This window comes from Myripristis murdjan, chromosome 9 (assembly GCF_902150065.1).
Source record: "Myripristis murdjan chromosome 9, fMyrMur1.1, whole genome shotgun sequence".
NCBI classification, from domain to species: domain Eukaryota; kingdom Metazoa; phylum Chordata; class Actinopteri; order Holocentriformes; family Holocentridae; genus Myripristis; species Myripristis murdjan.
The window spans coordinates 28,591,798-28,735,976 of record NC_043988.1 but is presented as its reverse complement, the minus strand read 5'-3'; the positions used below and the strand labels follow the sequence as shown (position 1 = coordinate 28,735,976).

Here is a 144,179-nt window from a genome sequence, read left to right as displayed (position 1 = left end):
AAAATCGGACTCCACTATGCCACCGGGATTACAGCCTTCATAGCCTTAAATGCTGTCAACATTTTTGATGTTTGACATTTTTGTTATTAGTGAATGAGCTGGGTGTGTGGGTGTACACCTATTAATTTGCCTTGTTTCATCAGGCCTGCATTGATCCGAACACAATACAGGTCTCATCAATTCTCCGGAGACGCTGCCTTGTGATATCTAGTGAATGCATTAGAGCCAAAGAGGATTTTTTCCGTATGTTAAGAACACCAGGATATACAAGAATTGCTACCCAGCAGCAAGCGCATTCGATTGGTTCGGTGCACAGGATGAAATCCAAAATCATTTGCAGGAGTACATGTGACGAGGGGAGAAGGCAACTGATAAGGGGATTACTTGACAACTGTTTTTTGGTGGGCAGACTGCACATTCTGAGAAATCAAAGGGATTTGATGATATGACAAGGGTCCTGAGTCACACATCCGCAATCACGCACCCACACACACAAACATACTATGTGTAAATGCCTTATTTTTTTATTTTTTATTTTTTTTGTGCCTCTTTTGCCTTATATTGCTGAGAAGAGAAGCGATGTCCCTAGTAATCTCTCAGCAGGGTCTACATCAGAAGTTTAGTGAAACTGCTTGCCTGCCACATTGAGTCTCAGACCTCTGGGAATTCTGTACACAAGGATGCAACCAGGCAGAAAGGAAATATTGTCATGACGTGTTTCGATCTGACTTTTATATACATTCTATAGGGGAAGAAACAATCCCCCAAGGTGCTCGAGGCACTTAAATTCATAGCTTTAATGGACCAAGTCCCCTTGACAGGAAAAGACTGGGGTCCCACTGTAAAAAAAAAAAAAAAAAAAAAAAAAAAAAAAAAATCAGCAGCAGTCGGGGATAGTCTTGAAGAAAATGCATGGATACTTGGAAATAAGGGGGAAAAAATGAAAAGTATAACAGTTACAACATTCGTTTTTGCTTTATGCTGTCTACCTGTATTCACAATCAGTGTTAATCCTATTATGTCAAATCAGCAGAGATTAGGAACAAGCCAGGTGCTGTACTGTCACCATCAGTTACAAAGGTGCAAAGCCAAAATGTTCTTAATCTCTTTCTAAAGATCGCACTCTTGCGGGGAAGAGTGTCTCAAGGAATCAGACTGTGCTACCACGTCGTGTTTAAAGCTCAACATGACTGACATACAAAATAGGGCTGAGTTCAAACTGAAAACTATATCAGAATGCTTAAAACCTGTGCAAAAAAGAGTCAAAAACAGAAATTCAGCGAGCATATTTGTAGACATCATGGGTAGATCATTTGTGGAGAAACAGTTTTCAAAGCGTAATATTTCTGAGGCACTGCGGAGAGGCGAAGTCATGACTTAGTCAGGAGATGAGGGGGAACAACATAAGAACCAGATTAGGGGCGGTAAGAAATCCTAATATTGGGAGATAATAATGGCATTAGTACCTGGTGAAACAAGAACGCACACAGCATGCGCGCAGGCTTGAGGTTGCTGTGGGAGGGTGGGAATGACACTCAGTGGCTGAGTCACACAGAGGCTGAGGAGAGGGGCGAGGATCATAAAGACTGCTGCGAGGCTGCGAGGAGAAAAAGCGCTTTGGCTCCAGTGAGTCATCCTCCATTGGTTTTGACCTCTGTCAGTCAGGGGTTTTTATTGGCTGTTTTTTCTTTCCATGGTTTAAGGTCTGCATGGGATTCTCCGGTGCTGTATCTGCTCTCATTTCAAGTCACATCTTGCTATTTTTTTCATACAATTAGATCAATGTCAAGAGTAACGCAAATGTGTTTAAATGTTCATGTTTATGTTAACACGCCCGCCCATACTTCAATTAAATTGTGATTATAATACTACAGTTAAGACACGGGTCATATGAACAACTTAATCTTATTGATTTTGCTATTAAGGCCATATGGAGCTTATTTAAACTGCCAATTACAACATGCAGTTAGGAGTTAGGTTAATAGAAGGTCGCTCCTATACTGAAATACTTATTTTATTTAAACTCTTTATTTAATGTCATTGCACTTTATTATTACTCTTTAATTCTTTGTTGTTGCTGTTTCTTTGGAGGTTTGTTCCTATGCCTGAGAATGGTAGTTTCTGTTCTAGGCTATATAACAAGAGAACTGTATAGGTACAAAGAGTCCTTCCACACTGCAGTCTGTATAGGCATAGAAGATAGTTCCTATGTGGAAATATGATTTATTTTTAATGATTTTTTCAAGTTGGAGGTTGTTGTTGTGTATCATTGCCATTTTAATGTTCTGTTTTATTCAGCTGTAAAGAACACTGCATTCACACATTGTATTTGATTGTACAAAATGTGCTATATATATATATATATATATATATATATATATAAAGGTTTGGTTTGGGGGTTTGGGTTACATTGTTGGATATCTGGACAAATACACACACCACACTCCAGGTAAAGTTGGCTTTCAGTGATTTGATGGTTACATCACTTGTGCAAAGTTGTTAATATTTTACAGCCACTATGTGTGGTGAGATCCAGCCTTCGTGTTATGATTTTCAGCTTTGCAAAGGCTGCAAGAAAATTACATAACAATCAAAACGCAGGGGGAGCGATGCGAATGCAGTTTACTACACGAGGGAAACGACTGACATTGTTTAGCCTGTAGTGAAACAAGCACATGACAATTGATTCAATCAGCAACTGCAGTATGCAAGACTGCACGAACACCAGATTATAAACTGAACCCCATCTGCTACGCATGAAATTATATAATTTTCAGAACCAATCACAGGAAGTGTAATGTTTAGGCTATTAGGTGCATGCAAACATGATTGATTATTACTTTAATGACAATAACTATTGCTTTAAATCTCATCAAGAACTAGGAATCTTAGTTGCTGGGTGATGTGTGTATCAGAATTAAAGCAATGGACATGCTCCAGTTATTCTAAGCAAACACTCCAAGAGCAGCAGTAAATTGTGTGTTATTGTACCTCATTGCCTACTCTTGATTCCTACCCACTAAGCTGACCTAGCTTATTCTAAAAGCTGCATGGTGGCTGCTTGTACCTAGTTCATTCTGCCATGCTTTCCCATCCAAGTCAATTTCACTGCTTGGCTGCAGACAGTTTTTTCCCTTTCCTCTCTTTCAAACTCAATTTCAAAGAGTCCTGGGAGACGACAGTGGCCTCAGAGTTGGTCGATCACATTTTCTCATTAATTTAAAGGCACCGTAGATGCCTTCCGATTACGACATGAATAATAAATAGGCCTGCTAGTCTCCATGTGGTGCGAGAGGCCTTGTTTAATTCACTGTCTATCCGCGAGTATTAGGGAAACCACTTCTCCCCAGTGGAAGAAAAACTCAGGCACGTGACATTGTTGTTCCAGACTTAATAAACAATGAGTCAAGATGTGTTACAGAGGGATGTACCACTGGACTGGGGTGCATATCAAATAATGTCAGTATTCAAAAATACAGGCGTTACATGAGATTGGGTTTGAAGCTATTTTTTCACCACTTGGCTTTACATGGCATGTGACATTTTTCTTTCCTCTGACAGATCATCCGGTTCTCCATGTTTCTGTATGATCCTGTCTGCACGGGATTCTCACATCAAGGGCCTCAATGTGACTTAAGCTCCATTTCCTCATTATCACCACAACTGATTACAGCTTAAGCATCCCTCTATGGTGTTCACAAAAACTTGAGTAATTAAACATGGGGAGGCAAGTGAAGGAATTCACATTCTGATGCAACAATCAATATCTGCAAGGTTGTCAGTGTGCATCTATTCATGAACTAGAAATTACAGAGATCAGAGATCTTCGGCTTAACAACTAATCTTCATTCAGTTGAGTCTTCCTGATTATCATAGCATTAATGCCACATATAAAGCTAACATAAATAATTCAAAGGGTTGTCTACCTCAATAAAGGATTTTCTTTTGGTTTCAAATCTAGTTGGAACAGTATGTCCTGTTTGTCTTCATGCTGTGTTGTCAAGGTGTTATGTCTCCACCTAAAGGTAACCTGAGGAACTGATTCCCAGCCCTGTGCCTGTGTACGAGCCCCACATGACAAAATGCTGAACTGATAGGCAGGATAATCATATAAACGCTCTGAGCAGCATTTTAATCAGAGGCAATTACAGATCTCTGTCATATTAAATCATGTATTAGGAGTAAGTGGGTATGATTATGCCTGTGAAACCAGTGTTTTAAGGGAGACCTGCGTCCTATTACACACATAATATAATATACATCTATATACATTTTTAAGTACAAATAACCTTCAATTGAACTGTACATCAACCACCGCAGGTAAAATAATTTATTCTTTATTTGGAACTTTAAATAAGCACAGAGAATGCATACAGTGAAGTGTATTGTATGGTGCTCCTGTACAACTTTTTAAATTGACTAAAAATATACAAAAGTGCAACTTTTTTTTTTTTTTTACATGAAGTCTGAAAGTTTTTCCTTCACTTTCTCTTCAATGTTTGCAAAGTATTTCATTTGGACAAGCAGGGCTTTGGCAGCTTGAAGCTCTCCTGATAAAAAAAAAAAAAAAAGAAGAAGAAGCAGAAGAGTGCAAAAGAAAGCTGAATCAAATGACTCACTCAGCGACTTGAAGGAAGGTTTCACAATAGATTATAAACAAAACAGGGAGTGGGAGGAGGAGGAAAAATTTCAATGCAGTGTCTGTGTGTAATACCTTTACGAAGGGCAGCATCTATTTGTTCTGTCAAGTCTGTCAGTTTCGCTGCAAATAGAGCGAGAAAAGTTACAACTCTGCATGCTGTTAACAAGCCGTAGCACATATGGTGTACTTTTTTTTTTTTTGTTTTGTTTAGAAACCCAAAGGCACACTAGCATCTGAGAGAATAATTGCTTGATTTGAAATGAAAAAGAAAACAACAAGAATCAAAAGACACATATTGTTTAACACAAGATGAATCTGGTTGGGCACCTTCCGGAACATGACTACAATTAATTTGTTCTTTGAAAATGTGTTTTATTTCAGAAAATGGGGCGCCAGATTGCAGAGGTCAGATAGACAGATCTCTTTCGCTATTCATCAAACTTGCTGCACTGTGCACATCAAGTCTTACCACTTATGCCAACTCAGCTACAATACAGCAATTCCACAGCTCTAAATGTATAACTACAGTAATTTACATCTCAAGTTTCATCTCGTCTGGACTGCTGTTAGAGTTTGTCCAGCCTCTAATGTGCCAATCCTGTTTTGCATCACCGTCCTAAGTCGATAAATTGAGTTGATATCTTCTTTTACCTTTTGTGTTTTGGCCAATCTTATCGGCTTCTTCTGGAGTCTGTGCTTCATCAAGTGCCTCATTGATCTCCATCAGCTCCATTAGAAACTCTGCATCAGCCTCAGAGTCTGTGCCTTCTTGTATATATATGCCCTCAAGCTCCAGCTGAAACATATAATGGAAGTTCAGTGCAGTGAATAGGTGCTTTAAACACATTTAGCTACTTTTGAATTCCAGATAGTGAGAATGCTTCTCCCCAGCAAGTGATCAGAACAAAAGAGCGTACAACTATGAAAATAAATTATATATTGTACATTAAGACAGGGACTTCAAACTCACCATATAAAGACCGCGACTCAAAGGCTTAAGCAGAGTCTTGTATGCTTTGTTCACAAGAGCCGACTGGTTCGCTGAATACTCCTGCTCTCTCTGGAAAGGAGAGTTTTGTTTACCTTACCGCTAACGAAAGCAAGTTCAATAGTTCAATTCATATCCATTTATGTATGCATATGTAAATTCTTTATATCGTTGTATTAATATTAACATACTATGCATGCACCATTAGAAAACAAAGATTCACATTATCAGGGGTCACTCATCAAACTGTCACAAATGCAAGAATAGGGAATTATAGGAGAATTATTTTACACCTTCCAAACTAAAGCATTTTGTTTCTTGAAAATAACACAAATGTGGCTCCATTTGTACAGCGCCACATCTTAGAGGATACCGATAATTAGGTGTACGGCAGATACAGCCATTCTTTTGTAAGGGAGCTGTTTAGGACCCTTCTAGGGATGCAGGTGCAAGTTTGACATGGTAGATGTGAGGAAACAAGGTGAGAAGGAATAGGAAAATATCTTGGAAATGGTTGGCAGATCGAGTACATTTTGCAGCTGTCAAGTCTGTCAGCTCTTGTGAAAATCAATAGTCTCAAGCTGTGGCCCATGGGCCCATCGTGTAGAGCTGTGTCTGTAATAACAACCAATGCAGTAGCTGACTGCCTTGTAGCCTTGTATAAGTAATGAGTTCTCTATATATGATGAAGACCCCTGAGGCTAGAAGATGTCTAATTAAGAAAAATGGCTAGAGGTGCTGATAAATAAAACAGAGTCGGTACAATATTGGACAGGTTGTGGGGGAGGAAACCATTTAGGCTACTTCTCCTTCCTTTCATCCGGCTGAATTTAAGTTTGCCTTTCAGATCATATCATGACACCATTCTGTTGTGCTTTCCCACCTGAGAACACAGAATTAAATATGTGCAGCGTGCAACACACTTCACTTCTTCCTAGCACACTTATGCGGCAGATTCTTCTAAAGTGCCATGTGATTAACTGTAATGATCCACAAGGGGAAAACTGGATGATGCAAAAATGTTGTGCACTATTTACTTCTTCATAAAATAAGCTATTAACTCCTGCAACTTTAAACTTCAGCTTATGATTTCTAATATCTCTGTCTGCAGCACTACAATGTTTAAAGCTGCACTAAACAAGAATCGTATCTAAAATATACACCTGTTTTAGTGATCTAAATTACAAAGTGGGGGCTGCAATACCGGAAAGACCCAATCGATATGTCCTGCAAATGAAATTGTGATCTTGGATATGTAAGTCTCAGCTTAAAGGAATACTTCACCCAATTTGCAACGCACATGGCTCACAGAGGATAAAAAGGATTCCTGCACTTTCACTCACCATGAGTCGGACTCTGGGCCAGTGAACAAACCAGGGGTGGGTCTTCAATTCAGTGACCGTGCAGGCCACTTAGGCACAGATGAACGCACTTGAGAGCATTTTCCAGAAATGGTTTATTTAGCAATGTTTTAGTCAAAGTGCACTGGTTCGTGGCGTTTTGAAGGTACAAGCACATAGTCAAGACTTGGTTTATAGCTACTGCATGAAGATCAGGCCTGTGCCTACGACATCACCGCCATAATTTGAGCCATATCCAGTAAACGTGCAAGTCGAAATTGCACGTTGAAATTTACAAGGCGGATGTTCTTAGACCTGACTTCCAGCGTTAGCTTTAAAAAGACCAGCGTGGGCTTTTTTTTTTTCAAGGCAATGCATTTTCGTAAATGCTAAACATGTCATTATAAAAGGGTCTTTTGCAGCCATTTGTTTTGAGTGGACAATTTCAAGACGGATTTGACTGTGCTGTGATTTTTCCCTTCTTCAAAAAGGACATTTATAATGTATTTGAGGATCAAAACAAGTCCACTGTCAGACTGTGTTCAAAGCTAGCAAGAGGCCGCAGCAGAGTGCCGGTGAGGCTGTCATAACTATCATCCCATCTGGCTGCTCTTTTCCCGATCACGGATACTGGGTTCATATTAGACGGCCAGCAGTCACAGTCGGGGAAAAAAACTACTCCGTAATGGATAGATGGATTTTCTGACGGTCCAGCTCACCCCTAATGGAGAGTCTGAGAATTTGAAACAGACTTTTTGTTTGTTTATGTTTTTGTTGCTGCTTTAGCCAATCAACCCTGTTCTCACAGAAATGCCTAGAGTTTGTGGAGCCTTGACTCACCGTGAGGCATGAGATTAACACCAAATAAAGTAAGTAAATAATACATAATAGCTATGCACCCAAATCTGAATCCATATTCGGCAAGAAACAAATAATGATTTACTGATGGATAAATCAGCCTTCTGAACATTTTTCTAAAACTTCAGCTTTAGATGATACGTATAAAATCTTCGCAATTTAGGTTTACTTGTACAGGATGACACTGCTTTAACTGTCTCCAACATCCAACCGTTTACTTTGAAGTAGCATAAATGCATATATCATATAGCAAAATGTGTAGTGGATGTACACCAAAATAATAGACAGTAACAGTCACAGCACACAAATAATCCTTAAACTTAACAGCACAACACAACGACCACATGATAAACAACACGCATACAAACTTAATAACTAAATAGGGAACATGAGCCAAACAACAATGAACAATGAACTGGGCTCAGTAAATGTCTGTTGCCCAAAAGCATGCTGGGAAACTCCACTGACGACTCAGACGTCGATCACCGAGAGAGACACAAGTATTTCACAGCTAAATTTCCTCTGATTTGCAGAAGACACAGTCATTAGAGTGCGTTTCCTAAACCTGTATAGTTTTAATAAGCAGGAGTTTCAGTCTTTTTAATATTTCTTTGTGGTTTAATTCCAGCGTTTAAAAAAAAAAAAAAAAATCACTTCTGTTTTGAGCCGCGCCCACTTTTTTTTCACCCCCCAAATCCGAATTATATTGCCTCAAAACAAACACAAATACAAATAGTCGTACCTCTGCCCACCTCTAATGCATAATATATAGTGTTTGGGTGAAGTATTCCTTTAAGAGCAAGAGAAATACTAACTGACTCCAACAAACAGACAGAAGTGTGTGTGTGTGTGTTCTGCCCAGAGAAAGCCGGACTCAAAATGTACCAACACTGGATCTTTCTTCCTTTTGTGTCTCTTTGGTAGCCTTTGGCATAGAGCATCACAGACCAGCCAGGCGGGTAAACATAAGTGATCTGTTTTTCAGTTCCCTCTCACATTTTGCAGCCAACAGTACACAAATTTGCCTTGCAAGGCTTTAAGATTTTTTATTGCTAAAAATTACCACATAAACATGAATGGCAAAATGAACTGTAGTGAAGGGGGAGGGGGGTAATAGCAACCAACTCTTGCAGCTGTGACATATATAGAGATCAATGCACTTCATAAAATCCATTATCTGCCTTTTCTGTGCAGTTTGGATCATGTTTACATGTTTAGCAGGCAAAGCATCACACTAATATTCCTCATCTGCCCCCTTTTTTTCTCATGTTTTAAGCTAAAATCTTGATTTCGTCTTTAAACTACACAGATTATTCGGGACATGTGAGCAATTAATTCTCCTCAGTGCTCTTGGAGTGAAAAAATGCTGAGGAGAATGACACAGCAAATCCTCTCCAGCAGTAGCTGTGAAGTCACTGGGGAGGTCGAGGCATCTCACACACAACATTAGTTCAACTCGAGGTTACTTCTGATACTCTGACATACTTAATATCAAAATTTTCTATCAACGATTCTAATAATTAACAGCTTTTTTTCCTGAGCTTTTTTGCCTGACACTCTGGCTCTGCTTTATGCTTCACAACTTTCTCATTCTACTCCTACTTTTTAAATTATGGTACTTTTTCCAGACAATTACATGAAAAATGTTATAAAGTTCAAGCATAACTTTGGCTTTAAAGTTAAATATCTTAGACTTCCTGTCTAAGACATTTAACTTTCAACTGTACTTTGCACTACTCAGTTTGTCTGTGTTTCTGTCTTGATTAAAGCAATGTTCTCTCATATTTACTGTTGTTAAATATTATAATTACCCCCGCCACTAAATTTCACAGTTATATATACCCTACAACACATAGCCTTGCCATGCTAAGCATGCAACATGTTTCATTGTGTTGTTTTTATTATGTTTTCTCTGTGAATTCTGAAGTTATTTCATAGTATACTTGGCTGTCTTGAAACTCCTGAGTTTGATATGATTTTTCAAGTATGTTATTAATGATGGTGGTGGTAGTAGTAGTAGGCCTACCAGCCGTAGAAATGGTAGCAGAAGTACAAGCATCATTTATATTGCCTCATGTCCCAGAGCTGAACTAAGCCTCTATTATGTATGTCTGTGTACACGTCCATCAATCAACTTATAGCCCGTTCACTGAGTCGGTCCCTTGTTCAAACCACCACAAGTCATGAATCATGCTGGCAACCCAAAAGCAGTCGTGTGGCCTGATAGAGACAAAGGCTCAGACACAATTTCCTGTGTCACACCAGCAGCACTGTCAGATTTCACAGCCTGAGCTGGCTCCGACACACTGCTACTCAGCTGATCCCCAGACTTCCCTTGGATTCCCCATTTCATACCACAGATTTCTGGCTGAAGTTGTCTGGATGCAGAGACCGCTGGAGCTGCAAGTATCTTTTCTGCAGCTTGTGTGTGTCCAGTGCAAATGTGCAATCACTGCAAATAAGCAACAAACGCTTGCATCAAATGTTTTGCTCACACTGTAGAGATCTGAATGAGAGGTGAATAGGCAGATATTGCTCACCAGTCCAGGATCTGGAAGTAGGATGTCCCCTCATGAAGGGGTTGGACTGCTTTACATGACATGCACAAGAATGCAGGTGCTTTGCCCAGAGGTTGTTGGCAGTTCCAGCAGCTCACAATTACATGGGATGTGCAGTAAATCCGTGATGAGGTGACAGCAGCAGTCTTGTGTACATGATCCCTCTCCTTTAGCCTGACATTCACATTGCTGAGCCTGCCGTGCCCCTGGGAGCTGATGGACTTGCACTGCACTGCATATGTAACCGCTTGAGGGAAGCACTGCCGGCTCGCCGTCAACAAGCTACGCAAACTGCTCAAGGACAGCATTGTTAAAATGAACCAACGAAAAATAATAACTTTACAGCGGACACCTTCTTTCTGTGTGATGAAACGGGAAAAGGAGGAAGAGTTTGTGTCTTCTTCGACGCTGGAGGAGCGAGGTGCAGCGACACCAATCGACCCGGCGGTGAAACTACCGATGAACACTGAAGTCGTCAACAACAGCTAGCCAGATAGCTGTTAGCCTCAGCAAACTACATTTTGTTGACAAGTATTCATATTAACCCAACGTCGGATTTGATCGCAGCCGCCTTTCGTAGTGAGTTAAGCGACCAAGCTTTGTTATTATTAATGTATCATTGTGATGTTAATGCAGGCGTTTGCTAGTATGGAAAGTTCAGAGGATTGAAAAGCCGGTGTTGCCGTTGCTAGCTAGCTAACACCTAGCATGGTAGGCTAGTTGGCAAACAATTGATGCTGCTTGTGGTCGGCGCTGGTTGTCTGCCCCTTTGGTGTTATTTAGTGTGCCCTGTAATACTCAGTCAAACACTGAAAGATTTCTCACCCACCGTGAGCTAGCAGCAGGTAACTTTTGGTAAATACTAGCGTCGAAAATTGTTAAGTTGCGTAGCCAGCTGACAAAGACATCCCAAGCTAACGTCGCTTAGCGGTGCCTGTCACTTGTCAGCACAGCCGGCTAAAAGCAGCGCTGTGTGACAATTAAGAAATGACATCCGATACACTTTATTTCTAATGGCTAAATGAGACAGAGCTGCACATTGACTTCAGAATACAGTTTGGGCTCAACTTCAGTGAGGACAAAGAGGCTGACACTTGTTTCAGTAACATGTGCTTCCGTTGGCATTTGCTGGTATCCTAGAAACCTCGGCGCACTTGAGGGTGTCACCATCAAGCATGCCAAAAAAAAAAAAAAAAAAAGGTTTTCCTGTGTCTGTTTCAGGTCTCCCACTCAACCCGTGGCGATGAGAGAGGCAAGGGCCCCTGACGGTTTTTGGATCCACAGGCAGTGGATCGTCCAACAAGGACAGCAGCGGGCACTGGAGCACAGATAACACCTTCAAACTGGTGAGTGTTACAGTCTGAATGTGTTTGCCCACAGGCTGCAGCTACATTATCTACCCAACGTGAGCCAAAAAGGAGAGACACTGCTTCATTTGAAGAATTAATATGTGGGGGAAACTGCTCTGATGTTGGGATATTAAATACAACTAGGCGCCTGAGTCTTTGCCTGCACAGGAAAATGTCAGGCTTCCCAGCAGAATAAGCTGTGATGAATGCCAACTACAGACTCCTTTGTGTGTGTGTGTGTGTGTGTGTGTGTGTGTGTGTGTGTGTGTGTGTGTGTGTGTATTTTAAGAGGCTACATGAGATTGGGAGGTGGTGGGTGTGGGGGGTACAAAAGGTGACTGTAGAGTGTTTTAGAGAGAGTGGCTGGAGACAGTGGCTCTTGTAAGATAAACAGGATCTTCTCCTGAAGGTCGAGGGAGGTGCTTCTCAAGGCCCCCACAGACAATACTCTGGGTATTATTAACGGAAATGGCTAAGAATAGAGAGCAGGGGAGCAAGGTGGCTCCTCTGGCCGTTGTTTGGGCTGAACAAGCCAAAACGGAACATCTTCTTTAGAAGAGTAACTTCTGTAGCTTACATGCTGGGTGTGTCACAGTCACGAAAGGCTGGAGGTTGATTTTGGAGAGTTTATCTTGCACTGATTTACAGTAACAGCAAAGGAGCAGTTCTGTATGTCTTGGCTGCAGTTTACATATGGAGATGTTGCACTGTACTTCTGATTTGTAAGTAGAACTTTATTGAGGTGCCATTAGAAAACTTTTAACTGCCCATACACGCTGTTGGAATTATTTTATTCATGTTTTACTTTTGAGTTATGGTTATATATTCAGCCTGACAACTTTGAATAGTAAATTCACTGCATCCTGCTGTCTGTGTGCCAAGTGTAGATGTTAGGATGGATACATGAAAGATTTAGCCCTAATTAGGCTGTCTCACAACTGAAAATCAGGGTTATAGCTTTTCTCAAAGGCTTTTCTTACCCCGACTACTCTATTCTCAAATGATTTAATGATTTTTTATTTGTTCATTTATTTATTTGTTTATGCATATTTTTAGACTTGTGAGCCTGCATCACTTCTTAAGTTTTTATCCCATTGGTGTTGTGATACATGTGATTTTTCTAGTTGGACACCAGTTAATTTTTCACCTATCACCATATAATATCCTGAAAGAACTGGGTAATTCAAATTAATTGACTTTGTTTTACATGGATGGTGTGTCCAATATCCAAAATCCATCAGATCATGATTAATTGTACCTGTTTAACAGCAGTAAAATCAATAACATGGTAAGTTACCCAGTGAAATCAATCAGAAAACTCTGTGTCACAACAGTTGGGACGCTCGACATCATTATTGCTGGCAGCCTTCAAATTAACCATCTGAAATGTTCTAAGGCATGACCTTGTTAGCTAACATTGTGGTATTGATTTGTTGGCTTTGTAGTGGGCCATGCTGCTTGTAAAGGCTATTTAGTCACTGCAGGGAAAAGAGACTGTTTCCTATTTTTAGAGTCTATGGTTTTCTAAGTTTGGTCAGATTGAGTTATTGAGCATATCTCTCTGATTGATAAATGATTCTGTCATCTACTCTTCCTTCTTAGGTAAACCATGATCCCCATCACAGAGCTGCGGTACTTTGTAGACACACAACCAGCATACCGCATCCTGAAACCATGGTGGGATGTTTTCACCGACTACATCTCCATTGTTATGCTCATGATCTCTGTGTTTGGGGGGACGCTGCAGGTCACCCAGGACAAGATGATCTGCTTGCCCTGCAAATGGGTGGTCAATCAGACTTGCAGGAGGTACTTCAATGCCACCCTCTCAGCTCCACTGGTTTTGGAGCCCAAAGGGATCCAGTATGACCTGGACCGACACCAATACAACTATGTGGATGCTGTATGCTATGAGAATAGACTGCACTGGTTTGCCAAGTACTTCCCCTACTTAGTGTTACTCCACACCCTGATTTTCCTGGCTTGCAGCAACTTTTGGTTTAAGTTCCCTCGTACTAGTTCTAAACTAGAGCACTTTGTGTCCATCCTACTCAAATGTTTTGACTCCCCCTGGACCACCAGGGCACTGTCTGAGACAGTAGTGGAGGAAAGTGATCCAAAACCCATGAAAATGAATGGCTCAGTAGACCACAAGGCATCTGTTATCAGTGAGGATGTTGAAGCTAGTGTTCCCATGCTCCAAAGGACAACAAAGTCACGCCTCGAGCAGGGCATTGTAGATCGAACAGAAACTGGGGTTTTGGACAAGAAAGAAGGTGAACAGGCAAAAGCTCTGTTTGAAAAAGTGAAGAAGTTCCGCATACATGTGGAAGAAGGAGACATTGTGTACAGACTGTATATCCGCCAGACTATCATCAAAGTCATCAAATTTATTTTGATAATCTGCTATACAGGGTATTACGTGCACAATATTCAATTCAGTGTTGACTGTGAGGTTGATATAGAGAATCTTACAGGTTATAGCATGTACCGCTGCGCTCACCCGTTGGCTACACTTTTTAAAATTTTGGCCTGCTTTTACATAAGCTTAGTAGTGGTGTACGGTTTGATCTGCATGTACACCCTTTGCTGGATGCTGCGACGCTCTCTAAAGAAGTACTCCTTTGAGTCAATACGGGAAGAGAGCAGCTACAGCGACATACCTGATGTAAAGAACGACTTTGCGTTCATGTTGCACATGATAGACCAATATGACCCTCTGTATTCTAAACGCTTTGCCGTGTTCCTCTCAGAAGTAAGTGAGAATAAACTGAGGCAGCTCAACCTCAACAATGAGTGGACACTGGACAAGCTGAGGCAGAGGATTACCAAGAACTCCCAGGAAAAGCTGGAGCTGCACCTTTTCATGCTGAGTGGCATCCCAGACACAGTCTTTGACCTGATGGAGCTGGAGGTCCTAAAACTGGAGCTTATCCCTGATGTCACCATACCCCCAATCATTGCCCAGCTGGTCAACCTGCGAGAGATGTGGCTCTACCACACGCCAGCCAAAATAGAGGCTCCAGCCTTGGCTTTTTTGCGTGAGAACTTAAAGTCTCTGCACATCAAGTTCACTGACATTAAAGAGATTCCTTTATGGATCTACAGCTTGAAAAATCTGAGTGAGCTACACCTGACAGGGAACCTCAGTGCTGAGAACAACCGCTACATTGTCATTGATGGTCTCCGGGAACTCAAAAGGCTCAAAGTTCTTCGTCTGAAGAGCAATCTCACCAAACTACCTCAGGTGGTGACAGACGTGGGCATGCACCTCCAGAAGCTTTCCATCAATAATGAAGGCACCAAGCTGATGGTGCTCAACAGCCTGAAGAAGATGGTGAACATGACTGAACTGGAACTCATTCGCTGTGATCTGGAACGCATCCCACACTCAATCTTCAGCTTGCACAACCTGCAGGAGATCGATTTGAAGGACAACAACCTGAAGACCATTGAGGAGATCATCAGCTTCCAGCACCTCCACCGGTTGGTCTGCCTTAAGCTCTGGTACAACCAAATTGCCTACATTCCCATCCAGATTGGCACACTGACCAACCTGGAGAGGCTGTACCTGAACAGGAACAAGATTGATAAGATCCCCAGCCAGTTGTTCTACTGCCGCAAGCTGCGCATCCTGGACCTGAGCCATAACAATTTAACGTACATCCCAACAGACATTGGTGTCCTCCAGAATCTCCAATACCTGGCAGTGACAGCCAACAGGGTGAGTACTTTTGTATTCACTTTTTTCTACCACATTTTTTTGCAAATTACACTTTTTTTATTGATCTTAAAATGAAAGCATGTGTCCCCAAGTCAGGCTGTAACTTATAAGTCTTTTTCTGCTATTTTTAGTCAGTTTGTACATTTGAGATTGAATTGTGGTTTATTTATAACTATTTTTTGGTGCTGAAATGTTTTCATGCTGAAAATCTTATTTCTTCCAAAACGCTCCCCAACCACAACCACCACTGACACCCACCCATCCTGAAATGAAGATTGAGACCCTGCCTAATGAGCTGTTTCAGTGCAAGAAGCTTCGCACTCTGAACCTTGGGAACAATTGCCTGCAATCTCTGCCCTCGCGCTTTGGAGAGCTGACCGGGCTGACCCAGCTAGAGTTGAGGGGTAACCGCCTGGAGTGTCTGCCAGTGGAGCTCGGTGAATGTAGGCAGCTGAAGAGAACTGGTCTTGTGGTGGAGGAGGACCTCTTCAACACCTTGCCCACGGAGGTCAAGGAACAATTGTGGAAGGTTGACAAAGAGCAGTCCTAAACTGACTATCATGTTTTAAAACAGTTCCTGGCCCACCGGGCCTGGGCACAGGAGGAATGCCCAGACGGTCCCAGAGGGCTTCTTGCAGTGGGCAGTATTCCTACTGCAGTGTATGGCCAGTAGGGTTGGGTATCCAGAACGGTGCCAATTTGGTAATGGTTCCTGATTGGTCAGAACCAACTACTGCTCTGGTATTGGTTCTGAACTGTCTAATTCATTTTAATTTGTTCATACATAACCTCACAGGCATTTCTGTTAAAGCCCAATATAATGGCACTTTTTACCAGGGAGATAGCAAAAATACAGTGACCGGATGGATGTAATTTGTATTTAAAAATTAAACGTGTGTCATTTCTAATGCAGATGCCCCACTTGGCCAGCTGGTGATGGTGCAGGAGGGTAACAGAGTCACCAGTGCTGACAAGTACCATCGTCTACCCAACATAAACTTGCCCAGATTTCATGGCAATGCAAAATTAGTTGCAAGATATTATCGTCCTCTAGCCAACATGAATGTGTCACCAAAATTAATGGCGATCCAGCAGATATATTTGGAAATATGCCCCCTCAGGACTGTTGACTGACCATTGAGCTGACGTTTTTTGCCATGCAACTCTCTGCTTCTCATCAGGGCAAAATACAACAAGGGAAAGATGCAAGGGTACAACAGCAGTAATGTCACCTGCAACTCAAGTGTGAATAATTTGAAGCAGTGCATTTATTTTGACTGGTTGAGCAAAGTTTCTGCTGGATATGGGTCTTGATAGTCTTGATGAGAGTACGCTATTTTATTTGAGTAGGGTGAGTGATCCTCATCTGGCTGTGACAAACCAGGCAACTGTTGGTTGACAAAATGAGGGCTGATGATCGCCTCAGTTGTGTAGGTAGTGGGGAAAAGTCTTTCCTTCAGGGAAAGGTGTGGAGTGTCACCAACCTTGCGCTTGAGGGAAAGTGATTGGTTGAATGTTTATCTATGTATGTGTGTTTAAGCAAATCCTCTTTTCTACTGAATCACATGATCACCATACAGTCACACCCTTACATCAATGTATTATCATTATCAATAAACCATAACAACAATGGTATTGACAAAATCCTAATGATACCCAACCCTATGATAGCCAGTATTCTCTTCAGTGGGTTTTAAGCTGTATCTCTTGCATGGCCATATTACATTGACTTTTTAATGTTTTTTTTGTTTTGTTTGTTTTTTGTTTTTTTTTTTTCTATTTTCAATGAAACAAAAATATGAAGAAAAAAAAATATTTGAATGAGCCAAGTTGCGTGACTGACATAAATGAGATTTCAAAGTAACTATTTATATAGGATATACTATTAGCATCAAATTGCAGCCTCTAAATCCTGGAACACCCCGTTCAGACATACATGCTTACCAAGTACTGTAAATTGGTCGATTGCACTTGATATGGTGGATATGAAGTAGCTCCGAGAACCTTGTCACTCTACTTTTGTGCCATGATAGCCAACATCTGCACATGGCAAGTGAAGGAATGGACACTCCATCAAATTATTTTGTTTTCTCTTTCTCGCAAAGAGTGGGGTCTTGTGTTCATTACAGTAGCAAGTAGTTATAAATAATGAGTTGAGTATGACTATTTCTGCCTTGATTGGCCAGTTTTTCTTATTTGAATTAGGCTGAACTGTATTAGTCAAAATATTATGCAGCGTTTTGTGTAGATGCTGTGGTGCATTTCAGCTTTTACCCTCAAAACATCCACATTGCTGCTTGTTTGACATATTTAGGTGGAGCGAATACAATTTCAAACAAACAAAATGCATGTATTTCTTACTGAAGTAGAAATGACAGGACAATGCAATAAGGCTCCAAGTGGCCATTTATGAATCTAAATAGTAGTGATTTTTTTTTTTTTTTTTTTTTTTTTGTAGTTTCAATAGCTTTTATGGTCAAACATTCCACTTTTACTTTTTTTTTTTGTGGGTGGGGGTCAAGGGGTTGTAATTCCTACAAAGTCACTGGTCAGTGGATCAGTTACTGGCAAGAAAGATGGGGAGGTGTTTGTGTGTGTATGTGTGAATTTTTTTGAAGAAAAAAAAAGCCATGGGTTTTTAGGTCACTTTCGAAGACCATAAAGAACTGCTGTTATGTAGATTTGCCTTATCTTAATTGACATGTCTTGGTTTTGGAAAGTGTTTTTGTTATGTTTACTGTAGCATCAGTAGTGGTGAAAACATAGCCGGGCTCTTACAGATAGTTCTCTTGACCATGCGAGTATTAACACAGATCATTGTCCTTAAAGCTGCACTAGGCTGCTTAACAAGGTAACCGTGAGAGATTACCGTTTTTAACAGTTTCACTGCTCATTTTGAATTTAGGTCTTAAGTTTCATTTAAGCACATGCTGGTCACCAAGATCATTTCCCACTGGTGGCCATATCTGATGCCAGAAATTAATTATCTAAATCATGGTGGATGGGACTTTTTCTCTGTTGTAGCCCCACTTTGCAATTCAGGCAGGGACGGGTGTGTTTTTACATTAAAAGACTTGTCAAGGGCAGCTTTAACTCTTTAATCTGGTCTGTGCTGCTGGACATCACTAACAGCTGCACAGTCAATGTAAAAATGCAAAAGGTATAAGTATTCTGGATTTGACTACTCAGTCATTTGTCAGCCTTCAGTGTTTTTTTTTTTTTGTTTGTTTTGTTTTTTTTAAATTAAGTAACAATTGAACTATTGTAATTTAATTAATATTGGGATGAATGCAGTTGCACTAGTCCAGTTTCTTAATTACAGTATAAAGGTTTTTTTTTTTTTTTTTTTTTTTTTTCTCCTGTGCTGCATACGGTCACCTTGCTGGTCATCTCATCTCAATCCATTAATATTTGATCCTCATGGAACCGTGTATTACTTTTCTCTAACTTCAGGCCTCCAGAGAACATTTTAACACTTTTTGTGCGACAGTGGCTTGTTGGCACTTTTAGTAAGCACATTGCAAAAAATGTGGACTGCAAGGTCAGTGCATGGGTCAAACACGGCTCAGAACACGCATAAGAGGATCATGTGCTTATCCCGAAAAAAAATGTCAGTTTGTGTTTTAATGAAGTTAACTGGCACGGCAGATATAATGTGGAGCAGAGCAATAAAACTGTTGAAATGTATTGGCGTAGTGGCTGGTAGTAAGCTGTGTACATTTATTTTAGCAACGTGTTTCATAAAATGTCATATTGTGCAATATTGCCTTTTTTTTTTTAAACTATGTAAAAGTAAATAGTGCTATAGTTTTCTCATGTGCATGGGCATTGTGTTTGACACTCAGTCTGCTAAAGTAATAGTGAGAGTTTGTTAGATGGAAACTGACTTCTTTGTCTTTGAGAGTGCTATTTGCACTGCAGTACCTCCTATACAGTCTGAGGAAAGTTGGATTCTGCCAAATGCAAAAACCACGCTCAACGTGTATGGCATATTTTCCTCACAATTCACCATGGATATTTATCCTGTTGTCAGCTCTGCAGCAGTCCAATCGTGATTTCTTTGAAGGAAGAGATTTCAACTGTTGCATCACCTTTTAGCCCCGAGGTGATGCCTCGTGTCAACTAGAGAAAAATGTACTAATACAATACTAACATACGATTTAAACATGCACCTGCTCAAATATTTATTCTAGCCAATGCTTTAATCACACTTTTGTTCTTCAGCATTACGACATGGCCACATTCATTTTGAGTATTAAAATGATATTAGATCAATACTGGATTGTTTCTGATTTTAAGAATTAATGTATTACTAACTGAAGACAGTGCAAGAAGAGTAAATATCTACCTTTGGCTTCCTTTAAGTCCCAGGTGGAGCTATAATTGGTTGTTGCAGTGAAATGCAGAACTCAGCAATATACTACAGATTATGACAATCAACTACATCTGTTCTGACTGAATAAGACTGACATCAATCAGCTGTGTGTGTGTGTCTGTGTCTGTGTGTTGTTATTGGTGTGTGCCCTATGCTGCAAGTAAACAGTTTCACATGTAAACAAGTGTAGGGTGCTAATGAGTGGTATTAGTAAATAGTTGTTTATTGATTGTCACCCCCCACCCCCCTCCTTTTTTATAATTATGTAGAGGCATTATTGTTTGGAAATGCACCGCTCCTTTAGTATTCTGTGCGTATGTGGTTAAAGGGAGCTTATTATTTTTTAAGATTTTAAATAAGGACTACTTTTGTTGGCATTTGACCTCCTGTTTGATTTCTACAAGTTTGACAGCTATTAGCTTACACCAGAACCTTCTCAGGAAAATAGCTAGGACTTTTTTTTTTATTTGCCTATTTTTTTCTTATTGCACCCTGTATTTTTTTTTTTTCTATATTAATTTAAACAGATGTGGTAACCGCACATTTTTCTATGCATTTCTATACATACATTCTTTTCTAGTTTTACCGATGTATTTAATGTTTTGGAAAAAAAAATGTTTTGGAAAAAAAAAACAAAAAAAATTGGATTTCATCTTGATTTCATGTGTTCATTGGTGACCTGTATGTATTATTTGAACTGTTTGTGTGTGTGTGTGTGTGTGTGTGTGTGTGTGTGTGTGTGTGTGTGTGTGTGTGTGTGTGTGTGTGTGTGTGTGTGTGTGTGTGTGTGCGCGTGTGCGTGTGTGTGTGCGTGCGCGCGCGCCTGTGTGCATGTTAGGGCTTACTCACTCCTGGATTTCCTCGCTAAATTTTTGGTATCATGTTCAGTTACTGAAAAGTTCCTCAACCCATTTCCCATTGTAGCTGATATAGAAATTTAGTTAGGTTCAGTGTTGGTTTGCCAAAAGAGTATTTCAGCAGCTGGTTGTGGGGAGGGCGAGGAGATCAGCGCTGTCTTTCAATAGCATTTTGTTTAGCTGACATGAACGAGGCAACAGTGAACGGTAATGTTGGAACACGTCTCACTCTTTCCTGTACACCCTCAAACAGAGGTGCAAAATAAAATAATAAACTGGATTATGACCAAATGTGGCTCTGTCTCTGGCTTGTGGAGGAATTTGTTCTCTGTTCTCTGTCGTTTTACTTTTGCAGGAAAGGTGGATTTGGACTCAGTATTTCCTCAACAAGAGCTGGTGTGTTCAGTGACATGGGGCTGTTGATGGAAATATCAGTTTTGTTGTACGGGACTTTTTTTTCTCAACACTGTAGGCCACTATTTGACCTCAGTTAACCCTCCTATTTTTGGAGTCAGTTTGACCCCATTCAGTGTTTATCGTCTACATACGTGATTAACATCAGTTGTTTTGCTCCATATTTAATGGCTTTTTCTAATTTAATAGGGACCACCTGGTAAACTTAAAATGAACATATGTTTTCAATGTCCTGCACACATTTTGAATGCTTTTTAGCAGTAGAAAACATAAGTAATCAACAATTTACACATTTGTTCCAGTTGTTTTGGATGACACTGCAACTATAACATGCCATTGATAATCTTCAAAAATATTTCCTTCTGCTTTAGGGCCCTAACTAAACATAATCACACCTGTCGTAGTGCCAGAACCACTGATTGTTCACATGATATTTAGGAGCGAAAAACATGATTTCCACAAGAGCTGGGTGAGTGGGGGAGGTTATGTGTTATTTAAAGGGCTATTTATGCAGTCAACAAGCCACAAAGTACCTTATGCATAAACTTGGGTAACAATTATTATTATGATCATTTTCTGAGTTTAAATGACCCCAATTGATTTAAAAAAATGCTAATAAATTTGAAGGTAGCAGGAGGGCTAACAGCTGTCATTTCTGGAAACCTGCATCTGTATCTCACTGGATATGAGTGTTTGTATTTTCAGAAACAGTGACTAAAATTGATCTAAATTCCCAGGTGTGTCAGTGTCAATGCCGTGCTGTAACCTGTCAGGACAGTTGTCATACTGTCAATAGGCTGCTGGTCTCTGTACAGCAGATGCTTGCAGCAGATACAGCACGTGTCGAGACTTAAAAAGTGTTTTAACGTTTTAAATTCATTCTCAGAAATACTAGGGGGAATGGGGGGGAGATGATCCAAGGGGAGATGATCCAAGTTCATTAAGTGCATCAGAGTGAACATTTGTGATGTTAAAAATAATAATAATGATAATAATAATAAGCTAACTGTTGAACCTATTGTAGTCTAACCCAGATCACCTTACACTTTATACTTGGGGCTTGTTATATAATTACTTGTAAGGAGGGGGGTCCTTGTACTGAGCTATACCACGTTCTGTGGAAAAAAGCAATGCTTAGAATTATTACAGTCCCATATAGCAGCTGTCTGATCTAAAGGGAACTGTCATAATAACAGTTCATAGAGTCACCCTCCATTTTCCTACCTAAGATGTAGCTTTTAGGCTACACTGGACAAAATATGGAGTTAGCTGTAACTGTATACATTCAAGTGACTTGCAGTGCTTATTTCGCTATGGGAAAAAATAAGATTTGTCCTGATCAGTCTCTAATTTAGTTAAAATGCTGTCTTAAAAAAAGGACTCATATTGTAGATATCCTGATAACAGCAACAAATATGTAGTCAGTGCTTTAAGATATTAAGATAAGATAAGATAAGATATTCCTTTATTAGTCCCACGGTGGGGAAATTTCACGTATTACAGCAGCAAAGTGGATAGCAAGATATGAAGCATAATTTACACTATAAACAGTATATGCAGATAATAAGTACCAAAGAGCAATATAAACATTATAAACAAGGAATGTAGAAAAATACTATATGAACAATTTAAACAATATTACAACAATTATACATTCACGTTACTTAATTGGAATGCTTATTTCAATTAGAAAATTTTTTTTTGTGAAATCAGACTTCAAATTTGTTAACATTTGTGACATTTCCAAAGCGTCTCTTAAGTGAACTTCGCAAAGCGGAACCATACAGCGCCAAGCAGCAGGTCCTACACGGACGTCTTTATACGACGCAGAGCCGCAGATGCAACGGCTGGGAAATGGTAACTGAAACGCTGCTTTTGTCTGTATAAATATCTTTGTACATCTGCAGCCACATGAAATAAACCACTAGCTAAAACACGTTACGAGCTGGTGTTTTGTTTTAACGTGTTAAATTAACCAGCAGGGATCCGCTAGCTTCTGTTTGGGTACTTGTGTTCGCTAGCCGCATGCTAAGCTAGCTAAACTGAGGAGTGAGTGACTCTGGGCGCTGATGTTGTGTTTGTTTCTGCAGGCTGTCACTCTCCACACAGACCTCGGAGACATTAAAATTGAATTATTCTGTGAGCGCACACCCAAATCATGCGAGGTGAGTCAGATATAATATGCTACACTGACAGCTGATGGACGGAGGGAGTTCAATGTGTGACAGGAAAAAATGGAAAAAAGGCTAAAATGACTAGCTAATCAACATCTAAACGTAGCTTTAACAATGTTGAACGTCCTTTTATATAGATTCAGATTTATTGGGTTTCAGTAAATTGCAGCTTCCTCTTCCTCCTCTTCTTCTTATGTTATTTTATTCATTCATTCACTCGTTTAATTTGATTATTTTTAAGAAATATAGGTATCATGGCAGTGGGTCTGCTTTTCATGTTTAGCTGTGATTTGTCTTGTAAATCAGACTAAATTGCATCACGAGCCACACATTCACCATGTTGAAATGTGAGGAGGAGGAGACACCCTGTGTGATTTAGTGTTAAAAGTCTACGATTTGGACATAAATGTGTGAATGAAATCCTGCCACTTCCTAACATTTTTTTTTTATTATTATTATTAATTGATAGAACTTCCTTGCCCTGTGTGCCAGCGGCTTCTACAATGGCTGCCTCTTCCACCGAAATATTAAAGGCTTCATGGTTCAGACTGGAGATCCTACAGGTGTGAAGCTTTGACTTGTACGTTTTTTGTTCGTTGAGTTGATCTCTCTGCACAGTGAAGCTTAACTCCTGTTCTGTTTTTCCTGTTTGTGAATGAAATGACGTAGGCACCGGTAAAGGAGGAACAAGTATCTGGGGTCGCAAATTTGAAGACGAGTTCAGTGAACACTTGAAAGTGAGCACCTTCTCAATCTAACTTGTTTATACCTAAAACTCATCTGGCTTGCTTTTTCAAACACTGTCATACATTTTCCTTTGTGCTCTTCTAATTTTACAGCACAACGTAAGAGGAGTGGTGTCAATGGCAAATAATGGCCCCAACACAAATGGATCACAGTTTTTCTTCACATATGCCAAGCAGCCCCATCTGGACATGAAGTACACAGTGTTTGGAAAGTAAGCAGTCCGCAGTATCAATTAGCAGTACTACTATGAGCAATTTATCCAAGGTTCAAGAGTTACTGTTTAGTTATTATAATGGCTCTGTGTATAAGTAGCTCCCTGATGATTTCAATGAATTATAGATTAATGTACTAATACTGTCCTCCCGTCAACATACAGGATTATAGATGGCTTGGAGACACTGGATGAGCTGGAGAAACTGCCTGTCAACGAAAAGTCATTCCGACCTTTGACTGAAACTCGGATAAAGGATGTGACCCTCCATGCAAACCCTTTTGCAATATAGAAGACAGTGTCCACATGTGTCGACATGCAGGAGACACTGACACAGACTTTTCACAATAGGCAGGACCAATAAGAGGAGCTTGATCTGGTGACTCTGAAGTCTGTAGTCATCTGAAGCGAAGGCTGAAGGTTTTTCTGTTTACCGTCATGTGTAAACAGTTACATCTGCAGTGAGGCAACAAATTCCTGGCTTTGTATGGAATTGGTGTAAGGATTATGGACTTTTTTGTACATTTAAATTGACAATGCCTTGTGCTAAATAAAAATTTTATACTTGTTTGCTATTCTGTTGTCTGAACATGCCATTTATACACAAAAACACAGCACAGCTGCTGTCTGAAAACAAAGATACACTATATGGACAAAAGTATTAGGCCACCTACACATTACACCTGCAGGAGCTTTTCTGACATCCCATTCTAAATCCATAGGCATTAATATGGATTTGGTCCCCCTTTGCAGCGAGAACAGCTTCCACTCTTCTGGGAAGGCTTTCTGCAAGATTTTGGAGTGTGTCGGGGAATTTTGCCCGTTCATCCTGAAGAGCATTTGTGAGGTCAGACACTGATGTTGGACGGGAGGGTCTGGCTCACAGTGTCCATTCTAGTTCATCCCAAAGGTGTTGGATGGGGTTGAGGTCAGGACTCTGTGCAGGCCAGTCAAGTTCTTCCACACCAAACTCAGCCAGCCATGCCTTTATGGAGCTGCTTTGTGCACTGGGGCTCAGTCATGCTGGAACAGAAAAGGCCTTTCCCTAAACTGTTCCCACAAAGCTAGAAGCAGAGAATTGTCCAAAATGTCTTAGTAAGCTGAAGCATTAAGATTTCCCTTCACTGGAACTAAGGGGCCGAGGCCGAGCCCGTAGCATTATCCCTCTTCCACCAAACTTTACAGTTGGCACAATGCAGTCAGGCAGGGAACGTTCTCCTGGTATTCACCAAACCCAGACTCGTCCATCAGACCGCCACATAGAGGAGCGTGATTGGTCACTCCACAGAACACGTTTCCACCGCTCCAGAGTCCAGTGGCGGCGTGCTTCACACCGCTCCATCCGACGCTTGGTGTTGTGCTCGGTGATTTAAGGTTTGCATGCGGCTGCTCGGCCATGGAAACCCATGCCATGAAGCAGAGATGGGGACTTGAGTCGACTCAAGTCGCTGTTTTAATGACTTGTGACTTGACTTGACAAAAAATAAAAAACTTGAGACTTGACTTGGACTGGGAAGTTTAAGACTTGGGACTTGACCCGACTTGAGACACGATGACTTGAATGACTTGATTGTTGTTCATTTCATGTTTTCAGTTTGAATACAAAATATAAAATAAATATCTCTAGCCTGTAATATTACCCGGTATACGAGTGCACGCTGGGAATGGTGTTGTAATGATTGGATAACGACCTTGTCAATCAGTCATGCCCTCTCTACTACCTACCTTACGTTTTGGAGAAACACACCCCTCATATCAGACGGTCATCATCATGTCGGCGGTCCATCATTTAAAGAGCCATTCTGCCGAGTAAGTGCTTGTAAATTAGCTAATAGCCTATTACCCTGTTAGTCACTAGTTAGCTTAGCTAACGTTAGCTTGATGCAAGCATGGATACGAGATGGTTTGTGTGTGATTTATAGTCTCTTAGTGACTATTGGCGAGTTAGTGCATGACATGTAGGGCCTGACTGACGCTAGGAAAGCAGAGCAATAAAACAGAGCAATAAGTCATATTTTTTAAACAGCTTAACTAAATTGACCAATTATTTGATAGTTACTTATATCTTATATTTTCTCTTTATTAAGACCGGATTCTGCAGGTAAGATTGTAATAATGTTACTTGACTTGGACTTGACTTGATCTATTACAGCACTTGACTTGACTTGACTTGACTTGACATAACCTGTGACTTGACTTGACTTGCCCAAGAAAAAATTACTAAGGACTTACTAGAGACTTGAAGGTTAAGACTTGAGACTTACTTGAGACTTGCACATGGCTGACTTGATCCCATCTCTGCCATGAAGCTCCCGGCACACAGTTTTTGTGCTGATGTTGATGCCAGAGGAGGTTTGGAGCTCTGCAGTTACTGAGTCAGCAGAGCGTTGGCCACTTGTACACACTATGCTCCTCAGCACTCAGCGACCCCGCTCTGTAACTGTAACTCTGTAACAGGAACACCACTTACAGCTGATGGTGGAATATCTAGGAGGGAAGAAATTTCACCAGCTGATTGTTGTGGCGGTGGCATCCTATTACATTACTATTACAGCGCCATGCTGGAATTCAGTGAGCTCTTTAGAACCAGCCGTTTTTTGTAAATGTTTGTAAAGGCAGACTGCATGGCTAAGTGCTTGATTTTATTCACCTGTGGCAATAGGACTGAATGAAACACCTGAATTCAGCGATTAAGAGGTGTGGCCCAACACTTGTGTCCATATAGTGCATGTAGGCATGCTTTGCCCCTGTCATTATGGCGCACATGTTTAAAACTACAAATCAGTCGCGCCTTAATGTGTCATCACCTGCGTCATCACTGTTGGACGTAGCTTCAGCTGTGTTGACGCTGCGGTCCGGCTCAGTGTCCTCTGCTTTACATAACAGCCTACAGAGTTAGTAAAGTACAGGAGACATGGCTACAGAAGACGCCTGCAAAGTAAGAGTATTTTGTTTGAACAGCACGTGCTTTACTAGTTATTACCCATTGCTCTCATAGGCTGGTGATGACACGTGAAACCATCTTAAAGTCACGTAACCATTAACCTCTTGTAGACCGGATTGGACATGTTACATCTGGATGTGTCGTTGTAGGTGAACTCCTTGCGGGGGAAGGTGGCCCTGATCACCGGGGCCAGCTCGGGCATCGGGGCAGGAACCAGCGTCCTGTTCGCCAGGCTCGGCGCCCTGCTGGCCCTGAACGGCCGCGACGTGGGCAACCTGGGCCGGGTGGCCGAGCAGTGCAAGGCCTGCGGAGCGGCGGAGGTACAGCTGCCGGCCGCACACACACACCGAGCAGGCTGACTCAAGCTGGTCAGCATGCACTGGAGTCCACAGCGCTGCATACATCTTGTGAATGGAGAAAATATCACGCCAGACTTATTCTAAGAGGAAAATAATAATAATCATAAATGCATCAGTCAGATACATATAAAACACTGTGGCACTGATTTTATAAAAGCCGCTCTAATTCACCCAATACTCAAATAACATTCACATGAATTTCATTACCATGCACATAAATAGGAGTAATTCATGCACGTACGGCATAGAATAGCATAGCATAGAATATGTAAGCAGGTATCTTTTGTAATATTGACAATGTAAGTTTATTTATGTAAATACACATGTAGAAGTCAATACTCTGGTGGAACATGCCCTAGAGTTCACCGCCACAGCACGATTCAACTTGTGAATGGGGAAAATACACGCCAAACTTATTTTAAGAGGAAAAAAATAATTATTTATCCATATATACATACAAAGCACATAGACACTGATTTTATGGAAGTCACTCTAATTCTCTAATAACAACATTCACATGCGTTTCACTTCATGCCTCATGTATTTCATTATCATGCACATAAACAGGAGTAATTCATGCACGTAGAGCATGATAATATGTAACAAGGTATTTTTTTGTAATATTGACAATCTAAGTTTATTTATGTAAATACATCTAGAGAAGTCAGTACTCACTGATTCAGGCTGACACAAGGTGGTCAACATGCCCTGGAGTTCACTGCCACAGCACATGATTCACCTTGTGAATGGACCAAACTTATTTTAAGAGGAAAAAATAAATCCTTTATCCATGTATACATATAAAACACTTTAACACTGACTCTATAGAAGCCACTCTAATTCACTTAACGGTCAAATAACAAGTAACATTCACGTTCATGTATTTCATTACCATGCACATAAATAAGAGTAATTAATGCATGTAGAGCATGAGAATATGGAAGTACATATTTTTTGTAATATTGACAATGTAAGTTTATTTATGTAAATACATAAACTTACAGGCTGACACATGGTTGTTACCATGCCATACAGTTCACTGTATGGCACACTCCTTTCTCCTGTGAATGGAGAAAATGTCTTGCCAAACTTTCCTACACACATAAATTTCATTTCATGCCTCATTAATTTCATTATCATGCACATCAACAGGGGTAATACATGTTAAACATAAGTGTATGTAAGTGGTTGTTTTCTGTAATACTGACATTTACTTACATAAATACATATATAGAGGTGTTGCATGAGAAATTCTTTTATCATTCCAAATATGCACTGCCTTCAAAGTGATAGTGAAATTACTTGAAATCGTAAATATATATAATAGAATTGAATATGGCTTTCACACTGTTACACTCTAACACAGCATGTATTGAGGCTTTGAGTGCGCTGTATCTCAGGTTGAGGATATGTGGAGAGCAATATGTTTTCATATTTCACACCGCATACTGAAGCCTGTATATTTAGAGTAAGCAGAGAACATTAAGTGGAGGAGCAGCACTTGCTGTGTTTGAATGAAATGGGTCAACAGATATGAAATACTGAGTTACAAGTTATGTCTTCAAGTATAACTACTGTATATATAAAAATGTTTACAATACTCACACCAGTTCACAAATGCATTTTCATAACTTGCTCAACAACATTTTTCAAGCCAAGCCGCTGGTATCAAGAAGTGTGTCTTCTTTGATGCTACTACCTTTGCACAAAAATAGCTACAGTGTCCCTGTTTAACAAAATGTGTGTGTGTGTGTGTGTGTGTGTGTGTGTGTGTTTGATTACCCAGCCTTTGCTTGTCCCAGGAGACCTGACTGATGAGGAGACGGTGAGGAAGACAGTGGAGCAGACGATCGCTCACTTCGGTCGGCTGGATGTGCTGGTCAACAGCGCCGGCATCCTGGCCATGGGCAGCATTGAGACGACAGACCTTGCTCAGTATGATAAGGTCATGAACGTAAATGTCAGGTAGGATTTCAAAGACTTGACAGACTTTATATCGCGGAGAGACGTTAAGTGCTGCTGACTTTGGAATAGGATGTTAAATAGACACGAGTGTATTGGCTAAAAGTATTTGAATGGGATGAGCAAGCAAAGCAGTCTTGGACAAGAAAAATAGGACGTATTTGTAGGATTGTAATGATTAAAACAAAAGTTGATGTTCATTGTATTAAGTAGCCAGTAATGATAGAGTGCAAAACTGTGGTGGAAACCAAAATGATTCACCTTTTTTAAAGATTAAAGTCCCCCTCCAGTCATTTATTAAGCCCCAAAACGCCCCTAAAATGATCTATTTTCATCAATATTATGTAGTTACAAGTGTTTTTCAATGAGCAAAACATTAGTGTCTTAATTCTAACTCTAAACTGTGGCGTCTTTAAAAATGCGCAGATTTGCAAAATAGTGCAAATGCAAATGCAAATAGTTCCTGCCACAGGATGCAGAAGTTGTTGTTGTTGTTGTTGTTGTTTTAGCAAATATCTTGTTTATACTGATATTGTTCATGTGAGGCGGTCAGTTTGAGTTGTTCTTGTTGATCTTTTGAAAATAAAACACTTTTAATCAGCGCTCTGTTCACAGAACATGGAAGTCCTGTCCCACGGCACTCATGACAATTGTGCCGTATTTCATTATCTAACCATGATTTTTTTTTTCACTCACTCATTACCCATGGTTACACTAATATTAGTCATGTGAAACAGCCATTTCGAGTTGGTTACACCGCATCATTTGACGGGATTGGTTGTCAGATTTGTGATGTACTGAGTCTCGCTGGCCCGGGGTACGTCTGAATCTCAGATTTTAGGGAAGTGCACAGAAACTTCCACTTTCAGAAGAGGAATGTGGAAACACTTCTCTAGTGAGAAACTTTGCACAGATACAAGTCAGTATAGTCAAGGTCAGACATTTTAGGGAACGTAAACATTAGAAAACCACATGTTTGAGTGGATTGGGACTTTAGGAATAAATATTTTACTGAAAATGATGTCATATATTTCTTGGCAAGGAAAGAAGAGATCGCTGTGCTCCGCTGTGAGCTGATGTATTACCCCTGCACACGGAAAAAAGATTGGGATGTAGCCACTGCTGAGATCGATGGAATTTATCAGCTGTGCTATCTTAATGAAAGTGAAAATGAAGACCATTTTGTATCGCAGTGCCCTTATTATAGTAAACAACAGGCTGATTTGATTGTCAAGGTGAACAGAGAGGTAATTTGTTATGTATGAGACTTTGAAATTTTAATCTGATTGTTTGAACATGAGATATTTAGATTAGCACGCTGTTTAGAGAAAGCTTGGTAAAAGTACTGTGTAAATAAAAGGGATATTTGGCATTCTCTTTTATACAAATCTATATGTATACATGCACTACATATAGATATATCCATGGATCCACTATTTGTGTGAAGACATGGTTTTATCTACTGCCTTTCTTTCCTTCTTCTTATAATCTGTGAGCTGTGTTTTAGGAACAAAGTGTTAATGTGAAGTGTAACTCATAACTCTCATTTAATTTGTGTTATGTAATCCCGCTTACGTCCGGCTGCTGAATTTAAGAGTACACAAGATTCATTCCAGTCGTTGATGCCAGAATCAAGTTGAGAAGTATTTCCTGCCAAAGAACACTGGCAAACTTCATCTGTCCGCCCCCAACTAGTATGAATTAGGCGGATAGGTAAAGTTTACCGGCATTCTTTGGCAGGACATAGTTCCCAGTGAAACTCCTGTCTGTATTTTGGGTGAATTGTTCCTTTAAAATATTTCCTTCCATTGTGTTTTTATATTTTAGATCTGTATACCATCTGACTCAGCTTTGTGTGCCCCACCTGATTAAGACTAAAGGCTCCATCATCAACGTGTCCAGTGTCAATGGACAAAGATCAGTGGGTATTTTTGCAGCTGATAATGTGTGCCTTCCATATGTCTTTGTTACTTTATTAAGTTGTTTTTTTGGAAAACCTTAACACTCATTTATTTTTAAAAGTTCCCTGGTGTCCTGGCCTATTGTATGTCAAAGTCTGCCATCGACCAGTTCACACGTTGTATAGCACTTGGTGAGTTGACTATTTTTTTTCCCCTTGTACATTCAAAATGTGATTTAAATTCATAATGCAGCATCAGAGCACAGGAAGCCACACGACTGCTCTCTCTTTCAGAACTGGCACCAAAGCAAGTCAGAGTGAACTCTGTCTGGTATGTGCGTAATTATTATCTTACCATGTCACATAAATAAGCTCATTCACATTTTCCTACCCATTCATATCAGGGAACACACTGTTAAATTGCACAACACAAATCCTCAGAATGGGATTTCAAAAGGAAAATCGTTTGTTTTTGTTGGACTGCACTGCCTCTGACTTTGCTGAACTGATCTCATCAGCCCCGGTGTGATCATCACAGACGTCCACAAGAGAGCAGGGCTTGATGAGGAGCAGTACGCTCAGGTGAGCCGTCTCATTGCATCCATTTGAGGTTCCATACGAATGTGTTGGATCATTTGTTCAAGTCTGCATGTCCAGGGTCATGATAGTGTGGCTAAACTTAACATTGAATGCTAAACATACACTAACATAAGTAGTTTAGTGGCGTCCTGGTCACACCCGAGGTTCAAATCCAGCCTTGAATGTTTGTCATAGGGCTGAATGATATGGACAAAAGCTAATATTACACTGTCTTTGACCAAATATCATAACATTGATATTGTGACAATATTGTAGGGATGGCTGCTTTCATGAGATATTTACACACAAGATATTTGATAAACAGTCATTAGTAATATGGATATGATGACCAAGGAGTTAAAGTTAAATACAACATCTTGAACAGTCTGGTAAGTTCAGAAAACTGCATCCCATTACGGTAATGCAGTCCTTAAAACCAATAAGACTCTTAGACCATATCATGATATTACAGTATCCAAAAAGTCAGACAAAACCTCTGATCTCATATCATCGTCTTATATCATGTTGATATAGTATCAATATACGGCATAGTTCATCACGACATGCCACTCATCCCTAATCTTTGCGGTCTTTCTATTTTCCATGATCAAAGAAAAGCAGAGATGTCCAAAAAGTAATCTTTCACAATCATTTTTTTCCCCCCACCAGTTTTTAGCCAAGTGTAAGCAGACCCATGCCCTGGGCCGGCCAGGGGAGGTGGACGAGGTGGCCCAGTGCATCGCTTTCCTGGCGTCTGACGCTGCCAGCTTCATCACGGGGGTCGCCTTGCCCATCGACGGGGGCCGCCACGCCATGTGCCCAAGATAAGACCCGGCATGTTCCCACAGTCTTCGAACCAAGTGCTCCAAACCTCTAAGTCTGCGTCTGTTTTTGTATTCAATATGACTAAAGTTTGAATAATCCTCTGGATGCCGGTAAAATTGAATTGGGGAGAAAAGTTTAAGTGTCCTTGTGGCGGAGATTGGAAATAAGATGAATGGCATTACTTCAAGGGCACAGTTTTTCCTCCGTGTTTTCAATGGAAATAGCTTGGATGTCAGTATTTGACAAGAAGGTTTAAGGTGTGGAATGAGTAGAGGCAAGCTGGAGAAGTAGGCAGTTTAAATGCATTATATTTTCTCATTTTGCTGTTTTTATCCTGATGGCTATGAGGCCTTGAAAACATCTGAAGCTGGCTCATCAACAAAGGTTTCAAACATTTATTGAGTTGTCTGTTGAATCATTTGACTTTTAAGCGGAGCATAAAATGCCTGTACAGAACATTGTACTCCCCTGATGGGATATGTTGTGTTGCAATGGAGCGCTATGGTAGTTTAGTGTTGTGTGATGTGGGAAGTCCTCTGAGCTTATAGATGAGTGGGAGCAAACAACATTCCTGCACATTTTAGGTGACAAACATGATGCACAGTAAATAATAAAGGACGGGAACATGTCCCAAATGTACAGTTGATCGTTCAGTACAGTTTAATTATAAAAACACATACAATCTATAACATCTTTAAAGCTCCAAATGACCAAAAAAAACAATGTGCTGAAAACATGAACTTGATGTCTGGTTTTAAATTGGAAAGCCCATGGGAATTTAAATAAATTTTAAATAGCATCCACTGAATATAATAAATGTTGCATAATTATACACATTTACATTTTGAACATGTAAAAAAAAAAAAAAAAAAAAAAAAAACCTAAATTAACTTATAGTGTCAAACTCATACAAAGAATATTGCAAATGTCATAAAATACTACCTTGAAAAGATAATTTAGTGAATTTGGCCTCTTTGCATTTATACTATACAATCTTCCCTTTTTTAAGTAAAGTACATACATAGCTTTTCTGAGATCTGACAAAACTTAATCACACGAGTGTCAACTATTTCAGCACCAGATGTCACCTCTGCGTCACCCCAAATTAACTCAGGAAACATCGTTTGTTGTGAGATGCGAGGTGCGGTACGAGGTAGCATCTTGACACGCGTTTCTCGGTTCACACTGTGGTATCCTTACACTCACTTTAACAGAGAAAGTACCACACAGCAGTTGTTTGTGTGAGGATAGTTCTTATTTCTCAGCATTGGACAGTTACTAGAGGCTCAAAAGACTTACCTGGAGACACTGTGTGTCCTGGGCACACTGTATACCTGAATGAGTGAAAATGAAGTTGAGATCAGCCTGAATCGTTTCATGAGGCTGTGGAACAATAACTATTGCACTTTATATTACAATATACAGTACATATACATGTATAAATAATACTTAAAAGATGTAACATTAAATCGGGAATTATTGCATTTGCAGGTGTAACTGTTCGATGTTTCTGTACAGATCTCTTCTGTGAACTCTTAAGACTTTGCAAAATAAGGGTATCAGACCGTGAAGGGAATATGTTACAACATGGTCCACGAGAGATGACAGAAATGAGACTTTCATATTACTTTCTTCCATTTTGGCATCCAGGTCTTGTATCACAGAAACAAGTCTCTGAAAAAGAAGCTTATTATTTTCCATAGGCGGATTAGTGCCAGATGTCTCAGTTATCTCTGCATTTCCAATGGGCCTCCCCTCTCTGGCGCCCCCTCCTGTTTCTGCAGTCCAAGCATATTATGTGTGGAGAGAAATTGGGGTCTGCTGTCCTAGAAACCTAGAGAAGCACCAGTCTCCCCTGTCCACCCTCCCCCACGCAGTCATTCCTTTGAGGAGCGCTCGAGGCCTCCACAGGTGCCCTACAAGAAGCACACCGGTCCAACCTCCAGGTGATAGCGCGAGTCAGGCTCTGTGATCGGCAGATTGTACACATCCACAATGGGGAGCAAGTTTGGATCCTGGGTCTGGAAGATAAAGTGGGTCTGATGCCAGCGGCCATCTCTGATCTGAAAGCCAAGGTTGTTTCAGGTTACATGGTGAATAAAAAGGGTTCATACATTTTGAACTAACATTTTCACTATTTCCTAGACTTCTTATATGGTTAGATTGCTGGTATCAACCATTATTGTAGGATTGCATACCCAGCAGTCGTCCCTGGGTATGAGTGGCTCCAGAAGGTCTCCTGCCTGAATCTTTTCCCCGGTCCAGGCCTTGAAGCCCACAGCCTTGGCTGAAGGCCGCAGGGAGGGTCCCGCTGCCCACACAGGAGCATTCAGGCAGTGGATGGTGATGTGCTGCACGGCCTCAGAGCTCAGAAGATGGATGAAGTTCATCTGGATACGGCCCACTCCTGTGTCAAACTAAAAGAAAAATGATATTTTTCATCAGTCTCCGTCACAATGATTTCTGCATATTTGACAGCACATTGAAGTATCATCATGTGTGTCTCTAGGGTTGTCTTTTGGGTTTACAATTCAACCCAGACATCGGGTCTTTCTCAACACTTGTTTGTCCTCCATGATGTGTTTGATGTCGAATCTAATGGCTCAAACACAATTGTAATATAAAAGAATGTGAAGACAGGGGACTGATAAACATCCTTGCCAATCCAGGATGCATCAGACTGTGACTTGGCTGCCCCGAATGAAGACCCCGGGAGTTTTAGGGAAGCCCCCGAGGCTCACTGTGATAATGATGCCTCACGTCCAAACAGTGCTACAGTCGCTCGTACAGAGCCAGTTGAAACGGGTGAGAAAAATGAACAGATGTGCGTCTCAACTGATCACAAGCACACTTTGTCACACACAACCCATGTCACACTGCAAGGAAGCTTCCCTATGCACAACTCTGTGACAAATTTACTCTCTCACACACAACTTGGACATCCTCCACAAGAACAGCTTGGCACATTACAAGTACAAGCTTACATTTTATTTAAAAAGGTGGCCATGCACATTAATAAACTTAATACAATGGAAATGAGCCAAATTTAGCCATTTGGACCAATTATCACCTGTAATCCTCTGGGCAGGTTGATGGTGTGAAACATGTACAATAACAAAGCCATTTAAAACACAGTCACTGCAGACACAATATAAAAGAAACAAGCAACCTCAGACACAAAACAGCACAATGAGAGACATCACATTTACTTTTAAGAAGGCGATAATTATATGTTATGAAAGCAAGTTTGACTGTCCAGACACCGCTGTTGAACAGCTGTGGATAAGGATTGAAGGCATGTGATGTTCCTTATTTATGCAGGCCCGCTGTTCTGGTTTAATACTGCATGACGTGAACAGGTTGTTTGTCCAAAAGCACTTTTTCTAAGTTGTATTAATCTGTCAGATCTTGAAGATGCCTGAGTGGTTGGATTTTGTTTTATCTTGATGAATTCACAAAGTGGAAGTGGCCGGAGGGTTGTACAAAAAAAAATATGCAGAACTATCTGCATGATTTATTAAGTTATTCCAATCCAAAATACATTTCCTGAAATTTTCACAGTGATGAAATGTGTTGGGCTTTTTGTCTAATATTTTCCAGTGTCTACTTTCTGGGTAGAGGCTCCAAATTGGTGTTAGTGTTGACTTACATGAATGTGCCCAACAGCAGTTCACGTGTAAACGATCATAGATGTGCATCATTTAGGCCTCGCAGGTTAAATTATTCCTGATATGTCTAAAAGATCAAATTGAATTCTATTTTGAAACTATTTTGAGCTGTAAACCAATTTCAACTTACCTTTTCAAGCCTTTTCCCTATCACTAAGACCTCTGGGTCAGTGTCATTGTTTGATGTCTTTGACAAAAAAAAAAAAAAAAAGCCAGTTGAAATACTGACTATACCCAGTGTGTGCAGAGGAGGCTAACCAAAAACGTTTCTGGTGAGGTTACATGTGAATCTAAGTAATATGTGGCCATGTTTTCCTGGGTGTTTTGCACAGCCGAGGCAAATGGCTGAATGTGAGTGGTGATCCTAACCTTGGAAACTGTGACGGGCTTCAGGCAAGTCTGTCCTCCGGCAGTGAAGTTACATGTCACCTCCACAGTGTCAGCAGAGCAGCCAAGGTTTGGGTCGACCCAGTAAGTGCCTTTCAAAGAGCAGAAAAAAAAGACTCAATTAAAAGAGATGGCATGAATGGGTGCAAAAAAACCATACAGAGCATTTTCAGAGTGTGTCTCTATGTGGATAACTCACCATCGCACATCTGCTGCTCACAGTCTAGGAGGTCTCGGCAGATTCGCGCGGGATTGTCACGGGTACCGAGCGGGTTCTTCAAGCTTTGAATCAGGGTGCTGAGGTGCTGCAGGGTCTTGAAGATCTCCGTGCCCTGGTCTAACATCGGCAGGTCCATGCTCTGATAATTCTGTCATGGGCATACGGACATTTTTTAATGATTATTAAAATTTAAATGTTTCGATTTGATGTATTATTTCTTTAATTTTTAAGCTTAGATAGTATTTTTTTATTTCTTTTTTGTTATATTTTTATTTATTCCACTTGTTCACCAACCTATATTTCTGTAATATTCTGCACTGACTCAGTTTCTCTTCAGGTATCAGGATATCACTTCTGTGTCTGATGTTATGTATGTGCACAAGATAGAATTGCAGCACTTGTTCAATTTCTTAGGAAAATTTCCATATCAATAGTCACAACAGAACTAGCCACCAAGCAACAGTGACTCATCGCAATGGGAGCAAGGTAATTTCCCTCAAGACGTACCTCCGACTTAAGCGCAGCATGGGAATCAATGATGACTTGAAAGGCAGCACCAAGAGCCTCCTTTCTCTACCAAACAAAATACGACAAGAAAATGAGTCAGTTGGCTATCAAATTCATCTACCCTGAATTGTCAGATAAAGAGAAACACACTTACAACTGAAAGAGGTGAACTAGGAAGCCCCTGGAAACCAAAAAGAGACAGACATATAACCACAATTGTGCCTTCATACATATTTCAAAAGCAGTGTATTCTGCTATTGAGCATTAAAGAAATCTCCAACTCTACAAGTCATGTAGTAGTGGTATGACGAGTTAAAATATTTTTTTTTTCTCAAACAAAGGGAAAAAATCTGTAAGGGCAAAGTGATTTAACTTGTTTATGCAAATCAGTTAAATGAATTTTCTTGAATCAAGTAACATTAGTTTAGACGTGTCATTAGGTTAAACTGCATTGGATTTAAGGGACGTGATCTCAGCCAACTGTCAATTTTTTTCTTACTTAAAAGAATATGATATGGCTAAATGTACAAGACTAAATGTTGTTCATATGTTAAAGATTTGACAAATTAAGAACTTACTGATGGTCCGGGCGGTCCACGAGGACCAGGGGGGCCCTGAAAAATTACACCACATTAGGCTTCAAAGTATGTTCAGGCGGGCCTTTACAGAAGTTGACTGATTAATTTCATTAATTTCCTCTACTACCGAGAGAAGCACAGGCCCCAGCTGAGAAGAATAATTACAGAGAGGAGTAATTACTTACCCTCGGTCCTCGCAACCCCTGTTGGACAAGAGAGGGAAAAAGAAAGCAATATTCATAAGTGGACCACCCCGGATCAATACAGTGTCTGACAGTATCTTGCAGGCAGCTGAAAGCAGACCTGATATTGCTCTACCATAAATAACTTCATTTTACTCCTGCAGATTCAATGGACAATCTTTGTTTATGTTAAGTTGCTAAACTATAGTTATTGAGCGGCCTAATCGCTTTTTCCTTGTGAGCGAGTTCGCAGCGCTCTAGTTTCATACTATAAATCCATACGTGAATTGTGGCGCTTTTAAGCCCAAGCTTATGAATTATGTCCGTGTCTGAGAGTCCAGCAGGAAGTTTAAGATGAGCATGCAGCCAACATTTATCAACTTGACACAAATTCCACTGCAGCCAAGTGTCACTGTGAGTGTAACAACAAACACCGGAGCACAATAGGAAATGAAAAGTGCTGTGGGCAAAAGGGGCTGAGTGGTGTGCTCTCTCCATACTAAGTATCCTATTTTGTGCTCACTACAGAGAGAAAAGGATTCATCAAAGCAGTGCCACGCACCGTCTCCCCCCGACTTCCTTTGTCACCCTGGGGTCCCTGATGGAGAGAAAGCACAGAGAGGATCACTCCATCACTGCCAAAAAACAGAGAGCAGGAACATGATGTTTGGCAGATAGGATGAGATATGAGGTACATACGGGACGACCACTGGGGCCACTGATGCCAACGGGGCCCATAGCTCCCTCCATACCCTGGATAGCAGAGGCATGTTAGTGACAGAGGACCGATTTGATGGAGCACTTGATGAAGCACTACTTATTTTTACTGGGAAGCGTGCAGTTTGTGGGACAGGGTTCAGTGCATTGGCATGAAATCGTGCATCAAGCTGCCAGTCTATCATCAATCTTGATTTTACCATCAAGCCACGTGGTCCTTTTGGTCCCTGTATCCCTGCGGGGCCTAAGTCTCCTGGAGGTCCCTGCAAATAAGCAAACACCTGTTTTTTACCAGACTGGACAAGGTTTGACAAACTCACAGTTTAAAGGGCAACAGCACCCAGCCGCAGACTCGGAGACGAAGCCCCTGGCCGGACAAGCTGGTGGTGTGATGGGAATAAAACTGAGAAAATGCACTACAATGAACCCCACCAGAGTTAGGGTTAGGATTAGGGTTAGGGTTAGGGCATGATACAACCACTTGGTTAAGTTTGGGTTATGGTTAGGTGAGGGCTTATGGCATTAACCTCCGTCACGTCAGAGGCTTGCCCAGTCAGGGGATTCTTCTCCGACTCTGTAGCTAAACAATGGATAGTAAATAATCTATGACCATTTTCAACCTCTGCAGGTAAACAGTAAGAAATCACAACAAGATCACAGCATCGTCCTCCTACACAGGTTTCCGACACAACCCGAGCACACAAACAATATTACAAATTCATAATAAGACCAAGTGAGCTGGCTATTTAGAGCAGAGAACCAATGGGAAAAAACAGAATTATAGTCCCCATTAAACAGTATATGGGTGATAACATAAAAATCTGAAACATCGTTCAATCATTCAGCATGATTCCAGGAGTTGAGTTGTTTTAACGGTCTGTTTCAGTGCTTTCTATTCTACCATTTCAGTTGATGAATTTACTCTAATAAATGACATGACCGCTCCTTAATCATTATTGCACAGCTGGACCATCTACTGCACACGAACACGAGGCTCATCTGCTTCACATTCCACTTCAACTCCTGCTATAACTGAGCATGGCAGGAAAATATCCAATATCACTGGCAGTCGTGTGATTTTAAAAATATAGAGCAAAGGTTTAGTAAAGCCTGCTGTATTTCTTCAGCTGGCAGTAATCTATAATGCAACAGTGCTATAAGTAAAGAAGACTTATGGCGTGGCGCTATGCATTGGGGAGTATCAGAGATCATCATGGAGAATGCTACCAGCTTTTATTATAATTATTCCAAAAGACATTAAAGTTACTCTACCTTTGCGCCATTTCTGGGAGTTAAATTTGAAAAATGGACCAGATTAATCGTCATGGGTCTGGCGTTAGATTTAAGCAGTTAATTCAGATGGGGAAACTTTACAACTTTGCAGGTCTAAGTGAACTGAGGTCACAACGATGGTGGCAAATAAAATTGGATGAGGACTTACCTTTGGCCCGAATAAACCCAGAAACCCTGGAAATCCTTGTTCACCAGTATCCCCCTGATGCGGAGAGAAAAGAGTAAATTACTATGATCCTCATCACTGCGCAAGCAATTAAATTGTCATAAGTGATGAGTACTCACTGGTTGCCCTTTGGTTCCCTGGTCTCCTTGTTTTCCTGGAAATCCCATCCCACCGATGAAACCTCTCTTCCCTGTGGGCCCAGATTGGCCAGGGAGACCCCTCTCACCCTACAGAAAACACACACACACACACACACACACACACACACACACACACAGAGACAGAGAGAGAGAGAGCCAAGTGCATGTCAGGATTAGGTCTCAACATAAGTGTTAAATGTATATTTAATATAAGGTTCATATAAAATTAGCCTTGTAACAAACTCAGGACCAGATTTACTAATGTTTGCACAGGGAACAGCACACATTATATCACCAAAATGACCAAATAAGAAAGCCATCTGCTTAATACTGCAGGTTCAAAAAAATAAAGCCTATCTTTACTTCCATGTGTATGTAAATTTTATTTTGCCTAAAAATAGTTGTTTGTAGGTGAGGCCACGCAAATTGGGACTGCACCCAATTCATCAACACTTCCCAACACAAACTCCTGTAGCACACACAGATCTTTTGAAAGGTCCCATAAAGACTTTAAAGAAAGGTCTTGGCCGTTCAAAGTGCCTGTTGTCGTTGCTATAAGACACAGGCGTTACGGTCAGTGTGTAAGGCAAGTGAGTGAGGGAGATGGTCTCTCTTGCCCAGAATCTCAAATCAGATCAGAGAACATCCAATTATATAGACACCAATTGGATGCCTTGGTAGATTAGTTTTAAAGCTGAAGTATGCAATTTCCACTTGCAAGTGGTGATTTAAAAAAATGCTTGCGTAAGGCCTGTTTGTACCACAGCTTGATTTGCATAAAGTTCTTGGTGAATAAGACAAAAAAAATGCGCTGCTGGCTAAACTAACTGAGGCTCAAAAAAAGCTCACATTGCCCCCACAACAGAAGTCCAATGAATCATGACTTCAGTCTCACCTTGGGACCAAATGAGCCTTGACTTCCAGGAAGCCCTAGTACACCAGTTTTACCCTGCTGCCCAGGTTTGCCAGGTAAGCCAAATTCTCCGTCTTCTCCTTGTTCCCCCTGAATAAATGCAAGGAGAGAGAAGGTGAACTGTTTGCATAACCACTCCAGCTGTTTAATCAGCGACAAGAGCATCACGGATAGTGTCTTTACCTTGAGTCCCCTGCTTCCATCTTTACCAGGTGGTCCATCTATTCCAGGCTGGCCCTCAAGTCCCTCCCTGCCCATCACCCCCCGTGGGCCAGGAGGACCCTCTGGACCCTTGGGAATGCAGAAGAAATGTTTCTGTCCAAGCTTGCATTGGTTCAAATGCTGTAGAACATAATCAGCTTGACACAACTTGTCTTTGATTGATGAAAAAGCCCACACATCCTACTCACTGGTGGTCCTTTGGTCCCAGTCACACCTCTTGGCCCTGATTTTCCTTTCCGACCCTGAAGCACAAAGAGTTCATGATCAGCAGCTCTAACGTTTTAGCATCATGACAAAAAAAACACATTTAAATAGCAATGCACAATGTATTGAGTTTATCATGTAAAAAAGACATGCCACTATAATTTTTGTCCTTACTTGATCACCTTTGGATCCTTTAGGCCCTTGTTGTCCATTTGGCCCGGGATGTCCCTGAAATTATCATTACTGTTTGATCTGAATTGCCTTGATTTGTGTCTGGATATTTATACTCCATGCTTTTAAGAATGCGTCTTACAGTTCAAGATGTTAATAAGATAGACTGATACTTACAGGAAGCCCTGGGGCACCAGCGTCACCTCTCTCTCCATCAACACCTATTTGACCCTGCAAAATGTCATTTTCTACATTAAAATGTATAGAAAGTCACTTCAGCTTTACTGATATCAGAGCTGGTTAGAAAAACGGTGCTATATTTTTTCATCTCACTCACAATGTAGCCGGGGTCGCCGGGTTCTCCTCTGTCTCCTCTGTCTCCGGGAGGACCCTGAGTTCACATGGGAGAAAGAAACGATGAAACATATATTTCTAGTCTATCGCTATCAATCAACACAGAAAGGCCAGCAACATGTAAGGAACTCACTCTGTCACCTTGGGGACCTGGAGGCCCTTCCACCTTGCTGTCCTCCCCCTGTTCACCCTACACAAACAATACGGAAAAAGAAAAACATGGAAAAACACTCAGCAATTTCCCTCAAATCCACACTTGGTTTAAAATCATTGGCGGCTTCATTTGAAACAGCTTCACGCTCAAAACCATTTCCCATGACCTTTATGAATAGCAAATCATCAAAGGTGCTAGCAAATTATCAAAGGCGGCCAATGAAAAATTGCAGAGAGCTGACTTAGGTGAGGCTCATTCAGAACTGACAAAAACCTGGAATAAGCAATTAATTTACCATTGAATAAGGCTGATAAGAAATGTACAGACTCAGCCATCAAATTACATGCTTATTCCATGCTTTTTGTCAATTGAGCTTGAACAGTCCTCCCCAGTTTTGTACGGAGCACCTTTAAATGCTATGTCACCCCCATTGTTCATTCTTTCAAATAAGGGGTCTAATGCCTGCTCTACGATGGAAAATGATGTATGTATGTTTTTAATGGCTTTGTGCACATGTGCCAAATAAAATAAACAATTTAACAGCACAGCAGGTATCTAAAAGCGCAAGAATACTTTCTGAGTGACAATTCACGACCACGCAAGTTGTGTGACGCCACGATATCGATCTCATTACGGTGTAAGCGAGGCCATTATTTTGAGGATGTTGGTAAACACAAAATGGCCAGTATCTAGGTCCAAAGTGCCAAACATTCACTGATTTCCACAAAATGATGAGAAGACTTTGGAGTCCAGGTAGCTGCGGCTAATTATGTACATTTGACATTTCTAGTGAGTTAATGAGATGTGTCCTGATCTGTATCAGTGATCAGATTAAGGATGTCTTTAGGAATAATTGCACAAACAGTGAGAAAGAGGAAACACCAATTAGGTCCATAAGTATAACCCCATATGTCAAAATAATAGACCATGGACTTGAAGAGAATGTGCTGCAAGACAGTTTTACGATGTTAAAGAATGCTCTCATTACCAGACCCCAGAAACCATCAGTCTATTATAAACAACCATTTAAAGTTGCAGAGGGCTACTAGGCACAGGAAATAAGTACAGGAAGTATACCTTTTCACCTTTTGGTCCAGGAGGCCCCATTGGACCCTGTGGCCCTGTGTGACCCTATGACGACAAAAAGGATCAGAAATTCATTGACATCAGTACAATACAAGCCCTACAGTCACTCTCAGGCCAATAGTGTCATTCAATAATGTGGTGTATGAGGTATAAAAATATCTTCTCTTCATTGATCAGAAATCAGACCATTGCGGGTTATAAAGCCACATCAGTGCATTTCACTTTAAGGTTAAGGGAAAATTCAAAATTTGTTACCACTAGTTCAGTGTGAGGCACAAGAAGAGTCTGGTCTGTGATTTTCGTATGGTATTAAGTTTTATTCGTACACAAGAATGCTGAATAGCAATGGAAAAAGAGAGCTCTGCGGCTTGCTAACAGCTCCAAAGCCTTTATTTTATTGGCTGTGCTTAAGAGAAGGTTAAAAACATCGATTGTTACCACTTTTAACCAATACGAACAGCCAACAACTTTATAATGGTTTTTGGAGTGCCTTGTTTTTGTACTGCATCTCGTCATAAAATGTTGTTTCATTACATCAGTGTTACTGAGGAAACTGTTACCTCATAACCCGGTATGCCTGGCTCCCCTTGTTGGCCCATCCTCCCTGGAGCGCCCTATGGAAATATATATTTAGCCCATAACCGGCAACGACCAATGAATTTTGCTCCCTCTGTGGCTGTCTTACCACTGGTCCAATGGTTCCTCTGGCTCCCTTCTGCCCCACAAACCCCGGCTCTCCCTGTTCGCCGATTGGCCCAGTCTCGCCCAGGTGCCCTTGGTGACCTTTGCTGCCCTGGAGAGATGCAATCACGGAGCAAGTATGCAATGAGGGTATGAACTTCTCTCAGCCACGGAGCAGCTGTAAGGGCGGTTTTCAAACATTTCATATTGAATGTCTATTTGAAGAGCACTTCCAGTGTCATGCTTATGGAGGTCTGTGACCTCCCTGTTTGTTTACCACTACAGCAGACAGCCATTAAACCCTTTGCACAGGGGAGATCAGCCTGACAGACATCCTAGAATGAAAGGCGCATTTCAGCAGTAAGCAAATGGACTGACAAACCTTTTCTCCTGGTTTTCCTCTTTCACCAATTTTGCCTGGTTTACCCTCTTGACCCTAGTAAAAGAAAATCGAATGCCGTCGGTAAGTAGATAGAAAAAGCTATCTTTTCAGGGGAGCTGAATGAAATGGAAGTTGGTAAACAGACGCCGGCTGCTTAGACACTCACCCTCACACCCACCAGTCCAGGAGGCCCAGGATGTCCTTCCTTTCCTTTCAGCCCAATTGCACCCCTGTCTCCTTTAGCACCATCTGGTCCAGCCTCCCCCTTGTCACCCTGAGAGAACAAGTTCAATGAGACCTAAGTGATAATGCAGTTCACCCACAACACCGGCCTATTTTAAAGTCATCACAAAGCAGCAAAGCAAGAACTTGGGTGAGTTCCAATTTAAGTGATTCTGAAGGAGCATGTTTGAACATTCAAACTATGGAAAAAATATTCAGTTGGAGGTACATGTGTCGCTTTGCTAAGTGTAAATAAGCAACAGGACCTTTGCAGTTTTTGTTTGTGGAAAAATCGTGCTTGGTTAAGTCTCCTTTGCAGTCAAACAACATTCGCAAACACGGAAATGTTGGATTTGTGGTTTCTATTGTTTGACAGTTGGCATGAGAGAGGGCCATATGTGTCCGGTGATGATGTTTGTCTCCAAGAAAGTGTTTAGAAATGTAGACTAGGTGTAATAACTTTCATTGTTTAGGGAAACAAAATCCTCTGATTATTTGCTGAACTTCAATTTCAATTACATCAAGTGATATTAAAATGAACTGATTTTCATCCCAGTAACAGTTAACAGCACTTCCTGCAAATCCCTCTTGATCTGCAGTTTTCCATCTAGGGAACTTGCTCTAGCCAAGAAACCCTGAAATTAGTTTACTGTCCTAACAGAAAATATCCTGTACAGATTGGAGCTGTGCAGAGACTCAGGTCTGCTCTATCCTAATCCTCAATGTTCTCTGTGCTCACGTTTAGCATTGTAAGACACCTTCCGTGCGCCAAAAGCTGTTTGCAGGTCTGTCAGCCATACTTCCAGCATCTTGGCACTGACGTATACGCAGACTTTCTGTGCTTCTCTGAATCCGTTTTTTTTTTTTTCTGTCACAAGGCTTGCCAGACAGTAGAGCTCTTAAAATAGGACTGCTATCTGTTTTCACTAAGCATCGACAGAAAGCAGATCCAACTGTACAAAGGCCAACATCTCACAAGCAATACTCGACTTGCTCTGATGACGATGAACTGCAGTTCCAGTAAACAAAAGAGTTCACTGGGTCCACACAAATACAGTTTCAGGGCAGTATAGTCATTATATGGACTGCTAGTATATTTAGTGTAATTATACTAACATCCAAGCATGGTAAAATTACTCCTTTATATCAGCTAAATTAACAAAATACAGTTTCTGGCATGGAGGTGAGACCAGTACATATAATTTCCTGTTGTGTAAAATCAGCTTACTTACCTTGGCTCCGTCAGGTCCACCTGGTCCAGCCTCCCCATCAAGGCCTGGCTCGCCCTGGTAGAGGGAGAATCAACATATTACGCTGGGAATATATTATAGCGTTACAGAGGACGATAAAATAAAAGAGGTAGTAGTCCGTGATCATTGAGCCAAATCCGGAAAAATGGTGGTTAGATACATTTTGAATGCTTTAACAGATTTACCGCACGGTTTGTCCTATCTTGCAAGTGATGTGTCCATATGTGAGTCTTTTCTCGTCTTTGCCAAGATAAATCCAGTTCACCTTAATCAAGTTCAAATATTTGAAGCCATGTTCCAATTTATTTGTGCCAATGTCTGCGGCGAGCTTTTGCAGATGTATTCAGAAACGAGTCGAGATACTCACTCTCTGGCCCACCAAGCCCTGCTCCCCGATGTTTCCAGCTGGACCGATATCACCCTGTCAGGCGAAGAAATGTGATGTTAACGTCACATATTCATCAATCCGGTCTTTCAATTAGCATCGGCATCTGTCAACAGCATGTTGAGAACCTCACCTTCTGTCCGGGTTCGCCAGGCAGGCCCCGCTCCCCAACCTTCCCTGGTGGCCCCTGTCGGAAACCAAGGACTGCCTTTAATACTCGAACCATAACACAGGTCAGTATTACAACAGAGGGTAACAAGTTAGTTTGAGCATCATTTGTGGGATCAAACTCACCTTCAGTCCCATCTCACCCAGGGGGCCGATTGTTCCTGGTGGCCCTGTTGGACCCTGTGACGACAGAGCAGAGGCATTAATAACGAGGCTTTCTTCAAAGAACAGTTCCAAATCTTGGACAAACACATTTTAAAGTGGCAGTAAAGTGAGGGGGGGGGGACGTGAAGAGAAATGAGAACCAGGCAGAAAGTGTGGATTTGTGGAGATAAGTTAATCTGTGGGGCTGAGAGCTTTCAAAACACTGTGCCAAAGCTTCTGTAAGTGATGAAAACAGGCCTGCTGTTACAGGGACACTTTCAGGCGACAATAAAGCTGCTTCTCCAGGAAGAAGATGGTGTAAATCAAATTGCCTTAGACTCACTATTCAACTCCTTGTGTCTTAGAGACTTGGGCAGACTGAGAGAAAGAGGATTAGGCTCTTCGGGGCTTTTTGACCAAGGAACGGGTTTCCAGGCAGCAGTAAATAAGAGGTGTCAAAACTGAAAGTGTAGGGTGTTTTATGCAGAAGGCTAAAAATAAAGGTGTGCAGTAGATGATATAAAGCTAGTCTTTGTAGTCACTGCTGAAAGTCATTGTAGATAATTTGACACTACAGTTTTTGTCTATGTCATCTGCAAAAAATCCCTTAACCCCAGAATCTGATTTAACGGAAACAGACAGAGCTAGACTTCAGAAAAAAAGCTATAGACTAGTCGATGGAGGGCACAGAAATACCAGAACTTCCACTGGCAGCTTGGATAATGGGATGATTGCACAATTGAGAATCGAAATCGGTGGCACTCATGTAGGTAAATACTGCTACTCACCGGCTCTCCTGCAATTCCTTTTGCTCCCGGAGGTCCTGAGGGTCCTTGAACACCCTGGAAATAATAGAGCTGTTTAGAAGACACACTGCCACGATTCACACAGACATGAATTCATGTTGAAGTGCAACAACACCCGCTAGAATAACAGTGCACCATACAAGCTTCTCTTATCCATTACTGTTCCCCAAAATGTGTCCACCCCAAAATCAAGACTGACCTAAAAGAGACCTCTGTTAGCCCAATCACTTACTGGAAATCCCTTAGGCCCAGCTTCACCTGACTCTCCAATCTTTCCCTGCGGCAAAATAACACAAACAAAAAAAATAAATAAATAAGTTGAACTCACAAAAGGTGAACAAGAAGTTACAGTTTGTTGTTATGTAATACCAAACTTGTAGAGGGCAAAATAGGTAAAATAAGCACAAGCATGGGGCTCTGTCTCTGTGTTCTTGTACATTCCCGTGCCCTCCATGGCACATTTTATGTAACATATAACAGCTGAAACACAATTTCGAAACAAAACAACATGAGGACGGAGGACTGATAAAGATCCCTGAAGTTTATCTGACAGCCAGCAATACACTGAATGGCGGCTTACTGGAATAAATGAGCAACACAAAACAACGCAATTCATGCAAAGTTTGGTCTCTCTTGGGAATACAGCTCTCCACAACGTCCCGGGTATCGACTTGGCATATTTTAGATTTGATATTTAGTCTCAGTATTTGTGCTGTCACCTTGAGGACTTAATTTGGTGTATGCCTGCGAGTCCAACCAGGGTCACTGCTGCTAATACTGCAAATATTGTTGTGTTATTACCATAATGAAGGAAAAGTAAAGAAGCTTAACTCTCCTTACCATTTCCCCAGGGAAGCCCAATTTTCCTGGTGGACCATCGGGGCCCTGTGAGAAAAAAAAAAAAAAAAAAAAAAAAATCAACAGAGTCCGCTCAAGACTTCACTTTCTTAAATCCCTGCAGAGTTAAAAAAAATTTCCCAAACCGTGAGAACCACCAGCACCATCAATATTTAAGACTCTTTGATTAAAGGTTCTGTTGTTGGATTTTGAGTTTGCAAAGAGTGTCCCTTAAATATTCCTTAGATGTTAAAAATAGTCAATATAATTACAGACTGTAGAACAAAGCTCCTTGTAAAAGTTTTCATTACTTTTTTTTTTTCTTCCCCCCTCTCTCTCACTGCAACTTGAGATTGCGCTACTTTTCTGTTGCTGCTCTGCATGGGACAGATTTGGCGAGTGCAATTAGAGAGAAACATTGCAGTATAGAGGAGAATGTACGGCAGATGCAGGCATGTTATCAATCAATAAGGAGCTGCAAGGCTATACTATTCTCATTTTAACCTTTTGACCTTGTGCTCACCATCAGTCCATTAGACCCTTTCTCTCCTGTTGGGCCATCAAGACCCCTTGGACCCTGTGGAATGCAAAAAAAAAAAAACAACAAAAAAAAAACACTATGATTGATGAACACCTCTGGGATAACAAGTCTTTTCATGCACATACTGTATGTTGTGTTGAATGTAAAATCAATGTCTGTATTTTCTCATCCACATTAACTGAATCTGAAAGGCAGCGTCCATGGTAAAGGGGACATTGAAAGGACACGATGGAAGATGTGTGCGGCTCTTTTTCAAACACTTGGCATCTCAAAATTAGATCCACAGTGTGCCCAATTTTGTCCCCATCTTCTTTCCACAATCCCTTAGTGGGACTGTGGTATTCAGCCACTGCACACTGGGGATATTGTAGCGCAGGGTTTTGAAAAGGTCATGAGTGGGTCCCAGTCCTACGGCTGAGTCATCCTTGCCTCTTAGATCCTACCATCAGTGTCAGGGAACATTAAGGGCGATCAGTGGATCAGTGTTGTTCATGTAAATGCTGTACAGTGGGTTTGAGACAGAGCAGGATACAAGAATACAGTTGTAAATAACACCAGGCCTGTGTGTTCCCAATGCTGCTGGGAAATTTGGAATAGATTAAAGATTGTGCCTGAAGAGTGGCCATTGGTCAGTGTGATGTCTACAGGGTTTTTTTATGGGTTAGAGTAAACCACCCTGCTAATATAGGCTATAAGAGTCCAACTGTGTGCTTTAGATTGGGGGTTCTCAAACTTTATTTTTTTATTTTTTTTTATTTTTTTTTATCTGGACCATCAAGCCAACATTTTTTTTTTAAACCAAGAGATTTTTTAAAGCATTTTTTTTTTTTTAAAGAGGTGGACCCTGATACAAGAAGATATTTTGCTTTGTATTAGGTATCAAATTGTTTAGATGTCATACTTGGCACTGGCACATATTTAAAGTGATGAGATAATGTTAAAACAATCACTCAATTTTGAATCATAAAAAATAAAATTGAAGATAAATTAAACTGTTCTTCATTTTGCAGAGGACCCTCTGAAATCCCAGCCTGGCTGGGATTTAGATAGATAGATAGACACTTCCTATCCCCAACGCCCTGCCCTCCGTTTGGTTTGACAGAGCCACAAGTGATTCTGGTTCGTATCCTTTCAACCAGAACAGGCACATTTCCTGGACACTCACCCACTTCTGCTGGCTTTCTCTGAAATTGTGTGTGAGCATCAAGCCTTTCAGGCCGGAGAGACTCAGGGTTTGGATGAAACGCCAGACATAAAATTATTTGATGATAACCACTCGCTTTGGCATCTCAGAGATACAACACCTGAAGGCTGGAGAGATTTCAGTACTTAAATTCAGATGAGTCAGTTTGAAGGGTGTGTCTGTGTGTGTGTGTGTGTGTGTGTGTGTGTGTGTGTGTGTGTATGTGTGTGTGTGTGTGTGTGGATATCGCTTTTATGATTCTGTATAATCTGTGGTCTCAACTCCATGTAGCAATATACATACGTCTACATTTTAAAACTTAATGAGTTGTGTGGAGTAATGATACTTATTTTATTGTTTGGAAATAATGTTAATATTTCACATTCAAAACTCTGGGCACATTACAGATTGTTTGGAGTTTTCAGAATAAAAGCCTTTACTTTTCTCTCCCATCTAGTTTATTAAGAATTACCTCCCCCAGTGTAATAAGTAGTATCACATGTAATTGCGCTGGCCCTAATTCTATTTTCAAAAGGCTTTAAGTAATTTAGGCTATTATCGCTATTAAATATTAAACTTGCGACGGCTTGCAATATCAGGGGAGCCGTATAAAACCAATCTACAGAATGAAAAGCTTTAATTATACCACTTATTCATGTTACATCAATTATTCATTCAGCCCAATGATCCTGCTGTGCATCCAAGGGCTATTTTCCCAAAGTAGAAAACTGAATTTTGAAAAAAACTAACATTGGAATTATGTTGTGTTTCTCTCTTTTTTTTTTTTTTTTTTTCAGACACAGACGTGAACACACGTTTTCATGTAACTATAAACTCCAGGGTGTTTTACATAGCAAGATGTTGGGACAAGCAAGAATGCTGGAAGTCATGGGAGGTATGTTTGCAGATTCATCAAGGTTTTTTTTTTTTATTATTATTATTTTATGTGCACATCACAAATTACTTTCAGTTTGTTAAAGTACGGACCCACAAGATTTTTTTTTTTTTTTTTTAAATTTTGGTGACGATGCAGTCTGTGATTCAGCCATGGTGGCTAACGCTGCTCATGGCCAGTTCTTCTCTCTATTCTAAACCAGCTAAAAACATTAACCTTGTGTTTAAAACAGAAATAGTAAAAGTCTGCATGAAATAGCATGACGGTTGATATAGTTTTATATTAATCCGTGACAAAGAATAGCAAAGCAAATATTAATTTACATGAAGATGTCACAGATTTTACCATGCCTATATGGTCATACAGGAAAGATGATTTTGTTTTGTGCGAAGAAAGACAAGCGTAAACGCTCTTACCCGCCTGCCTTTAGGTCCTCTGATGCCGATAACTCCCCGAGAACCAGGAGGCCCCTGAATGTGGGTGAGAGCATATTCAGAGTCTGACTATGACAAACTAAAGCACCTAAAATACTAATGAAAGTCCACTAAGTCTCATCTCCATCCTCATCCTCATGGGCTGTGGCAAGTTGAACGCATGCAACTGAGAAAACTTGATGGAATGATACAGAAAACTGGTGCAAAATAAAAGTTTCAGTACAGTAATATATTAAGTTCCTGTGTCAGTGTTCAAAAACTGATATTGGTAGCATGTTTAACTTCCCTCTGATCAGGGGCGCCATATATGGGGGAAAAGTTAGGACAATTCCAAGGGCCCTTGCCTGACAGGGGCCCCCCAAAAATAGGTAAAAACTAATATAAAATATATAAAATTATTAAATCATCATCGAGTAAATCTATTTTTTTCATGGGGCCCAAAATTCCTGGCGGCGCCCCTGCCTCTCATAACAAAGGAGTGAGGGAGCATTCCCTGACAAGTCGTCTCTGTAACCGAAACAACCGATGACACTGAGTCGATTACACTTCCAAGAGGAAACTGTTAGGAAGTCATAATCCTGGCTTCTGCTTTCGATGACAGAAAAACTGTTTGGGTGAAGGACTCGGAGAGGACTCCAGAGACGCAGATGAACGTAAGAGGCAGAGAGTCAAGGAGATGAAGGAGGAGAAGGAGAGGAGAAGAGCAAAACGAGTGAGATCAAGAGAACAGGAGCAGAGCAGAAAGCTGCGGGAGAGCAACAACCACCAGCTAAGGTGTTTAAAGGCGCTTCAAGATTGCTTTAAACTCACTGGGATCCCTAGTGGTCCGGGTGGCCCGCTCTCTCCTGGCGTTCCAGGATGACCCTGATGGATAGAACAATGTAACTACACTGATATCCTTTTTTTTTCATCAAGGAAATCACAAAGTAGCTGGCAGTTTTGTGATGAAACTAGATTTATAGATTTTGTTTCTTTTTAAGTAGCCGCAGACCATCTGTCTATTAGAAGATTGTTGTTTTAACACTACATGGCCAACTGAGAAATCCAGCTCTCAGTTCAGCCGCTCCTATCACATCACACCGCGTACCCTACCCATTTAGAGTTGAACGCCCCCTGGGAGGAGAAACGGGGTCCAAACTTACTCCTTACCATCGCCCCCTTTTCCCCTGGTGGCCCGGGGTGGCCCATTTCCCCTCTGTCCCCCTGAGGAAGCACACATTTTAGGAAGAAGCAGACAATTAGAGCATCATCAGTAAAAAAAAAAAAAAGGATGCTGGACAGCTTAAGTGGGAGCAAACAACAAAGTCTGACAAACAGAGAGCTCCGCTAACCTTTTCTCCAGGTATGCCTGGCTCACCAACAGGCCCGATGAACCCAGGGAGTCCCTGCAGAAGCAAGTTGAGAAAACACGCCGTCTTACTTCCTCTTTGTTCTTTCATTAGTTATTTCATTGGTATATTTCGCATAATTGGCTGCAGAGCTACGGGGCACCGACAAAACAGATACATAAAGACACATAGTGCATCAAACATACTTCAGCAAAAAGAAAGGGAGAAAGAGAAAAGCCTTTACCCTCTCGCCAAGCTTTCCGACCTCGCCAGTTATCCCGGTCTCGCCCTACAGCAAAGGAGCCAATTAGCATATCACAAACTTATTCATTCTTTTCTTTTTTAAGTTGAAATCAGTGGAAATGTGCTTAGAGGCCTGTTCCCCTGTGGTAAGGGAGAATTAACATCTAATTTACACATACTCAGATGATGCATTATCATAAAAGAGAGCCTGGGAGAGGATGTTCAGCTAAAGATGACAGGGAGTGGATGTGTGCCCTATTAGGTCTGACCTTGAGTCCATCTGGGCCTGTCTTTCCAGGGAATCCCTCCCTCCCAGGTCTGCCCTGAACAGAAAGCAAAAATGACACATAGAAGTGTACCGCAGGCGCCCCGAATAAACAATGAGCTCCACATCCTCTGTAAAAAAGGTGTAGCCTGTGAGTCTGCTGTCCCCCGAGTGGCTGCGGCGCAAAACAAAACAACAATTGCTGCCGAAACATAAAACATCCCCTTTTAAAAATTCAATGATCCATAAATCCATCAAAGTTCAACACAGAGCCATTTGCAGCTTCAAACGCTGCTTATTACTCACAAAAGTCACTGGGTCAATTGTGTTTGTTTTCAGTAATCACTCGTGGGTTACACTTTGGGAGATGGCAGGTCGGACACAACCATTGCCAAACTAGAGAGTATGGCCAGGATGACTCTGATTGGATGAGTATACTGCTATTGTTCTGCCTGGAATCGCTCCAGACAAACACTTTTTTTTTAGATCATAACAGCCATTGTGGATTTCATTACTGGTACAAAGCCATCCTATTTGTTTCTTGCAAAATCCTAGCTTTCTTTAATGCATCCAGATGGTTATGATTACTAATATAAATAGAACTATGGTGGAGAGATTTGACTAATCGGAAATATAGTTAACTATTTCATAAGAGCCATTCACTCAATATATCTGATTACACTTTTTTTTTTTTTTTTTTTACTTCTAAAACAGATGGTATTAGATTACATTACTGTTTGTGTTTGCTTTGCCAGCACTTAGATCTTAAAATAAAAATTTAAAGCAAATATTTGGACTGCTTTATCAGATCAAGATATTTTACTTGCCAAATAAGAACACAGAGAGAAGTTCCAGAGAGATGTGCATTTCCTTTAGCTGAAACTGAAAGGTGTTGTTTCATAACCTATCATACTTGACAGCATCGCATAGCAATTTGCAAACCAATATGGTGTTATGAGTACATACTATGCAATAGGAAGTCTTTCAAAACAGCTTCAGAACAATAGAGAGACGTGTCTGCCAAGAGCTTACCATATATTACTGGCCACAGTTATTCCGGCAAAGCTAAACTTAGGCAGGGACACATGGCCCCCGTGTGTGTCAAATGCGGTGTGGTTGGTGCGGTGTGGTGTGTGGCTCCTACAAGTTAACTGCACTATTGTGTTTTCTAATTAGTCTGGAGCTGCAGGACTTATCCAATCAGCACTCACCTCGGGTCCAGGGGCTCCAGCTGGCCCAAGTGGTCCCTCATCACCCTGACAAGAAAATGGTGGCAAAAGGTCAAGGGAAGAAAACGTGTCGTCTTCTGCTGATTAACAAAGAGGCCTCTTTTTTTTCCATACACATGTGCTGGCCTGCCTCTGCTCGGGGCGACTCGGCACGTCAGCCCAGCGAGACTGGGATTTGCATTTCCGCTAAGAAACAAGATAGGGCTGCGTGATATGGACAAAATCTTCACAATATGGATCGTGTCATATCCTGATGAAGATTTACATGACTGTCTAGTGTGTTTTCTGTAAATCTGATGAAAAAATTGTCTATAGTTTTCGGTGATTCTGTGAACTAAATACAAACTAAAGGCGCTTTCTCTTTTCTTCTTTTAAGTGGAAGTGGCACTGAACGGATCTGAGGTTTGCCTTTGCTTTAAATACTTGCTTCCCGTGTAGCTCGCATCTTTTGGCTCTACCTGTCCTGCCGCTCATGGTTCCACTGTAAGCAGTACCTGGATATACTTTGCAAAGTACACATCCCTCATCTTGTCTTGGTTGTCCTCATCTGAGTCCTGTTCTGTCTCAGAGTCTTGCGGGGAGTTTCGTTCTGTGTCACGTTCCTCCGTGTTTGCTTGTTATTCGAGCCCATGTGTAGTAACGGGGCATTTAAGACAGCTAGGAGCTCTGTCTCAGTGATGTGAAGTGCTGGTTGGTTTGTGACAACAGCGGTAGAAATGATCGACAAAAATCTTCACTTAGACATTTTTCTCTCGTCCCACGATGCACATTGTCATATCACACAGCCCCACAACATGATTACCCGCTTGAAGGTGTGTCTTTAACCGATGACACACTTGTCTTGAATTGGTGATGATGCTCTGGAAAGTGCTGTTTACTATTGCACTGTGCCATGGTTGCTGGTATTGACTTTTTATCAAGGATTTGAAGGCTGTTGCTATGATTTTGCTTGCCATCTAACTCTCATCGATGGAAAAATGGAAACAGGATGATGAAATGGAAGAGGAGGTGAAGGAGATAGTTAAACCCACCTCAAGTCCAGGTATTCCTCTTGGACCTGGTAAACCTCTTGAACCTGACTTCCCCTATAGATAACATGACAGAAAGTTAGCTTTTACTTCGCTTCTGCTGCATGGGGATTGGTATTTACATTGAAACTGTACTGACCTTTGGACCCTCAGGGCCATTTTGACCTGGTGGGCCAATGTCACCTGGAAAGCCCTGGGAAAATGCCAGAAAACAAACCACAGTTGCATTTCAACAGCACAGGATGCTATTCTGTATGTAGGACTGGCATTTATATTGCTCCAAACAGAAAACTGCACTTGGTAAATATAATCTGTCTTACCTCCGGACCAGGAGGGCCAGATAAACCATCGGGGCCTTTGTCACCGGGTTTACCCTGAGGAATGCCAAGAATGACCTTGATGTTATCACAGACCTCTGAAAACTCTGCAGAACTTAAGCTTGAATTGTTGAAAAAATTGGAGATACAATAGTCTGGATTCACTACAGGTCTATGCAGGGAGGAGCGTGCGCTATCTCACCCAAAAAAATCACATCAGCATGCCATGCTATTCACTCAGCATGTGCAATGAGTGGAAAGCTGTCTAATAGTCATACTCGAAATGTACAGCCAATTTGTGCCTGCCATGTTCATGCATATGTAAGATATATGTAAAATAAGACCGAGCTATTGCTGTTAGACACAGGCATCGTGGCCACCGAGCCTGGCAAGCAAAGGAAAGGGTTTTCCACACTTGAATCCCAAATCAGATCAGAAAATGCTCCAATTATAAAGGTCGCTTTAGGGAGCAGGGGTGCCTAGGTGGATTAGTCTTGAAGCAGAAACATGCAATTTGGACTTGGAATCTGTCTCCGCAGTGCTCTTTTGGAGGGACTGTTTGTGCCATAGTTTAACTTGCATAAATTTCTTGATGAATGAGATGAAAACTGTTAGTTCAAGCAAGTGAAACATGTAAATATGTGAAGACTGCCCTTGCAAACAAATTTAAGTAAATCAGGACCCGTGGCTACTCACAGGTCTGTGGGTTATTACTCTAATCATAGCAGTCCTAACCTAACATAGTGGTAGTCAGTGTTCCAGTGATTTTGGGGAAAATACCTGTGGTCCAGGTTTTCCACGAGGACCTGGCAACCCAGGTGAGCCCTGGATACCCTGTAAAATAACACCGACTTCACGTAAACAACCAAGCAAGACCTGCATGTGGCTCAGGAGTCAATAAAAGTTCCATATAAATGAAAATCCAGAGACACACCAACTACCTGTCTATCGAGGTAAAAAGACATACCTTGTCCCCTTGGAAGCCAGACTCCCCTGGTTCTCCTGGTAAGCCGACTTCCCCCTAACAAAAGAAAAAGAGCATGACATGATGAATGATGAATGACATGTAGTCAGAATGATAACAGATATCAGTCAATGTAGAGCCACACAGGTCATGCATGAAAGCTTTCCATTGTTATCATTTTCAGAGCAGGAGACACAGTTATGTAATGAGCTCTTTTTCTAGCATGCTTGTATTCAAATGGTTAACAGACTAAGAAAGACATATGCAAATCACCTTATCACCTTTCAGTCCTGGGTCCCCTGGGTTTCCTGGTACTCCCTTGGAGGAAAAATAAACAAAAAACAGAAACATGATGAATGAGCAGCCCTGGTATTTCCCATATTAACTAGGGTTTAAAGACTCAGGCTGTGGAACAAGGCGTGCTCATGCTCATGTGGTGGCGGAAACCATTCTTAAACCCAAAAGTTCACAGATTTTATCCCAATCCCAGCCATGTTTCTGGTCAAAGTGTACAAAGTGTACAAAGTGTAACACACTGAACCCCCAGTGGCTCACTCACCGTCAGATGTTGCGGTTAAAAAGCTAAAATGTAAATGATTCACAAAGGCAACTAGCCTATTCCCATCACATCCAAATCAAAGCCAGACAGGAACATGAACTACAAAGCTACATGATTTACCTTCAGTCCTGGGGGTCCTGGTAAGCCCATCATGCCAACAGGGCCCATGTCTCCCTGCCACCAACAACACACAGAAAACACACACTTATAACACTGAATGAGCAGACAGCCCCCCCTCCTGCTGCCCCGTACTAATCCAATTTCAACATTTACCACAGTTCATCAGTGAACTGTGACTCTGTTCTCTTTCATGTCGGCTACAGTTTCCCCAAATTCGTTGTAGAATAGACACCAAACCTGAACAGAGAGAGCTGAATGTCCTTACAGAGGGATTTGGAGGCAGGAAGAAAAAAAGTGAGGAGGATATAACAACAGGGCTTTTAATACTCACAATAAGACCAGGGACTCCACATGGGCCAGGAGCTCCCAGCTCACCCTAGGAGGGAGAGAGAGAGAGAGGGGAGAGAGAGAGGGAGAGCAGATTGCTAAGGTTAAAGGGCTCCATTCAGCACAAACGCTGCCAGAGAGAGGTGTAGAGCTGCAAAAGGGCACGCTATAGAAAGGGCGTGCATGCATGTGCAGGAGTGTGTGCACTGTGCACAGAGGGGCACACATGTATGCATGCTCTGTGCCTGGCCCTGCACTTGATTCATGTCTGTATTTGTGCATGTTTCTCTTCACCGAGAGCACGAGTAATGTGTTGCTCCAGTTTTGAGTCTAATGAATGAATGAGCGCCTGGCACTACACACAGAGAGGCTTGTTGTCCAAATTATCTTCCCCACGGCCACATGCCATGCCCACATCCTCTCCAAGTAACGTATCCAATGGAGAGGGGAGAGAGCGAGAGATAAAGGAGAGATGGACGACACACAGCCCAGTGTGGCCTTCCTGCTCCCTCCCCCCATTTCCCTATGAATGAAAGGAGATGAATTCAGCCAAATGGAACATCCCCTCTTCCCTCTGGAGAGAAAGGAAATGAGGTCTGGAGAGGCTCTCGGAGGTCAGCCAATCACAATCCAATGCTAAACTTGTCAATGAAGAGCTGTGATGGTCAAGCTGAGACAAGACGAGAGGGGAGCGGAGTTGCTGAAGCTGTCAATATGGATTATGACGGGTGGGTGAGTGACCGACTGACAGCACAGATCTGCCTCACGGTTAATCTAACACAAAACTGTAACACAATTTGCAAGTAAACCTCAAATTAGGGCTGAATGATATGGATAAAAAATCATGCTGCAATTATTTGGCACATATAGCAGTTTTGATTAAATGTATGGTTTAGTGGGGATTAATTTGATGCATAACAATTTTTATTTTCACTGGAAAAAAATGCTAAAATGATTATTTTTGTTAGAGTCAGTACCAAACACACATCATTTCTTACGTGTGCATTTCTCTAGTGCCACAAATCTTCATTTGCAATGGCACACATTTTACCTTAATCAAAAACTTTTGGTTTGGATGTTGTTGTGATTTCGATATTTTGATTAATTGTTCAGCCCTACTCCAAATCTGCAGCCACATGGTTTTCAGAGATAGTGCTCTGACACAACTGGATCTGGACAAAAGAAAGTCAGTGACATTTTGGATCATTTTGTGTCGGCTTTACTTGTTATTTGCATGTGGCTGTTTTCTGCATGCAGCATTGGAGTTAGGGATGAAATGTGGAGAAATGTCATTTTCAGGTGTAATGCCTTGGATTTGATTGTGAGTAAAGCATTCATGGACTGATGTTTCTGAGCATGCATTCATGTTTCTTCACTTACTGGGTTCCCATCAGGGCCAGGTGGTCCCCTCTCTCCAAAGTCACCAGGAAACCCCTGAGCATACAAACAAACAGGGGAGTCATGCAACCAAATTGTGCATTGAGTGTCTCTTTCATATCCACATTTCACGTTTGTCAAAGCACACATCCTGACGTTGAATTTATTTAGATTTTATGCGCTCTCTCTGTGAATACCACACCAAACACATAGGATCAACAAAGTGTTTTCCAAAACAGAAGTCTGCAGAGTAAAGCCAAGCAAATCCCAGCAAACGCTCCCAGCACTTCATTCCTGGGAGACCGGCAGGAAATTCCACGGCTGAGTGTTTCCGCGCGACGGAGTGTGTGTGTGTGTGTGTGTGTGTATGTGTGTGCACGCTGGCAAGGAGCACTCGGCAGTCCGCGGACCAACCCCAGTACTTGCCTACTGGCCGAACAAAACTGCCTGGCCCCGGAATTGCTGACGAGGTCCTTTTTTTCGCTTGCCGTTCGTAATTCCGTTATAGAAACAGAACAAGAGGCGTGACGCGGCTGTGAGGCCACACGCTCAACGTGTGCTTGTCAGCGAGCCAAGGTCAACAGCACGCTGCTGCACATCATGGCTCAGCATTTGCCCACAGACGGCGAGCATTATGGTTAGATAGATGATAAATGGGCAGAATAGCGGAGGTCTCCCTCTCTCTGTTTGCAGAAAGAGATGGAAAAAGAAAGATCAGATGAAAGTATGAAGACCTCAGAGATGGCATGAGATAGGATTGTTTGTGTGGCAGAGTGCTGATGTAGAACATTAGGCAAATGTGGATAAAGTAATAAGCGGTAATTGGTGCAATGTGAAGCCCACAGGAAATGTGGAAAAGTTTGCCTCTTTCCAAAAATGTCAATAACTGATTTGGTTTGATCAGAAACACATGCATTCACGAGTCTTTGTTCTCTGAGCGATGCTGGATAAACTTTTTTTCATTATGCGATCCGTCCAGTGACAGCCCTGCCATCGTGTCATATGCAAACTATAAAATTCAGAGGATGAAATATAAATCTAAAGGCTCAATTAATCTACCCATCCGTCCGGGGGGATTCAGACAAGAGAGGAAAAGCTGGCGAAGCACGTTTCAAGTCTCAGAATTGGCTTTTCGTGGCCTAGGTTGCTGATACTGGCTGACATCTTTGCGTTTCATATACCTCGACTGGATCAAACCCCATCAGATCCCTCTCTCCGGTGCCTCAGCCCCACTCTGACCTTCTCAGCTTTACTGCTGACTCAGAAAGGGGAAAAACACCGTATGCAAAGCGACTGCCCTCTCTTTACAGAAGAAAAAAAAAAAAGATGAATGTCTTTCTCATGACTTGGCTAAAATAAGCCCAATGCTCTGCTTCAGTTTTTGTCACCGACCGTCAGAGCATAATAAAAACACATGTACAACCAGACCGGGCCTGGGAAAATATCAGATGTACATGAGTGGTTAGGAGCACTATTAGTATTTTCCATGTAAGCCTGGCAGGATGGGAAATTCACTTCCAGGCGCCAATGACGATAGACTTCCCTGGTCTGTGGGTAGCAGCGCTAGAGAGCCAAAACCACAAATGACACATTATATTATCATATCACTCTTATGCAAAAAAGGCGCTGTCCGTCAATAAGCGTAGCGTATGAAGTACAATGTTTCCTAATCGACGTCGACCAGAGCAAATGAGCATGATTTATGGATAAACAAGAGAAATATTTTAATTACTCATTTATATGTGAGGTCAATGATTTCCTATTTGAAGAGGCATACTGTAAACGGAGAATGTGTGAATGATACGCCCATGCATAAATATTTTATTGTTTAACAAGCATTCAGCCTGCAGATAAACAACACTGTTAAAGGTGCAGTACGTAAAATGTTTCTGTCCCATGGCGCAAAAGACGATAGTATAGGGTTAAGAGAGGGTTGCTGTTCAGTACCACTGACTCAGCGATTACTTGGCCGAGATTTATATCTTTCAAAACTCACTTTTCGGCCCGTGCCTCTGTTTTGGAGCAATGTTTAGCATCACTGCACTGGAATAGAGGTAGCACAACTTCATTCACAGATTTATGGCTAACGTTAGGAGGGGGCTACCAACTCACTGTGGACTTTGAGTCTCTCTTGAAGACAAATGGTCATTTAATACACTCTCAAGTACCTCATCACACTGTGGGTACAGTATATCAAGACAAAACACCCTTGATTTCATGCTGCGGCGTTAAAATAAAAAGGTTGTCTGAAAAGTATGTTGAGAGAAAACTTTACCGGCCTACCCATCTTGCCCTTCTTCCCATGAACACCAGGAATTCCCTGGAAAAAAGACAGAGAGAGATGCAGTGAGGATTTGGAGCAAAAACAAGAGAGGAAAGAGTGTATAATGTAAATAAATCAAAATAATTGGACTAAAACAGCAAGCATATGTCAAAATAAATGGCACTACAAGAGGCTTGGCACTAAAAATCCCAAGAGATTTGGCACCACTCTTCTAATCCACTGCCCTGGAGGTTTGTGGGAATTTGAGTCCTGGCTGGGTTAATCCAAAGCAAATTTGATTCCAGCTCCTTACATATTAACCTTATCCAAAACAGTAGAGGTAAACGGAGGCTGGCTGTCCCCTCGGGCTTGATCCTATGTAAATATTGTGAGAGGCACTGACGGCTACTCTGAGCATATAGTAGTGGTTTGGTGAAGTGTGCCGGCTGCTAGAATTTCATGAGTGAAAGCTGTTTCTATTTCAAAATAGTTTTGACTCGTGGAGAGTCATATAATGCCACTCAGTATGCATTTACACTAACGGCTAACTGATACTCACTCTCTCGCCATCGGGTCCGGGAAGGCCAAAAAGCCCAGGAATGCCTATGTGACCCTGGAGAGATGAATGACAGATAGAAGGAGGGAAACGATGAAACGGGAAAAGGGGACAGTGAGGAAAAGCCGGGATAAAAGACAAAGTGAGGGCCTGTGAGATGTCGGCATATCTAAAAAAAAATGGCTGCAAAGAGTCAATCTGGGAAGCTTTGGCCAGCTCCAACACCACCAGGCGTTTGTGTTTAGTTGCAGTGGGGTGGTCTTGAAGAACCAAGCCTTGAGGCAAGTGTATATGCCCATGGACTGCATGGTGCTGGCTTCCACGATGTAGTCCAAGGGCACATACCCTCACGTCAGGGATCTCTGAAGACTCCTGCTGGCCTGCTCGGTGGAAAGAGAGAGAGAATTGGCAAGGTAACCGGGCAGCCATAAGAGGGCAGAAATAATGAGATTACAAGGAAATAAAACGAGAAGCTAATTTCCAAATGCACGGTGCTTAATCTTTTTTAGCCGCGGCACAACGATATGCTGTTTTATGGTAGCTGGCTAACATTACCGCAAAGAGCAAAGCAAGTAAAAAGATTTAAGGTAGATTTAACACCAGAGTTAATTGTGCTCATACAGCGCCTCAAATATCCTAACAAAACCATCTGTCATTATCATCATCGAGTTAACTAGGGCGGACGAGTGGCGTTTACGATGTTGGCCTTTTTATGTGCCCACTTTGGTTAGGTAATTCATTTAGCATGCATTTCACAGTTCATTTGCAAAAGTGAAAGTTCAACAGCTTTTGCAGCGGAGTGTGGAAACACTTGTCAAACCAAGCGTGGCCGTGTGACAACAACATGAAATATAGGTAAACAAATTAAGACACTTAAATTGTGTGGAAAAGCATTAAACGTGTGAGACACATGGAACATACAGTATTATACTTTTCTAGCTGCCAGACATCAAACATCAAAATATTGCTGTGCAGGATATACAAATAAATTCATGCAAAAAGCTGTAGTTTTCCCAAAACTCGGCTTACCCTGGCTCCTTTAGGCCCCATTTTCCCTACAGGCCCAGGTAAACCCTACAGGCAAAAGATGATAAAACATATTCCTGTGGTTACAAACTGTATGTGTACGGCTGTCAAAGTAGCTGTGTATGCGCATCGGAAAAAGAGAGACATTTTGTTATGACATGTCTAACTAGGTCAAAACTTATAACAGCATGATAAGCATCAACTTTATCTAGATTTCCACATGCTTTTCCAAATTCAAATTAGCCTCTTGGCTGGCATTTTGCAGTGTGAAATACTTGAGCGGCATACACATCGACGGATCAGGGGCATAACCAGCAAATCCACCAGCACAGACAATCTCCCCCTGCAACTATAAAGATCAGGGCTTAGCTGAGCTGACTTCCCCACAGCAAAATGCAGCGTCTTGACATAAACCTACAGCTCCAGTGATTCACGGCCCACAGATGGTAGGGGGTGCTAAAACCTAATCCATCACACACCACTAAGTGTCTATAGGGATCAGAGTTCTGACATGGTAAGTGTGCTCCGGCGCAGAGGCAAACACCAAGACCCGTGCCTGAACTCCTAAATATCATAAACATTCACGGCGCACAAGCGAGTGAATAGTTTCCCAGCTGTTTTCGCCGTTCGCATTTGCTCAATGCTAAGAGGAAGCAGGTTTCTAAAACGCTCCCCCATGCTGCCTTGACTTCTTTAAAAAACGCTTTAAAATGCTATTTCCCTGAAGAGGGACACCGGTTGAGGCTCACAGTTTTGAGCTTGGAAAGACAGCGGAAGTTTATTTGTACATGCGGAGCGCTGGCATTAGTCACACTTTTATTACCTTTTTTCCTTCGGGGTAGTGCTTACTATGGAAAACCTCTTGACATTTTATTTCCTGACCAGACCAAGGCCATCCGTGGTTGAATTTCTACCACAGGTGTTTGTCGCTGATTCCAAGACTTTTTTCTTTCTTTCTTTCTTTCTTTCTTTCATTCACCTGCCACAAACTTGAATAAGTAGCACTTACTATTCACGGGTTCAGCCAATATGTTGTTTTGTTTGTTTGTTTTTTTTTGTGGATTGATACCAATATTTCTAGACTGATAGCCTACAACTTATGCCAGTAGTCAATGCCTTTAACCTCAACTAATTTCATGCCAAAAATAAAGAAAGAAAAAAGCAGATAAAATACAATTTTTAATACCAATATCACTGTTATTTATTCAAAAAGTTGAAATCATAGTACAGGCATTCTAGGTTGCAATTTACTGTTTTATCTTTCTGTGTATGTGTATGTGTGTGCGTGTGTGTGTCTGTGTGTGTGTGTGTGTGTGTGGCCCTGCTCAACCAGCACCGCAACACTAGATTTACTGCACCTGCCTGCCAGGATAACCTTTGGCCCCAGGGCTTCCATCGTCTCCCCGTGTGCCCTGCGGGGAGAAAAGAAAGACAGAAGACGGAAATGAGTCACAAAACAAGGGCAAGAGAGAGAGAAAGAGAGGGACTGATGACGGGGAGGGGAAGGAAGGAAAGGAGGAGGAAGGGAACAAAAGAAAAAAAAAAAAAAAAACGGCAAGCCGAACAAAGAAAACAAGAGTGAGAGAAAGGAAAGCGGGGAAGAAAGAAAGCAAAACAGGCGAGATTTATAATCAGTTTTACTGGCCCAATACGTTAACACATGAAAGACCTTCAACTTGGTTGGCTGCACATGTAGGTTATATTAAACTTAATGTAACATAGCATTATGAAAGTCACCGATGAGGAACTGAAAAATAAGTTTAGGAAAAATATGTCTTTATCAAAGGTAAAATATAAAAAGAGACACGTGTATACAGAAGTATATAGAAGTATAAGTATACATTATGTACATGGCCTCTGTTGGAGCTTGACTGACTGCACTGATAAGAACCTATAGAAGCCATGAAGTCATGAAAAACATAAGAAAAACAAAAAGAAATTCAGAATGTAAGTGTGCAGGTGAGAGACTAAACAGAACTGCCCAGTGGTGCTGCAGTAAATTTTATATCTGCGCAGTACAGACTACATATAGACATTTTGTTTAGTGAAATCAGTGCTGCCTGAGGAAAGCGGCACCACTATAGAAAGTGGCACCGCAACCATTAAATTAAGCTGACAGTAAGCACTGTTCTAATGCAGTTGAGTCACATGCTGTTTGACTACTGTGCGCTCTGTTTCGGCGTAATATGTTTGCCCACATCAATGCACAGATTTCTACATGAGTCACATCTTCCATGTGGTGAGACTGATCCAAAAGGACCCTTCCTAAAAAAAAAAAAAAAAAATGTTTAAGTCTATATGAATGGGAAAAATCAAGCAGGATTAGTTAGTGAAGGCATGCAAGAAATTACAGGCCGCTTGTATACTGGAAGCTGACCGCATTAATTATATGCTGGCGACAGTGATGTTTATGTTTCTGTATTTTACGTTTCCTGGGAAAACCAAAGCATTAATGTATTATGAGAAACCAAAATGTTAAAGTATTATGAGACTGCCTTGAGAGTGCTTGTTAATGGCAAAAAAAAACAATATAGTAAGTGCATTTGTCATAGTATTAGCAGTAATAGCTGTAGTACTGGTCGCAGTTGGTGCTACTGCAACTTAAGTAAGAGATAATGTACAATAAAGTGGTCATTATTGCAAAATAAGCTCTGACAGCGTGATTGAAGATCCTGGCATGAAGATGCTGGTTTATTACATGGCTACTTACCAAATGAATTAACCATCTGACACTAAACAGTGATTTAAAATCAATTTACTACCAGCTAAATTAGGATACAAGCTTCCACCAAAACAAGTCCCACAGGACAGTCTAACAAAGTACCATCTTTTTGGCACAAGGTGTCGCCAGTTATCTTAAATTAATTAGAAATCGACAAAATTGACGGTTAACAAAATCATAATAAATAACAGGCTGCAGAATGCTTTTGAAACCGTGTAACAAGCAGTGATAATGTGCACCAAGGCAGACGGACTTATTGTAGTTATTTTCCAGAGAAAGGAGTGCTGGAGAAGACCGACAAGGGCATTTTCCTTGTGACACAGCACATTTTTTCCCAGTGATAGTGCACAGTATTTGTACAAGGGAAGAATCCTAAAGGAGGAGGGGGAGGAATGACCTACGATTGTCCAGACTACTTGGCCCACTTGTACCTCTGCCAAAAATCCCTCTCTCCCTTCCCGCCAAGATTCCCTGAGCGCTAATGTGTTCATGTGTAACGTCCTCCCTTGACAAGAACTCGTTTCTCTTGTTTGTTCTATCTCTTGTTCCCGTCTCGCTCTTTCTTAACGCCTTCACGTCACCGAGTTAATTCTTGTCTCCCCACCCTCTCCTCTCTTCTAACTATAAATGGAAACTCTCGCTTTGGTCTTGAGTCTTTAGGGGACTGTCGCGGCGGAGACTTGGCTCGTTCTGTTCAGCGGGTAAATATATGTTGACATACAGCTCAGACACACACAGAGCCGCCTTCAGCCACACACCGGCATGCAGCGTGTTTAATCAGCATGACCGCATTTTGAAGAGACAGAGGAGGGACTGTGTAAGGGAAACCAGAGAAATCAGATTTGAGTTGTTTTGAGATGCTACTCGTGCTGTTCAGAAAATGATTTATGCTGTCTCAGACTACGCTGATTGGATTTTGACAAAACTTGTGGGAATGATGCATCTCACCACCACATGCAGGCATTTTCTCAATTTTACTGACTGGCCTAAGGGCGGTGCTGCATCATTTGTTTATTTGCTTGCACATGTGTCATGCATGATATCTCCAACACCGCTGAAATGATATATTTTGCATTAAGGGCAACACGCACACCATATGTCTTTTCTCCTCTGTGATGCAGGGAATCAATCTCGTTAAAGATCCACATTCAAAATAAATTAAAATCCGGCAGAAACAATATCAGACACGTATTGTTTTATTCAAAGCCAGTCAACATTTTGGTCAATAAACTAATGAAAGTAATAAAAAGTGTCTAGCTGAGGACTCAGAGAAGAGTCCCTGATGTGCCAAGCCTCTCAAGTGCAAGCCTATGGCGTGCAGGAAAGAAAAATGACTCTACCCATCCCTAATCCTAATCCTAAACATAACCTCTTTCACTGATAGAAACCTCTGACAGAAAGCCTTTGAGGCAAGCTTCACCCTTGTGCACGATTTTCATTAGCTTTTTTTTTTTTACTTCTAGCACGCCACAGGCTTGGACACATAACTTGGTACTTCGCACATCAGGGACTTCTCCGCGTGTGACACGGCAAACTATTGGAAAATTATGCATCTCACCATCAAATCCCACCATTTTCAAATTTTTATTGATTGGACTAAGGGGGCTGCAACAATAAAGGTCAAAACAAGCTGACATAATCGTTAATGACTGTTAAAGAGGAGCCGAGAAAGAAGCGCCACAGATTATGCACAATTTTTATGTATGATTATTATCATTAATGAATAGCATGTAGCAGAGGAAATGCATAGTACACACTATATAGAGAAATGGCACAGTACTCACGGGCTCGCCTGGGAGACCAACGGGACCAGGATGACCTTTCTGTCCCTGTTAACAGAGAAACACGTTAGAATTTTAATATAACCCACAACAAGTCTAAGCAACAATACAGCAGTATTTCTTATTAATATTCAGAGCACAAAACCATGGGGAAGTGGAATGTTAAATGATGCGCTTCAGAGAGAGAGAGAGAGATTATGTAGGTCTTGGGCAGAAAATATGAAGTCAATGGTTACACTTAATCTAATTTTAGCTGTTAGAGAGTTTATCACCTTAATGTTCAAGAGCATCTCTTAGGCAATAACCCATCACAATAACCTCAACACCACAGGGCCTAAAATTATATTGAAGGACTCTCCGTTTGCCTAATGGGGGACAGGACTGCTTCATTACCTTATAAAAAGCTCAATAAAATAACTTAATAATGACCCAGGTGATTTAGTTTAAAAGAGTCCACAAAAAGACAGTCTAATAGCTGTGAACCTGGCAGACAGCTTATCAGCACCAGCGGAAATCATCATAAACCCTGGCGATGATACTGTGTTTGCATCTTACACACAAGAACAATGCAGTTTTTTGTTCATTTTTGCTGCACAAGCAGCACAACTAAGGGTTCGCCCGATCATTACCAGTTTCTGCATACTGTGACAAAACATATTCTGGGAAAAATGTGCCATTAATTAAACCGATAATAAAGTGACAAGTGAAGCCAAAAGGGAAATAAACAGCCAGTCCTTCATGGCCTATATTCTCAAAAGAGAGCACCAGCTAGTTTCAGTCGACTCATGATAAAGGCCAATGGTAATAGGCCCCAAGGTACTGTAAGGTCATGTAAAGTCAGCTCCAAGACTCAGTCGATTCCCTCAAGCGCACTGTCTGCCAGTGGCTGCCACCAGTTAGGCTCTGGCCTGTCAGCGCCAGCAAACCACAGGCTGCCTAGGCTGATCTAGAGATTAGCATCAATGTAAACACACACGCCACCATCGAGGGACCCATACCAAGCAGTCCCCAGACTGTATACACAAGGATTATTATCCCCTTGGTTGAATGCTCGATGAGACGTTTGGTGAAGTAGTGACTTAAAGCAGAGCTCAGCCTGTGCAGTCCTGAGTGCACGGGCAAACCTAAAGGGGAATGCTGCTCATTTTCTGAATTTACACTGGGATTCTCTGTATGCTTGAGTATATTGGTTGAGTATCTTTGAATTTGATTTTCATGCCAAAAAATTACTCATTTATTCCTGTTTGAAAAGGACGACAGCATTTGGACGCTTTATTTGAATCAAAACCACTGAACCACATCCAGGGTGGATTGCAGCTTCTTAAAGGTTCCATGTTATGCAAAACTGTTTTTGGTTGTTGCTTTTTTTTTTTTTTTTTTTTTTTTTTCTGTTGCTGTAAGCATTTTGTAAAATCTGAAACTTGTCCTGTTTTGCCAGTTTCCTTAATTAAAAATCCCTCGATCCTAACATCTGTTTTGATTTGCAGTCTCTAATGTCATCACTCACAATTTGCATTTAAGTGCGCAAAACAGTCCCACTCACTGAGCCTCATTTTCTAGTTTTTCTCGTTAACAGACAAAAACCAACCCTCTAATGAGGTGGCCAATCAGAGCAGTGGTACATTAGCATAAAATCAGCACCCACGGAAAACAGCCTACTCTACACAATGAAGACACTGAGAGGATGGAGTGCAAAAAGCAGGGTGAGGCAGGTTTTACAGATTGCCATCCTAGGGCTGTTTGGTAAATCTAGTAAATCCGTATCTTCACCTCCATCATATTAACAGGACAATACTGACACGCCAATGCCACATTTTTATCAAAAGCACAATATGGCCCCAATATATCGGTCCAATCCAAAGTGATGCATTATTCTTGTGCCGTGGAAACAGTCGGGCTCATGTTCGTGAAAATCTGTGACAGCTCTCTCCCAGAGCCACAAACCAGAGAAGCAGAGACCCAAGTGTGTGATGTCATCATGATGTGAAACGTGGCCCCGCTCCAGAAACAGTCAGCAGGAAACTGATTTTGTGGCCCCACAGAAGTATGTAGCTAAGTGGAAAAAAACACTCATGAATCCGTCTTTTACAACCGCTCAGAGCTTGTTTGTGAGTTCATTACAAAAGTCCGAGCGAGCCAAGGACATAAACGAAGGCTGAAATGCAACCATTTTTTTTTTTTTGAGATTCAAATCTTCTGTCAAATCTACTTACTGCGGCCTTTCAAAGCCAGATGCTGGACCGGTGGCCGCTGCAATTCTTTTATTGAGCTTCTCATATTATGGTTTCTGTCAAACTACTGATTATTTGTCTATTTGTCTATTTATCTGCAGACAAGCAACAGTGTGTTTTGAGTTGGAAATATCTGACAGGCTCTGGAGTAGATAAGTCTGCTATAGGAGCCAAAGGACAGCCACAAAAGGACAAAAGAATGTGTCTAGACCGTCCAACAAGGCCAGTACAGCTGAGTACAGTAAAAGTAGGGAAAAGCCGGCTGTCTCTGAGTGTGTACAAGTGTGTATATGTCTGTGTGTGTGTCTGTGTGCATCTGAATATAAGCACTCAGAACGTGGGACAGCATTTCCAACTGTGTAAATTGGCTGTGCAACTCCAAGATGGCAGCAGATCACATTCTCCATTAGTTCTACTTCTCTATGAAGAGCAAACAGTTTTAATTACTGTAAGTCACACCAGAAGAACCCAGCCAGCAGGCAAAATGCAGCAGTGTCTCCCCCTCTTACCCAGTGAGACTAAGCTTGGCAGAGATAAAATACATTGTTCTTTCCATAGGATCTTTTTTTTTTTTTTTTTTTTTTTTTACTTATTACAGCAAAAAAATAAAACAAAACAAAACAAAAAACGTATTCCCATATGGCGAAAGTGTACATTTTCTCTTGGACAGACAAAATCAGCAAATAAAAGTATGAGAATATTATTATATAAGAGGAAGGAAAAAACCGGAGTCCTGCGCCGCTAATAACAAGCACCGTGATCACAGAGCACACTGGTAATACTCTCCACAGTGTTTCAGTTTCCCTCACTCACTCACTCACTCACTCATACACACAAACACACAAACACACACACACACACACACACAGAAACACATCTCCACGTCTCCTCTTATTTTACAGTGCAGGCCGCTGACTGACTCCAAGGTAACCTTCCCATTACATCTTTACACATTTCCCACAGTGAGAGAGGCTTTCTCTGGCACTGGGCCAGAGATAGTGCACATAACTCCCAGCAGCACAGACGTGAAGTGCCCGTAAAGCTGGGCAGGCCATACTTTTACTGGCTGGTTAGACAAGAGGAGGAGAACCTAAAGCTTCAGATGTGGGACACAGATGGAATTTTAGTATCATTTGAATACAAAAGTGCTTTGTAAGGAGTTTCAGCTTCCGATGCCAGAATACGGAAAAAAAAAAAAAAAAAAAATCTAAGTGAGCTAAAACAGCTGCAAGCAATGAGGTGTCTGGTGGGGTTCACCGGAGCCAAGCTGATTGCCTTGCTTTTATTAACTGGATACAAACTGCATTTTAATACTTATAGCATGGCTGTCAGCAATAACCCTTAGAGACGCAGGTTTCTGCGAGGTTAGGACTAACTGGGGGCTTGATCGTGTGGGCCAAAATCCCACCTGAACGGATCACTCAGAGTGAGAAGAAGGATCCGGTTACAGCCGTTTAACCTCGGCCAGTCCGCCGGTCCACGCCCAGCGAAAGATCCACAATACAATTATCATAAATCACCAGGACGAATATCAGCTTTTCCCATGACTATACTTTCCGTGACTCACAGGCCGGGGAGAAGTGGTCTTCCTTTTTCAAGTTGGAGCCCTCCCCACTACTACAGTGAATGAAGAAACCTTGAGTGCACCAGATGGTTTTTCACAGTCAGCCCTGTCCGATTGCATAACAGACTGTTGTAGCTCCCGCCAAGGCATTATTGCACTCATACAAATGTGACCTAAATGAAGACAGGATTGTGTGTATGTATGTGTGTGTGTGTGTCTGTGTGTGTGTGTGTGTGTGTGTGTGTGGGTGGGTGGGTGAGAAGTAGTTGCTTAAAAAGAATTCCTCATTGTGTGTGACACTGTTTTTCCCAATTAGCATTCGTCTGGCATGTGAACGCTAACCTCGCTGTGACCTTTCACTGTACCAACGCGTGGTTTTTGTGTTTTGTTTTTTTTTTTGTTTTTTTTTTCTGTATTCACCATGAAGTAATCCGGGCACCAGACTGCATAGGGAATAGTGTAATGATAAACTGTCGAGTTCAATTTAGAAGAAGCCCTGTCTCGGGATGTGTGTTTTTTCCACTAGCTTTAAGTGCTGTCTTTTCCTAAACAGATGCTGCTGCAGGACTGTCAGGTAACTCAGCAGTGATTCCCTTTGCAAAGTTTCCCCTGTTGCAAAGTGTTAAGATGTAATGGGAAGTTTAACCAAGAGTCTGTCAGCAGTCTGAATAGTGAAATAAGACAAGGTGTGTGTGTGTGTGTATGTGTATGTGTGCGCGTGTGTGTGTCTGCAACACTAGACTGATATATGGGGATGATATTGGATTTTGGTTAAAATGCTCTTCAGCTCTGCTGGTCCCTTTGGTAGGTTTGTTATTATAAATGCATGCTGCGCGCCTGAGCTACTTTCAAACCCACAGAACTTTATTTTAAATTCTGGTGGAGATCCTAAGGTTTTCCAAAGGTGTTTAATACACCCTACTGAATTACATGGAAAGGTGTATAAAATGATGGCCAAGACATCTCGATATTTTCTAGTTGATGTAATGGTGCAGCCATAAAACAATGGCATCTTGGGTTTGAATATTTCACACAGTGTGATGTAGCTTCAGCAGATATAGAATATGTGTGAATCATTTGTACAATATGGAAAAAAAGTGTTTTTAATTCTAACTTTTAGGTTACAGAGGGAGAATTTAAGGGAAAATCTGATTTTAAGTGGTTAAATATTGTATATTGGCCAGTCACTGTTATCCTCTGTCAATATGATGGAGGCTCCACGCTGACCACAGCTACATGAATATGGTCCATATGCAATTTAATTTCCTTTGCACATTTTATTTATTCATTTAATTGCCCTATGATGTTTTCAGTGAATTAACTCTTCATTTAAATCCCTGTGTTCCCTGCCATTGAATAGACATGGTGAGTCATGCTGCCTTTAGGGGTTACTAATCCTTAAAAAAAAGAATTCATTAGTCTGATCTCACTGGAGAGTTTTAGTGTCCCAGTGCTGATTCGGGGTTTTTTTCCACACTGCCAAGAATAAAAATCTGGGGGAAACACTAAATCCTTGAAACATCTGGCGTAAAAAGGAACAAATTTGAAAAATACAGAATATTGGCACAAAACACCTTCAAGAGAAAAATATTGGGACTGGCTTTGAAAATCCCATCAGCTGAACTTTAATGAAATCACTCATATAGTCAGTTCCAGAGTGCCATGGTCTATGCACATTACACATTTCAGAAAATACAATATAATCTGTTCCACTAGAGACGTGTAATGACTGGGAATGGGATAACACGCTTTGAGGCGAGGCCAAGGATAAAATGCACAAGGCCGCTCTGCTGGTAACTATCACTCTCTGTCACGATAACACGCACAGCGACGTGTAAATAAGTCGAGCAATGTGAATAAACAGTCGCGAGCGGGAACCAGAGTGCAGAATTAACCCACATTCACAACTTGTCCTAGTTTTGAGAAGAACAGTTCTCAGCAGAGAAAATGACATAACACGATCTTTGCTGTACAACTCAAGCCGAGCTGATCCGAGTTGAGACGCACTCCACCCTGTGAACCTCAGCTTCTCCTCAACTGCCCCCATCAATTTGGACGCGAAGCGACGACGGTGATGTAACAGCCCAGCTATTCAAACCTTTACTATTTCAAACTGAAGAGGAGTCAGAACGCAGGTGCGCTCCTTGACGCCTGCATAATGTTAGGCCGCTCTCCAAACAACAGCTCAAACATTCATGTTTGGCCGGAGCTTCCAAACACTCCACTTTGAGAGATTTCCCCTCAAAGGAAATTTCAGAGAGGGGAGGGTTGAAAGTGTGGGATGTGATTTACTGATCTTCGATATGGTCCGCTCATTCGGCCGCTCATTCGCTCAAGGTGTCTGATTTTTTGCGTGAAATCATTTTGAGGAGGAAACAGGACAGGAACCATGAGATACACACATTCATACACTATGAACTTTCACACATATGGACCGGAGCCACTGACACCACTTTATCAGTTTAGCTCTTGTGGATCCACACAGACACGCGCATACACACAGTTTTTTGAGTGAGCATGTCAGCCAAATTGATTTATTACCTTTCGTCCATCTTGGCCAGGCAGTCCAGGAGGCCCAATTACACCATGCTCCCCCTACAAGGACAAATAGAGTCACAATCAATGCACAAAAAATTCTGCACAACTGTATCTGCTAATAATTGAGGAGTACTGTGTAAGGCGGGTCACAGAATGCATACTTTTAGTCCTTTTGGGGCTCGACCAGGGGATAATCCAGGATCTCCCTTTTGTCCCTGGGGGATACAAACACAAAACATATTCTTGAGAGCATTATTTCTCCAGCATGCATGAGACAGACTGCTCTGATTGTGCTCACTGCATGTTTTCTGCACTGCAACAGCGCTGAACTTCACAGAGCGCGCAGCGACTGGATGCTCGCATTTATAGCATCAAAGAGTAATGAGTTCACCCTGCTCATCAGCAAGACTCGCGGTTGTATTTACATGAGCGCGCGCTCCATTTATGCCCTCCAGTGTTTCAGTTTACACCAAGCCAGTGCGAAGTGATGGGGAGTGACCATGTACATTCTTCTCCCTTTTCGGGCAGTGCATCTTCTCAGCGCATTCTGGGTCAGCGTTCGGCTTGCAATCGCACCAGGGAAACTGCTGCAGTGGCCCAGTAATGTACACGACTATAATGAGAGCAGCGGTTCATGGAGGAATGGCTTTTGATGAGTAATAGTTGCCTGTTTCAGTGCTTAGTGTAAAAGAAAAGAGTACGAAAATGGATTACAACGCAATACATCACTGCATGAGTGTGGTCAAACTGCACCAATCAAAGGGCACCAATAAACTTTAATCAACTGATTACAAATACTATTGCAATTCCAACTCCAATTCATTTAACCAAGCTTGGCTGTGCAAACAAAGCCTGTATTGTGAGTCACTTTGGTGTAATCCTGCAGTTAACAATCCCTCCAATAACTTGTGAAGGGAGAGAGGGCACGAGGCCATTCTCCTCCAAGCCTCTTAGCGCAAAAGCTAACAGCACTTTAGCAATTTATAGTCATGGACGGAAAGACATACATTGCTTCAGAAGAATATGGTTTATGTTACTCGGTTTATGACGGGGATAAGACAAACTTTTCCATTAGCACCTGTATCGGCCCATTTGAGTCTGCATGTTCGTGTCAGCCGCGACTTGGCGTTAAAACGTCTTTGTGTGAATTTCCCGCACAACCGTGTCTTCCCAAGGCCAGGCGTGCTGCCTCAGCCAAGAGCTACATACATGAGCACTGTGTCATTTCACTGTTTACATGTTTCATCTTAAGTAGATACAGGTACATGGTAGGTAAGGTTACATAGTTGGTAACTGAACATCACTGTGTCTCAATTCATCATCATAGACTTCCAGATAAAGAGACATATGACAAACAACATCCAGCTATTTGGACATAGTATGTTTTCAACTATTTTTTTTTTTTTTTTTTTCTAAAGTAGAGAGCCGTGCCAGAGCATGCAGCCTGCTGTTTGAGGTTTGTGTGTAAATGGGTCAAGCTGAGCCGGGCCAGCTTTGGTTGGACTCCAGCTATCACATATGTACAATATAAGAGTTATGGTTTTTCCCTGGTAATATCAGGAGCCTGAGCCAAAGCGTGGTATCAATTACGCTTTTTTTTTTTTTTTTTTTTACTGTTGAAGACACAGTGGAAAATGCTGAAATTCAATGCATTCATAAGGATTAGGTATGGGTTTAAAACACGAGCAAGTTTCCATTCTCCGTCACTGCAGTAACATACAAGCTCCTTTGTGAATTCACAATGACATATTACGGAGCTTAGCGACTCGTTCTGTTGATGATTCGAATCAGCTGTAACACACACTCATGTCACCATGTACTTGCAAATTAGCCAATCAGTAGGACTTGAAAAAGCCATTCCCTTCTAAAGGAAAACAAATAAAACTAATGACTTTTTGAGAGGACAGAAATGTTCAGCTGCAGAGCCAAGCTTTTTGGAATCTGTGACATCCAAACTGAGAAAAGTACCAAACGAGAAAAACTGCCATGTAATGAAAAAAAAAAAAAAAAAAAAACTCATTCTTCTTCAACTTTGTGCGGCTTAATTCCCTTGCTGATGCACACACAGCTGCAAATCTGAGAACACAGGAGGAGCACGTGTGCATATAATGTATGAGGCTGTGCTTCATATTTCATTGTTCGAGCAACTTGCCATGGGGCATTCAGATTCGGGACGTCCCGCCGTATGCTCGTGGGAAATCGAGGAACAACTGCAGTGAATTCAGACAAGGAAGGTGAGGTGAAAACATCTGAGTGGAGCTGCTCAGCTTTGTTTCCAGCATACCTTTATGATACTGTATATATTAATTTTATATATATATACTTGAATAGCTTGTTTCCAAAATGATATATCCACCATTTGAAAACAATATCATCTACTCTTACAAAATCATTGGCGATTACAAAATGACTAATTATTAACTTAAATGCTTGCCTGACAGAATTATGTTAAAGTGGATTCTATAATTTAAACACTTCAAAAAGTTTTTTTTTTTTTTTTTTCTCCTCGGGATGGAAATACAGCATTTTTTTTAGATAAAATTATTTATTTGCTGATGCTGTACCTTCACTCCAGGAGGTCCGGGGCGACCAGGGTTCCCATGTGGGCCAGGAGGACCCTAGAAAAAAGACACACACACATGATTAAGGGAGACAAAGTAAAGGTGATCATGTGGGTCATTAAGGAGGCCTCCATTTTCAGCAGCACAGGGGCCTGTCTGTGCTAAACGTGAGGTACTGGCCCATGTATCCACATAGCGTTCACTCTCTGCTGCCTGTCTGTGTCATGGGACAGGTCGGCCGGGTCCTGAGGTCCCTCTGTGTTTGTGTATAGGTGCTCTGTGAGCCATATGTCTCCTGCCTGCCTCGCCTGTCTGCCTGCCTGTCCAAGTTATGACATATGGATGTGATTTTCCTCATCCCAACACTTTTCCACTGGTTTCTGGGGTCCCACAAAGTGAAGGCCACTCATCCATCACACCATATTCCCCAATCTCTTTGTGCCACAAACCATAGGTGTCTATAATTTATGATGTGCTTGTAAGTAATTCATTGATCTATCTGTGCCAAATCTTTTATCATAAGGGACTCGCCCTGCAATTCGGGCCAGGTGGGCAGATATATAAGAGTAGAGAGTGAGGAGACAGAATCAATTCTTTGGTCTGAAGGGATCATAAATCCAACCTTGCTGCAAAGAGGGATTGTTTGGAAAAATAAAGCCACAACTTCCTGAGGCATCCAAGTGAGGAGTCTTCACTTCAACTGCAGGCTTGTCTGGAGCGGGTCAAACCGCTGAGCATGGAAAATCTTCACCAGCAAGATTTAAAGCATTGAAACATGTTCAGATGGCCTGAAACAGGAAGCTACTGTCTCTACAACCCATTCTTTCAGTCCTTCAGACTTTCCATGGGTAATGAAGAGAGAGCTTATCCCCAGGCTGAAGGTGAGAGTGAGAGATAGGATTACTTTGAGTCAAACAGACAGACGAGGCCAAGAGGTGTAAGTGTGTGTGGTTGGCTAATCCAGGCTGTCTCTGTCTCTGTTATTTATCTGGGCTGCTTTATCAGTCCATGGAGACGAGTCAGGCAGGCCAGGCAGCTCCCTCGCCTCAAACTGGCTAGGCCGCTCCCCTAGCAGGCGCTCGCTGCCGGACATATGGAGACACTTAACAGAAGCTCATCTACAGATTTCCTCCTCCTCCTCCACTCTTCAACCATTCGGAGCATCTCCCTGCATTTTCATTAGCTCTATATTAAAACGTATGGAAGTCATTATTTCCTGATAGAAAGAAAAGGGAGGAGAGGGGAGAGGCTAGAGAGAGAGAGAGAGACAGAATATCACAAATTGCATTCTCACGATGTGCAAGGTAAAGAAGCGTGGTGCTGATGACAAGGTGGGCGGATGCTCCCCCTATGGAGACACGGATAATGGGAAGAATGACTCATTTTGTCCATCTGTCTTTGTGTGGGTGAAAAGAGGAACGAAGAACAACTCCTGACAAGAGAGTAGATCTATTTACAGAGCGCTGCACACAAACATAAGCACACAGTACTAATGTAAACTCAGGCTTTATGAACGTACACACACACACACGCGCGCACTCACACCTGAGGCCTGTGGACGAAAGGCAGCTGTGGCCAGGTTTATGATGTGGGCCAATGACTTTTACAGGAGTGACACGTGGAGTGCTACCGTCTTTACAGGCCATTAACCCAGAACAGACTCTCTAACACCTTCTGTGGCCAAACACACCAAGAGGACACCATGGCCAGAGCCTGATCACTTATATCTCACTTATTTAATATAAAGTGTGTTAAGTAGTTTTTTCTCCTCCCTTTATTTCCTTTGGAAGAAGTTAGAGTTTCTGCAGGTAGCCCTCATTTCTCAGTCTGTTCCTTCATTTATTATAAACAAAACAAGCATTACTGCTGCTGCCAGGAATGTGCAACATATCACCTCCTGTGTGTGAGAAGGTTTTTCTTATGTTATCAGGTGTTTAGAATAGCCAGCATGAAAGCTTTCATAAACTTGGTGCATGCCGAATTACTCTTGTGCTATGTCAATCAGCAATAGTGGCAAATTGAACATTTATTTACAAGAAAATGCCATGGATTATTACTTTAAGATAAGGTGAACCTTACTGATTGGCAAGAAATTGGGTAATTAATGGATAAACACAACGGTTTTACACATAAAAATGTTTACAGATCTACAAATTTACCATATATTTGCAGGCCCAGTGTCTTACTCAAGGGCAATTCAGCATATTGAAAGTTGCAGTTATCTAATTTATGACCTCTTCACACCTAAGTGTAACTGGATAAACTCACTCTCTATGATTGCTGTTAGTATAAATCAAAGAGGAAAGTGTCTGTGGAACCAGCTGTGGAACCACAGTGAGACAGAGAAACCTAATGAAGCCTCTGAAACTGCTCATTACTTTGGCTGAGACATGGATTTCATGTCTACAGCAAAGGAAAGTTTTACAGCATAAATAAATTCAGTTTTGTAGCAAAGCAAGCTTTCTGCATCTGCTTGGGTCAATCAATGGTGCTACCACAGCTCACTTGGCTTGACTCCTTATTTCATTCCATGATACAGTGTCAACCATTCCTTTAGCAATTATGCAAATGTTTCCAATTCCGCGGAAGCCCTGCTTCAGATAGTGACTGCACACTGGCAGGTCAGTTTCTCTGCACAAAGCCCTCTTTGATCCACTCTCAAGCCTCCCCTTCAGGGCTGGGTGAACTCTCCATTCCCCAGTGCTCTGCTGGGCTTATGGCTGGGCCGAGGAACGTGGAGGCTCTCACGTGTAAGAGATGCTGGTGGTAGCAGCGGTGAGACTGTCTGCTCGGTCAGACATGACACCTTTCTGTCAGAGAGGTGGCATCAGCCAGCCAGGGCACCTCCAAATGCTGCTGTCTCATTCTGACCGCTGTGAAAACGCTGAGCTTTAACGGACGAATACCAGCATAACTACATCGGTTGCAACTGTTCATTTTCTGCAGAGGCAGAGGTTGCTAGATTTCACTTCACATCTCAGTGTGACTTTCTCCACATCTGAGGTGAAAGGTGAAAGGTGAAATGAGGTAAAGGCCTCCCAGCAGTTATGGTTGCAGGGAAGTCAATTTGCTTTCTGAATTTACAAACTAAAAGCCACAGAATATCGTTGCGCTATTCAAGTGCAGCTCACATACAGCTACATTTCAATGTGAAAGAGGATACATTTCCTAGTGTGAGTACATCAATCGACCAGCAACATCAGCAGTACCATGGATCCCCACTGACATTCAGACTCCTTTCAAATAAACATTTTAGATCTTCCGCTTTCAAATAAACCATGACTGCTTGTCATCCATTGTGTGTTTTAACCCCATTTCCTTGAAAATTGCAATGCTCGCCATGAATTGCAAAAGTAAGTTGTTTACACAGCATTGCAGTTTATATGTAAAAGGGGTTTACATGAAAACATTATTTTATGTGAGGTAATATGTGTGGAGAAAAAATATCAAAACAAATAACAAGGAAGCATAAAGAAGCCTGACTACATATCCCTTGGGCAGTTTAACTCACATACAATATGGGTACATTATGTGCGTTCAAAAAAATCTTCTACCAAAGTGTAATATCACTTCAATTTCTAATGTTTGTACAAGCTATGCCAAGTCCATCTGAGGGCATTTTGCTGCCAAAGTTTGAACTGTCAAGGAAAATTACAATAGTCCACTCAAACAATCAGCAAAAAGCTCAACAGCAGCCTCAGCTTTTTGCTGTGAGTCAGAGCGACCTGCGGTATAGGGTCTCAGGAGCTTGATGATGAATGAACTCTATAGAGGTGCTGTACGACTGGAGGGAGCTGCTGAGCTCCAGACAGGGTCTTAAATGCCTTTAATAAGACGGGGACAAAGCCTTCTTTCTTTCTTGTTTAAAGAGATTGGGTTCCCACAGCCCACCCTTCTGAGGCCCGACCACAGGGCACAGTCTCACACGGGCTACAGCAGGCAGGTAGCTCATACACACACTCCTCAGTAGCTCAAGTGCTCTGCACAGGATCCCTGCAAAAGAGCAAGCAACCGGGTATCTAACTACTTTTCTTGCTGTCTTAAGTTCTTTTAACGGTGGATTTATTCCAGCTTAGGACTCTGGTCTAATACCAAGTTTAACACGTGCTTCATTAGCTCCCTCAATACACTCATTACAATATGAGTTGGGTTAAAGGGTCCATGCAGTTCAAAGGGCAACAGCTATATATAAAGCCATCAGCAAAAGGTTTTAGAAAGAAGTCAGAGTAAACAACTGTCCCCAGAGACATATCATCACTCTGGCTTTTTTTTTCTCTCTCTCTTTCTTCTGTTTACTCTGAAAACATGAACCTAAAATAACACCTGCACCGGCTCTATTTGGCTGTGTCAGAATCTCACAGTTGCAGACTGTCACTGAGCCCAAAAATGAGAAACGTGGCACCAGAGGATTCAGTTTGGAGGACTGGCACACTGAAAGCATTCATCAATGTTAACATAGGAGCTAAGGCTAATTTAAGTACTGGCGGTGTTTATATATCCAGTAGAAAGTTCTTTTTCTGAAATTGCCTGTGCCGTTTCTAAATTTTACATAACAGTCTTTTAAGCTGCCTAATTTTTTTCATGCCCATTTAATAACTACCGTATGTGTTTAGTTAATGTCACACTGGCAACACGCAGATTTGTAGCTTACAGTTGTTTGCACTCCAGCTTTAGAAATGGACCTTGGCAGCGCACAGGCACAGCATGATCAAATTCAGAGCAAAAGCAAACTAAACTCTGGTTGAATAATGCTCCATGATGTTCAAAGGTCTTAAATATCAAGCCAGTGCTAATGGCGCTGTCTCAATATAATGGGCATCTGGATCGGGCATGATAGAGGCATCGCACAGCTTAGTGAATAACAAATATGAGAGATTCTGAAAGGAAAAGGGGAAGTGGGAATGGAGCGAAAGAGTAAACTGGGATGGGAACTCTCGGAAGAAATATGTGAAACTGGTGGAGCACACTAAACGGGACACAACGGAGACTCACCCGGGGGCCCCTCTTCCCTGGTAGCCCTGGCTTCCCTGGAGGTCCTTGAAGGCCCTACAGGGAAAAGATGGAAAATGTCAGCGACTGAGCAAAGGAAGTCTAAAAATACACAGAGATGTAATAAGAGCAGCTGCCTATTAATGTGTGTCACATCAAAGGACAACAGTCTTGATGTACGAGCAAGCTGAAAGTTTTTGAGGGATCAATTACAAATCCTTCCAATTACGTATCTCATCACGCATCCCACTCTTGTGCTTTTTCACTATCTCATCCTTCAGGATTCGGGTTAAAGCTACAGAGACGCCGTGCTCCTTTGTTAGACACTCAGTCAGTGAGATGCTGGCAGGAGTGAGAGTGTCCTGTTAAAGGCCAGTGCAGCTCTGTCCCTCTGAAACCAATATTATTTCTGCTCAAAACCACTACAGTGCATGGACTGTAAGTCTGACTCATTGTACTGGCAGGGAGGCCGCCGGTGGTTCCAACCACAGCCAATCACATTAATTATGGGCATCAGCTAGCTTTAAAACAATTTCATACATGGATTAGCAAAGCTCTGAAAGGTCGAATCTAATGAGGGGTCAGCCTGATGAACTTCAGTTTGCTTGAAATGTTAGGATTGTTTCTTATTTTCCCATGGCTCATCAAGTTTAAAGAAAGAGGAAGAGGAAAATGGGCCTAAAAACAGCTTGAGGCAGTCAAACAGAAATTGGATTACTGTAATAATGTAGGATGTACAAAGCACTTTTGTCTGACTATGACAGGACCGAGAGCTGTAAGTATACTCTTTCAGCCGGCGTGCACTCTGAAAAGTCAAAGGGCTTCAAGGAACCTTTAAAGGTTCTTCAAATTGCAACCAGATGGAAATCAAAGGAGGTTCTTTAAGGAACCCTTTCATAAGGAGTTCATGAACCCTGAAGGGACTTGCATGAACTTTGAATACATGGGGATTCATCAAGGAGCTCTTTAGCAATACTAGTGAGGGGATTCAAGGTACATACTGAGTACCTATCTTGGAGAACTCAAACATTACAAAAGTCTGCGTCCTCATTCCTGCAGGGTTTAGGCTTGTGTAATCTGTTACTACTGACAGGCTATCTTGGAGGTTGCTGTAGCCATATTACACACATTCACTTTCAAAATAGATTCTGGCTATTTTGAGCAGTCAAACTTCACGCCTCCTACGATAGTTTGTAGAAGACTCTAATCCCAGGGGAGAAACAACAATACTCAATCATATTCTTCTAGGGGTATGAGTGGAGTGAGACAAATGACAGAAATGTAACATTATCTTAAAAACAATTTTGCATTCTAAATTGGAAACCGAACCCTGGCCTGTGTGATTAATGGCTCAGACAAAACTAACCTTTGGCTAACCCTATAACACTTGTTCATCCTCATAAAGACACCCTTTACCTTACACAAGGGGTTGATTTGCATCAGTTATCGCTCTCTCCTAAAAAAAAAAATAGCTCAAGCAGCTTCAGGGGCACACAGAGCTGTTTTTTCTGTCGCTGCCCAAGCAGAACAGGTTTAATTAAAAAATCTCAGTCAAATATGACATAATGAAAGATGAATACTTTCTTTTTTTTATCAATGGAAAATATGGGCAACCATTTTGGTCAGGGACTACAACAACAGCATGCCCACTGAACATCACTCAGTGAATTTTAATCTGAAATACATTTACCCTTTTCAACCTTAAACCTTGAATTGTGAAAGGTCAGCTTTTGAATTCAAGAAATTCAAGAAAAAGGAGTTTACTGTACACAGTGCTCTAATACAGTTAGGTTTCATGTTCAGTGCCAGACACGCAAAGCCTCAGACCTACCATCTGGACACCATGACACTTTAACATTTAACACACCATGTCCATGCTATGGGGTTCCAGTGGTCTGACACAAGCTGCATATTCTGGGCTGTTTGAATACTTTGAATAGTTTTGAAAGTTTGAATAGTTTTGAAAGCTGCTTAAATATTTTAATATATCATAAATTCCAATTTATCCATTTCTTTATGTAACTGTCAAGCCAAAATGTCCTATAGGAGAATCTAAGGAATGACAGTTTTCCATTTCATATTATTAACACGTGCGATGCCATCGTTCCTTCCAAGAAAATCTGTGGTGTTTAAAAAAAAGACACACTAAAGCTCTCATTAACAGGATAAAGCACTGTATTCATACTGTACTAAATGGTTGATTGTTTGGAGGTGCTTTATCCATTTTTACCTTTGACCCTACTTTAAAGGTCTCCATTCTTTCAATAGTCACACTCCCTCTCAGAGGAATCTAACACCTCACCGCAAGCCGCTTCACTCAGACAAACAGCAACTGGCAAAGGCCAGCTATGAGCCTGACTATTTCTACTCATGCTGCTAAACAGGAAATCTCACTTTAATAAGTACCAATTTGAGGGGGATAGAGAATCTTCAATACCAGATGCAAGTCTTTCATACCAGACAGGAAATAAATTGGGGAGGATGGACTCAAAAATGTCAATCATCAACACAAACAATACCTCTAATCACATACACATAAATCTTGAGATGAGATGAGATGATTGCTGTCTTCATAACTCATAAGACAACATAGGCAGGAGTCAATGGAGCAATCCGTGTCAGCAGCCCACTGATGGGCCTCATGTGCTGGTATTCAAAGTGGGTCAAATCTGCATCTTAATACCAAGCTGTGACACTTGTGTATCACTGCGTGCCAAGGAGGGATTAAAAGAGACCGAAATGGCCTAAAGCATAGAAATATGGCAGCCATGAGTTGATGGCACGCATCTATCACAAATCAAATGCCTTCGTTTATCGGGCATGCTTTCATAACATAAACACTATGCACACATACTGCACAAAGATTCACTCACTGTGCCTAACAGTTGTGATAAGCCTGTGTGTGTACACAGAGTTTCAGGTGAGGGAAGTTCATTTATTTATTTTTCTAGAGCACACACTCACCGCTGGTCCTGGTTCTCCCTTTAGTCCAGGTGGTCCAGCCAGCAGTGAGAATTGGGTTGGTTCCACATCAAATGTTTGGAAGCCATCTGTTGCAGCTGGAGTGACTGGAATAAGCGAGGTGGGTTTCACGTCCTGCATCTTGGTCACTTTTGGCTCAGGTTTCTTTGGAGCTACTGTGGTCAGTTGCCTCTTGTGGAGAAGGTAGGTATTTGAAGAAGACCCCTGTGTGGGAGCAGCTGTGGTCTGGAGATTTGGCTTTGTCTTTGGTGGCCTGGTGGAAGCATGTAAAGCCATGCTGTCCCCAGAGGGTTTCTGGGTGCTAATATCTCCTCCTTGCTTTGTGTTCTTCACGGTGCCGCCATGCGATGTAGCTTTCGGGTTTGCTGGTGTCACGCTGGTCCTAAGAGATGCAGTAACAGTTTGAGTAGCAAACTTAAACGGGCGTTCCAGCCCTGGACGAACAGGTGGAGAGACAGATATAGTACCGGGTTTTGGTGTAATCGAAGCCTGATACATTTTGTTCAGCACCAGTGAGCGATCAGTTGGAACAAGAAACGTAGTCCTGGTCTTTTCCTCGGTCAAGGCCAAAGTAGGCCGATGGGTCTTTTTGGATAGTTCCGTCAATGACAGCGGGGTGATGTGGGTGACAGTAATGTTTGGGTCTGTGGGAAACAGAGGTAGCAGGGGCGGAAAAATGGGCCGATATGTGTCAGCCTCTCTGCAATGTTTCTTAATATAATCACAATAGTTATGAGCTGCCTTGGCAGAGGGATAGATGTCAAATTGACAAATGGCACCTTCAAACGGCACCGAGTTCTGGTTCATCTTGCCCAGCAGAAAAGAGCCCTCCGGATCGAGTGCCTCCTCTTTTTTAGAATGTAAATCTGCATGTACACTTTTCTTTCCACAAGAAGCATAAAAGAGCACCTGCTGGCCTCGGATATCCAAGGCCAGATTATGCCAGTGGCCATCGTGGACATCATAGTCGAAACTCGCAGAGCTCCTCTGCCCCACATGTACCAGGACCTTCCCCGGGATGAACTGCACTCCAAGCTGCAGTTTCCTTTTCTTAGACAGGACTGAAAAAAGGAAGGCACTGTTGATGCGGTGGGCAGACAGGCTGAGGATCAGGGAAAGGTTGGTGGAGCTGTAGGCAGCAGGAATGACAGTGTGCAGAGGAACCTGGACACGGGCCCTCTGGGTGAGGATGACTCCAGACTTGAAGGGGATGATGCCGTTAGGGACCGATCGAGGACCCGAAGATTCCCCTGCCCTTCTCCCAGACAGCCCGAGCTGCTGCAGAACATCCACATCTTCAGAGAAAAAGAGGAGAGATAAAGTAAGTCCATTGACTCTTACCCTTTTACACTCTAAGCAGCCAGAGATATTTAAGTCATTATGTGTGTGGAGAACAGTGACAGCACTGAACATGTAAGATTTTTGCATATTATCATAACCTCTGTTTCTACTCTCATATGAATGTTGTGTCAGCATGTTTGTTGGCAACAAATGTGCTGGTGTTGACCTTTGTCTTTGACTTCAGACAGGAACATGTACCTGTCTTTGTGTGGATGACTAATAAGAAAGATTTTGTTTTTCCAGAAGTCTGCAATAACAATAATAATAACATTTATAAAGCACTCATCTAAAGCCACGGGTTACAAAGGGCTTTACACAAAGGAATAGAGATGAAAATGTGACTATGTATATAAAAAAAAATGTATAAAAAGAACAAAAATGGGAAACACATTCATACTAAAAAAAAAAAAAACAAAACAAAACAAAAACATTACATGAAAGGGAAGATTATAAAAGTGCCTTTCAAAAACATATTTCTAAGATGATACGGCATTAACTTTCCCAACATCCTCAGGCAGGACATTCCAGTCAAATGCACTGAAGGCCTTTAGTAAAACATCTAAAAACAAAATGAACTGATCTGATCTTTTCACTTAAGACTGAGTAAACACAGGGGCAGTAATAGCCTATAAGTGACATTTCAGTATGTTTTGCAGCTAAGCTAGGGAGTTCAGGAGTTTAAAGTTAGACTAATGATAGTCTTGTGGCAAAAGCAATGAAAAAAGATTGCTAAAAATTTCCAGCGGGACCACACATCACCATCCAATTTCGGTGAAGGCCACAAATTATGTAATTGTTACATCAGTCTTCATTAGGACAATCTCAGGGAACAGAGGCTGAATCAGTCCTCGGAGAGGACAGTGACAGTGTTTTAAGAGGTGCAATATGTAATGCAGAGACTGAAAGCCCTCCTCATTTTGTCTGAAAATGATGTGTCTGCTGTATTATCATTAAGATGGTAGCTGACAGGGGCCTGAGTTTATGAAGACATATTGCAAACATTTGCAGTTGTTTTCTCTAGCTTTTAATTGCTATCTCATGGGAAGTGAATGAAGGTTATGTTCACAGATTACAGTGCTCTGTTTATATCGTTGCTAATTGCATTCATACTTCTGCATTTCAAGAGTTCAATTAAATTTATATTCCAGTTTGGCAAGAGACAATCTTTATTTCTACAAAGCACATCCAGCACACTTAGAAGATTGAGTCTGGTTTGAGTTAGAACAGCAGAAATGAGTGGAAATGTTCCTGTTATCATAGTGTCTATATTGCACAGGCACCGGTGCAAGTCATCAGTGATTTCAAACAAATGCTTTGTGTTTGGTAAACCAAGGTAGGAAAATGATCTCTGTGACAGGAATTGCTCATCTCTGGGCAATCAGCAAAATTTAATCCTGTCCGTATCTACAATGTCAAAAGTCCAAAGCTTAGATATGGACCTCAAATATCCATGCTTTTCCGGGCTAATACAAAACAAATGTGGCCAGTGCTGAACTAAACTGCGTGATGATGAATTGCAGTTCCACAATAGACAGAAATGTAGATACTAGTCATGTTAAGGGAGGAGGGGAGCCCTGCTCAGTGTGTGCAGGCAGTGGGAGGTCGGCTCAGTTCAAAAACCCACACATGGAAAAAACATCAAACCGAAGCTGAAACAAGAACAAAATCTTCCTTCATCAGCTGAATTTCCCATGATACTGTATGGTAAAAAATGATCTGCAAGGGGAATATGAGGAAAACCAATTCCTCATTCCTGTTGTCACTTGCAACCTATTTTGTGCTTCCCTTACTTGTCACTAGGCAGTTATTCGAGGGTTGAGCGAAACAAGAACAATGTAGTCGGCTGCTGAATAATTTGTCCTCACTTGAGCAGAGAGTGAACGGTGTAAATGCTGTCTCAACAAATGTCTTCAGCCCTCAATGGCCTGTACAGACCTATTTCCAGCTAAATTTGACTTATCAATAAAGAAAGATGATCAAGAAATGTAACTTTGAGGGGAAAAAAAGTTATTTGTACACATCAACCGTGAAGACAAAGTCAGACAAAAAGGTGATCAAGCAAAATCATGACTACTCCTGACCTAATGCAGCTAGTTCAAGAGCAACAAGGAATGAATTAATCAGCAATAAATCAGGAAGGGACAAACTCTTTCAACATGTTTAACCATCTGCCTGAATATAATTTGACTCTCACAGGAAGACAGCTCTCTTGGAAGCAGTTTAACATATCCTCTGCTGGGAAGCCTTGCCAGTTTAGATAAGAATGCCTTAAATGATTTTGACAACGCAATTAAGAGGATCAGCTGGAACGACTTCCTGTCTTGAAATGACATGCTATCAGATAGCTGTTATATGTCTTGTCTCTAAACACAATTATGGCTTCACTAAGAAAATGAAGCCTGATAATGATTGTAAAAACATGCACCCTTAGTTACACTGTGAAATACGTAAGGGACAAATAGATGGGCATTAAAGTAGTTTTAAGGCATGATGTCGATTATCCTGCTTACACCATGGTCATTTGCCAACAATATAAAATAAAAGTGGTATGAAGCAAGAGCTCACTGTTAAATTATTGCAAAGTATTAAAATTAAGCTTGATTTTAGGTCAAAATTGTCAAATAATTGTCAGTCATGTGTGTTCCTTCCCGGTCGTTAGTTTATCGAGTCGATAACCCAGCTGTGCTTGCCACAGTTGATGACGAGTAAGCTTAGACAGCTGTGCTTTTTAATGTTGCTATGGTTACAAGCTGGGTAGCAGATGAATTTAGGATGGTAATTAATCCAGAGCCCAACTACGTGTGCAAGACACAGTTTTAACGCACACCCGCCGGCACGTGAGTATGCAGTGTCTGAAAAACAAAAGTTTACTTTGTGTTAACGTGACTGGTGAAGATTTTTTTTTTTTTTTTTTTTTTTTTTTTTCAGATGAATGTGAAAGGGTTTCAGAAAGTTTACAGGCAAAGATTCAGTGGTGATATCCCAGTGGCACACCAAATTACACACCAAAACATACCAAAGGGGATGATTTATTAAGTGATGGAGCTGAAATTGCAAAGTCTTTAAATTCTGATTATGTTGATTGAGTCAAAGCAGTGGCGCTGAATAGCAAACCTGGTTCTTTAAGTCAGTACAACTGTTTAAAACACAGCCTGTCTCCTATCCAAATGTGAATACAGTGCTGAGCGGTTTGAGAAGAACTCTTAGTCCAAAAATGCTCTTTGCCAACACTCTCCATTTCTCGAAATACACGAGTCACTTGTTGGCCTCATTACCAAGCTCATTACTGCTTCCACTGGCCAGCTGTAGTTTCCAATGGTCTTAAAATCAGTCACAAGTTGGCTCAATAAAACATCTCCCTTGACACATTAACATGTATGAAAACTAATGTTAAAAGTTGTACCTACTATGTTTGAGTGAGCAACACTTAACATTACTATGGGTGTTCTCCAGGGGTCTATCCTGAGACCTCTGCTGTTTAGTGTGTATATTAATTATTTGCCATCTGTCTGCATAGTCTCTGACATCCAGATTTACACTGATGACCCTAGAATGCATATTCATGAAAAAAAAGAGCAATCTGTTCACATACTGCAGCAGTGTTTCATCTACTCAACTAGCTCTGGGACATACTTTTGCATTGTACTTAAAAATTTAAAAAAGTTAAAATAACGGTTCAAAATATAAAACAAGATATTTCCCTACTTACTTCTTGTAAAATAATCCAAAGCCCTCGGCATAATCCACAGCCCTCGGAGGCAAAGTGTTTCACTGGGAACTATTTCCAGTTGAAAAACACTGGCAAACTTAATGTATTCAACCCTAAGAGAGCAAATTCAAGGCGGATAGATACTGCTGCTGGTGTTCTCCAGCAGGAAATAGTTCCCAACTAAACTCTCTGCCCTCAAGGGCTGATTATGCTGGGTATCTCTGTCGTTGTTTTTGGAAAAGAGATGTTGCTGTGGAGTTTTTTTTTTTTTTCATATAAATATTTGAGACAAGAGAATACCCATCCTGCACCACTGTATTGGAGTGAAAGAAGACAGGGGGCAGCAGACTGGAAACCTTATCAAATAAACCAGACACTGTCTGAATGGATAGACTGTTCTAGGGATGAAAGGGAAAAGAGCATTTTTTTTTTTTTTTTTTGGATTTTGGGGTGGACTGCCCCTTTAATTTTCTTCACACAGAGGCATCTGATCCTGATTCCCGTGTCCCTGCATCTTGAGATAAAGTACAATCCGACTTTAAATGCTTTGGGAATATATTTTAGTCTAATCTAACATTAAAAAAACAGTGAAAGCAGAACAAAATGAAATTCAATCTCGCTAAATTCAAATACATAACATTATAAGTAATTGCTGAGGCTGTAAAGCTATATCTTGATCTAATGCTCCTTCTCCACTTAAAGTATTGCTTTACTAGCCAGGCCCAAGCTCCCTCTGCAGCAATAAAGCCCATTTCATCTGTGTACAAACAAGCACTCCAAGTGCAAGATAGACAACCTAATATCTACCGCCACTGTGACATGTTTTCTAAGTGTTATCTCCTGGGAAAATATTATCGACCTCTCAGATGCACGTCTCATATTCAAGGTACTTTGTGGCAGGGCCCCTCCACCACTAAGAGCTTTTATTAAACAGAGAGCTACATGCGGCAGATCCACCAAGTCTGCCCTGAGAGGAAGAGAATGTATAATCCCACTCAGGAGGAGCTCATTTGTCTTCTGTTTTCTCACTTTCAGCCTGTCATTTCTGCAACAATTTGCCAACTGGCGTGCACGCAAGGCTCTATTGCTGGTAATTTTATCCCCAAATTAAAAACTGGGCTCAACCAGGCGTGTGAGCACAATTCCAAAGCTAATACTATTTATCTTATCTTTTGTCTTTTTTCTGTCACATTATTTCTATGTCTTACCTTGTTGCGTGGTTGTGTTATTTTGTTCCATATTTAGGTGGTTTAACGTCAGTTCATATCTAACCTGTCTTTGTCAGCTTCATCTTGCCTGTGTCAGCGCCTGGCAGCCTTTCGCTTCCTCGTCTAATACCTGTCTTGTCAGTGACTTCATTTTGTTGTTGTTGTTGCTTGTGCGTCTAATGCATTTTTATGCTTTGTCAGCATGGCTGCTATCTGTATTAGTGTCTGCTTTCTTCATGAGACTTTCAAATAGCACTTTTTAATGTAATTTTAATGGTTTTTAACATCGTGCTGTAGGGACTGCAGCTGAAAACTGAATGCTGGCACACAGAAATGCTGATTAATGTGCCTTGCCCCCTGTAAAAATAAACTTAATAGGTTCCGAATAATGCAACTCCAGTCTTTACATCACACCGTCACCACTAATTACTGTATAATGCAAGTATAATATTATTCTAACCCTTGGTTTTGCTCTCCAGTGGTCTTATGGTACCAAAGAACATGTGGAAACGTGTTGTAAGGACACAATAATACTGTGTAGGTACTTCTTACATCCCTGTAAGCAAATCATGTATAAGGGAGATTTTCATTAAGCACTTACACAGTATTACTGTTCAGTAGCAATCACTTTCCATGGGTTAACACAGGTTAACATAGGCTCGCACTATAGCTACTGCACATACAGTGTTACCTAATCCTTACTTCGAAACATCATGCCAGCGCTATATGAAAAATGGACGCTACAGACATGGGATGCAGTGAGAGCAAAATCAGATGCTCTAGTTCAAACATCCTCCTTAAAATCCCCCATCCTCAAATTCCTCAGAAAATGAAGCCATAGGAAGGAAGCCTTATTCTGAGGGATGTTCGGGGCTTCCAGCTAATCCAATTCAAGTGTTCGGTACACAACACGCACTTCCAGAGGGGGATAAAGGAGGCAAAGAAGAACCCATCTCCAGCAAAGACTGACTATCTCTCCCAGGGAAGAGGAAGCACACTGAAGCACTGAAGTTTTTCTGGCCAACTTAGATCAAACAGAAATGCTGACAGAGCTACAGCTGACCAAGCTAGGGGGAAGGGTAAATGCTGATCACCTCGGTCATGGTTAATCCCTGGATAACTTCGACAAACATAAGCATGTGCACAACAAGGGGCCCACAGTGGGGTGGCTTACTTGCTTATTTCAACTTTCTTCATCCCTCCTCTGTTGCACTGTGTTTTCAACCACATCTAATCATCACATTATCAAACTTGGGGTCTAAATGTCTTTGGGAATCACCTGCAGATATGTCACCGTAATCTCCAGTAAACCATCTGCAGTTTCGCTGTTTTCCCACAGTGCTTGTCGAGTGTTTTTGTGTGATGCAACAGGTTCAACAATTTACTCTCATCACCAAAAACAAAACTAGCCACAGCTGTCCTTGTTCTAACATTACTCACCTTGTGCTTGTGCAAGTCGTACAGAGCAGGTGCAACAGAGTATAGACCAAAGAATCAGAACTCTCCTGTGGACAAAAAAAAAGAAAAGTTTGACAAAATGCAAACAAAAGGCAGACAGCTGAGGCATATTTAATTCCTGAACTGCAAAGAAAGGATACAAATCTGGATATGGTTTTGTCAGAATTTGCAAAAACAGGGAACAAGCCCAAGCTATATCATGTAGGAAAGCCAATATGGCTTTTCTGAGGCCTATATTGATATCATATCTTCCCACCCATAACAACTAATATTAATACCAATATGCATTTCTGCATTCTGAATGAGGTTTTCTTTAAAGTTTTTTTTTTATATATATAATTTATGTTTAAGTTTTTTCTGTTACTTTCACTCTGTTGCTTATTTTACAAGTGACACACTAGAAAAAGGTCACACTAGGGCAAGTTTCACAATCTGCCAAATATTGACAGTCAAAATAACACTGTAACAGGGCCAATATTGCTGTTCAAAGCAATCGGCTGATGCAGATTGCCTACAGATATCAGTCCATCCCCACAAACACGGAGACATTAAATGGGTAGTAACATACTAAAATGATAGCCTTCAAATAAGTTCACTCGAACACCATCTCATTAACTACAACCTCCCAATTTACTGTACCTCCACGCCTGCCACCGCGGTCAGACCTACTGCAGAGGCGGCATCAGCAGCAGCTCCGCTTTGCTCAAAGTCTCTACATCTGTTTCAAGTCACTGAACGTTTTCTTATCTTGTCACCAGATCAGATAAGCTACCCCTCAGCAGGCTGGCTAGGCCGGGTGATGGCTCTGCTTGGACCATCTCTGATGCCCCTCCAAAAGCATGCATCACCTTATCGTAAAGAAAAACCTTCATTTTCACATCAAAGATACTCATCTGGAATCAGCACAAAGATGCTCAGGCCCAGAAAACATTACTTACAGGCCTAATGGTGATACGGGAAGATTAGGGTTAGATTATATATAGATATACGTGATGTCGTTTGTGTTTTGCTGCTGCTGGGTGACAAGATTGTATCTCCACAATGTCAGCTTTTCAGTAACTAAGAAAAACAGCCTTGTTTTTGGCTTAACGTACATGCATTTTTCAAGTTTGCCCAGTGAGGTTTGAAAAAGTTTCATGATCCCAAGCAGTGTAACATTTTCCCACCCAACAGAAGGCTGTGTAATCCTTCAGCTGAAGTGTACAAAACAGGAAAAGTCTGAATTACAAGACCTTCACCTGACAGCAGCAGTGTTAAGTGATATTTGGAGTTACCATGTTACCATGTATTGATGGAAGTGTTGAGTGTCCTCTTTAACACCTAATTTGGCACTGGGATGTTTATTGGAAAATGTAAATTCAATTAGATTCTGATGGTGCTAGCATGTAAAAGCACTGGCATAATGTTGATTTTCGCCGTGAATAATGAAGCGTGTTTGATGCTCTCAAAATAAACCATAGCCTATAGTTTTCTTTAATGTGTTACAAGCCAATCGTTCAAACGGCCTTGCCAGTGACAAGTGCCATGGCTGAAGTGGTAACAGCAAAGCAGCATGTCCATCATCTGTGAAAACCGTTTACTTCTGTGGTTTTCCTTACACACTGAGGCCTCTGGGTGACCCTAAACCCTGAGCACATGTGCCAGCGCTTGGAGAGAGTGATTGCTACTCCAGCACCCAGAAATACCAGAAAGCCACTGAAAGCCGCCGGTCAACCACAGACACACTGAGTCTCGGTTGAAGTTGTGATACTCAATATTGCGGCTTTCTCTCGCCACTCCTATAGGTCTCACTCACTGCTGTCCACGCTGAGAACTAAAAAAGGGGGTGTGCAGCCTGTGACCAAGACTCAGATGTACAGCACAGTGATATGATGCAACATTTGAGTTTTGTCTCCCCTCCCATCGTGCCGGCCAGCCAACCAGCAGAGTGAGATGCAGAGCAGGGAGGAGAGAAAAGAGGGAGGAGATGGTAGGAGCGAATTCTCTCCTCCTCTCATACATCCCCCTCAAATCAGTCCCAGATCATTGGCAGCTCATTCTGATACAAGCAGAAAGACACAACTGAGAGTACAGTACAGTAGAGTACACAGGCTTCCCCGGGCTGAAACGCCTCAACTTAAAAAATTGAGCTATCTTGTTTTCTGTCACAGGACATCCCACTTGTCCAAGTTGCAGCTGCACTATTCTCAGAGCTGAGTTTCAAACACCCATGATATCAATGTGCATTTTGCACTGTGCACACTATCCTGCAACAAGTTTAAAGCACCTATGACAGGGAGGTGATTTACTTAAAAAAAAATGCATGCAACATCCCACTATGCCACTGATGATAATATTTCAACTAATCATGAACATCACTGCTTATTTGGACGTGCAATAATTCATAAATAACCTTGCAGCTGATGTCTACACTGCACGAACTTGATAAGCCATTAAAAAAAATAAGAGGAGAGCTGTTTTGATTGCCTGGACAGTTAAAGCTTGCAACTCACCCCCCGACTCCAGCTGTTTTGAGTTTGGAGTACGGGGCATTGTCCGGCTCCATAGCGGTTACTTCATTCTTTCTTGAGAGTTTTTACTACAGTCCAGACGTGGCAGATATGCGCAAAGTTTTTCCATTCCAGGTGTTCCTTTGGGGTAGAGCGCGAGGGGCGAACACTGACAGGAAGTCCAAGAAAAAAACAACAACAACATAAACAACAACAAAAAATATCAAGATGTAGATATGAAAGGGCTGCTTTCTGTCATCGTCTTATCCCGGCTGGCTTGCTTCAGTAGATGACACCAGTTTAAAAAAAAAAAAAAAAAAAAAAAAAATAGACGCTCCGGAGAGGTCCACCTGTGCGTCCCTTTTTTTTTTTACGCGCGTTTTGGAAAGTACAGTGAAGGTTTAGAAGAGGTCCAGTCCAGCTTCCCGGGAAACCGTAGGACAAGATGACGCCCGCCGTGTGTGTGTCGACTTCCCAAAATGCAAGTTTATTGTGGAGTGAGGGAAATCTTGAGAACCGGGAACGGGGAACACCTCCCTCTGTCGCCCTCAGCTGACATCGAGGGAAACAAATTTGTGTGATGGTGGTGTAACGAGGAGAGAGGGGCGCTTCATTTGAAGGTGTGTCTTAGAAAGCAGCGGGACCCTGTCGTCCTGCACGTGTCTCACACCGACATGCCTTGCTCCTGCCCGGCGGATTCTGCTGTCTAAGCAGAGGCTGACATGTGTTGGTATGAAGTGTGGCGGGCTTGATGTTAGGAGAGGCTGGGGCAGGACGTGCAGCCAACATCTGCCTGTTTTAGGGCGCTTCAGGTGCAGTCTAGACGTGCATCATTTCTGTTTGCTCTTCACAACTTCCCAGTCTCGGTCAACCTGCGCCAAAACAGACAAGTGCAGTCAGTATATGTTTTGGGGGATTTTGTTTTGAAATGATTAATGCTGTAACTGTAAAACTTTGACCAGTAATCCAGCTTTTGCGGCGGGCACCCTTCACCTTCTGCTTCCCCCTAAAATCCACCTTTGCTCTTGTCTGAATGGACGCAGGGCTGCACTGGTTCCAGTGTGTGCTGCCGTCGTGTGCTGTGAAATTCCTCTGCCAAAGAAAGTCCTCATTGACCCGCCTTCAGCAAACACGCTATGACAGTGTCCAGGGGAGACCCAACAGAGCACCAATTCAGCTGCCTGCAACTGGATCCCTCCTCCTCACACAGAGCCCCCTCACAGCTTCATCCTCGCAGGGCCAGGAAGGAAGGGAGCACACCACCTTGAAAGAGCACTTCCCATGTACCTGTCTGAGTTATGTCGGATGTTAGCTTTTGTTACCACACGTTTTATTTCGCAGACAAGAGAGGCAATGTCCTCGCAGTCTCTGGAAGAGTGCAGAGGATCTGCTTGTCTGGAGTGATGGGGTGTAAGGTTTCATCCTGCACACAACACAGGGTTTGTAATGATTATTGCAGCAAGCCCGTGGCAGCAGTTCCCAAACTAGGGTCCAGGAACCACCAGGGCTTCTTTAGAGGGTTTCAGGGAGTCCAAAGGAAAATGAGGAGTAAGTTAAATTACCTACTCTTTCATCAGCACAATGAGAGAATGTACAAGGATTCACTGCCTGCACTCTGCTTACCTTCAAACCTAAAGTGTAGCCGTCTAATACCCAGACCCTTTTTAATTTTATGAAAATGAAATCAAAGGGAGCCTGAAATTACTTATTTGGTACATTTAAAAAAACAAACAAACAAAAAAAAAAAAAAAACAGGAAATCTGGTATTTCTAGTTTTTAAAAAAAATGTATCCAAAATGATTCATTAGGCCTTAAGGCAGTGCAATTACTGTGGCTCTTACAGCATATAATCTCATAGCAAATACATTCAAACCAAAATACTATGACTGCCAGTTTCAGTCATACCCCCCTGACTTCCATGCAGTTCAGCATATTAGTTTATAGTAAACATATGCTAGTATGTCTACAACTTTAATAACCTTAAAAATTGCATGTAAATAAATGCCTTGCTCCTGTTTCTGAATATCACCGACCCTCTCTGGTCACTGACACAGCTCCAGCTTCAGTCAGAGCCCACTGACCCCCATATTAACAGCCTCTGTTTAACATAATGCACAGTTAATCACTTCCTTACGCCGTATTGGACGTTTATAATCTGCTTTTAAGTCACAGGTATTTAGTGTACCAGGAATAAGCCCTTAACCTGGGCAGTGTCTGGTTTTAATCCCTCAAAGCCTGATGCATCATTTTTGATGCAAAGCATTGCTGAAGAGGACAGGATTGCAAAAAAAAAAAAAAAAAAAACCTGAATATTTTGCACTGACAATCCTGGATATCAAATAAGTCTTGCACATATGCTGGACCTGAAAACTGCAAGAACAGAAAGCAGATTTTGTTTCCATCCATGATCATGATTATTCATGAGGCAGTCATTTTTAGACGGTAATCAAAAGATCAAACGTCCAAAACTAAAAGTGCGGCACACAGTATTCCTCAAAATCTAGTAAACGTCAAAGGTTTTGGTTTATTTGTAATTTGTAACCTACAGACAACCCTGCAAACAATTCTGTGAGCTTCAGAGGGATGGACAGTTACATAATTCTGTACCAAGGGATATCTAAGAACTGAAATCCTCCCAAATATGGTTCCTCGGGACAAACAGGGGTTTGTAATCTAATGAGTATCAGATCGGTGGTCCTTGACATGAAATCATCTGGGAACCTCTGGCGTATGGGACAGTGTGCCTAAAGGCAAGAGCAGCACAATATTATCGCAGATTTCCTACCTGACTACAGTTCAACGAGAGACTCCGTCCAACCCAAGCAAAGACCTTCCATTCTCTCGTGGGTCCATAATTTGCCAAAAGCCTGTTTCATGGAAACCATGAATGAGATCTGGTGGAAAGAGAAATTATGCAGTGAAAGTAGAATTTTTTAGGAGAAAGATCCGGAGGCCAGTTGCTATTAGTGTTTTATGAGTTGATTTTCTTCCACTCATCACATATGACTGCCATCCTGTCCTCATCTATAACCATTGACAGGTGTGGATAGGCTCTGCGACTGTTTTTATTCCAGACCAGTGGCTGGTAATAGAAGTCAGATGGCCTGTATACCCTGACATTACAATGGATATTATAAGTTCAGTGTCTACAGGAAATTGGAGGATTTTCCTGCAGACAGTGTCAATGTAGCCAGGATCCCTATACCATACCCATATGAATCATCTTTACTTACAGTAATAAAGTGGTCGCACAATTTATGGTTAAATTTGGCCATACACAATAAAAAAGTGTTATTGTGATTTATTCCACAGGCCGAGGCTGTAATTTCTGAGATTAGCATAACCCAAAAGACCCCAAGGGGATTATGATCATTCAGACTATCCAGTTTACTATACTTTTACTGCAGTCTTCTAAAATTGGAGATAAGAAAACAGTGCATATATCCCTTCTTGTCATGTGCTAGTGATGGAAAATCTTGTATAATAAACACAGGGTCTTTTGTTTTACTCCCATGTCTTTGGGAATTGGGGCCAGCTGAATGCTGCAACCTCTGTCTAGGCACAGCTGGATCCAATAAGACCGTGCCCTGGTGCTCTGTTTACCCATTCCATACATTAAAACAGGAAATTTAGAGGAAATATCTATTCATTTGAGTTAGGTGTCCCCAAATTTGGAGTGATATTCCAGTATCTTCCTGTTGTTAATAAACTGTTGTCTGCAGATACAGCTATGTATTCTTTAATGAGGGAAAAAAATGTTTTAATAGGTTCAATGGTTGCTGAACTGCTGCAGTTACTGACCACAATTGACAGCTACAAGCTCAAGTGAATAAATAAATGTATGGATGAGTGGACAGATAGACAGATACATACAGAGAGACAAGCAGCCTTTTTGATGTTGCACACACCTGGAAATATAACCACTTGCATCATTTTAACAACAATAAATCATTATTACAGCAATTCTGAGACATAAGTGTATATGTTAAAAAAAAAAAAAAAAAAAAAAAAAAAGACCACCACAGAGAAAACTGGCAGCATTTACCAGCCTCTGCACTGGATTTTGCATTAAGTTTCTCAGGATCATATTTGACAGGAAATCTGCTTCATGGCACACACAGATAAAATGCTTCATGGCACAAAACAGGAGGAAGGCACAGTCCTGTTCAAGGCAAACAGAGCTGAGGGTTTTAAAACAGTTTTAAGTCAAATAAAGTTTTCATGAGGGTTTAAGAGGATCCATATAGTGCTGATTGACTCAGCCGTGCTGAAAGTAGCCTGTAGTTCCTCGTGGTGAGTGGGTAAAGGAACAGCTGGTGTTAAGACACACTGCTTAGATGTGGCCGTCCAAATTAAGCCATTTCTATGAGTAACCACACAGCAGAGGTTGATCATCATGTTTTTGTGAATGGCGACTTTATGGATTGATTGATTTGATCCTCATGCTCCACTGACATCCTGACAGCTTGATCTCTTTTGAGGTCAGGTTGTTCTTAAGTACATTTTGATATTTGCCTGTGGTCACAGATGTGTTATTTCTGTCAGTCATGTGAGGCACAACTCCACAGTGATGGACAGGGGTTTTCCTCCTCTACATCAGGAGAGGATGTCACAACTCCGAGCACACTCTGAATTTCCATCCTGGCGATGTGGCAAGCCAACAGTGTCATTCTCTCTTTTCAAAGTCAAAAACAATGATGATGATAATAAAATTAATAATACTCAGTTGAAACTACAAAAAAAAGCTTGAACGCAAAAGGCTGACCTTTCCAGAAGGCCACATTAGATGCCGTAATTATTACGAATTCCTCACCCCGTGGAGTTACAGAAAGACGGATGCTGTTGCCAAGTCAGAGGCATTGTTGTGGTGACATTTGAGTGGAGGATCAAACCGCTGATGAATAATCCATATTGAAAAGCTGCTCTCTCTGCCAAATGTCAAACAGCAGCATGAGCCATTGTTCAGGCAACAACGGACACTAAATTTCCATTCATCATTATCACAAGGCTGTGTCACATGGTAAAACTGGCAAGGCAGAGCCAAAGTCTAATAACCATTATTTACTACCAAATATTGAACAATTTATGGACAGCATGGTTAGACTGATATGAGTTTGCCAAGATATTGGGCCAATATTGGACCCTTATTAAATGTCACAATGCTTATACATTTTTGGCAAGAAAATGGTCAAATGTAAATACGTAGCTACTGACAGGTTCAGTCATAAAATATTAGTGTCCATATTGGTCTTCAAAGACTCCTATTGGCAGAGCTCTAATGGAAAGACTTGTTTAGAGAGCAAAATCCAATAAAAATGTTTTTCAAAGATTCTGCATAGGGAGCTGAAATCTGAATTCAGATGGAAAACAGCTTAATGGTATAGTGCGTAGAATTTACAGCCTCCACTACATTCCCCCTCCAAGTGAATTTATGGCTGCTCTGTCACGTGCAGTAATGGTAACTATTTGCTTTGGTTTTACTGCAGTAAGCATGCGTCATCGTCAAAGCGGTATCCAATCTATAAATCGCTCCCCGACTCCGGACGAGCCAAAGGCAGCCGCCGGGCCCCACAAAGAGATCTCACTGCAGCGCTACATCTCACAAATCCAGAAACCTTTGCTCTCATCCTCAGCCAGGCCTTTCCACATCCATCCTCCGCTACACTCTGTATAGCCGAGAACGGGCCAACATCAACTTCCTCTTCTCCTCTCGCTATTTACTGTAACAGTGCATAAGATGAGGAGACAAATATCTTCATGCAGATGTCGATCAGGAACGTTTTTCTTTTGGGGTTTAACAAGGAGCTGTGACTGGAGGTGCGAACCTGTTGCTTAACAGAGATTCAATTCAGCTCACGATTCACCAGCTGGCATTTCGATTTAAGAACAGTTTCTCTTTTTGGGAATGATTAAAGTTAAACCGCAATTCAAATCAATCATTCAAATCAGCACTTTTAGGTAAAAATTTTCCGTCCATTAAATAAACGTTGATGTCAAATAAATAAATATCAAAAACTATCATTCATCCTCTGTGAAAAGAAACAGGCAGCTGAATTACTTAAACAGTATTTAGTCAAAAAGAAAAACAAGATCAAAACGTTTTTAATCAATGAATTGATTCAAAACATCAAATCAGGCTGAAATCAGAGCGATTCCAATCACTAAAGGTGCTGGAGGCCTGTTGTTTTTGCTCGAACGACTCTGAATCTTTGAAATCAAGAGAGAAAAAGTCACCAAAGTTTGAAGATAGGTCACAAATCTCACCCACTTCTTAGGCACCCACAATATTATGTTATTACCTAAAAGATTTTTTTTTTTTGCGACTCCAAATTCGGTTAACATTTCGCCAAATGTTGCACAAGGTATATCTGGACCTGGCCAAACAAAGTTATCATTCAGATTTATGATATGCAATTCAACCCTCAGTCATCCAGATCATGGTTATCCACTCGGACTTGATTCAAGGACAGTTGGACTTGTTTGTAGATTCTCAAAAGACGTTTCACTTCTCGTCTGTTTCATTTCACTTCTGACAGGTGAGGAGATCCAGGTGTTTAACCTGAGCAGGGACATTTGTCAGGTCGCTTGCTCATTAGTGCTCCTCCCTGTTGTAACAGCCGTCGCCCCACCAGTCTGTCAGACCTGAAGAAGCTGATGATCGCTCAAATGGTGAATCCACAGTGATATTCAGTGTCTATTTTCTACACTATAAACATTTTCTGTTTCACCAGATATTTGATTAAACATCACCAAAAATATTACAAATGGAATTTTTTAACATTTTAAGTTTAAACAAAAAACGAAAAAAAAAAAAAAATCAGTTTGGCTCAAGTGATGGACTGCATTTCTTTGGGGATACAAAGGTCCAGAGTTCAAATCCCCAGGTGGCTATGTCCTACTTGCCAACAATATGGTAGTGGACCTCATGAATTGCTACTTGTGGGAGTATTTCTATTTATTTCTCTCACAGATTGATGCAGCTGAATGGTCAGAATTTATGACTGATGCACTGATGCAGCACATAAATTGTTGTACCCCTACCTACCCTACACAGCTGGGACTTACCTGACCTACTTCAGAAAAAAAAAAAAAAAAAATCCTTCACTCTCACCGCTGGCAAAAACAGAGCGATTTTAATTATCCAGCCACAAAGCCAGGCAATGTTTCTGGGTTTGCACCATGTCTCCACTTGAAAAAATATTTTTAATTATAAACAAAAGGCCTCCACTGGTCACGCTGCATGAGTACCATCTGATTTGGACGGACTAGACAAAATAAATTAGTGTGTACCTGCAGGTCAGTACAGAACACACTTAACCAGGCCAAACAGAGGGACTGCTGTTTCAACGCAGGCCCACCGCCCCTGGGCTTCCGTAAACACAAACACTCCACCTTGGTTTCTAAATGTAGGGGGAAAACACGTCCACTGTACACACATACGCACTCTCACACACACCCCAAACCCACACACAGTCCTGATCGTCCATCCACTCCTTCATGTCGTACACAGGCTATGACTGTTCTTATGGCATGGATCCTTAAAATGGGTACAGTCTGTCCCAGGGCACTTTGGTGTTAATTTTGGTGGTGGTGAAAATGACGCAGTACGGGAGCCTCAGTGAACTGGAATGCTATGTGGAAATGCATTAAAACACAACTTTGTTCGGACGGAATAAAGGCTTTTTTGTTCCAGACATCCTTAGAAGTCCTTCTTTTTTTCATTTGATTCTATGTTTTATGCATAAATCCATTTAAACCCTGGCTCCCCAGACATCCATGCATGGTCAAGAAAGTTTTAAAAAGTTCAAGTTTTACCTACCCGAGTCATGTCAGAGTGTGTGGCTCCGGAGAGACATGTGATTACTGAGGACATTAAAAGTTAATGGCCCCCGAAAAAACAGACATTGACCCTTTATATGTCTTTAGAGTGGAAATAAGTTGCGTCAGCCTGCCCTGGGAACTTAAAGGAAGGCTGAATCATTGAGCTTCCCTTGGGAGTAAGTAACCATTGTTCACTTCATTTGTTTTGTTTGTACCCTGAGTCAGAGAGCAGAAATTCAATTCCCCAAACTTTCCTATTTCCCCACAGCCCAGATATGGGCATCGGCAGCCAAATGCACATCAATCTACAGTATATAACCACTGCACTATCAAATTGATTCACAGTACTTCAAAAAATATGTACACATATGGTCTTACTGGGTTACTGAGTAGTATCAGATAAAGATAGACGTATTCATGTTCAGTTATTTTGAATATTGTGAGTATTGCAGTCAAAAAGATGGTAATCTGATGATGATTCCTCCCCTACACTTCCCCCAGAGCTGTTCCTTCTCCCAAATTCATGTTGGTATCATACATGCTGATGACAGCAGTCAACAGTTGACTAATTTCTCATGTAATCATTGCGTCATGAATAGTGAGAAATGCTCATGGGGGCTCTGAGTAATATGTTCAAATTGCTTCTATAGTCTGACCAGCAGTCAAAATAATCAAAAAGGATTAATTTTATAATTAGATGAAGTATAATTATATGAATGGTCACAGCATCTCAGTGATCTTAGCACAGCTGGAGTCAGCAAGTTTGCAATTTTTTACCCGATAATTGACTAAAACAGCTATTCCCTGATTAAAATTATAGCTGATTAATTTTATGTGAATTGAGTAATCAATTAATCGACTAATTGCTCAAGCACTAGATTGAAATCAAGCATTTTTTCACTTCTAGTCAGAGCCCGAGGAGCTGTTGAGTTGTTCATGCATTTCCTCCAAAGTAATTTGGGCCCCATGAAAAGAAATCTTATTGGGCCCTTGTATAGCCGGCCAATAGGAAAACCTTTTTATTTCAGGCCTTTCGAGGGCCCCCTCCCCCATTGTGGCCCTGGGTAATCAGTCCTGCTTTTCCCCCCACTACGACGCCCCTGCTTGTTGGGGCTGATTGTCTACTGACCTGATGTTGCAGCATATAAACTTTGCAAGGGCAGTGTCTAATATCTGCACGGGGAAAAAAAAAATGCTGTTGAATATTTTAGTTACAACTTGATTGAGCTGGCAAAGCAGTTTCGTGCAACAGGTGTGGAATTTATTCCGTCTGCGGCGATGCTAATGAACCATTTTGGCAAACGATGTTATGATACGGAGAGCCAGCGAACCTCCCGCAGCACAGCAGCACAGCGGAGTCGATCCATTTTTCTGACACAATGGATGAAGGATGTGATTACCCTGATTATTGTTGTACCTTCAGCTACTTCCACCATGGATGCTGCACACCTACACACAGCAAGGCACCGTGGGACTGTACAGCATCTGCACTTGTTCGCATCACATAGTATTGTGATTACTACAGCACTAAAAAGATATGATACAGTCGCCTACAAAGGAGGGAAAAGGGGAAGATATTTCTCAAGCATACCTGTAAAGTCCTTAAAAATTGCGCTTCTGTGATTGAAGGCCTGGGTTTTGGAAGAGCAGCTGAAAGAGGCTTGTAACAGTGCGGTATTTGTTTCAGGCCAGATAAAGATAACATTAGCGGACAGACAATAGGGTCACTGATCTGAGTTCATTTGTAACGGAGAAGCATGAAGGCTTTATCGTAGGAGTCGCTGAATTACAGTGCAGCTCTTGTTTGCCAGCTTATGCTCAGCCAGGCATGATGGTGTACCACTTAGTTCTGTATTCAGTCTATTCAGCATGCGGGTTTTAACATCAACAATAAAAAAAAAAAAAAAGAGAGATAAAAACAGTTATATTTTATGGACTCTTTTTATTGGTCATAATTTGCAACATAATTCTACTTGACTCTTGTAAGCCTCAAAAGAGCAGAATATAACTTGTGGTGTGAAGTACAACCTCTTTACCAGAACAATGTGGACACAGCTGTACAGAGTTTTAAATGTGCACCACCACAGCACCACAAGTAAGAGCTTATTTGGTGTGATAGAGCAGGGGCGGGGGGGCTTTGATAGTTGAAATATCGCAGTCTGCAGATGTAATCTTCAGGTGCTCCAGCCTCATTTGTCTGTCATCCTCCCTGAGCTTCGGCGAGCATCTTTATCAGGCCTCCACAGAAAGGAATCCGCAAAGACTAACAGATGAAACATGGAGGGATTGATTTCAGCAGAATCACTACTGGCAGCCCTGAGAGGAGGAGATAATTACCACTTTGACGAGCTTTGATCACAGGTACAGTTATTCTCAGAATGTCAGTGTTGATAGAACAATGAGATGACGACCCCGAAATTCAGATGCAGTTGCCCTAGTTTCTCTTTTCCCGCTGCTTGGAGTCTGAATGGAGGCTCTGTCTAACGCAAGAACAGACAAGAACGCCAAAATGAGGCTACTTGACGTGGCTTGGCTGTCCATAATTCGCTTTTGATTTGTAGAGATGGGGATCCACTGAGAGCTATTGAAACACACCAGGAAAATGAAGAGGAAAAAAAAAACAAAAAAAAAAAACATGCGGATAAGTCGTCCATGACCTGTAAATACTGTGGGTGGAATGAATCACTGTGGTTGCTTTTTTGTAAAAAGGCAGCAATTTATCAGACAAAACGACGCTGGGATCGGTGAAGCTTGTGTTCGAGTCAGTTTTTAGCAAGGAAGGAGGTGTGTGGAGTCATGTGGGTAGCGCTAGTGGGAAGGGAGAAAAAAATCAAGGTGAAGCTCTAACCTCACCACAAGGAAGAAAGGGTTAGTTCATAGTGCTCTCTTTGAAAGTGCATCCAGACCACAGCGCAGCCTAAAACAAACATGACTCCTACGCCGGCCGGGCTGAACTGTATAAGGATACTGTATTTATCACCAGAGCCACCCAGCCATAGGAAGGAAGAGGCCTTTGTTTGTGTGTTTGAAGGTCCAACGAGGAGTCGGGTTTTTCCCCCTCCAACCTCAAAATGTAAGCAGCAGATCTGATGATACAGCTCTCAATCCAGCACTTTTTCCCCCTCAGAGTTTGTTTACTGTTTTATTTTCAGATGGCTTGCACGTGTGTTGTTCCGCTCCTGCAGCGTCCGTCTCATTTGTGTTTCACCTCCTGCTGTATCCTGCTCATGAGCCCCGCGCTGATGCTGTTGTCCTGCAGGCTCAGGTGCCTCAGCGGAAACTGACTCCTGCAAAGCAGCGCCGCCATGATGTCATTTCCTCCCACATCGCTGATGCCGTTCCCATCCAGGTCCACCTGCCTCAAGCTCATGTTGACCTTCAGCGTGTCGGCCAGCAGCCTGACTCCCGGGTCGCCCAAGTTGCTCTCATCCAGAATGATTTGAGCAAGCGAGTTGTTTCCTTTGAGGCTGTCGAAAAGCTCCTTCCACGCTACCAGGTCAGCGCCGCTCGTCTGCGCCAAGCCCAAGTACTGCAGGTACGAGTGCTGCCTCATGTATGACGCCAGCACCTTTATCCCATCGCTGCTCAAGCCATTTCCCCCGATATCCAGCTCCAAGAGTGTAAAAACCTTGAATGATCCCCAAGAAGCGGCGGGGTTATTTACCAGTGGAGGCAGAAACATATTCTGCTCTGATGGGAAGAGCATTGCCTGTTGCTGGATGGCGGCGGCTCTCGCTGTTTGCTCCTGCAGCTCAGCTATCCCATTCAGCAGGGTCAGCACTCCGTGGTCACGCAGTTTGTTTCCGAACAAGCTGTAACAAGAGGAGATTGTTAACCATGGAGATTTGTTTTGATTCTTTCAACAGAAGTTGGCTTTAAAGATCAAAGTCGCCTTTAAAGATGTAGAATCTAGACTTGCATTTTCATTATCTTTCAATAAATCCTTTCAAAGGCCTTCCTTCTATTCCACATTCGTGGTTGAAAGTGATATTTTTGATCTACAGTGCTATTATGCCTCGCACTGTCCCTTTGTATCTGATGTCCCGTTGTCCTTGTGTGATGACTGTCAGCATGCACTGCAGATCTCTAAATCTGTAAATAGTCATTGTGCCCCTGCACTAATGTCACCATGACAAATTCCTGTGCGTTGACTCTACTTTGTGATTACTCAGTGAAAATGAAATAACTCTGTTTTCCTGTCACTGTTCACAGAAAAGAGACTGTGACAGAACGTGACAGAGGATTTATTTAGATTGCATTGTGAATTTTGTTGTATTTCTATCCTTGAAAAGCCATGATTGGGTTATACATGAGCAGGCGGCAGCATGTCCTCAGTTTTACAGTACTGCCTTCTCAAAGACAAGACAAAAAATAAAAGGCCATCCCTTAAAGAATCATACCGACCCTGTTTTGAGTTCTTGTCAACAGTCACGCTTGCATCTGTCCTTCACATGTATCTGGCTTGTAGGTGTGTACAGAAAAGGCTCTCGTAGCTTAGAATTCAAGGCTGATTTCCCACTATTCACAACCATTCATGTTCAAACAATGCAATCAAGTTGCTATTCATAGGTAATTCCATCCTGTCAGTAACTGGCTGGCATGTACTTTTGCTAAAATTACCATAAATCCATTAAATTTGCACACCAGAAAGGAACTGTTTTTGGCTGCTGCATTCAAATTCGACTCAGCTCTTTTCAGCTTGTTAGTGACAGCTCGGATGGCGGAGCCCAAGTATAGTGCAGGTCAACAATTGGCTGAAAGTTACACTAGGGAACAGGGAAACACATTCCTTACATGTAAACTAGAGACAGAGGGAGTGCTGCAGATACATCTGAAGTGGCTGACTCCAAAAATCTTTGAACCCATATTTGCAAATTTTGTAATGTATATATGTAATTATAACAGTAATTTCAGTGATTCACAAGATAGAATTACCCATGCATAGTAATTGATAAGTTTCATGGAGCAGCTGAAAATGAAGGAGGGTGAACTGGTTTAAGTTAAACTTGACTGTGCACACTTACTGTCACAACTATTGACAAGAAGTCAAACCCGGAACGATATGGTCCTTTTTATCTGATTCTGACTGCTATCCTATATATTTCTGATTCTGATTTTTATTCCAATGGCAGTTTTGAAACACAGTGGATGAGTGGAGGCCCGAGACTCACTGTAAGCCTTTTACTTGAGGCTTGGCTCTCAGCACATCGAGGAGGATGAAAGCACCATATGGGCCGATGAGGTTCAGGTTGAGGTTGAGCAGGGTGACCTCAGACAGGCTGCTTTTTAACGCCCCTGCAAGGCTCAGCAGAAGGTCGTCTGTCAGGTCAGTGTTTCTCAGAACCAGCTGCTCCACCTCATCAGATGTGTTCAGCACCGTCATCATGGCGTCCAGCTACGGTGACGGTCCAAGAGAAAATCACACGGTCATTTATGTAGCCGTACTATTATCTTTGGATTTGGTTTTGGTGGGTGCAAGATGTCAGTAAAATCTATTCCACTTCCAAAATGGGGTAAATCTATCTCTAAGAAACTAAAGGGACTGTTAAACTTGATCACTGTGCTTTTTAAAGTCTATCTGACGGGTTTTGAACGGATTTCATACGGGGTTGTAGAGCCACCAGAATTGGAGTTACGAGGGTTTCACATGACAACAGCGATATATATTTATTTTATTTTCATAGCTTCTATTCTTGCCTATAATCCTGGTGGAGAATGGATTTGCACATGAAGATATGAAAATACATGGACAACGTGATAAAAATGGAAATATCTCATCTTACTTCTAAATCACCTCAGTAACCGGGCAGCTAGCTTTCCATCACATTGGCATTCGTGAGATACAGAAATTCCATTTTTCAGCCCAGACAGAATTTTTTTTTTTCTTCCCACACACAAAAAGACATTTTGCATTGCTACCCTGAGAATAGAGCTTTAGGTATTTACTGTTTGTGTGTGAGAGCAGCAATAGCTCCAAAATGTGTTGCCCAGGGCTGAGGTGTGACCAGGACAGGTGCTGGAGGTTTGCGCTGTGGTGAGAAAGGGTGAGAGTCCAGGCAGACATATGGTGCGGCTGCTGGACACATCCACTCTGCCACTTTGCTAGACCTTGAGGAATTTTTCAGGCACTGCTGGAAGCTTTTTCATAATGGTGGGTAAGACTCAGCCAAACACCTGCCATGGCCTAAAAACAGTTACTACCCATTTGGTACAATGTAATAACTTTCCAATAAATATTTGTAGCAGCTATAATCTTTCTAGCAGTTCACAGGGACAACAACATTTACTCTAGTACTGTACTGTATTGTGTTGTACTGTATATACTAAATACTGGACTTTAATACTAAAGCATTCTGATTTGCAATGTAAGCAACTTATATCTTTTTTCCATACATGCTCATTCCTTTTAAAATGTAGCAACTTAGTTACATAACCTTAGTACTGACCTTAGCAATGTAATAATCATAATGTTGAGAGGAATAAATCACAGTGTAAGTTGTAGGTAACTTTTATCAAGTCACTGGGGAATTTGTGGCATTAACAGGATTATTAAAACATTAGCGGCAAATTGTAACAGGGAAATTATCAGTGCACTGATCAGATAGATGTACCATGCCTCATGCTGTTATGGGGACACAGTTATTTCAATGGCCTGTTCCAATGAGTTTCATTCTAGAGAGAATTTCTGGCACAAATACGGATGCTGTGATAATTTGTGTTTTGCACTCACCTGTGCCTGCAGGTCTTGTTCTTTAACAGGCTCCTCTGTGCTGGCACTCTGGCCAGCTGTGTCCTGCTCCTCTGGCTCTGCATCAGGATGCAGGACAGTGTCGCTTTCCTCACTGAGTTCCACATCTGAGCCCGCAGCTTTGGGACAGGATGACAGCCTCTTCTGGAGCCGGCACCTCTCCAGGACTTGGCACACAGAGACAGAGACCAGGGCTCAGGCACAACACTGTCTCCCAAAAAGCCAAATTCAGTCACTGCTTACACAGTTCATGTGAAAATGGATGTAATAAATTCAACGAAATTATGAGATTCTGCTTGTGGGGAAGCAGATTCAGTAACAGATTCAGATTCATGTGTGTGTGTGTGTGTGTGTGTGTGCGTTTGTGAGAGTAATGTCTGCATAACTTCTCACAAACGAAATCCATCTTTTCCGATGAGACAATGTTCAATGCACTTTCTTGTCAATTCAACTTTTGCTGTTTAAGTGTATTATGTAAATCAGTTACAACACTCAGGGGGATTCCAGTTCTTTCCTACTGTACTGTGGTTTCTTTACTCACTGTTTGCCTTGAACCAGTTGTGTTTGTTCAGGCCTTGCTCCAGCGCAGCGCTCATTTCCACACATTCTTCATAGAAGTCCTTGAGTCTTTCCCCATCTCTGCTTTTCCCATTTGATCCCAGATCCTTTTTTTTCTCTCCATTCTGCTTAGTCAGTGCTTCCTCATCCTGCAATGAATCTTTAAAAAGAAGCACTCCTGTTCTGTACCCATTTTCTTCCACAAAAAAAAATATAAATGGAAATACCACAAACAGATGGACTGGAGGTCATCTGTATCTCCACTTTGAAAGAATGGGTGCCTGATGCCAGATTTTTACTTTATCTATTTTTCATCTTCTGTCACAGGAATGAACAAAACCAGCACGTCAGGTAAAATGAGTGGAACAGTACTCACCAAGAACTTTGGCTGCCTTATTGAATTCCTGGTGGTCTCTCTGCAGGGTTTTAACCTCGTCAGACATTTTCTGGTGTGTTTGATCCTGTTTGGCAAACGATGCCTGGTCTTCGCATTTATCTACCACCGTTGACATCTGTGACACCTCGTTGCCCTTGCTGTCTTGTCCTTCCTTTCCTCTGTTATTTCCAGCTGCCTTGCCCTTGCTCTCTCTCTGATTAGATTGACCCTTGCGTCGTTTGGGCTTTGAGGTGTCTTTAACCCCTGCCACAGCGAGGTCTTCGCTGTCTGTGGATCGGCTGCTGCCCTCCTTGAGGTGTCTCCTCGTCCTCCGCACTGGTTTCTTTTCTGGTTTGGCCGGGATGAACAGAGGAGATGATGGACATGACTCTACAATGCCTGCATAAAAGAGTAAAAAAATGCTTTGAGGGGGTATTTTGTCTTCAAACTAGTCCATTAAAAACAGGGATTGGGCCTTGTGTCAAAAAAATGTTGATGAATGTAAGAAAGTAAGTAAGTAAAGGAAAATAGAGAGACTCATTTACAGGCTTTATACCGTTGCCAGGTTTCTGTTCTGGAGGGAGAATTAAATTCTCCTTTGTGCCATTCAGCTGCTGGCAGGAGCTGTATTTGTTTCGAAGACTTATACATCTGAAAAAGATGAAAAATCTTCTTTCATTATGGCTCATGTTCCCTTCACAATATAGTCTGCCACCGAGAACATGGTGAAGTTATTCCCTTATGTCATGCAATATGATTTTTTTTTCTCTGTCAATCCGCAGTACATCTCAGCAAAGAATACCAAATGAATCAGCCATTATCATCATGAATATGTTTTGACAGGTGGCTAATTTATCATTTTCTGCCAATGACATGGTGTCTGTCTCACAGAGGGTGAAGTCTGACCTGTAACAGGGTGTCCCACCAGCCAGCCAAGTGAGTCTGAAGCAGCTCTTCTTGCCCTGCTGGAAGCCTGGAGCATACCGATACTCACAGCAGGAGCTGATTCTTGCTGCCATGATGCCATTCACATAAATGGTAGCACTGAAGGGGTAACCTCTGTGTCTCTGTGAGACAAACTGGAACTGCTCTACAGGACATAACAAATACAAGAAAAATATTTTGCAAGGCTGGGCTTTGGCAAGGACTGCATGATGAAAAATGCATCACAATACAAATTTGACTGAAAATGTATAAATAGAGCTTCAAATACACCCTGCTGCATAACACCTGAGTACTCTAATAAAATATACAAACTGACTTAGAACAATTTAATAAAAAATTCACATTCCAATTTATTAAACAGACTCATGCACTTACTTGACACAGTGCACTACAACAGATGTCATATAACATCATATAAAAACAGAGCTCATAAGTGATACATAGCAAAACAATATAAGGGGCTAGAGGATCAATGCAGCAGTGCAAAATTATATTGATATATTCAGCGGTATAATTTTTTTACACAACTCTATTATCCTTTAAGGTTTGACAGTCAAAAGCAGTAATTTTTATTGCAATGGTTTAAATATAACTATCTTGTTATGTGTTTGGTGTTGTGTGTTTGTGTGTGTGTGTCGGTCCATGGCTTATCACAGTTATGACTGTATGATGAAGAACTTTTCAATTTTTGTGGTGCTGAAAAAACTATAAAAAAAAAAACCTTTGTTCTTGCTCCTTTGGCTTCCTCTCCTCACACAGCCAAAATCTAGCCACTTGAAACTCCATATTTTGCAATCAAATATTAGAAAGGCCAGGTTGTTGAACTGCATACTACCTTCACTGGCTCAACAGAAATTCACAGTTCAATAGCCAGTGATTCTATGATTCTATATATTTTTTTATGTTTCTATTTGATTTGAGATGTTAAACACAATTCAATTCAATGCAATTTTTACTCAGTCAGCAAAAAAATTGAGTAGTCCTAAAATGAAATTCAGAGTCCTCTTTGTCCAGAACTTAGTCATAGCTAGAACTGCTTATCGTTTATCGATTCTTATCCCGGTTCCTATTTCAGTTCTGTTTATCGATTCTGGTTCTTATTGATTCCTGGTTCTGGTTAATTTCATATTTTTCAAGCTTTCAGTGTGAGGTTCAGCTGTGAATCATCTGCATAGAAGTGAAAGGAGATGCTATGATTTTTCCAAGAGGGAGTGTGTACAGGCAGAACAGAAATGGCCCCAGAATGGATCCTTGAGGGACCCCACAGGTGACGGTGGCAGAGGAAGGGGAAAACTGACCTAAAGCCGATGAGAAAGTTCCATGTTTAAGATAGTATTTAAACCAGTTTTGCGCTGCACCCTTTATACAGGGTACGGCGCACATTAAAGGCACATTAAAAGCATGTCATGATCCACAGTGTCAAAGGCAGCACCAAGATCCAGTAAAACCAGGATGGCATTTTCCCCAGAGAGTAACAGGTCATTTGTCACCTTTAACAGAGCTGTTTCTGTGCTGCGGCGGGGCTTGAACCTTGATGAAACAGACCAAGGATCTCGTTTGTATTCAGGAATGGCTGCAGTTGTGACAGGGCAATTTTCTCCATTAATTTTGAAACAAAATAGCAATTTAGAGATGGGCCGAGAGTTTCTTAAACATTTAACATCAAGGTTATGATTTTTGAGCAGAGGCTGGACAACTGCATGTTTTAAACATGTGGAGACTGTGCCAGAGGCCAAGCAAGAATTAATAATAACTTGAAAGCCACAGCCAATTATATCAAAAGTTTCCTCTATGATGTGGGAGGGCACAAAATCATGGGGGAAGGTAGTGGGTTTCATGGGCAGTGATCTTTTCAGTGAAAAACATCAAAAACTCCTCACAGATGTCAATGGATGCTTCCACACTGTGAGAGATACGGGACTGAGAATAGAATTTATAGTGCTGAGCAGAATTTTACGTCTCTGAGAATGTTTATTGATTATCTTGGGGAAATACTTAGCCCTGACTGTTTGGAAATTAGCCAGACGGTTTATATTTCTCATATTGCTCAATATTGCTCAGCTTTCTGCCTAAGAGGACGGGTCGAATCATCCGACCACTGACGGGATTTAAGTTCGGGATGTTTATATTTGAGGGAGGCTACAGAGTCCATGATAGCAGAGCAGGAGGAACTGAAGAGGGAAATTAATTTATCTGGGTTCGAAAGATGCTCAGCAGCAGAAGAAATAGAGGTAGGGATGGCATTTCTCTGACAGGCTTCAGCAAACTGATTTGCAGTGAGAACATTTCTGTAAAGAGAAAGGGTTTTGGCAATACACAGATGAGTAAATAACGTGACATTGTTATCAGAATAGCATGGGCCCTTAATGTTAATATTATCATTAGAAAACCCATAATCAAGAGTACATAGGTGCATGATAAGGCTAAAATAATCCTAGACATGTATGAGATCGATTACCATGGGTTTAGCTGGACAACATACGTGCATATTAAAATCACCCAAGATCAACAGTCTGTCATGCTATGGAACAATATGAGACAGGAAGTTGGAGAATTCTGCTATAAAGTCTTTATCTGTCTTGGGTGGCCTATAGAGCCAGATACAGACTAAGGGGTTAGTCACAGATTCTGTTTTTACAGTCTGTGATTAAAATGTAGAATACCTCTGGAAAGAAAGTGTTTGCAATTTAAGCCAATTCTTGAAAACCGCAGCCACTCTGCCCCCTGTGCCCTCTCTGCTAACACACCTAAGAGTGCTAAAAAATAAAGTTTGTTGAACACAGTTCACCAAAAATGGCTGACCCCTTTTCTTCCCCTTTAACCTTTTTCTTTCTGAAGTGATGGCTGCCTGATGTATGTCAACACATCCATGATGAAAAGAGGAAATACATGGAGTTATTTTGATTTTTGTATGTTTTGGGTCCATGGCGATATTGCGTGGAGGCAGTTGCCCAGCAGGTCACACATCACCTTTCTATTCAGTCTGTAACGCTTATTTTCACTGCCATTTCTGGTTTAACCCCAATTCTCTCTTGTGCCACAGCCTTCATCATCCTCATCACACTGCTGCTCTGAGGGCAGATGAGTAATCAATGTGTCAAAATAGTTTCAATAGAGTTTTTGAATAGTCTACTAAAGGAGGAGCTGGAGGAGACTGAGAGACAGCAACACCTTTACACTCCAGCGCCCTCTAGTTCAGTGTTGTGGCACTATAACGGGTATAAAATAAGCATGGACCAACTTTTACAGTTGGTATTTGGCTGATTGTGAAAATGGTCTTTTTTCTAGAAGTTTGTGACTTAATAGATCATAAAATTCGCAAGTGAAATCACTTGCTTCTTTGTTTGAAAACAATTATCTTAAGATGGACCTGGCTTAAAAGCGTAACCTGTTTTGGACCTGTAGACCTGTGCACCAGTGCATCTTTAGTATTTAGTGTAGTGAAATATTGTGCCAAACCTGTCTTTAACATTCACAGTGTGTTCTTTTTTGGGGTGCATGTTTGGCCTTTCTGGTTTCAGTGCCAAACATTTCTCATGTCATACCTCCTGGGGCCACCAAGCCCTTGAAGACACAGATATTTTCCCCTCCATTGATCTGCTGGAGCACCTTCAGTTCATCTCGAGTCGACCTCAGCTCTGACCGTGCATGACCTTGTCCCAGATAGGTCATCGTCACATTGACGTTGGACCTCTTTGACTCCCTCAGTGCTTTCAGGTTGCTCTGATGTGAAAAAAAGGAGAAGGCAGCGGGGTTGTAAAAAGGTAATTCACTGAAGAGGCTGACTCACACTCACTCAAAGTAAAACAGATGTCAGATTACCTGTTTTATTTTAGACTGATCTTTAGCTTTGTGCGAGCAAACTGAAGAGAAAGATCCTCTGCGCTTGTCGTAAAGGTAAGGGCACGACTGACTCAGAGCCCCTCTGATTGAATTAAGACTTGCAGCCTTTGTTGTGATGGCCGGGAGGTAAACATCGCCTGTACCAGCTCCACTTGGACGGATGGTTGGTTTATCCAGCTGTGGGTTCATGCAACAATTAAAGGCAAAATCTACTGAATATCACATTTCACATGCTGTTCTTATTACTTTGGACAATTTAAAAGAGACTTGAGAGCATAAACAAGTTTCTCCCTAAAAGGAGAAGCAAGAGTAGCTTGATTTATGTAATCGAGATTAAACTCCTGGGGCCGCTCCGCTGACTGTGACTGGCAGATCTGTTCCATGGGCACGAGTGAGCACATTTACTGGTTTTTAACTGTGAGCACAAAAAGTTATTTGGATTTGCATGCTCTGAAAAGCAAAATTAGCCTCCAACCCACTGTCTCTTGTTGACATAATGAGTTAGAGCACTGGCTTCTTTTGCTTCCAGCTTTGGGAGCAATGTTCCTGTTCAAAATGTTTAGTGAACTTTATGATTTGAAAGGAATGACAGTAATATTTTACTTCTGATTGAGAGGGGTGTTTTAATGTATTTTGAATGATATTTGAAATAGTTAAAATAAATTAACTTTAGTACAATGTTAAGGTGCTTTGTTGAGTATTTCCATTTTATGACACTATATACTTTTGCCAAATATTGTACCTTTTACTGCAGGACATTTATCTGACAGCTGCAGTTACTAGTTACTTTGCAAAATAAGATTTTACATGCATAGCATCAAATGTGATGGACTGTTAGTGTGTAGCCAACAGTATATGGAGAAGTTAGAGATGCAACATTAAAATGCCTCTTACAGGTTAATGCATCAGTAACTTAACACTCTGAAAAGAGCCAACCTGCACAACAGCAGCTTCTATTTTTTTATACTAAACCACATTTTACCGCTAATGCTTCTATACTTTCAGTAAAGTAAAATCATGAATGCATAACTTTTGCTTTCACTGGAGTTTCTTTTTTCCCATTACATTATTGCCACTTAAGGTGAAGGATTTGAGTACTTTTTCCACTTATGCTCCTCCACTAATGCATCTTTTAAACATCTCCCTCGCTTTGATACACATGCAAATACAATGGGGTTAGAAGTCTTCAGAGTTTTTTTTTTTTTTTTTTTCAGCAGCAACTCCAAAGCATCAACGTTACAGTGGCATGTTGTATAAAGAGCCAGCTGTTGACCTTGTAGATCTCCACCATGTCGGGACTCTCGAGGAGGAGGAGTTTGCTCTTCCCTCTGATCAGACTGGCGATGGAGTGGATCATCTTGGCGTCTCTACCAGACTGAGGCGGGATCTGTTGAAGAATCATTATTTACTGTAGAAACCGACAGAGAGAAATCAAAAGGATTTTATATGTAACCCAATATTCACCACATTAAAACACAGAGTGGCAAAGTGCTTTACCTGCAGTAAAACAGTAATATATAAAACTAATAAGATCAAAACAGGCTCTCAACAAACACTTACAGGCGTATCTCTGTCCCCATTGTGCATTCCCTTGTGAAGGAGATCTTGCAGGATATTCACGCTGTGTCTCCTGACCCTTTTCATCGATTCCTGATACGGCTCCATCCCATCAGCGCTTGTACAGATGTCACAGACCTTCCCATCACCACAGACAAATACAGCAAAAGAAAGATTATGTTTCTTTCGAAGAGTACTTTTGAAGCAGCAGTCCCATGCCGTGTCTCTTAATCTATACTTCTTTACCGCTACATTGTAGGCCTTTAGCTGAGTTACTTTCTTTTTCAAGATTTTTTTCAGCATTTTTGCTTTATTGGATAGAGATAGGAAAGCAAAGGGGTGACATGCAGCAGGGGATCCATGCTGAATTTGAACCCAGGTCACTGCAGTCAGGGCTTAGCTGTGATGTGTGGTACGCGCTCTGCTGGGTGAGCTATACCAGGGCAACCAAACACCCAGAGTGACTTTCAAAGAGTGCAACAGTTCTGTAGAAAAAGCTTAAATTCTCTGATTACTGTTGCAGAGAACTGGTGCGAAAAGAAATTAAATTAAAAGGAGTCGAGGCCCTTTTTTGGGGTCAGCCCAATGTTCCTTCAGTGCCTTTTAAATTCAAATTAAATTTCCATCTAATTTCGGGTTGTATGTTTCCACAGCCCTAGGTTCGGTTAGGATTACAGTTTTAATTTTAATTTCATTTTTCTTCATATATAACTGATTGAACTGGCCAATACAAACTTTTGATCAAGAGTTTAGACCATTTAGAATGAGCTAAGAGTACACAGGGCTGAGGAAACACTATATGCCCCCTTTTTTAGAGCAAACAAAAGGATATGATTCAGTTGGTGATGACTTCTCTGACCTTTTAGTGCCTCAGCGGGTAGAGCAAGGCAGCAACACCGCTGTTGTTAGGGGTTCAATTCCGACCAGGGCCTCCTGTGCTAAAAATATTTTCAATCTTGGTCGAGATCTCTGGATGCAGGGGTGTCTGTTAATCCGCCAGTGGGAAACTAAACGAAGACGACATTTATCTCTGGCTTTCCGCTGTGTGCTAACAAGCCTCCATTGTTTCCAGCACAGCCAGCCAACGAATTAGATGTACAGTATTTGTAACCTAATCGCAGGCTGCATCCATGGCCATGTCATCTGCTGTGCTGAGTGCTTCTGGGATAGGAGGCAGCAGAGGGGCAGACAGCCAGGGCCCGAGATTAGTAAGCATGCATGAGCGCGCATCAGCTTTAGATGTTAAACAAAACACAACGTAAAAACACAAAAATACAATGCAATCCCATCATGCACACATCCTGTATCCGTCCTGATTGCCACTTCAAGTTATTCTTTCTCAGATGTTGCACAGTAGTCATGTTGTGACACAAAGAAAACTCTCTTCTCTCTAAAGCAGTTGAACTTGTGTGATGGGATACCAGAGGTGCAAGTGACTAATTACATCTACTCATGTTACTGTAATTGAGTAGCTTTTTTATGTACTTGTTCTTCTTTGAGTATTTTTTTTATAGTCAGTACTTTTACTTAGTACATTTTTGCTTGAGTATTGTACTTCGCTTCATTTTAAATCAGATCTATCACAGAGAGCAAATGATCACTGGCAGATTGTGGAACCTTTCACAATAAAAGCTCGGTCAGCAAAGATGAGAGGAGGAATCTGCCCCTACTTTGTTGGTTCTGATTTGGAGATTTGACATTTCCAAATTTCCAATAAAAGGTGAAACGATGAAAAATTGAAGATGGAAGCGAGGACCATTTAGACTCAAGCACCACAATTGTGGAGTAAGTGTTGTTAAAAAGGGGGGAAAATATCACCGCTAACACAGTTACTGTTTTGAAAAAGAAACTCTCAACTCCCAGTACATTTTAAATGAGACACCTTTACTTTTACTTCAGTGGATTTATACAGCAGTACTTCTTCTACTGAAGTAAAATATCAGCAAAGTAATAATACTTCTACTTGAGTAGCAATTTGTAGTACTCTTTCCACCACTGGGCAATACTCTTAGTGTCCTCTGCTGAGTTTTTGGACTAAATTTCATTCTTCTTTTATAGCCAGAAAACATAAATTCTCTGGCTTTTTAGTGGTTTCATTAATCTCACAAGAGTTGTTAAAATGTGATACTTCAAAAAGTTTGTAACAGCCTCTCAGCATTATCCGTTTTCACCTTGAGTTGTGAATCGAACATAGTAAAATGCGGTGTTTTTACCAGTTTGTTTGATGAATGACAAATGTTATTACAATAATCCACATTTCAAGTGATAAGCTATTCACTGAATTTGTAATTACTGCTCTTATGTAGGAGCTGATTAGATAGCTTCATTTCATTTTTTCTTTCTCATTAATTTCCACCCGACCTGTTGTCTTGTCCAGGTTCAGTGCTGAGTGTGTGTGTCCTTTCCTGGAGGTTTATTACATTAATTAATCTCATAATTGATGAAATGAGTCATACAGAAAAGTTGATATTAGTTACTTAGACTACTCCTTGTTTTGTTTTGTTTTTTCATATATATTAAAACAACAACAAATAATTTACCGGTTTCAAGTTTTCCCTCACCCATTTCCATCAAAGTGACATGTTTACCTCTTGTTTTGTCAAGTTTCAGTGTGTTTCCTTTCCTCGATATTTATTACATTGATTAAGCTGATAGTTGATGAAGTGTGTTACTTTGAAAAGTTTATAGTTACTTTCCATTCAGTTTATAGCTACTTGCAATACCCCTAGATACTTTTTTTTCTTTAAATCATAGAAAATTGCTAGTTTGCTCGGTCATCACAAACATCACAACTCACCACATTGCAGGTAATGAGCTCCTCACTTCTGATTGTTCACCTTTGTCACTTCACAGGCACCCCCATGCGCGCGGGAACTACTTTTTGCCAGGGGGTGCTGCGTATGGGGTGGGTGGGTGGGGAGGGGGGTGCACCTGCGCGCGCACACACACACAGGCTCCCTTTCTGAAACGTTAACGTTAGCTCCAGCTGTAGTGTCCCCCGAAATATGGTCAAAAAGAGGCGCTTCGTAACACAGAGAAGGCGACTTTATGAAGGAGAAAGTGAACGTTATGTCAAAAAAACATACTCATACGTATCTTTGCGCATTTTTAAGTGGTTATACGGAAATGCGGGACCTTTTCTAGTGGGTATACGCCGTATACCTGCGTATCACGTAGACTACACCACTGATTTGGAGGCTAAACTTTCAGTGACAGACAACCAGCTGTGCGAGCGCAGCGCAAACAAGTGAGAGAGAGTTGCAGCAGTATCCCGCTGTGCTGGCAGGCTCAGCAGCAGGGACGGTTTCTGCTATGGGCAGTGCAACTGCCCAGGGCGCAATCTACTTGGGGGCGCATGAGAAAAAAAAATCACTAGTTTTCTAGACTACCGTATTGACCCGCACATGCCGCGGCACCATCAGTCGGCATCAGGCGAGCCCGCCGCGGCATCATCCGGCACCGCGCCCACCCGGTCAGGTCTGCCGGATCTGACAGGTGAGCTGCCTCATGCTGGCCGGTGCCGCGGCCGGCTCGCCTGATACCGACTGATGGTGCCGCCTGATGTGTCTCGGTGTGATTGCCCCTCTGCACGCGTTTTACATGTTTTTCGTTTTCCTTGCATTAGGTGCAGTAGATTAATACACGTTTTACTTTCTCCCCCTGTCCACACCTTAAGTGACTGCCACAATCAAGTCATTTTCAAAAGAAAATGACTTTGAAATGTGGTAAAATTAATTTGACATTTATTCCACCCCTCCTCAGCAGGGGTGCTGCAGCACCCTCAGCACCACCCTTCCCGCGCCCTTGGGCACCCCTACTAATTACTGTTGTCATCTCAGAGCTGATTACTAAATTCATCTGCCCATTTTTTTTTCCCCCTTTCACTAATTTCCACCAAACCAACACGGGACAGAGAGCTTACCTGTTGTCTTGTCCGGGTTCTGCGCTGAGTGTGTGTTTCCTCCTGGTGATCTGATACTCCCACAGCTGTTGATCTCCTGTTCTCTGCTCTCTTTTCGCCAGCCGGTGACACCTGAGCAGTCGACACCTCTGGCACCACGCCCTGCCTCCTGACACAGGTTCCTCATCCATCTTTAATCACCCACGACCTTCGCTGCCCGCTCTGCCCGCATGTGTTGTCGTTTATGAGGCCTTTCCCACGCTCATAATGTGTCATCTTGTTGTACAATGTGTCGGCATTGTTCAACACAAAAGTGCCAGATTTTAATCATCAGCGGCTGATAGGTGCACGATGGTTTTCAGTAACACTCATTCGGGTGCCAGTAGCTTGAATGCAGCCTTGTAGTTACTGTACTAAATTTGGTTTGAACATGAGCTTTTGAAGGATGATGCTGATACCAATATTCCTGGACTGAAGCTGATATTTTATGCGAAAACTCAATATATTTGCATTTAACCACATTCACTCCAAAAAATGAGACCTGGTGGGGGAAACTCTGAATTGCATTACTATTCTATATAAAGAATTCATTCATTTTAACAATAAAAAATAAATAAAATGTGCAGAAATATTGACTTTTTATTTGTGGTGAGGAATATATCTCAATAAAATCAGAGGGGAATAGACAGGCCAAAATCTCACATTCAGTAAATGTATATTGGCATATGTCCAAAAAATGATATCTAAGTCTTTCGCTAAATATTCATGCCAGTAAAGTAAAGCTATAGACTCTTCGACTGCACATGGAAAGTTGCCAAACAGACTGAAGAAGTTAGTTTCATCTAATTCAGCGGAGATGCAAAAGAAGAGTATTATTTCAGACAATGGCTCGGAAACATATGAAAACAATTGCGGCATCCTAAAAATAGAGACCATCAACACAAATTTCTTTTGATGCATTACCCAAAGCCTCCACTGGCCTTGCCATCATATGGTTTTATTGTTACATAACACACATTTTCCTCCTGGTTCCCCATAAAGACCTGCTCATTCTCTCACCATCGCTCCACTGAACGCTCTGTGAATGGTTGCACTGTGCCGGCCTCGGCTCTCTCAAAGCCTGACCTGCGGTGCATAGTGGCCCCATGCAGTTTCTGATGTGCCGTGGCACATCCAAAGGTCCTCTGGAGGAGAATGGGCTCCGTCTCCCTGCTGGATCCATTACATCTATAAACTGATAGGGGGTCTGAGTGTATTTGGGTTGGCAGCCCTGCATTTGCTTCCTGCCATGTTCACTGAAGGAATGTATCAGTTTATTATGGACTTGCCATATGCCTCCGCCCCCCAGTGTCCAAGACGTGAGACATTAAGTGAAAAGTGCCTTTTAGAGGAATGATTCATCATATTCTTCTGCTCAGCATATTTCTTGGGCTGGGATTTGTAAAATGCATCTTTGATCACTGTGGAAATGTAATTTACTGCACTAAATATTTCCAAGTGCAGCTAAATTGATTGTTGATGTTGGAGCTTGTAAGCTGTGTTAAAGTGGCATTTCACTGAATTTCATAGAGTGCTTATATAATATCCTTTTCCCATGGGTCATTTGAGTTTTTATTGCTGAGCATTTGCCCTGTCGCTCATTTTGAGAATGAAAGGAGTCTGGCCTTCTGTAACGTCCAACTGCTATGAGGCTCTATTAAAAGTGAAGTAGCAAGGTGGAATGGTAAATGGTAAATGGACTGCATTTCTATAGCACTTTTCTAAAGCGCTCTCTGCATCACATTCACCTATTCACACACACGTCCACACACTGCTGGCACAGGCTGCCATGCAAGGTGCCAAGCTGCCCATCAGGAGTGGTTAGGAATTCAGTGTCTTGCTCAAGGACACTTCGACACGCTCTCTGGAGTAGCCTTTAAACCTGTAAGCCTGCAATTACCAGATGACTGCTCTACCTCCTGAGGCATGGCCCCAAATACCAAATGGAACAGAAATATGATTTTCTAGAGATACATGGAGCACATTGCAGTAAAACAATATGTCACTCATTTGGTTGTTAAGCTCAAACATGTTGATTCATCAAAATGAGGGAGGCATTTCATCATTCATAAAGCAGCTTCATCCTACTCATCGTGCTGACATCACAAGTTTGGAGTCAGGACTAATGGATTTCTCATTTTGCTAAGTTACTTAAAAAAATCTTGAATGATTTAAATTTATGTGGCGTCGTCACTACAATTTAATGTTCAAAAGGGCAACTGAGTACTTGTGTTTCCAAAGTTTTTCATGTGCTATACCCCCAGGCTGTGTTTCATTAAGCCATCTGCAGTGATTTTACCCTGGGGACCCTGTTATGTAAAGATATTTTGATTTGTGTTGTATATTAAATTGTTTAAGCTGTCAGAGTTGATAAAACCAAATGTTTAAATGATCACTCAGCCATTTTCTTTTATTATAGCAAGTTCTAGTGAATGAGACTATAGTGACATTAAACTATTCTTAATTTGCCAAGGGAGCATCTCACTTTGAAAAGCACTTTTCTTTATTACTTGCTGTGTTGTAAATCAGGCAGAATACAAATAATAGTAACAGTTGTGATAATAATGATAATAATGGATAAATAAATAGAGCCATACCTTGTATTGCAAAGCAACATCCGCTCTCATGCTGCATCCTCCTCACGTCCTGTCATGTCAGCCTGTCACCACTTGAGGGTGCAAGAAGACCAGTCCAGTCACCCCAGGCTCCACACTTCTACTCTTTATTATTCCAATGTGGATTGCAGACTTGTCTGGCTGCACTCCTTTAAACCCTTCCTTGTGGTCTTTGGTTCCTCTGTGACTAATTATCTCCCTTTCTTTTTTGAGCTGCATCATCTGTTCCTGCTGTCAAAAGCACTAAGTCAGGCCCGCTTATTGTGGCTGAGCGTTTCCCACTGGCAGGTAGTTAGACATTTGTTAATATGGGAGACTGCTTCTGGGAAGATGCAGTGGCTCGGCTGTCTAGCCAAGGCAGAGTGCAGAAGCACTGGACACACAGCACACACATTATTACTGTCCCTAGGCAGTCTGAGAAACAGTAGTTTGGCACCTAGTTGCCACACTGACTCACATTCCTTATTATGATTAATTTGATTTGATTCCAAAAAGCTGAAGTGCATTATGTGAGGAAACAATATTTTCTCAAAGCTGGAAAATAAGAGATGTGGAGGGCGGAAAAGGGTTGTGCAAAAAAAAAAAAGCATGTAATTTATTGGCAGTTGCAAGAAAGCAGTAGTTATTAAAGGCTAATTTCACACATTAGAAAGCGATCATGGCACGCCAGCACAGGCAAAAACACACACACACACTCACACACACGCAAACACACACACAGGTGCACAAATCTGCTACTATTTGCAATGTTGCACTTTGTCAGGGTGCATTTTTTCCATGTTAGTGAGTCATTCTGCAGTGAGTGGTGACCTTTGCCCTGATGCTGCGGCACACACACACACACACACACACACACACACACACACACACACACACACACACACACCATCCCCCGGAACAGAAGACATGAGGCTAACACACAGTGACACCACAGCACAGATTTACATCTAGATTATGCACGGATGGCCAAGTGGACATACATAGAGGGTATATTATGGCATATTATTAAGTATTGTTTCATACATCATGTATACACTGACTTTATTGAGCTGTCTCTGTCTCGCATTTTAAATATCCTATAGCATCACTGTAAAAACTCTTGCAAGGCCTTGCTGTGATATTTCTATGGTATAGTTTTGACATTTTTTATAGGTTATCTGCACAGTAGTCATTTTTCATAATGGTATCAGATTTGCGTAGAGATAAAATTGCAGTACCTTGTTAATCTCACAGGGCTGTGATGGAAAACTCACATCACAGGCATATTTGCAGATAAAAATAATATTGTAATTTCTTGCTGGTGGTGCTTTGTGGGCCCCCTGGCTGTCTTTAATATTGTTCGCGTGACTTATCTGACAGGCAGACTCCATACTCGGTGTGGGTGTTTAAAGTGGCCTCTGCATAATATAGAGAATCAAACAGTTATTGAAGCGATGGGTACATGCCATTTAGGTGGGATGGAAACACTAAGGTGGCATAATCAATCCACAATCTAAAGTTAGTACAGCATATATCTAAGGAGGGTGCGTGCGGCATATTCCATCTGTGCATACCAGCAGGGGAGCCGGAGCTTTTCCCAGCTGGAGACTGGCAGAGCCATGTGGCAAGCTGGCACCTCCCTGACCGGGACACGGAGGAGACTGCTTGTCAGGGACCAGCTAAGATGGGATATAGATACAACAATTCTGCCTAAAGCCCCCAAAATTACACCGGATTATACATGATACATAAACAGTGGCTATGATAACAAAGCAGGAAATCCTCAAGTTTCATCCAAACTTAGGAATGTGGCTCCTTCTGAGGAATGTGTGCATTCACAGGGGTCCACTGTACAGGAAACGTAGGGAATGAAGCCAGCCACAGGGCTCATTTTACACCAAGTGCTTTTTCTCATAACACAGTGTATCCATATATTACATTTAATTGACTGCAGTCACAATAATTAGTATCAATAAGGATGTTTTCATTGCCTTATACTAGGTTATGAACTTCCTGCCCGGTCTTATCAACCAATATTTCTCTAGTATATGTTGTAATAATGTGTTGTTTGTTTTATTTTTCTTATTGTGTTTTTATTGTTTTCTTTAGTAATGTGTTCCTATTGTTAACTCTGTCTGCAAACTACATTTTGAGCTGAACTGAACTGAACTGAACTGAACTCGCTTACATTTACCAGGAATTGCTTTGTCTATATTCTGGCTCATCTTGCACTAGGCTCCTTCTGCATGTTCTCACGTGCACAATGCTTGATTCCCAAGGTGGAGGGAACGTAGGAGAGCGATTATGTTACTACTGTGTGTTTGACCTTACTTTCCAAGACACCTGAGAAGCTACCATGGTAAGAGTGTAGCCTGCGTTCCACCAGTCGATAAGACAACGAGACAAAATGCCAATGAGCGTACTAATTACAAGTGCGCAGAGAGTACAAAGAGGAACTTCAGCTTGAATCTTGAATGTTTTTCACTCCATTATGTATGGTAATCTTAATGCTTGCCTTAGCCTCTCTGGATTTCCCCCTGCTGAGATGCATCTGGACTGTAGATCACGAGTAAAATCGTTACACAACAGCAATCGACTGCAGCTGGAGATGAAATAAAAAGGGGCGTGAGCTATTGAACATATTAAATCAATGTAATGCTTTTGAACTGCTTTCAAATGTATGAGTTCTTCTTGACAAGCAGTGAAGAGGAGTCTCTCTTCTCTCCTGTAGACAGGGGTTTAGTGCATCTGACATGCAGTTGCGCCTTGCCTCCACATTATTTTTAGCCATGTCCTCACCTAGCCAGTCTCCTCCAGGCTGCGTGAAGCAGAGAGAGATCTTGTTATCAGGGCTGCACTGTCTAACTCTTAAAAGGAAAATTCACTGTGAAACACTGTTCAAAACAACTTTGACATTCCACCGTGCATTACAAGGCCAATTGTGTCGTTTGATGGTGTACATTCATGGACACTTGGCTTAACATAGTCAGTGTCATGTCAGGATATTTCCAGCACAGCTACAATGGCATTTTATGGACGAAAATCATCCCTGCAATCTAAATTATTTAAAGTAGGAGTAGACATTGAGTTTTGGAGCAAAGACGTCTTCTTACATTTGTCATTTTCAACAATAATTCAACGAAATCTATCACACAGGAGGTACCAGTTTCGCCTCTGATAGTAAATTCAGTAAACCAAAATACAATGCAGACATGTTGCATGTTGACTTTGAGCTTGAAATGGCTTCCCAAAACCGGCAGGACCCGGATACTCCTGTTGGGTCATCGATTTCCCATTTTTGCTATATACATGTTTAATCTTTTAATGGATAGTGGATATATGTTGTTTTAAAGGATAAATGATTTACAGTTTTGGCCCATACTGACATTTTACATTGCGACAAACCATTTTGTAAATCATGTGGGGATTTCACAACACACCAGCAACAAAATCCCTTGACTTTCAAATTTTTGGTCGAAATGCCTAACTTATACTGTACTGTTGTGATTCTATGGTTAACAAACCGATCATTTGTGGTGTAAAGCAAACATTTCCCTGGGTACTATTTTCCGGCATAAGACAGTTTCGATTTCAAGTCATCAAAACACAACAGTTGCTGGTGCTTTTAGGAAACTAATGTGGTTGCCTTTACTTGCAGTGATGGAATACGGGTGTGGAGAAAGTTTGAAGTCTCTGAAAGTTCATTTTCACATCGTAGTGGAATGAATGGAAACCAACGGCTGGATAACAGCTATGAAAACTGATATCGGAGTTCTAAAATATGACTGCCCGCTTTGGGAAAAGATTAGCAGGAATGTGAAGTACATACATTTTGCAGATATTATGTTAAACATGCAAAATGGTCCTTTAAGGCATGGAATGATGAAACAATTCATTAAACTGTCATTTCAACTTAACTGGATTAAATTTTGGATGGATTTGATTGATATGGTCTAATATTAGAGGGAGAGTGTCCACTCCATCCATCCATCCATTTGAATCTGAGAGCAACAGGTATGCAGACTACAGTTAACAAGTAGCCTAAAGGTAAATTTCAACAATATAAATGTCAGGTTTTATTGAGGCTCTGGCTGGTTTTGGTTGAATTAAGGTGTTCAGGCAGAATTTTCACAGGCTTCATCTGGGGCTGGGTTCAACGTTTTATTTTGGTTGGCAGGTTGGGTCAAGCTTGGACAAAATTTTCCCAGCCACAGTGGGTTGGGTTCAAAATATCAAGCTCGATACGGACCATGACTTTTTTTCAGCCGGAAAATTCACTCACTAAACACACAAGTGAAAACTCACTTGAGGGAAGGTGGGCACATCAAAAAGGCAACTTCCAACACTCGATCACATGCACTGATTATGAAAAATCGATAACAGTGCAAGGATTGATTTGTTTCTTTAATCTCACATAAAGCCCTGTATGTTTGGATCAGTTAAGGGCAAAATGTGCACAAAGCCTCATGCAGATGCAGATTTATTGTTGTGTGTGGGCTGGAAGCAGGATCCCTCTGAGAATCATCTGGGAAGTCGATACAATTTTGAATGTGATTAGTGACTCCAATCAGTGAAGGAATACACTAATGAGGTGCTGTCTCTGGATAACCAGGCCTCTAATAGTTGCAGCCTACACACACAGAACTACACTACACAGAGCAGTACTGTTTTTTTTTTTTTTTTTTTTTTTTATGAATACGTTATCAATAATTTTATGCATCTTACTGTTACCATAATAACATTTTTTCAGTGTTAATAATAAAAACCTCTATGCATGTAACAAAAGAATGCAGGCTTTGTGTGGTATTTTGAAGAGAATGGACAGCCCAGAGTCTGCAGTGACCTCCTGATGTTAATAGTCATATGTCGATACAGAGTTGCATTCTGTCAACTAATTTTTGGACGAAAAATACTCACTGACCACCCTTTGACCCTTGACGACAATGAAACGATGATGTTAACCAGCTGATCTGTTAAAGCGAGTGTTAAAATGATAGCAAAATAGTTTAATTTACCCTCAACTAAAAATAACAACATGAAAATGTCAGAGGTAGACTGATAGTTAGGCACAAAGAAAACATAAAGCAGAGCTACTTTGACAAGAAGTCCTGACTGTGGAAGATCCCTCTTGTAAATTTCTATCCTCTGATTGGCTAACTGTAACCCTAAACCCACCCTAACCTTAACTAACCAAACCATTCCATACATAATCTCCGTATTCTCATATGCAATTTTTTTTTCCTGGGATGGCAAAGGTGTGACCTAACTGACTTGATTCTCCACAGCTTTTCCACAATCCCAATTTATGCCTTTCCCTAATCTCACCCCTAACCATAACACAGCCTAACCCTAACCATAACCTTAATCAATACAGCAAAATGACCACTAAAAATGTAAAAAGTGACTTCGACATCCCTGGAAAAAAAAAACAAAAAAAACAACCCTCCCTGTAATCTGAGTTGGAAAAAAAGAGTGCTGACAAAAAAACTCAAGTAAAGAGTTGTTGCTATGGAAACGATAAGATGTCTGTAGTCTCTTTGGTGTAAAGTGGCAGGTTACAGAGCGTTGCAGACAATACGACTTTCTTTTGCCAGTAGTTGCAAGTTTCCACTCGTCTAGTTATGAACCTTTGCTGTAAACTCGCCTGAAATTGAAGCTCTAACAATCACATTCATTAAGAAGAGGGCATGTCGTAGTGTTTATTCATGAGTTTTAACACATGATATACTCGAGTCATAGTTTGTCCTTTGTATTGTTTCAGGTGTAAAGTTAATACACTGTTAAAAATGATGCTCAGTTACTATAAAATATTAGTAAACAAGAAACACTACACCTCCTTAATGCAGCAAGAGCACTGGCCAGGACAATAAGCCAAGGAGACCCAAGATATGCAACAGTATTTTTAGAAAGCTGCCCTGTGATTTGACAATTTGACTAAATGGCTGAGACTAAAATTATAAATAAATAGCTTTTTTATATTTCAAGAGGTAAGAGACTCAGAGGCTAAGAGACTGAAACTAAAATTCAAATATCTGTCAGAATTAATGCTGTCTACATGTCATATCTTCAAAAGTCAGACAGGTTCATGAGCTCACTGCTGCAATGTGGCGATCCACAGGGTCTGCTGTCCATCATACGATAAGCAAGACGGTATGTGCCTTTGGTTTTATAGCCGGGATATATCCTTGCATCTCCTTTTGGTTACAGGGCAATGGCAAGACTTAAAGGAAAATTCCACCCTTGGATGCTCTCACACTGTTCGAAATACATGTCTGATGGTCACTGCATCGTTTGCGATCACGTGTTAGGATTTTGGTGAACCCACTTTCCCTCAAGCCGCCTTCTATTTAACTTGATGATTTCCCGTGTTTACCAGAAAGAACCCTCAGAAAATGATGAACGTGTTGCTCTCAGTCAAAAGTGGGCACACGAATGGGCATATAGCTGAGTAGCCATCTAGTCTGTGAAAATGATCCGCATGTATGATCGCAGTCACGCGCCATAGCCGAAAACACAACGTGTGTGTCTTGCGGCTGCATTACATTCCGCTCTACTGAGGCTACTCAGCCTCTTGAATGATTGATGATTTCTCTGCGTACAATTGTTGAACACCGATGCAAAACGGTGAGCCTAGAGATCAGTCCTTGTTCTTTGATTATTGTGGCTGTGCTGGAAACATCTCAAAGTGATACATTTGGCCAGTCATCCACAAGAAAAAAAAATTACCCATTTTTCCTGTGAAGTGCATTATCTCTACTGTATTATTTTAGCTTCAGACACAAAAACAAGACGGAACAAGATACTCGATGGTGTGACAAGGAATATTTAGGCGAGTAAAGCAGGTTGCAGCTTTATAATGGTGTTCAACAGATGGAGCACAAGTTCCTAACACTTGCAGCTCAAAAGATATTCTCACTGTACCATCAGGAAGAGCTGGGACTCTACAATGTGTGGGATCCTCTTCCTTAAGCCCTGAGCCAGACCTCCGTATCACATTTCCCCTCAACTGGGTTTTTGTGTCAACCACAGCGCTTTTTTTATGACTGTACAACAGATGTAAAGTCCTCATACCTTTAAAGGTCACAGCTGGCCTGCAGGGTCACGGTCACTGTCATTCCACCGCTGACTTTGTTTCTGTTTGAATTGAAAACAAAATTTTTCGCACTCAGTCTTTGATACTTTTGAATCTTTGAGCTCTTCACATCGAGTCTGGTCATACACGGTAGCTAAACATGACTTGCAAATATGTTTTCAGGGTGTTTATGCTTTCTTTTTTCATGTTTCCATTTGCAGCAATCCTTGTAAACTCTGAAACTGAATGTAAATGCCTGCTTTTGTCTTAATTGGAGGTTAAATTGCACTTGAACACTTGCTAATTTTACATTACCAAGTTTATTAGCAGGCATCTCAGTACATGAGCAAGTGTTTCAGTACATTAGCAAGTGTTTCATTTGAATCTATGAGGCAGGATTATCTAATGATATTTTGGCCACTACCAGTATCCCAACAAGGCCTCTATCTTAGCCAGCACTTTCCCTGCTTTTCAAAGGAGTAAGAGTATCACGTTAGGTAGTCTAGAGTTGCATTTGGGTTTCCGCTGTGGAACAAGACTTACCCCTTGCCGATTTGATGGATGAACAAACCTGATATGGTCATAAGTCACATCATGAGCATCTTAAGCTCTCTAGTAACTCATGACTAATTGGCCTAAAAATTGAGTGTCAAGAGCACTGACCCACCGACACAAGCAGGATTTGAGCAGTGGTATTTAAACCTATGCTGTGATCCTGAGAGGTTTGGTTTTTCCCTGTTTTTGCTGTCACTTGGTGTCTGTGCATATATGTAGGCTCTTGTACATCAAGTTGTAGGGAATTTGTGTGAGTGTGTGTGTGTGTGTGTGTGTGTTTTGTTTCATCTGTACAGAAGAAAATATAAAAAGAATTAAGATCACATGCCCAATTCCATCTAATCCAATCATCGGTTTCCCAACCATCCCTTTCTTTTGCTACTGAAAACATTTCTGACACCAATTGCCAACGTCAAGCCACTGATTGACATAATTGCCCCGCTGTGTAAATGTCAAATATCCACCTAGCATTCACACTGAACCCCGGTCTAACACCTTAGCCTCCCTCCAGAATATCTCTTCTCCCACTGCGAGGGGGGGACTGACACTTAAAGGGCGAGGATCACGTTACATGGGTGCCCTGCAGCACGCCTCATGACGTATGAGATTGGCAGCGAGTCTCCGGAGACAGCTGCAGACAGATTGGGTGTCACAGGCTGGCCGGGTGGCAGACAGGCTCTCTGGCATGTGGGAACATCTGAGACTTGGTGACGACTTGAGGGATCTCAGCACAGAGAGCCGGCTGGGGGGCTTCCCTCGCAAATGACCACCACACTCTACACGACGTCATCCTGTCGCCTCGATCCCCTGGATACACAGTTCACAATCGGAAATTGTGATGTCAGCTGCACACATCAATCTATTTTTAGATACATTCTTCTCCAACCTCTTCTGCTCTAAATTTAGACAGTTCTTAGCTTTTCCTCCTATAGAAAGCTACTCAGAGAACATTTGTTGCATTAGCGCTCATAAAAAAGGCCTTCGACTTAAAATAAAATGGCGAATCTTTCATTTCTGCATGCCGCACCGGCTGTAAAGAGTCTCAGCGTAGGTTCATGTGTTGATGTTTTGCTTCATTCTCATCCATCAAGGCCGTAGGACGAGCGACTTCATCTCATTGTTAGCATGACAGAAATGCTGGGAGGTTGGGTGAGACAAAGGGTCAAGCCAAATTCAGGCCGCCACCTGTTTCACAGAACTGCCTCTTGGTTCCTTTTCGGCTTTTGCTCAACTCCAATTCCAGCAATACCCTCCATGTTCAGTCTGTCATTTTAATTTATTACATTTGTGCATAGAGTATAGTTCTTTATCATAAATGCCACCTGCATCATGGCAGGACTATTTGCAGATGCATGGTTTATTCCACCTATAATCTGACTAGTACATTGGATTCCCAAATCAAGATGCTAAATTTGTTTGACAGAAGATTATTTCACATTAGGTTATTCATATAAAAACAGCTATAGTGTTGTTGTTTTCTTAATTAAATATCGTATATCAGCTCTTCATTGTTGTCCACGGCTGATATGATGGAAGTTTCTCCATAACATACACCAACGTACAAACAGTCTGTAAAAGCTACATTGATTTTCTTTGTATGTTTTATTATATTTACAGCATTTTTTCAGTTATGGTACTGTGAAAGTTGTTTTTTTTTTTAAGGCTGAATGCCAGTGAAAAGATGTGATGGAGAGTTTCAATATCCTTTGATCTGAACGCTGTTTCAGAGGCTCTGTCATGATAAAAAAAAAAAAAAAAAAAAAAAATCTTGTGGAAAACACTGGTTGTTATTTAATGACATGAAAGAATTTGCACCCCAATTTAAATAAACTGCAGCTGCATCACATTAACCATCTGTAACAATCTGAGCAATGAATCCCACTATTAAATAAATAGTGGGATAAAATGACTGTAACAGACAGGCCTGGGACACTTTTCAGTGTGAAGACTGGCAGCCCAGCAAAGAAATTTCTTACTTTAAAGCCATGAATTTTCCCCATTTACTATTTTGTGGCAAATAAAACTTTTATATCTCCACATCTGTACAAATGAGGGAAGAAATCCACTTTACCGAAAGGATTTCTATAGGCTTTCTTCTCTCAGTGTCCATGAGCTGGAATGTTTTTTTTTCCTACACCTGCTCACGGGTTTCATGTACTTACTGAACTCTTGGGCTCCTGAAAAATGCCAGGTTTTACAAGCGAGCGGTTCAAACAACCGAAAGCTGGTGGGTGCGGCCAAGTGGCCAAGGTCAAACAAGTGACCAAATGAGAGCTGGCAGCCGAGAGTTTGGGTCTCACTGATGAGTTTGAGAGTGTGAGTTCAGGACACTCCTGTGGAGAAACCTCTAATCATCTCCACGGGGTCAGAGGGGGAATCTCACATCTAGCTCCTCAAGTCTGGATAATTACAGGGCTCCATCCTCTTGTCCTGATACCTCAAGACCCTGGACCTGGACTCTCGCTGGATTAACTTCACAGGAACAAAGGAGCTGTTTTTCACCTGGTGTGTTTTAGTTTCATCTTACTCTAACACGTTGAAAACTGGGAAATGACTGCCTGCATTATTGCTTGTGACACTGTAGATTTCTGTTTAATGACATCAGAGTGAAATATCCAGATTAGGCGAGCGCTCGACTGTTTTGTTTTTCTTGCCAAAACCACAAAACCAGACAAAATGTGTTCACAACACACTCTTTATTCTTCTATTAAACAGTCACACTATCTAAGGCTTACAGATGAACTTTTCTCTTCACTCTGAGAATATCTCTCTCTCTCTTTCTCTCTCTCTCTCCATCTATTTATCTGTCTGTCCGTCTATATATATAAATATATATCATGCTGTCTGTACAGATGAGTCAAGTACAATTTGTACCAAGTGCTATAGTAGAGGAGACCGTGATTAATTTTCATCTTGACCTATCTTTCTTGGCCAACATGAGATGAGTCATCTCACTAACCATCTGAAGTATTTCAGCAGGCTATAGATATAAATATATGCATTCTGGGTCACAGGTAGCCATGCGAACATGGGAGAAGTGATGGGATGAGTGAGAGATTTGTGTAGGGAAGCTGACAGGGTCAGGTCAGATGGTAACAGAGACCTGGACCCCTCTGGTGAAAATATGAAATGATGAAGTCTAATGTTGCGTCCAACACTAACGGTCCATCTTGGACGTGATGAAGGTGAATCTCTCTAAGCTCAGCACATATTCACGAACTTACTGGCAACATATCGGTGGTGCTGGGGCAGGGATATGGATGTGGATGACTGAGTGTCGGCAGTTTTTCATTCTAAAGAAAGACTGAACTGATCCAACCTAATAGTTTGAGATAAAATCCCTCACTTTGCCTTAAATGAAAACCGGCATACGCTTGGCCCTCTGTGCGACATGGCTGCATGTAACTGTTCTGAGGTCAAGCCAATGACAAAATGATGAGTCTCATCCAACACCAAAATTTAGACAGTGTGTACCATCCCCTTGGCATGAGGTCTGGTAAAAAAGGGAACTCAAGCTACAGTAGGGTGTGTATGATGAGTCTTAGGTTTCAGGCTGCGGGGATGTGGGCTGAATCAGAGCAGCACAGTTGGGTGGTGGTGATGGGGGTTGGTTGCTAGAGGGAGGAGGCTTTGCTTGCTTCACTTTGCTTCTTGGAGTGACTGGTACAATGTCCTTTGGTGCAGACAGCTGTGCCAGCCATTAGTTTCAGGATAGACCAGAGGCAACAGAGTGGTGTGTGCTGATAAACCAGAGGGGGCTTCAGACTCCACTGGCACGAAGGTGCTGCTTCAAGGCAAACACACAAATCCTGACTACAGACCCTGACCAAGGAGCTGAAGAGATAAAGAATGGGAGTGTACAATGAACAAGGGTAATAGACTATTGCAATTTGTGATGGTGTGTGTAATACACGTGCAATTGGCTTTGATATTTGTTCCATGTAATTAAAATCAGCTTCTGTTTTTTTTTGTGTGTGTAATTGCCACAATGTAATGAGCACTAATGGAAAACATAGATTGTGTGTTATATTTTTTTGTAAGGGAGGTGATCTAATGGCTTTCTTCACAGTACATGTGATAGTAATCAATAAATATATATTGTATTTAAATTTAATCTCCAGCTGAGAGTTCATTCTAAAAGGCAACATCTAACTTGTGGAAAAAAAAAAAAAAAAAAAAAAAGGAACGCAGACTTCTACAAAATAGATGATAGCTTACCAATTATACTACATCTTAAAGAATGGTATAAACCTTAAGTCTTTGGTTGGGAAAAAAACATTTTTAATGGTAAGAGTCTTTAAATATCAGACTTGAAAAAGTGTGTTTTGGAATGTATTTCTTTGTTTGGTGCCTCCAAATTTTCATAAAGACAATATTAGCTGAACAATGTCCTACGAATCAAATGAAAACAATCAATGTTTTCAGTTTGTTTTAATCTATTTTATTTTATTTTATTGACCTTATGCTGCAGGGCGGCCCTCGGGGAACCAGAGCCCCACCACATGCAGATCAAAGAGAGTCGAGGAGGGTCCCGTCGCCGCCACGGCAAGTCGAGCCCCCTCGCCCTCCGCAGGCAGTCCAGCAGACTCCCCCCCAAGGACGTCTGCACTGACATGATGTTTGTAGGTCAGTTGTTCGTAAATGATATGACAGCTGTGAGACAATCTATGTTTGAGGATATAAGGAGACCTGGTATCAAGAGGAGTATAATTTTAGACATAACAGAATAAACTTTGTCAAAACTATGATTTCTAAAAAAGGTTGTTTTTTTTGTTTTTTTTAATTATTATTCAAACTTTAATAAGGGTTTGCTACAGTTTGTTTTTGAGAATTACTAATCTGCTTTTGGTTACTGATGAAATGCAGTGAAGAAACACACAAAGGTGGGAAGCAAAGTGCTAATTTATGCAAGTAAATATATATATATATTGTTGACTCCTCTTTCCCGCATGTCATGTGCTGGTCATCAGATGCAGCAAACTGGGGACCAGGAGGTGCTAGGAATGCGAACAGAGGATGACACTTCCATAAATCGAACCTCTGGTATTTTTGGAGAGGGGAGATCATAGTGTCTGAGAAAGGGAGGGCTGCTTAAAGCTGCACATAAAAGCTAAAATAGATGTTAAACCTTCAATAACGTGGTAACAACAGATAAAAAGGGTCCATTTGTGCTGATGTGAATTGCCAACCATTGCCTGAAGTCACAGAAGGTATTTTGCCTTTTTCTGAATCACAACTCGATCTGCCAAAAATCATGATAGAAGTCAGACTGAAATAGTCAGGCAGCGTTGGATCTGTGCTTCAGTGTATGGTTTCTCTTGCTGAGAGAGACACAGAGATGAAAAAAACTTGGATAAAATTACAAGCAGCCAGAAGGAGATTGAGAACTGAACTGAACTGAAATGAAATGAGAATTGTACATGTTCAAAGTGGAAATTTTTCTTTGTACAATTTGTGACTTCCCTGGATTTTATGTTCATGAAGTTTCAGTTTCTGTAGTGTAGATGATGCACTTTTTCTTTCCTTTGTCTGTTGGCCATTGAAGTGATCTGGAGCTTCCATTTCACATCGCCTTGCAAGAAGAAAGGGAAAACACATTAAAGGCCCACTCCACTCAAAAATGTGTTTTTCTTATGTTTATGACCCCTAAAACGTCTGACCTTGACTGTACTGACTTGTATCTGTGCTGTATCTGTTGTATCTGTAAGTTAGTCACTGGAGAGGGGTTTTCATACTTCTCTACTGAGGGTGGAGGTTTCTTCCCTAAAATCTAGGATTCAGATTTACTCAGGCAAGAAACATTTGGTATGTCACAAATCTGACAGTTAATCCCGTCAACTGATGCGGTGCTGCTTTCCGTATCATTTGTGCCAGCTCCACTGGTCATGGTGTTGGTACTGAAAAAACAACAAAACAAAAAAAATCAACAAGACCAAGCAGAATGGTTCACATGAACAGTATTAGTCCAGCTAAGAGATTCACTAAAAAAAAGTTTGATTTTTTTTTTTTTCATGGTTAGATTCTGAAATGCAGCACAATTTTCAGTGTCACAGGATGGGACTTCCACATCCTGTGAAAAGCTGTGGTTACGAGGACAGGGACTATTTGCATATTTATAGATCTGTGCATTTTTAATGAGGCAAAGGTTTAGAGTTACATTTAAGGCACAAGGGTAATCCAAATCCAAATATGTAATACTGACAGACAGAGATTATTTTGGGAGGCTTAAGAAATGACTGCAGGGGACTTTAAGGGTCCAAATTATTGCTTCAATCTTGGTCTGAAGCCAACGCTGACTGTGCTTAATTTCTTAAGATTTTGCATAAATGTCTTTGTTAACATGGTGCAGAACAGGTTGTGTAGAACAGCAGTGGATGCAGTGTAACTCAGTGTTTGCTCCTGTGGCTTCAGGATGTACAGTACATATCTGCACCTGGTTTGTTAGCAAATATATATTTAAAAATAGATGAAGTTCTTATTACATGTAACAAATCCAACCTGTGATATTTCTTATGTCTTGGTTTAACATATTTACATTATTAATTATTGATAAAACAAGTACCGGAAACCCCTTTTTATCAAAGTTTCCTCGCAGCAACAATTTATTCAGCCATGGTTGCTATTACTGCTCAGGATAACCATTCGTGTGTGTTTCCTCCCTGGAAAGACTCAGTATAACTTAGGCTGAATATTCAGGTTGAATAAACATTATGTTTTATTAAGTGGTGATGGGGTGTGCCAAAATGGACATTTATTTAAAGGAAAATTTGTGCTACCAAATGTAAGGAATTTGTGAAAGTTATGGTTGCAATGTTTTTTTGCTTTGATAGTGGGGGGCTGGACCCAGGATGACCCGTCCTGTCTGGTAGAGCAGTTCTGTCCCGAGTACAATGAGTGGAGGACGGCGGCACCCATGGTCAGCCATCGCGGCGGTGTGGCTGTGTGCACGCTGAATGGCCACATCTACACCGTGGGCGGGGAAGATAATCTGCGATGCTACAGCAGCGTGGAGAGGTGAGCCAGGGTTTCAAAACAGATGCTTTTAAAGTCTTGTGTTCCTTCCCAAAGATGGGTGTGCAGCATTCTGTTAAATTTGGCAATTATCTTTATCTCTCAGCGTCATAAAATAACTTTTATTCCTACCCCGGTATTACCACACTAAGCCCCTGAAGGCGTAGAATTTGTCACAGCAAGAACCTCAAATTATCATTTGAACAAATTGAATTTGCTGTTTGTCACATGCTCCTCTGAGTTTCGTGTTCTAATTTAAGGCAAACGTCCAACACCGCTGGGCTGATAAGACGATATAATTGAAATTGTTTAATGTTGGCTTGTCTCAATTTTCCAGTGCGAGGTGAGCGGAACTGAAATGGGTGCAGGTTTAACCGAGCGACATTTCATTATTTCACCGTGGTTATTACAACGGCACAGCTCCACCTTATTCTGTGTGTGTCCTTGAGTGTGTAGGTGTGTGTGTGTGTGTGTTTGGAGGCGGTATGGTGGTAGGCACTGTGTGTCCCAGTGAGAAAATGTGAAGTGCCAAAAGTGACTGGGTGAGAGTTGTCATACACAACATTATTACAGGCCTGTTTGCAGTCAAGGACAGAGACCTTTCCACGTACAGGAGCTTTTAACACTGGGACAGATGGATTAAACCATAACCTTAGGTCGTTCCACACGTACAGAAGACCCCACTCCCCCCTCTAGTTTCAGCACTCAGCACTGTGGGGTTCAGGTTGCTGACTGAGAGCCATTTCTCCACATGCGCCACCTACTTTACATTACACCTTCATCACCTCCGTCACCTCGACAGATCTGCTCAAGAGGAATCCTTAACCGATCAACCACTGCTGCTGGAAACTGTACCCCCAAACTGTAACACACACACACACACACACACACACACACACACACACACACACACACAGTTTTCTATTACTTTTCACATTCCACTGTACCTTCACAGACTGCCTCCACTCCCCACGTCTCTGTGGGAGTGGAGCTGCTGGGGGAAATTACCAAGACACACCATGAGCAGACACTTAACATGCTGTGGTGTGAAAACTATACACTACGAATTTATACTAACTTATAGAGACTGCACAAATGGCCATAAAAAATCATTTATCCTCATATGCAGTCTTAAAAATCTCTTCTTTTTTTTTTTTTTTTTTTTATGTGCCCGTGGGATGAGATATACCCACTTGTCCCTGCTGCTAATCAACTGGTTTCCATAATTTTCTTGAATCAAGTGTCATTTTATTGGCACCAGTTGGCTGATCTGCCTTATTCTGATTCTGAATGATTGATACGATGGGATTGTGGGCCTGCTGCTGTTTCATTTTTACTTGACATATTTATGAGCACCACAGTAATTTTTGTGCACTCTTCCTGAAAACTAAGGGCTTGGAAGGGCAGATGCCTCTACTGTTTCTTCTACACAGTACTGACTTTACTTTATGGCTCAGATATCGAAGAATTTACACTTTCTTGTTTGTCCACTACAGTTATTATTGTTTCTTTCACTGTTCATCCACTCTCTGACCGAAGTTTGTATTCTACTCAACCTATATATCGACATACTCATGAATCTTCAACTGTGTGTCCATTTAAAATTGAGTTTCTTGACTCCTACCCATAGACTGAATAAAGTGTCAAACTCCCCACCCTCAATACCCTTAACACCCACCACCACTAGATGCTTTCATCCTAATCTGGTCTTAAATATAATTATACATTGCAAAAAAATCTCCATTTTAACTAGTTTTTATTGTTACAACCTTTTTTTGTTTGTTTGTTTGTTTGTTTTTTACAAACTAGTGGAAAAAATCTGCCACTAGGATGAGATTTCCCATGTGTTTCCATTATAATAACACTTGTAAAACATATTCAGATATTAGGATAAGCCAGATCAGCCCACCAGCATCAAGAAAATGACATTTGATTCAAGTTGATTAGCATTACAAGTGGGATTCTCTCATCCCCTTGGCAGATGTCTTTGCACGTGTTTGAAGAAAAACAAGATTTCAACACTGAATATGAGACTAAATGGCTTTTTAACATGCCATAATCTCGGCACGTAACCTTAACCGTAAACCAAAACTAACTCTAAAAAGTAATGAGGATGAGGCAGAATCCCCTCACTTAGAAGCATTTTATTAAGTTTTCCATGACATTTCTATGACATCTTGGATATTTGGTTCTCGTAAATATAGACACACACAAACACACACACATGCACACACGCACACACGCATGCACGTGCACACACACAAACAGACCAACATTCTGTTAACCAGAAGCACACTTCCCACTTCCTCTACTCCCACTCCATCAGAGGTCTCCAAGGAGTTTGTTGTGCTCCCAATTCCCACTAACCACATCCACTCCTTACTGACTGGTAGCCAGCGGACTCTCTGGTGAGCATCACCGCCTGGTCACGTACCATCAGGGAAAAGTCCGATCCACACCAGTCAGCTGATAATACTGAACATTTAGCTCTCATTTAGGGTGCATCCAGTCCCCACGGGGTTGTTGCAGCAGTGACGTAGAGTTTTCCATGATTACTGATGTCCTATTCAAGCTAAACTTAGCCAATTAGAGGGAATTTTTGTTTTGTGGGTTGTCAGCCATCTTCTAATGGCCTTGAGTGGAGTGAAAATGTTTTTTTAATGGCCTTCCAGCAGAGTGGAGAGACTCAGGCAGATGTTTTGTGTGGATCCCGACATCAAATCTTAGTTTGAAAGTTTCCCCTCTGTCTCTAAAGAGAGTGAAAATGCATGTGTGTGTGTGTGTGTGTGTGTGTGTGTGTGTGTGTGCGTGTGTGTGTGTGTGTGTGTCTGCGTTTTTTGGGGAAGCACATGAGAGCTTTATACACTCCAAAAAATCCCCATCTTACCATCTTATCAAGTCATTAAAGCTCATATTCAGTCTTAAAATCGGTGAAAATGTGAGAGTTCAAAAAATCCCATTTGTCTCTAGGTCAGGTTATTATTATTTCATTATCTCATCCCCCTGGCAGAGTTGTTTTCTGTTGCTTAAGAAAAACAAGATTTAAACAGATCGAATATGAGACTAAATCATAGGATGGGGATTTTTTGCAGTGTAAACACACAGTCGCACACATATAAAATTTATAGGCCTCATTTTGAAAGCTTGTGCCTCTCCTGGTCCTGTCTAGTTATTGCCAGTGTCTAATATTAACCTCCACCATCACTTTGACGTTCCGGCAGGTACAACCCAGACACAGATAGCTGGAGTACAGACGTGGCCCCCTTGAGCAGCCCCCGCAGTGGAGTGTGTCTGGTGGTGATGGATGGGTACCTGTACGCTATCGGAGGATATGATGGCATTGCTGCCACGAACACTGTGGAGAGGTGCAGTCCTGATGCATGAGCTGTGTTAAAGCTGCAGTGTGTAGCATTTTTACAAATCAGTACATCACTGTCAAATTAATTGTGCTGCCTTGACATTGTTATTGTAAACAAATGAGAGCATGGTTCAGATGTCTGGGCGCCTATATCTCCTCTTTCAATGGTTCTAGGTACGATCCAAAAATGAACACATGGAGCAAGCAGAGTGCAATGCTGACCAGGCGCACCAGAGCTACGGCGGCTGTGCTTGACGGCCACTTGTACGTGATTGGCGGGAATGATGGCTACATGACCCTCAATTCAGGTGAAAGATGATCACTAGACACACATAAATAAAAGATGACTGCTTTTAATGTCTAACCTCAGACACTCACTAATGCAGTTAACGCGGGGCATCATAATCCATTAAAATGCCTGCAATCATCGTGCCCCTGCGACTGAGTCAGTTCTCAGAGAGGAGATTGGCCGAGGTTTGATTTCTCTTTGGCTCATAGAACTACATAAAGGGATTTATCCGCTGTGATGTGATATAATGCAGTTCAAAGCCAACAATACCAACTTAAAGGGATAGTAAACACAGATGGAAATGTGGACTTTCTCCATTCATTTCATCCATTTCCTGACACTCATCTGAGACTGGGTCGCGGTGGTAGCAGGCCACATCCACCAGCTCCTCCTGGAGGATCTCAAGACATACCTGGACTTTCTTATTTAGTATTACACTCACTCAAGATTTAAGAGTGTCTAAAAAACATTGACTGTAATAAAAAAGAGTTGCGTGGGCTGCGTTTTCTACAGTAATACATTCCAGCTGGACTTTAGTTACGATATTGTCTGAACTCTTGAAAGACTTACCAACTGTCCCGCAAAGTGAAAATATCCCGCTTGTTGGAGCTGAAATCACTATTGTATGACAGTGTATTAGGGTCACTGCAGGGAGAAAATAAAAATTATGGAGCCAGGGGAAGCAGGTGATATTCCAAGAACAAAACTCTGAATTTCCAATATTAAAGTTGTAAATTTACAGGAGAAAAACTCACAAATTTATGAGGGAAAAAAAAGAAAATTCGGAAATTATAAAGTCATAAATTTAAGAGCAAAAAAACTTGGAAAGTAGTTATCATCTCATCCTCTGTCACCTCATCTAAATCAGTATGTTCTTTTCTTCCCGGCAATGTCTCCTCAAAGTCCGGATGCTTATGATAATATTGTGATTCTTGGCTAAAATCACGGGGATTTCCTTGTTACTAAATCCAATTGCTGTTCTGGTTTTGGAATGGGTGGATGACAACGTCACAACTTCATTTACTGTGGGCGCACATCTTACAATTCTAGACACAGCAAAACACTTCCCGTCTTTTTCTTCTCTATCAGTATAACAGCAGTGACATAGCGCCACCTATCGGCCTGGGATAGGATTAGCTCTCAGAACTCAACAATTGCAAAGTATGATTTGATTAATTTGAGTTGCTCATCAGCTGCAGGCCTGAAACACAGCAACATCAGACAACCATGACAGCAAGCAGCAGCCTCTGCAGTGTTTTTTTGTTATCCAACCTTGCAAAGTGAAGAAGTGTGGTTCACCCTGTGGTTCAACTTTGCCTTCAACTCTTCTGATACAACTCGAATATAAGATTGGTAAAATAATCTTGGATAAAATAATGGATTTAAACGCAGGAACAGCACAGAATCAGCATACTGTGCTAACAGTCTAGCAGCTGAGGCCAACATGTGCAGGGTGGGAGAAATAAAAAAAAACTAAGATTGTTCTGATTGGATTGCTTTGACTCTTTTTAATCCCCTAAACTTGCACATTTTCAGCTGCTGATGAATTACAAAGTCCTGCTTAAAAATTGCTATAGATCATATATATGTGTGCTGATCATACCCAGTGCCAGGATTTCCTCATACTGTAGCTGCTTTGAACAGCTGCTTCATTTACTCTTGCACTGTTTTACTGTCTTTTTACTCTCGCTCCTCAGCTCCACTGAAAATGAGGATTTTTCCCCTCAGTGTGTCTTCAAGGTCGAAGTTAATAAAAATGATGGAGCAATTATGGTTTAAAGTTCTCATTTCACAACTTGCAGTCAAGTTAAATTATTTTGTTCATTTTGTGTTTGAGCTGAGAAACATTCTGCCTGTCACCGCTTCCTGGGTTTGTATACATTCATGCGACCACTGGGACAAATTGTACAGACAAAATGCAACTGTAAAAAAAAAAATGCGATGAGGCAAATTGGGCCCCAGGTGATAGGCTACTGCATTTTCCACTCTTCTTTTTACTAGTTGCTGTCATAAATCTAACTCACATTTAGCTGTGTGCTTTCCCAATAGTAGGCTACACTTTTTTTTTTCACTGTTTGGAGAGATTTGAGGAATTGCACTATTACCCACATTAGTTAAAAGCCTCAGCTCACTTTGACAGTTTTCTGACATGAAACAGACAGGCAGGATTTAAACTGTGCTTAACAACTTACTTGACCTTTTATTTACTGTAAGTAGGCACGCACACACACACACACACACACACACACACACACACATGCAAACACGTACACATTCTTTAGCCCCCTGTCTTTGCCAAAGATAAACAAGGGTTATGTTGCGCTGCCACTTGTCAGTGTCTATTTTTGTCTGTGAGAAAAGAATGTCAGGAAAATTCCCATAACCTTCTCTTTTGCCATCCAAGTCCAGGGGCCTCATTTATATGAAAAAGCATATTTTAAAAAAATGCCTTCATCCATGAATAATTTTAATCAGAATAATAAAAAGAAAACAACAACCAAAAAAAAAAAAACAAAACATGGAAAATAGCTCAATCATTATTATCATTATTATCTTTGTGTTATCTTGCATCAGGATCACAGTATTTTTCTGCTATTACCATACCTCTAAACCTTATTATTTTGGTGTAGGAATATGACTA

At 41.5% G+C, this 144,179-nt stretch overlaps 5 protein-coding genes across 6 annotated transcripts; 3 read left to right on the top strand and 2 right to left on the bottom strand.

Moving 5' to 3' along the window:
- Window positions 1–4,381: 4,381 nt before the first annotated feature.
- Window positions 4,382–10,849, bottom strand: hscb (HscB mitochondrial iron-sulfur cluster cochaperone). Its single transcript, XM_030060190.1, has 6 exons — window positions 10,369–10,849; window positions 10,184–10,280; window positions 5,613–5,702; window positions 5,294–5,438; window positions 4,715–4,762; window positions 4,382–4,550 (listed from the first exon to the last, which is right to left on the bottom strand). Exons 1-6 carry the CDS (start codon window positions 10,692–10,694, stop codon window positions 4,456–4,458), a joined length of 801 nt encoding a protein of 266 aa, XP_029916050.1. The 5' UTR covers window positions 10,695–10,849; the 3' UTR covers window positions 4,382–4,455.
- Window positions 10,829–17,649, top strand: lrrc8ab (leucine rich repeat containing 8 VRAC subunit Ab). Of its 2 annotated transcripts, none has more exons than XM_030060164.1 (4): window positions 10,829–10,965; window positions 11,608–11,732; window positions 13,338–15,459; window positions 15,734–17,649. In XM_030060164.1, the coding sequence occupies exons 3-4, from the start codon at window positions 13,345–13,347 to the stop codon at window positions 16,007–16,009; spliced, it is 2,391 nt and encodes a 796-aa protein (XP_029916024.1). In that variant the 5' UTR covers window positions 10,829–10,965; window positions 11,608–11,732; window positions 13,338–13,344; the 3' UTR covers window positions 16,010–17,649. The 2 variants fall into 2 exon arrangements, with proteins under 2 accessions (XP_029916024.1, XP_029916025.1); XM_030060165.1 differs by lacking the exon at window positions 10,829–10,965 and adding an exon at window positions 11,050–11,231.
- A 5,219-nt stretch (window positions 17,650–22,868) lies between these two features.
- ppil3 (peptidylprolyl isomerase (cyclophilin)-like 3) lies at window positions 22,869–24,812 on the top strand. The gene is made up of 6 exons (XM_030060197.1): window positions 22,869–22,962; window positions 23,196–23,270; window positions 23,749–23,842; window positions 23,949–24,016; window positions 24,119–24,237; window positions 24,403–24,812. The coding sequence occupies exons 1-6, from the start codon at window positions 22,960–22,962 to the stop codon at window positions 24,527–24,529; spliced, it is 486 nt and encodes a 161-aa protein (XP_029916057.1). The 5' UTR covers window positions 22,869–22,959; the 3' UTR covers window positions 24,530–24,812.
- A 2,212-nt stretch (window positions 24,813–27,024) lies between these two features.
- LOC115365271 (3-oxoacyl-[acyl-carrier-protein] reductase FabG) lies at window positions 27,025–33,686 on the top strand. The gene is made up of 8 exons (XM_030060191.1): window positions 27,025–27,175; window positions 27,331–27,501; window positions 29,327–29,505; window positions 31,330–31,423; window positions 31,525–31,594; window positions 31,697–31,733; window positions 31,921–31,984; window positions 32,651–33,686. The coding sequence occupies exons 1-8, from the start codon at window positions 27,152–27,154 to the stop codon at window positions 32,807–32,809; spliced, it is 798 nt and encodes a 265-aa protein (XP_029916051.1). The 5' UTR covers window positions 27,025–27,151; the 3' UTR covers window positions 32,810–33,686.
- Window positions 33,687–34,645: 959 nt separating this feature from the next.
- On the bottom strand, window positions 34,646–91,007 carry col27a1b (collagen, type XXVII, alpha 1b). The gene is made up of 60 exons (XM_030059700.1): window positions 90,989–91,007; window positions 84,649–85,961; window positions 81,688–81,741; window positions 76,699–76,752; window positions 74,296–74,349; window positions 74,138–74,191; window positions 67,805–67,849; window positions 64,657–64,710; window positions 63,302–63,346; window positions 62,276–62,329; window positions 61,729–61,773; window positions 59,457–59,510; window positions 58,081–58,125; window positions 57,750–57,803; window positions 57,344–57,388; window positions 57,074–57,127; window positions 56,887–56,940; window positions 56,110–56,163; window positions 55,929–55,982; window positions 55,793–55,846; window positions 54,744–54,788; window positions 53,537–53,590; window positions 53,269–53,313; window positions 53,028–53,081; window positions 52,846–52,899; window positions 52,507–52,560; window positions 51,679–51,732; window positions 49,167–49,220; window positions 48,647–48,691; window positions 48,039–48,083; window positions 47,789–47,842; window positions 46,983–47,036; window positions 46,822–46,875; window positions 46,671–46,724; window positions 46,286–46,339; window positions 44,998–45,105; window positions 44,832–44,885; window positions 44,454–44,561; window positions 44,329–44,382; window positions 43,760–43,813; window positions 42,662–42,718; window positions 42,512–42,565; window positions 42,352–42,405; window positions 42,178–42,231; window positions 41,988–42,041; window positions 41,761–41,868; window positions 41,560–41,667; window positions 40,644–40,751; window positions 40,507–40,560; window positions 39,266–39,328; window positions 39,048–39,101; window positions 38,911–38,946; window positions 38,352–38,369; window positions 38,167–38,202; window positions 37,743–37,769; window positions 37,589–37,654; window positions 37,061–37,229; window positions 36,844–36,953; window positions 35,005–35,223; window positions 34,646–34,869 (listed from the first exon to the last, which is right to left on the bottom strand). Exons 1-60 carry the CDS (start codon window positions 91,005–91,007, stop codon window positions 34,723–34,725), a joined length of 5,007 nt encoding a protein of 1,668 aa, XP_029915560.1. The 3' UTR covers window positions 34,646–34,722.
- Between the last annotated feature and the right edge of the window lie 53,172 nt (window positions 91,008–144,179).

What these genes read in the sequence shown, in the direction of transcription:
- LOC115365271 (XM_030060191.1), top strand. Translation starts at nt 27,152, where the DNA reads ATGGCTACAGAAGACGCCTGCAAA. An exon ending in GTGTCAATGGACAAAGATCA is followed by an intron (nt 31,424 to 31,524) that starts GTGGGTATTTTT and finishes TATTTTTAAAAG; the next exon opens with TTCCCTGGTGTCCTGGCCTA. An exon ending in CACACGTTGTATAGCACTTG is followed by an intron (nt 31,595 to 31,696) that starts GTGAGTTGACTA and finishes TCTCTCTTTCAG; the next exon opens with AACTGGCACCAAAGCAAGTC.
- lrrc8ab (XM_030060164.1), top strand. Translation starts at nt 13,345, where the DNA reads ATGATCCCCATCACAGAGCTGCGGTACTTTGTAGACACACAACCAGCA. An exon ending in TGGCAGTGACAGCCAACAGG is followed by an intron (nt 15,460 to 15,733) that starts GTGAGTACTTTT and finishes CCTGAAATGAAG; the next exon opens with ATTGAGACCCTGCCTAATGA.
- col27a1b (XM_030059700.1), bottom strand. An exon ending in CCGGACCTCCTGGAGTGAAG is followed by an intron (nt 74,350 to 76,698) that starts GTACAGCATCAG and finishes TGTATCCCCCAG; the next exon opens with GGACAAAAGGGAGATCCTGG. An exon ending in CTGGCCCTCCTGGTCCGGAG is followed by an intron (nt 55,983 to 56,109) that starts GTAAGACAGATT and finishes GCATTTTCCCAG; the next exon opens with GGCTTTCCAGGTGACATTGG.
- hscb (XM_030060190.1), bottom strand. Translation starts at nt 10,694, where the DNA reads ATGCTGTCCTTGAGCAGTTTGCGTAGCTTGTTGACGGCGAGCCGGCAG. An exon ending in GATTGGCCAAAACACAAAAG is followed by an intron (nt 4,763 to 5,293) that starts GTAAAAGAAGAT and finishes CTCTATTTGCAG; the next exon opens with CGAAACTGACAGACTTGACA. An exon ending in AGATGCTGCCCTTCGTAAAG is followed by an intron (nt 4,551 to 4,714) that starts GTATTACACACA and finishes TTTTTTTATCAG; the next exon opens with GAGAGCTTCAAGCTGCCAAA.
- ppil3 (XM_030060197.1), top strand. An exon ending in AGTTCAGTGAACACTTGAAA is followed by an intron (nt 24,017 to 24,118) that starts GTGAGCACCTTC and finishes CTAATTTTACAG; the next exon opens with CACAACGTAAGAGGAGTGGT. An exon ending in AAGTACACAGTGTTTGGAAA is followed by an intron (nt 24,238 to 24,402) that starts GTAAGCAGTCCG and finishes GTCAACATACAG; the next exon opens with GATTATAGATGGCTTGGAGA.